This window comes from Podarcis bocagei (assembly GCF_964188305.1).
Source record: "Podarcis bocagei genome assembly, chromosome: 7".
In the NCBI taxonomy this organism is placed as follows: Eukaryota; Metazoa; Chordata; class Lepidosauria; order Squamata; family Lacertidae; genus Podarcis; species Podarcis bocagei.
The window spans coordinates 15,819,953-15,938,944 of record NC_138132.1 but is presented as its reverse complement, the minus strand read 5'-3'; the positions used below and the strand labels follow the sequence as shown (position 1 = coordinate 15,938,944).

Sequence of the window (118,992 nt, the reverse complement as noted above, 5' to 3'; positions counted from 1 at the left end):
AAGCCTGCTCTTGCATCTCTGACTCATGGGGTGAGACGAGAGGCTCGTGTAGGAAGCCTCCGCAAACATTGGACGTCATATTTGTACATTCCCAACATACTATGGGAGCCCACTGAGTGATAATTAGTAAATCTACTTCCTGCCCTTCCTCCCTAGCTGCCTGGCATGGCAAACAACAGATAAAACAATGCAAATATTTTTATAAACCATTCTGGTGCAGCGGCTAACTGAAATGCCTGTTGGAAGTGGAAGGCCTTCCGTAGGTACCAGAAAGAACAGGGATCAGGCCTTTCTAACATTTGGGGTTGGGGGAACCCAGAGGGTAGGAGTTGCTATGACTAAAGGCCAAGTTCCTTTATTGTTCAGAATGGAACTCCTGATAGGAGGAGGTCCTCTGCAGGAGGTCCTCAACTGCAGAGGGCAGAGACGGCTGGGTCGTCTTCTTTCTTTGATGATCACTCATAACTGAGTAAGATTGTCTTCCACAAACACGGTTTTAACAGTGAGTCCACAAGTGACTGGAGGCCAATTCTGGATCCACACGTCCTTCCACAGTGGGGACATAGGTTTGCGGGTGGGAGTTGATCATGGTGAGGGTTTGCCAAACGTGTCTTCCTCTTAGCACGCTTCTCCCTTTCGTCCTGAATTTGAGTGTCTTCAAAGCCCATTACACCTTTGGTAAAGGCTGCTCTCCAATTGGGGCATTTGCCGGCCTGTTTCCCAGTTGTCGGTGTTTATACTACAATATTTTTTTTAGATTTGCCTTGAGAGCGTCTTTAAACCTCTTTTGTTGACCACCAGCATTACACTTTACATTTTTAAGTTCGGAATAGAGTAGTTGCTTTGGAAGACGATAATTAGGCATCTGCACAACATGACCGTATTAAAGAGTTGAGAAAATATTTCAGGAACATAGTCCTGTAGGCCAAGGATGGAAGACCTGTGACCCTGTCATAATTCCTGACCATTGATGTTTCCTGACCGTTGATGTAGCCTAACCTGGTTTCTTTACCCAACACGTTAGCTGACACAAGGTGTGCTGATGACTTTAAGGAGGTGACACACTCCTTAAGGCGAATAGGCCTGCTAATGGCTGTTTGCCATAAACAGACCTCCATGGAGCCTCCACAGACGAGGACAATATACCACTGAATGACAGTGGTTTCCTAGAGCAGCTGTGGGAGAGAGCTGTTGCCTTTGAACCCTGCTCATGAGCTTCCTGGAAGCATTTAATAGGTCACTGTGGTAAGCAGGACTTGATGGATAAGTGTTATAGCTCAGGGGGGGAAGCCATGGCTGTTTAAAGAGGTATAATACTGCTATAAATGGATAGTGCGGATGTGGTCCAACACCCAGGGGCTCCTGCAGGTCGTATTTTTCGCAAAGATGACCTGGCTGCTTTGTTGCTTTTCCAGTCTGCTGGCAACCCTAACAAAGGGAACCAAGGCTAAAGAGATGCAGTTCGCTCCAGGCTACTGCAGCAATGAGGTGGACAAGCTAAATCACAAAATGAGGCTTCATGCGTCAAGGCCTGACCTGCTTCTCCAGCAAAGTTCAACGTTGTTTAATTGGGCTATTGAGGACCAGTGTTTGCTGGAGAGAAACAGTGGCAGAGCATCTGTTCTGCATGCAGAAGGTCTCAGCTTCAACCCCCACCTTCTCCAGGTGGGGTTTTAGAGACTCCTGTTTGAAAATGGTCCCAAGGTTCTCCTGCATGCTATAGTGCAGCTTCCTAACCCCTCCTTCTCGATCCACCAGGACTCATAGCTGTCAACTTACAGATTTGAAAATAAGGGACCAGCAGCCAAAATAAGGGATTTTAGTCAACCCGTTAAAAGGGACCAGATAATTTTGGAGAGCAGCGCCGGTTTTTAGCCCTTCGTTTCCAGAGGTTGCTGCTCAAGACACCAGCCGATGAAACACTGCAATTAAATAACTACAAGCAACCACTTTTTGCGCAAAACGAAGCCCAAGCTACGAAGATGCTGCTGCAGTTCCGTATCTTTTCTCTCGTGCTCCATCTGCAGTTCTCAATTCCATCAGGTGGGGCGGGGGGAAGGGGGGGGGGAATAGCGCCCGAAGTAAACCCGCAGATCAGACCATCTGTGCTAGTCTACCACTACAAATCTATGGGAGAAGCGCTTGCGGTCCTTCCCTTGTAGCCCTTGGAACACCTGCCCGCACCTCCGCCTCCTCCTCTTCCTCCTCTCTCTGAACAGCTTTCTCTATGGTTGCCCTCGCTCTCCTCTCAAGGCTCCACATCAATTCATAGACCATGCCAGGCTGCCCATCTCATCTGGGTCCTTCGGCGGCACAGCCACAGTACGGCTTCGTGGGACCGGCGGTGACGGGCAGAGGGGAGGCCCCAGGCAGAGAAGCTCAGTTCAGCAGCCGCGAGGATGGTGGCGGAAGGGCCCGAGGCTCCCACCCCGGGAGGGGTTCCCGGGGGCTGAGGCTGGTGAGAGGAGGCCGGAGGGGGGCGGGCCGGGCAGCCAAGCAACACAGTTGGAGCCTCCCTCCTCCCTGGCCAGCAGGGAGGGAGGGAGAGGAGCTGCTTCCTTTGAAACCCGGGAAATTTAAGGGACATCCATCAATAAGGGACAGCAGCGGGACACGGCGCTGGGATAAGGGACTGTCCCTCCAAATAAGGGACGCTTGACAGCTATGCCAGGACTGAGTAGATCTGGGGTTTTGGTAGGTGTATTCATTCATTCATTTATTCATTCATTTATTTACGGCTATTAGCCCATAAAATATGTACAAACATAAAAAAGCACAAAGGCTTAAAAACCGAAATATCTGGCAACAGAAGGTGAACACTGCGATGCAAGGGTGGGTCATTGGGCAGAGCCAAATAATAGGATGTGGCCCGGAGAGCTCCAAGGGACGGTTCACAGAAAAAGGAAAACTGAAGACGAGATCCGACATGCACTCTCATCATAACTGTCCGATTAGATTTTGATGTTGTTGTTGTTTTTTGGTGGTTTTTGCGTGTGAGATAACCGCATTCAGAAATCTCGCCACCTGCAGAGTAACAGAAGGATCTGTATCCTGCAAAAGCAGTGCGGCGTGTGACTCAACAGGCCTGCTAACCAAGCGCAGTAAAGCAGGGCCCAGGAATTTAGTCCTGGCTATGCTATGTAGGGGACAGTTGAACATTATATGTGGAAGAGATTCAACAGTTTTCCCATCACACACGCATAGCGGAGACACCAAACCCTTGGAAAATCTGTGGCTCAGCAGGTTCGATGGAAGGACATTGAACCTTGCACGAATAAATGCAAGTCGGTGAGGTACTGATGAAAGAGATGACATGTATGATGGAAGGTCAAGTGGTGGGGTTATTCCGTGATACCTGGGGGAGCAGACACCCCCACCTCTGGCAAGGTTGTGTTGATTTTCAATGTCTGCTAATCTTTGCTCAATGAGGCTTTTAGCTGAGCGTAAGTTCATCTTTAAGGAGTCCGCTGGGGAGATTCCGATGCTCAGAAGTTTGGCATGGATTTTTCCTACCCACGGATTAACAAATTTGTCCCGCCAGAGGCACTGAAAAAGGTAATGGTCGGGAAGCCTATGCCAGCTGGACAGCCAATAGCCAAAGACTCGCTTCCAGATGACAGTCTCCAATGTTGCAATCCTTAACTCCAGACGTATGGCTGCGTTGCTCACACACATGGGGAGTTTCAGGAGGCGACGGAGAAACTGATTCTGCAATGTCTCCAGCGATGTTAAATTGGACCCAGGGGCCCAGAGCGGGGCAGCATAGCAGAGGGTGGAAACCACTTTTGCGTAGTATACCTTCAATGCAGAGGGGATGTGGGAGGCTCCGTCAGCCGCAAAAAATTGGAGTAGAGCATAAAGTATTGTTTTCCCTTTGTTTAGTAAATACTGTATCTGTGGCTTCCAGCTTAGGTTGTAGTGAAAAAAGACTCCCAGGTATTTAAATTTGAAAACCTGTTCTAATTGGACTCCATCTAACTTCCAGCTGTAAGTTTTCCAAGACCTGGTAAAGACCAGGACTTTAGATTTCCCATGATTAATTGTCAGATGGTTGAGTTTGCAATAAGCCGCAAAAATCTTTAGAGCTCTGCATAAACCGACTCTAGAGTAGGAAAGGATCGCTGCATCATCGGCGTATAGGAGCAAAGGGCAGCGGAAATCGGCTAGGTGGGGGGCATGAATGTTGGCTTGAGACTCATTCAGAAAGAGCTTCATATCGCTAATAAACAGGTTGAAGAGGAGTGGGGCCAAAATGCAGCCTTGGCGCACACCTCTATTTATTGGGACCTCGTTGGATAGGTTTCCCGCAGGTGTGAGTCTCACTCTAGCCGACGACCCGTGGTGTAATTGGGTTATAAGCCATAACAGTCTTCTATCTATGCCCCATCTCTCTAGTTTCTTCCATAGACAGTTTCTTGGGATACTGTCGAAGGCGGCCTTTAGGTCTATGAAAGCGACACATAGGCGCCCCCGCCTCGGGGCAGAATATTTTCTGGCAAGATGATACATAATTACCATATGGTCAGAGGTCGAGTAATTGTTCCTAAAGCCCGCTTGCTCATGGCCAATCAGATTTGAGTCGTTTGCCCAATGAGACAGCTTAGAGAGCAAAAATTTTGCATAGATTTTCCCGATGATAGACAAAAGGCTGATGTTCCGATAGTTCTCCGGGTCAGCAGGGGGACCCTTTTTATGGACTGGCACGATCACGGCCTCCTTCCATGACCTAGGGATAAGCCCCGTAGAATTAATTGCGTCAAAGACTTTGGCCAGAATTTCAGCCCACCACCTCGGTTGCGCAACAATAGCCTCAGCAGGGACTAGATCCGGCCCGGGGGCTTTGCCCGTTTTCAGATCTAATATCAAGTCCATTATCAGGTCTGGGTCGGTAGAGGGCCACAGAGGTAGATGGTCGGCTTGGAATTCCGTGGATGAGTTGGATTCCTCTGCCAAGGAAAAATATTTACTCAAGAATTTTTCCCATGTGGGCGCAGGGATAGTCGTCAGTGGGTACTTCCTTCCTCTTATGTTTATCAGAGCCCAAAATTCCTGTGGTCTGCGGGATTTAGAGGCCGCTATCAAGGCTCGCCAAGGCTTTTGATGCCACTCGGAAGGGCCCGAGGCTCCCACCCCGGGAGGGGTTCCCGGGGGCTGAGGCTGGTGAGAGGAGGCCGGAGGGGGGCGGGCCGGGCAGCCAAGCAACACAGTTGGAGCCTCCCTCCTCCCTGGCCAGCAGGGAGGGAGGGAGAGGAGCTGCTTCCTTTGAAACCTGGGAAATTTAAGGGACATCCATCAATAAGGGACAGCAGCGGGACACGGCGCTGGGATAAGGGACTGTCCCTCCAAATAAGGGACGCTTGACAGCTATGCCAGGACTGAGTAGATCTGGGGTTTTGGTAGGTGTAGCTTGTCAACACTTGGGATTTCACCATTTCCAGCCATGCCTGCAACTTTGAATTCAGCCTTTGCAATCTTAACGGTTTGAAATGCATGAGTTCCTCCTTTCGTAATGCTGAACAATCAGGGACATTCGGTTCTGAGTCCGCTACAGGTTTTCTGCGCTCGCATGGATAAATCCCCGCACTTGCCTAATATTGTTTGCGTGTGGGTTCTGCAAAGGTCATGCGGATTTTGCTTTTGCTGGAGGATCAAGGAAGGAGGAGGGAATTAACAGGAGAGAAAGGAACAGGTGGGGGGTCTGGAGAGGTGAGTGAAAGTTCCCAGGCTGGGGCAAGAGTTTCCTTTAACCACAACGTGTGCTGGTATGGGGAAATGGCAGAACAAGTATTGCAAAACCTGTTGCAATGTTCTGTCTGCTTTGTAAACAGCACTTTGAAGAATCCTGCAGGGTTATCACCGAGCTCTCCTGAAGCATGGTTGGCATCTGTGACCTGCCCTTAAATGTGGAGTGATGAATTTCAGGCTCAGTTGTTGAAATAAAACTCTCTATAAAACTCTCTCTCTACATCCATGCCCACCAAAGTTGGCCGAGACTCCTTTAGACTCAGTGGTCATTTGACCGCTTGCATCACCTGCCATCCGTGCCCATCCGTGTGCACCAAAAAGGATGCTTCAATTTCCTCCTTGTGAGAAGAATAAGAAGAGTTTGGATTTGATATCCCGCTTTTTCACTACCCTAAGGAGTCTCAAAGCGGCTAACACTTTCCTTTCCCTTCCTCCCCCCACAACAAACACTCTGTGAGGTGAGTGGGGCTGAGAGACTTCAAAGAAGTGTGACTAGCCCAAGGTCACCCAGCAGCTGCATGTGGAGGAGTGGAGACGCGAACCCAGTTCACCAGATTACGAGTCTACTGCTCTTAACCACTACACCACACTGGCTCTTGAGAGTCCACAAGAACTTTTCCTGCAGTGGTAGGTTCAAAATTAAATACTGTACTTTCCCCAGAGTGTCAGCTGGCTGACAACTAGGGGAGCCATCTCTAGAGGGCCCTGTGGGCCCAAGCACCCACAAAACGCTCAGCACCCACACCACAAGGCCCCTGACAGAACTTCCCGTGCCTCATGAAGCACCAGAAATCATGCCTTGGAGATACTGGCTGAGGCCTTGCAAGGTCTCAGAACCTAGTGCCACTGGAAGTTAGGTTCTGAAGCCACAGGGCGTGTGACATCACGTCACGTTGCAATATGACATCATGTCACGACGCACATGCTGCACACCCATAACCTGAGGCCCAAGTCGGTGCCCCTGCTGACAACAGGTGAAAGCACCTAACTGATCAACGTTTTCCTATTTTGATTCTGTCTACATCAGAAACAACCTGGAACACTTTTGCCTGTGGCCAGCGACTCACTATACATTTAACACACATTCAAAATACACATCTTCCCTTAAAGAATTCTGGGAACTCTAATTTGTTAGGGGATGCTGGGGATTTTAACTCTATGGGGGGATAAGCCACGGGGAAGAATATGCTTTAAATGTAGTGTGTACACAGTCTTGGACCACATTCGCACTACATATTTAAAGCACTAAGATGCCACTTTAAATAGCTATGGCTTCCCCCAAAGAATTCTGGGAGCTGCCATTTGTTAAGGCTGCGACAAGTTGTTCGGAGACCCCTATTCCCCTCCCAGAGCTACAATTCCCAGAATGGTTTAACAATCAATCCCTCTTCCCAGCGAACTCTGGAAACTGTAACTCTGGGAAGGAAATGGGGGTCTCCTACCAACTCTCAGCACACTTGACAAACTACAACTCCCATAATTCCTTGGGGGAAGCCAGGACTGTTTGTAGTGGTATCATAGCACTTTGAATATATGGTGGGTGGAGAAGTTAATTGAATGCAGTGAAACAGTAAAAGCTGATCCTCTTATTTTTGCAACCCTGGGACCTTATGGTGAAGGGTGGATAAGAAATCCAATAACAACAACAACAATACATTAACATATATATATAGTTGATTTATTAGTGTGTCAAAATTCTTGCTCAGGCAGCTGGATCCAGATAGTCACGACATTTTCAGCCCTTGTTTTGTGATGAAAACAAATAGGCAGGATTCCTGTCCCAACCGCTTTAACAGCCTACATGAGGGTGCATTCATTTTACACAGCATGGGGATCGCCCACAATTTGCCACAGGTGTTTTCCAGGACAACCGTGACACATGGTGTAAGATGTTTGGGGCAGCAAACATGCATGTTGTTTCCTTTCTACAGCACTGTGGTGTGTTCCAATCCGGTCGCCAAGCTACCGCAAGATAATAGAGATGGATAATAGTTGTAGTGGAGGAGGGCATCTCCATGAGTCAATGCATAATGCCAGGTAAAGACTCCTATTATACCTCTGTATAATTAACCTGTGGAACTCACCGCTGCTACAGGGTGCAGCAGAGGCTGGGGATTTTGCAGGAGCCAAAAAGTAGAGTGGGGGAGTTTTAACTGTGGAAATCGCACCCTGATTTTTTTTATTTTTTTTTAAAGTTAGCTCTTTTTAGAACTTGTTTGTGTAAATTCTGTGCCATCCTCAGAAGTTAATGTGTCCATGTTCAACTGAAATTCTGTGCTCAGGATAAATCGTGAAAAACAAGTTAACTTTTAGGAATCTGTTAAGGTGCATAATGTTGCTTGCTTCTACTTTATGGCAGTAGGGTAAAGTAACTGATAGAGAAACTTCTCTATCACTACCATCAACCCAGGTCAGGTCACCATTTCCGCTTCCTTGTGTAAAACTGAAAAGCTGGGGACTCTTCTAATGTCCCCCCCAACCCCCTTCTTTTTTTACTTTTTAAAAAAATTATCCATCAATTCAGGTGTCATGCAGAACATGATCTTCCCACTCTCAATTTTACCTTCACAACAACAACCCGTTTCCCTTTGATAAAAGGGAAGAGAACACTTTAGTAAAATTCTAATAATACTAATACTACTACTACTAATAATAATTTATTATTTATACCCCACTCATCTGGCTGGGTTTCCCCAGCCACTCTGGGTGGCTTACAACAAAATATTAAAAATAATACAGTGTCATACATTAAAAACTTCCCTAAACAGGGCCTCCTTCAGTTGTCTTTTAAAAGTAAAATAGTTGTTTATTGCCCTGACATCTGCTGGGAGGGCGTTCCACAGGGCAGGCGCCACTACCGAAAAGGCCCTCTGCCTGGTTCCCTGTAACCTCACTTCTCGCAGTGAGGGAACCGCCAGAAGGCCCTCGGAGCTGGACCTCAGTGTGTCTGGGTTGGATGATTGGGGTGGAGACGCTCCTTCAGGTATACAGGACAGAGGCCATTTAGGGCTTCAAAGATCAGGGCCAATACTTTTAATTGTGCTCGGAAACATCCTGGAAGCAAATCTCGGTCTTTCAGAACCAGTGTTATATGGTCTTGGCGGCCACTCCCAGTCACCAGTCTAGCTGCAGCATTCTGGATTAATTGCAGTTTCCGGGTCACCTTCAAAGGTAGCCCCATGCAGAGCGCATTGCAGTAGTCCAAGTGGGAGATAACTAAAGCATGCACCACTCTGGCGAGACAGTCCACAGGCAGGCAGGGTCTCAGCCTGTGTACCAGATGGAGCTGGTAAACAGCTGCCCTGGACACAGAATTAACCTGGGTCTTTATTGTGCTTACCTTACTTTGAGGGCAGCAGAGTGGGGGCTTGCGCCATTTGCTTCATTCTGCAAAGCATATCTCTGGTGGTCTGCCCTTGTCAGACTCCAGGATGCCTGCACTTCCTGATTTTAGAAATGAACAAATAAAACTGTGATTTACCCACAATAAACCGAAGCTTAGAAGTCACTGTGCTCAGTTTAAGGATGCTGTCATCAGGAAGGTGGGGTGGAATTCAGCTACACACTCACAGGACAAACAACAACACAATTTAAAGACTCCCTGATAGGTAATGAGCTCAGTCTAGGCTGGGATGGCAGACTGGTTGTGCCAACCCTTAAACCCTGCATCCCTACCCACAGGCTAATGTTGACTGAATGGCATGCAGATCCAGGGAGATCTCAGATAGAGGGCCCTGCACCTGTCTATTGGCTGGATACGCACCACACCTCTCTCAGGTATGCCAGTGGGAGTTTTAAGTGGGAGGGGGATGTGCTGTTTTCTTTCAGCGCCCGCAAACCAGATGTATCGAAGAAATGCAACCAGGCTCACAAAAGTGTAATAAGGTTGTAATAAGGACCAGCAACAGCCAGACTCTGTTGGAGTCAGAACACCTACACAAACTGCTATTGCTACAACCACAATAACCACACAAGCCAGCTCCTTTGGCCTCCTCCCTGCAGGATATGAGGCAAGGAGTTGGGTTTTTAATCTAGCTCAGGCATCTCCCTCCCAGATGCCACAGCTGCTCCCCCAGATTACATGAACGTCATACATTTAAAGCACTGTGGTACCACTTTAAGCAGTCACGACTCCCCCCCTCACAAAGAATTCTGGGAGCTGTAGTTTGTTAAGGGGGCTGAGAGTTGTTTGGAAGCCCCTATTCCACTCCCAGAGCTACAGTTCCCAGAATGACTTCACAATCTACCCCTCTTATGGGGAACTCTGTTTCCAGGTCCTTGGCATCTCTGGGCAAGGCTGAGAAGGATTCCTGCCTGAAATCTAGAAAGTGTAGACCAGGGTTTCCCAAACTTGGGTCTCCAGCTGTTTTTTGAACTACATTTCCCATCATCCTTGACCACTGGTCCTGCTAGCTCAGGGTGATGGGAGTTGTAGTCCACAAGCAGCTAGAGACTCAAGTTTGGGAAACCCTAGTGTATACATCCCAGTAGTGATGTATGGAAGTGAAAGCTGGACCATAAAGAAGGCTGATCGCCGAGAATTGATGCTTTTGAATTATGGTGCTGGAGGAGACTCTTGAGAGTCCCATGGACTGCAAGAAGATCAAACCTATCCATTCTTAAGGAAATCAGCCCTCAGTGCTCACTGGAAGGGCAGAACCTGAAGCTGAGGCTCCAATACTTTGGCCACGTCATGAGAAGAGAAGACTCCCTGGAAAAGACCCTGATGTTGGGAAAGATGGAGGGCACAAGAAGAAGGGGATGACAGAGGATGAGATAGCTGGACAGTGTTCTCGAAGCTACCAGCATGAGTTTGACTAAACTGCAGGAGGCAGTGGAAGACAGAAGTGCCTGGCGTGCTCTGGTCCATGGGGTCACAAAGAGTCATAGAATCATAGAATCATAGAATCATAGAATCATAGAGTTGGAAGAGACCACAAGGGCCATCGAGTCCAACCCCCTGCCAAGCAGGAAACACCATCAGAGCACTCCTGACATATGGTTGTCAAGCCTCTGCTTAAAGACCTCCAAAGTAGGAGACTCCACCACACTCCTTGGCAGCAAATTCCACTGTCGAACAGCTCTTACTGTCAGGAAGTTCTTCCTAATGTTTAGGTGGAATCTTCTTTCTTGTAGTTTGGATCCATTGCTCCGTGTCCGCTTCTCTGGAGCAGCAGAAAACAACCTTTCTCCCTCCTCTATGTGACATCCTTTTATATATTTGAACATGGCTATCATATCACCCCTTAACCTCCTCTTCTCCAGGCTAAACATGCCCAGCTCCCTTAGCCGTTCCTCATAAGGCATCGTTTCCAGGCCTTTGACCATTTTGGTTGCCCTCCTCTGGACACGTTCCAGTTTGTCAGTGTCCTTCTTGAATTGTGGTGCCCAGAACTGGACACAGTACTCCAGGTGTGGTCTGACCAGAGCAGAATACAGTGGCACTATTACTTCCCTTGATCTAGATGCTATACTCCTATTGATGCAGCCCAGAATTGCATTGGCTTTTTTAGCTGCCGCGTCACACTGTTGGCTCATGTCAAGTTTGTGGTCAACCAAGACTCCTAGATCCTTTTCACATGTACTGCTCTCAAGCCAGGTGTCACCCATCTTGTATTTGTGCCTCTCATTTTTTTTGCCCAAGTGCAATACTTTACATTTCTCCCTGTTAAAATTCATTTTGTTTGTTTTTGCCCAGTTCTCTAATCTGTCAAGGTCGTTTTGAAGTGTGATCCTGTCCTCTGGGGTGTTAGCCACCCCTCCCAGTTTGGTGTCATCTGCAAATTTGATCAGGATGCCCTTGAGTCCATCATCCAAGTCGTTGATAAAGATGTTAAATAAGACCGGGCCCAAGACAGAACCCTGTGGCACCCCACTAGTCACTCTTCTCCAGGATGAAGAGGAACCATTGATGAGCACCCTTTGGGTTCGGTCAGTCAGCCAGTTACAAATCCACTGAGTGGTAGCAGAGTCAAGACCGCATTTTACCAGCTTCTTTACAAGAATATCATGGGGCACCTTGTCAAATGCCTTACTGAAATCAAGGTAGGCTATATCCACTGAGTTCCCTTCATCTACCAGGCTTGTAATTCTGTCAAAAAATGAGATCAGGTTAGTCTGACATGACTTATTTTTCAGAAATCCATGCTGACTATTGGTGATCACAGCATTCCTTTCTAGGTGCTCACAGACTGTTTGCTTAATGATCTGCTCCAGAATCTTCCCTGCTATTGATGTCAGACTGACTGGGCGGTAATTATTTGGGTCCTCTCTTTTCCCCTTTTTGAAAATAGGGACAACATTTGCCCTCCTCCAGTCTGCCGGGACTTCGCCTGTTCTCCAGGATTTCTCGAAGATGAATGCCAGTGGTTCTGAGATCACATCTGCCAGTTCTTTTAATACTCTTGGATGCAGTTCATCTGGCCCTGGAGACTTGAATACATCTAAACTAGCCAAATATTCTTGTACTGTCTCCTTAGTTATTCTGGGCTGTGTTTCCTTTGCTGAATCATTTGCTCCAAATTCTTCAGGTCGGGCATTGTTTTCTTTATCGGAGAAGACTGAGGCAAAGAAGGCATTGAGGAGTTCAGCCCTTTCTGTGTCCCCTGTTTGCATTTCACCATCTTCTCCTCTGAGTGACCCCACTGTTTCTTTGTTCTTCCTTTTGCTACGAACATACCCATAAAAGCCTTTTTTGTTGCTTTTAACCTCTCTAGCAAGCCTGAGTTCATTCTGTGCTTTAGCTTTTCTGACGACTAAACGACTAAACAACAACAACAAAGTGTAGGCAATACTGAGCTGGATGGACTGTAACTTGACTCTCTATAGGCAGCTTCTTACATTCCTAAAGCAAAGTACTGATGACCCTGAAATGAATTGGTGGGCAACCTGGAAACAGAAATCAGCAGCTGCATTGTCAGTGGATGATCAGGAAACAGAATTGCCGAGCAAAATTCCTCCAGTGGTTTTTGCATGGGTCTACCTCGCCTCTTTGCCCACTTCCTGCCCTGCTAGAGTGGGAAGAAGGCAAACACAGCCTTTCCTATCTCTGGCTTCCTCATCTATGACTATTTGCTCCCAGTCCGGTATCTTCCTATCATTAACATCACAGGTGCCAAATTAAAGGGTTCATTGTAGCAAGTGAGCAAGGTGTTTATCTTCCCCTTGGAGGATTTATGGTGTTACGGTATCCTGAAAGACCTACATTGGCTCCCAGTATGTTTCCAAGCACAATTCAAAGTGTTGGTGACTTTTAAAGCCCTAAACGGCCTTGGCCCCGTATACCTGAAGGAGCATCTCCACCCCCATCATTCAGCCCGGACACTAAGTCCAGCACTGAGGGTCTTCTGGTGACTCCCTCCCTGCGAGATGTGAGCTTGGAGGAAACCAGGCAGAGAGCCTTCTCGGTAGTGGTGCCCGCACTGTGGAACGCCCTCCCATCAGATGTCAAGGAAATAAACAACTATCTGACTTTTAGAAGACACCTGATGGCAGCCCTGTGTAGGGAGGTTTTTAATGTTTGATCTTTTACCGTGTTTTTAATGTTCTGTTGGGGGCTGCCCAGAGTGGCTAGGGAAACCCAGCCAGATGGGTGGGGTATAAATAAATAAATTATTATTATTATTATTATTATTATTATTATTATTATTATTATTATTATTATTATTATTGAATTAAATAACGGGAAAGATTCTGTAAAGTGAAGGGCATCTGGAAACCCCACATATAAAGCTGCAGCCTTCTGCCCCGTTATTTGCAGAAATCAGGTCCTCTGCTGCTGAGTTATGACCCTTCTCTTAGATCAGTGGTAGCACAGATGCTGTGCATGCGGAAGGCCTCAGGTTCAACCCCAGCATCTCTAGGTAGGGCTGGGAAAGAGCTCCCAAGAATGAGTGTGGCCCAGAAAATGTGTGTCCCGGTTTTCAGCCGCGACATCTTGGATGGTACGGAATGTAGCTGCCCCAAAATATTAATCCCAACAGAATGCATCCCTCAGCAGAAGAAAGATCATTCACTACTGATCAATAAGCTTAATCAGGGCTTTTTCCCGGTTAGAATATGCCAGAACGGTGTTCCGGCACCTCTCAGGTGGGCCCTGGAAGTAGGGAGAGAGACCTGACCAGCCTCAGCAAAGCCCTGCTGTGCTTCCAGCTCATGAGGAAACCCTCCTTGGAGCCTGGGAGGGGGGATCCTCTAGCAGTCGTGGCCACACTTGGCCCTCCAGCTGTTTTTGGACTACAACTCCCATCATCCCTAGCTAACAGGACCAGTGGTCAGGGATGATGGGAACTGTAGACCCAAAATAGCTGGAGGGCCAAGTGTGGCCACCACTGTGTAAAGGGAAGTCTTCTTTCTGCACAAAACTGCTCCATTTTGGGGAAGTTTTGCTCCTCTTTTCTCTTGCTTTCTGAGAAGTCTTGCTCGTAGGTTTTTTCCTGCTTTTGCACAGTCTCTGAGATTAATGTCTCTGAAGGGGACTCCCCCACTGCGTTGTCTTTTAAATCTTTTTTCTCATCACCTCCCACCCTAATTCACTACTCTAGATGGAAAGCTCTTTCTTAAATGAAGTAAACTGGGCGAGCCTTTTCTCCTTGGTCAACAATGGAGACAGTATCCTCCTCTTGAGGTGGCATAACTTTCATCTCCTACCAATGGCAGCTGGAGTCTTTATGGGGGATCATGGGTAACTGAAGAGGAAAAGCGATTCAGGCACAGAGTCGCCAGCCAAAGGGAAGGAGGGAAATCTGTGCATTCAATGGCAAATATGCCACCTTTAAAGCTTATAACATAATGGAATTGAGCACGCGTCAAAAACATGGCGGGTTGTGTGAGTCACTCACCAGTAGCTTATGATTGGGGGAGATTATTGAGAATGGCTTGCCAGAAGTTGGCACTGTAACCAATGTAACACAAAAGGCTAATAGAAATGAAGGACTAGTAGGAGGGGTAAAGAACAAAGACTTATTCTAATAGCAGGTGCTAATAGAGTAATGAGATTCAGGACTTTTCTTCTAAAGCCGGCATCAGTTCTAACAGGTTTTGTTTCCCCATAGTCTCTTATGCTATAGTGCCTTGGTTGGAAAGAGGTTCCTCTGCCTTTGACAGTTATAGGATTGTGAAGGTTTGTTAGGTATGAATGAATGAATAAAGGGAAGTCTTCTTTCTGCACAAAACTGCTCCATTTTGGGGAAGTTTTGCTCCTCTTTTCTCTTGCTTTATCAAATCAATGGCAAGTTCAGAAGGTGTATGTTTAGAAAGTTTTTCAGCAGCGGACACTAAAGGCAGAAAACTCTCTAATTGTCCTGGCCCGAGAGTGGGGCCGCAATGGAGTTTCCCGGACTCCTGCATTGATTAGCCCAATGATAGCCTTTACCACATTTCGGGCATTTTTTGGAAGGTTTGGCCTTGTTGGCATCACCATTCCTGTGCGCCCCACCGCCAGGTGCTCTGCATTCTTTTGCAAAATGTCCTGGGCGCTTGCAGTTAAAACAGTTACCGGTTGGCTTATTGCCAGCCTGGATGGCACCGGCAAGCAAGGACATCGCATGACTCTGGCTTCCAACATCCGCACATGCTTTTATCATATCTGTCTATCATATTACCCAAAAAACATCATTTGTCTCGCACTAGATATCGCCGCTCTGTTGAATTAACTAACGATTGTGACGATTCAATTTCTCTCCCCAGTAGGTCTGAATATATCTCTTTAGCTGTTTCTCTCCTAGGAGTCCCTGGATTGGCTGTACGCAACAGTAGAAACATTAATTCTTTAGCTTGTTCTGCAGCAAAAGCACTGAATTACACTTCTCAAGCCCTTCACCTTCTGAATAAAGAGCAAAGTGAGCTCCAACATGGGCTTTTACAGAATAGGGCCGCTATAGATTATTTGCTGATGCTTCATCATTACGGCTGTGAACAAGTGGACAACATGTGCTGTTTTAATATTACTGATAATTCCAAAGCCATCCAAAAGCAGATCTCTCATTTGCAAAATCTCACACACCACATTAAACAAGACGTTGGTTTTTCTGGCCTCTGGGATTCTTTCACCCAGTGGCTTACTGCTTGGCTACCTAATCTTACCTGGCTTCGCAATCTCTTTCAATACGCCCTTGTCATTATATGCATCTTAATTTTGTTATGTTGCTTCCTTCAGTGCGTTCCTGGCCTCATAAGCCTTTTCTCTCGGCTTCTCTCTCCCCCTCAACCACCTAATAAACTTCTCGCCGCCTACTTTGCGAAATGGCAACACCAACAGTAAACCTAAGGTGAAATGTGGACGGATTTACTTTGGGCATGCGTTGGCAAACCACGTATCCCGAAGTATTCTTGTCCCATCGATCCTGGACGGATTTATTTTGGGCATGCGTTGGCAAACCACGTATCCCGAAATATTTTTGTCCCATCGACCCTGGCGAACTTATTTTGGGCATTTGTTGGCACACCACTAATCCTGAAATATTTTTGCCTTATCTACCCAGAATGCCTCGCAAACAAGAAAAGAAAGGGGGAGATAAAGGGAAGTCTTCTTTCTGCACAAAACTGCTCCATTTTGGGGAAGTTTTGCTCCTCTTTTCTCTTGCTTTCTGAGAAGTCTTGCTCGTAGGTTTTTCCCTGCTTTTGCACACACTGTACGAACCTGCTCTTCACGCTTAGCTGACCACCTGATTACATTGTTACATGATATGATCAATCATTAGTAACAGACATCCTAAGCTCATGGAAAACAAACTGTACTTGCTCTCCATGCCTAGCTGACCATAACTATAGAACCCGATTGTTATATTGTTTGTGCCAATTAATCCCTAGTTACAATTCAATTAGGAGGCTTCATGCCTGTCTAGTTCTAGCTCCAATTCTCAGCCTTCTCTCCATCAATGATAAATGATCACATGTAATCCCCACCTTTCACATGTAATTCCCGCCTTAGTACTTATGTTAACCAATTGCAAGTTTCTGTGTGTATTTATCAACCAATCAGCCACAGGCCCACCTATGGCAATGCTTGCAATATTCAATAAAATAGGCTCTCAGGGTCCGCCCTGACAGACGCCTAGCTACACCTGCCTCTCTCGTCTCCCATGATTTTTCATTTCTACAACTGTGTCTATGGACTTTGGAGAGGGTCTCCTTGCGAGAGCCGGTGGTGCAGCAGGGCTTTGTGGAGGCTCTTCAGCCTCCCGACTAACAGCTGACATGTAGGAAAGCCACACCCCAGCTGAACAAACACTCTACTGCTCTGGCACATGTGAGCTGGAGAGGCAGTGGGGCTCATTAAACTGCTCAGTTGAGGCATGGAATGCTCCCCTCCCCTCAGCTGAGCAGTCTCAACAAGCCTCTGGCTTGTGAGGACACCCCCCCCCCAACTGCAAAGAGGATCGGACTTTTGGGTTTGAGTCTTCTGAGGGAAGCGCGTTCCAGCACCTTATTTCTAGGAAAAAAGCACTGAGATTAATGCTGTGCACTGTTGTCTCCTCAGATGAACTGACAAGAAATTCTGCTGACGAAATCCTGTTAAGTACCTCTGAGTTCATTGCATTTATTTGTTTAGAAAAATCTGCACAATGCTTAATTTAAAAAAAACAGTCCCTAAGTGGTGTACATAAAACAATGCATCGCAATGATCTGTAATGTACAAATAAAAAGCAGCAACTTTTTAAAAACACACACACACCAAAATTATATGACCGGATAGGCTTCCTGCAGCAGAAATGTTTTTAACAAGCATCTAAAACATTATAATGAGGGTGCCCTTTTATAAACATCCATTTAAAGCGCATGCATTCTCCCAAAGAACCTGGAGAACTGTAGTTTCCTAGGGTTGCTGGGAAATGTAGTTCGGCAAGGAATAAATGACAACTTCTGGAATTCTGGGGAGGAAGCCATGTGTTTTAAATATATGGTGTGGATATGAGTGAAGAATCACCCCCCCCCCCCACGGAAATGGTGGGTATTTTGGAAGTTGTTTTGTTTCTGCCGAGGGAGAATTTTTCCCAATACGTTTTGCATTTCCCCTCCCTCAGAGCACCATAGTGCATGCCTGCCCTCTCTGCTTTTGATTTGAAAATCCTTCCACATTCCACCACGGTTGCAGGTACAGCTGTTTACGGATCCTCCAGCCGCACCTTGGCAATGGAACCGGCTATTTAAAGCTCTCTCACACGCCCTGCCTACTGTGTGGTTTTGGTCTGCTGCGGGGGAAGATTTAATGGGAGGGGAGTTTTGATGGGACACGAGGTCTAAATTTGGTATCAGGGATGCCTGTGAGAAAATGTGTGAGAACGTTCTCTTCTTGGCGCATGAGGAAACACGTTTCGATCTGCAGTGCTATGCCAGTGCTATGTTGCTTAAACCATGCCAGGACAAACCAGGTCTTAACCCAAGAATAGATTTCATAGATCTAATGGGCCGGGGCATTGCATTTTGGGTAAATTAAAATGGCAGACCGCCACCACGGATAGGAACTGAACTTGGCTCCTGGCTGCCCATCACTGAAAGGGCCATTGGAAACCCAAGGAGGAGAGCAGCTGATTGTGTTTGTAAAATTGAAATGGAAATACTTGTAAATATCACTTGTTGCTGCGAATGGAGGAGAAATTTAATTCAGTTCACATTCGAAGCCGAACTTGACAAATTTGCAGTATGTGATCTGAAAGGCAGTTGTCCTTCAAAATGCACAATTCTCTGAATTTTGTTCTCAAAGCAAGAAATGTGTGCAAAAATGCACATATTCACAAAAATAAACATGTAAAATGCATTCTGTGTGGAGAAGATTACTTGCAAAGATGCGTTAAATCAGGCAAATCGTATACAAAAAAATGTCCATGTTGAGAGGAATTTGCACTAAAATGTCGACCAATTGTCCTGAGTAGTTTTTTTAAAAAATGATGCCGGATTGCAGAGAACTGAAGACTGGGGGAAAATGAGAAACAGAAGATGCCAGCTGCATAAGAATGGAAGACAAGGCTGCTGGACCAAGCCAATGGCCCATCTAGTCTAGCATCCTTTGTTCACAGGGGTCAATCAGACTCCAAGCAGGACCTGGGCACAATAGCATCCATCTGTGATTCCCAGCAAATTGGTACTCAGAGGCATAATGCCACTGGAAGTATAGAATCACAGAATCATAGCATTGTAGAGTTGGAAGGGACACCAAGGGTCATTCTAGTCCAACCTCCTACACTGCAGGAATCTCATCAAGATGGCTCAGTTGGTAGAGCATGAGACTCTTAATCCCAAGGTCACAGGTTTGAGACCTACGCTGAGCAAAAGATTCCTGCATTTCAGGGGGTTGGACAAGATGACCCCCTGAGTACCTTCCAACTCCACAATGCTTTGATTCTATGATCCATGACAGGTGGCCATCCAACCTCTGCTTAAAAAAGACAGTCCACAACCTCCCGAAGGAGTCCATTTCACTGTTGGACAGCTCTTAACGTCAGAAAGTGCTTCCTGAAGTTTAGTTGGAATGTCCTTTCTTGTAACTTAAAGCTGTTGGTTCGAGTCCAGAGCAGGAGAAAACAAGTTTGCTCCATCGTCCTTGTGACATCCTTTAAGATATTTAAAGATGGCGCTGTGGTCTAAACCACTGAGCCTCTTGGGCTTGCCAAATGGAAGGTCGGCGGTTCAAATCCCCATGATGGGGTGAGCTCTCATTGCTCGATCCCTGCTCCTGCCAACCTAGCAGTTCGAAAGCACATCAAAGTGCAAGTAGATAAATAGGTACCGCTCCAGCGGGAAGGTAAACGGCATTTCTGTGCGCTGCTCTAGTTTGCCAGAAGCGGCTTAGTCATGCTGGCCACACGACCCAGAAGCTGTACGCCAGCTCCCTCGGCCAGTAAAATGAGATGAGCACCACAACCCCAGAGTCGTTAACAACTGGACCTAATGGTCAGGGGTCCCTTTACCTTTACCATATCTCTTCTCAGTCTCCTCTTTCCCAGTAGAGGTACAACACAGCCACTGTGGCTAGTAGTCATTGACTTCCATGAATCTGTCTGATCCTCTTTCTAAGTCATCCAGGTTGGTGGCCACTACTGCTTCCTGTGGCAATGAGTTCCATAGCTTAACTACATGAAGAAGGGCTTTCGTTTTTCTGGCCCGAATCTTCCAACATTCATTGGATGCCCTTGAGTTCTAGCATTATCAGAAAGAATTTTTTCATCTGTTCCTAGGCTTGAGACAAGGTAAGCATGGGTCTAAGCGCCTAAAAGGGGCAGATCATCCTCTGAATGGTTGTGAGGCGAAAAGGTGGGCCATCTATTTGCAGAACTATCTTGGCCAATATATCCAGAGAGGGAACGATCTTGGGACATACGGGCGGCATTTCAGGACAACTGCAGCTCCTGTGCTTTGGAGCAAGGATGATCTAATGCGCTTGGTGGATGGCGCCCCTGGAATGCAAGCAGCTCAGGGGCAAAGTGAGTCAGCAAGTGATAAACAGTGCTTGAGAATTTGGAATAAGCTTTTACAGAAACCATGCAATACTTTTCCAAGGGAGGTGGCATGCCTATTAGCTGCTTTGATCACTTCATTCTATGCCTGAGCTCCACTTAGGAGCATTTTAATCCCAATTAGCGATAGGCGATGCCAGGCTGTGCGTCTCTTTGCAACCTGAAAATTATAAGTGCTGCTGTCTTTACCACACGGCACTCAAGCGGTTTGCACCACGTGTGATTGTTCTTAAATCATGGAGACGGCCGCAACTCTTACGCTTCAGGATTGAGCTTAGACTCCTGTGACTGACTCCTCTTTCAGTTGTCTAGCAAACACTGCAGTTCTGATACAGCTGTTGGGCAAAACTCCACATTGAAAGCCTCCCATTCTGAACCTGCATTTGGAAATTTTTAATTTCGGTTTTCAGCTCTTGAGCAGGGAAACGACTCATTCACTTGAGTGGCATGGAATTATTTGCACATTCTGGGAAGAACCAAGGGGGTCCTCAGAGCAAGGCCTTCCAGGCAGGGTTGCCCTAATAATAAATAAACATACCAATTATTGCATCATAAGAAAAGGTTTTAAATAGAGGGTCTTTATATGATATGTGGGGGCCCTGTTTTCCCCTATTTTTTCCCCTTGCCACATCCCTTTTTTCTTTAAATTTCACAGACTCAAAATACACACTATTTCACATTGTGTACTTAGACTCATGATGTTTCAGCCAATCACAACACAACTTTCCAGGGGACAGCCGAAGCAAAATTGAATTGGGGGTTGGAGGAGAGGCGGAACGAAGAGCTAATTTGTCCGTGGCTAGGGGGCGTAATCTGGACAGTTCTGCCAGGGGCGCAAGATCACCTAGCTACAGCTTTGCCGCCTAGACTGCCTCTCTTGGAGGACCCCACCTGGTGCTTCCTAGAAGGCAGAAGGGAGGAGGTTAAAACAGAGAGCCTTGTTGACTCTGCTGCTGCTGCTAAAGAGTGGTCATTGCTCCCGCTGCCCACATCGGAAGCAAGCTAGGAGGGGCTGGACGGCTGCTGCCCCTACGAATAAAAGGATGGGTGCCTGAGACAGAGGGAGAGGTGCAGAGGAATGGGGGGGGGTGTGGCTCTGGCAGATGCAGAAGTTGCCAAAAGGAGGTGTACAAGGCACCATCCAATCATCTTAGGGACTTCACTCTGGATTTGTAGTCTTTGGGGGAAAGGTGCCTGTTTCTTGTTTCCCCTGTTACAATCAACTGAGAGTCAGCAACCCATGCAAATCACCCAGAGATCTACCAGGAAAACCTGCTCTCCCTCCCGCCCATCCCTGAACTAGAGGAGTGAATAGGTGGATTTGTAGGAGACCTGGTAGTGCATAAACGGCCTTGCCTTTTCAGCAAGGGATGGGCCATGAACGCCCGTCCAGCTCTATAATTCACTAACTGGCACAGCTTGCTTTCCTAAGCCCATGGCAGAAAGCAATTCCCTTGCCTGAGGGGGTCTTCAAAAGCCAGGCAGAGAGCATGCTTCTAATCCCTATTATACGCAACCTCCTTTCTCTTTTCCTTTCCTTTCCCCTAGCAGGTTGCTGTGCATTTATTGCAAGCAGATGAAAAACAACAACAACAATAAATCCAACAGGTTAAGCATTTCCCAGCATGGTAAGGGCAGAAATGGAGTACAGCTTCCCCTGTTGAATTCCTGCCAGTGTTAAAAGTTCAGGGCTCCTTTCTGCTGGGGGAAGGAAAGTGGCAAAGCTATTCTTCTTGCAATCCTTTAGTCATCACCGCCCTATCAATCTGCATTGCTAAAGCATTCGCTGCCCCTCCCTCCTCCTCGCTTGGTGCTCACCTTCCTTGCCATGTGCCCTGGACTGCCCCACAGTCAATCTGTGTGTTCCTTTGGATCCTAAGACAGGCTTATTTATTGAAGAGAACTTGGGAAAGTCAGGCACACCCAATCCAAGCAGAGAACAGACTCGTGTTGGGTCCAGAGATGCCTCTCTTGCAAGAGAAGGCTGAGAAGGCTCAGTCATCTCAACCCTCCTTGTTTTAATGAGTCAGGATCTGGCCAATCTCAGAGGTGGGAGAAGGAGTCTGTATGACTGCAACTTCCAACCACTCGACCACACAGCCTTCCAGGAACTTGGAAGAGAGCCCGGGATGCGTCCAATTCCCACCTCCACACCAGGATCCAAGCAGACCTCTAAGGCCATTGCTATGAGGTCACTATATCACATCCCAGCAAACTTTGGTTGCATATTTAAAGCTAATTTGGAGCCCTTGAGCAGCAAACCTGCTGTTCCCCACTCAAAAACGTGTGGGGGTTTTTTTGTAGTAAGGAGGGTGATGGGAGAATACAATTTAAAGTGTGCTTGAGGCCATGCCATCTTACTTCTCTACAAATAAATTGGGATAGATGTTCAATGGATAGCCCACATCATCTAAGCTCCCCGCAAACTCTGTGGAAAGAAATTAGGATGAATATTCAACAAAGAGGTTGTCTGGAAAGGATCCAACTTTGCTGGCTTAGACCAGTGTTTCTCCCTCTTCTATTTGGGAGTGCTTTGTCAGGCAGATAAAAACAAGGACTGGAGAGCTACAAAAGTATCTCCCCTCCCCCCAAGAGTGGCCCATACAAAATTCCCGAGTGAGAGAGGAATCACCAAAAAAGGGAAGAAACCAAAACCAAACCTTGGTCTAAAATTTGCACTATTGACTAATTTATATATGCTACACATTTAGAAATGCTTACTACAGTTTAAATAGAAATCCAGTACATCTCATTGCAGTGGTGAAATCTGGGTTGTGTCCAGCAACGTCATCTCATTCATGCAAGGGCTTCTGCTTGTGCAATGGAAGGTTCCCCACCCTCTCTTCCCTCTGTGCACTCCCATCTATTATGGGGTCACCCCAACCTTCTGGAGCAGATCTGGGGGGGGGGGGCACAAGGAGAAAATAAGGAGGGCAAGTTCTGCTGTGGAGCAGGAAGTCCTTACGCAAATGAGGTGACTTGGTTGGATGCCAAAGTATCATACCACTTGTGGATAGTACATCTGTATGGATCTTTCCAATGTAAATAGAGCTCCGTGGATACTGCTGTGAGAAGGTGGTTTATCAAACTCTTACAAGGGACATCTTTATTTCACCCTGTAAATCAGCAAAACTAATCCCAGTTCTATTTCCATAACTCTGTGGAAGAGATTGGAAAGGATTGCAAAAACCTCTTTCAGACATTCCCACCGGAGGTAAATCAGCGCCCCAAGATTTTGACATTCATTTTCTCAACAGCTGTAATAATTCTAACTGTTCAACCTCAGTGTTTGAGCGGTTCAGTTTTTATCTCTGGAACTCAGATGCCTTGGGATGATGAGCTACACTTCTTGAATGGCAGCAGGTTCTGCAGATTCAGAGGGAAGCCACTGCGCAATGCACTTGATTGTGTTTCAAGACACAGCATCCTGGTTGCCTGAAGTTAGACTCCCTCATGGGACATAGAAATCTGCCTTATACCGAGTCAATTTTTTGCTCCATGCAGCTCATTAACATCTACACTCGCCAACAGCACCTCTCCAGGGTGTCATACAGGGAGCTTCTTCCCACCCTACTTGGACATGCAGGGAATTTAATTTGGGCTCTCCTGCTTGCAAGACTACTGAGTTATAGCTCTTCCTCAAAAGAAAACTGTTGTTGAGTGGTGAATGATGCTGGAGAATCTGGCCCTTGCTTCTCTTCATAGATTCAGGACAGATAAAACGAAGCACACAGTGCATAGTTCAGCTTTGGAACTTGCTCCCATGAGAGGCGGTGATGGCCATGAATTTGGATGGCTTTCAAAGAGGACTGGACACATTCATGGAGGAAAGGGCTGTCAATGGCTGCTAGCCGCAGTCGGAGGCAGGAATGCTTTTGAATACCAGCTGCTGGAAACCACAGGAGGGAAGAGTGCTAGGGTCTTGTTTTGTGGGTTTCCCCCAGGTACCTGGCTGGCCAATATGAGAACAGGATGCTGAACCAGGTGGGTCACTGGTGTGATCCAACAGTCTCTTCTTATGTTCTGATTGCCTTTCTCTTTCTCCCTGCTTCAGTTTCTCCCTCTCTGTTGCTTTTTGTATCCTTTCCTCCAGCTTTCCCTCCCATCCCAACCAGACTGGCTGGATTCCTGAAGCCTGACACATCCCCGCCTTCCCATCCATCCTTTGGGATGCTCCAAACATCTCCTCCTGAAATCCTGGCTTGTGACTCACCTTGATACCAGGTGGGTCCGGTCCAACGTGTCCTCTGGTGCCACACTTTGCGCTCACGTGCCTGGCAACCCTCCTTTGCACTGTCCCCTCCCAGCCATTGTGAAAGCAGCAGAGCCCAGCCTGGGACCAATTGGGAGTTCAAAGTGGCACCTTTGTTTGGGGCTGGTCCTTACGGAAGGGCAGGATTGGGTGGGAGTATTTAGGAGGTTATTAAAGGCAGTGCCAGGCAGCAGGTCAGAGACAGGGGCTCAGGACACAGCAAGGAGTTTAGAGCTGTTTCAAGATGGCCAAGACTTGGGCAATTTTGCTGCTACCTGCTCTCTTCTACCAAGGTAAACTAAAGATGGATTGATAGGAAATACTATTGTTGTTATTATTAATTTTTATAATGATGTTGCAGAATGCACACTTTTAGTTTAGCTTTCAGCGGTGCAGGCAAGGCCAGATTAAGACCTTTAGAGGCCCCAGGCACCGTAAAATATTTTTTTTATTTCTCAAAAGGAAACCTACCTTAAGATGGAAAATAATGTTTGTTTTTGTATACTTCTACTTTATTCCATGATACGAACAATTTATTTACCAGTTTACAGCCAAATTTTGTGCTTTAATTAATAGAGATGAATTTTGTCTCAGAATTTGTAAACTGAAAAGCAGAGTTGCGGGTCCATGGAAAAACTAACAGTGGAAAATTTCTGTGGTGCCCCTTGATACTCTAGCACATGCTCATTTTGCTAATGGTTCATCCATCTCTGGGGGCAGGTTTGATATTGCAGGATCACGAGCACTTTTTCATCAGTCCTGCTCTTTTATCCTTTTGACGTCATCTTAAATTTTACATTCAGTATGCCTTTCCTGCTATAAGACATTTCAGTGATGTATGGGATTGTCCTGTAAGTCTGTAATGCAGAGATGCCCAAAATATTCCCTCCTTGGTAGCTGCTCCTGTAACAGCGGTTGGATCTACAGCAGTTGCCCAGTGATATTGTTTAGTTCTAGCCAAGTAGAGTTTGGCATCATCCACACTTAAATGCATTTAAATTCCTAGAGTTACCTGGGAAGCGAGATGGATGGTTAAACCACTCTGGGAATGGTAGCTCCATGAAGGGAATATGGGCTGCCTAACAGCTCTCAGCACTTTGGACACAAACTACAGCTCCCAGGGTTTTGCAGGGGAAGACAGGACTGTTTTAAGTGGTGTAATAGTGCTTGAAATGTAGCTAGTGCAGACGTGGATTCCTGCAATTCAAATCTCCCTTAAGGAGCTATGACCTCACTGCTTTGTTGCTTTTCCAGTCTGCTGGCAACCCTAACTAAGTGAACCAAGGCTAAAGAGATGCAGTTCACTCCAGGCTGCTGCAGCAATGAGGTGGACAAGCTAAATCATGAAATGAGGCTTCTTGCATTGAGACTGACCTGCTTCTCCAGCAAAGTTCAAAGTTCTTTAATTGTACTATTGAGGACCAGCCTTTACAGGAGAAAAACCACAGCACGGGGTCAGAGCATCTTTTTGCATGCAGGAGGTCCAAAGTTCAATTCCCAGCATTTCCAGGTAGAGCTGGAGAGCTGAAATCCTGGAGAGCAGCTGTCACTCAGTGTAGACAATACTGAGCAAGATGGACCCTAAGGTCTGTCTCAGTCTAAGGCAGCTTATTAATTAACTAAATTTTTAGACCCCCTTTGTCTGAAGACCACAGGGCAGTTTGCAACACAGAACCCAAATGTCAACACGCAACGTAATACCTATACCTCATAAATACTGAAAGAGTTAGAATCATGGGATAGCTCAGTTGGTTAGAACATGGTGCTGAGAACGCCAAGGTTGCAGGTTCGATCCCCATATGGGACAGCTGCATATTCAGATTGGACTAGACGATCGTCAGGATCGTTCCAACTCTATAATGCTGTGATTCTATGATCTGTAGAATTGGAAAGATCCCAAGGGACATCTAGTCCTATGCAGGACTATTATTATAGAATTATAATAAATACGTAATAAAATACAGATGATTGTAACAGCAACAGCATCAAAAACAAGGGAGGCAAGAATCAGCAACCAGGTAACTAAAATGCAAAAAACCCCAATGCAAAAATACCTTATATTTTCTCTAGCCAAAGACAGCGCTTAATCCTAGCCACTGCACAGAAAATGGCAGACCTTCCTAGTTCTTGCCTGGGAGCTTTCCTTTTCTTTCCCAATCTTTCAGTCTGGGCAATCTTCACTTCCTTCCCTCTCACTCCCCACAGTTCCTTCCCCAAATCCACCTGCCACCTTAATGTTTCTGTAGCTTCTGTAGCAAGGAGAGGGAGAGAGAGGACTGGGAGGCAGCGTGGGGAAGCACCACCCTGAGAATGACTTGTCCCAAATTTGACATAAACACCCAGAAGGTGCCTCCTCCTCCTCCTCCATGGACAGGGATTTTACAAAACACCTTATGACGGAAAGAGGACAATTAGCAAACAACGTGATCCTCTGGCTTCCCGGGTTCTCTGGTCCAGGAATTCTGGAGACCAGAATAATTATGTGGGGTGCGGTTCCATGCATCCCATAAACATGTGTCCCAGAAACTTATTCTCTTTTGTTCTTGTTGTTGTTGTCTTTAAAAATTGGAGCCTAATCTTTGAAACAACAACAACAACAAAAAGGAGACGAAGTTTCTGATCCTCATGGGAGGAGCCACTATAGCAGAAACAAGGAACCTGGTGTCTTCCAGATGTTGTTGGACCAAAACTCCCATCAGCCTCAGCTGGCATGGCTAATGGTCAGGGATGGGGTGTGTGTGTTGCTTCAAGTATCTTGAGTGCCCCCCCTTTTCTCCATGCCCGCCCTCTCTAATTGAGAAGGAAGGGGGAGCCTGCCTTTGCCATGTTTTTGCTCCCAAAATTCCCAAAGCTGCATGTTAAAAGTTCACTATGTGGGGATTAATTTCTCTTTAATATCTTCCTGCACTGGGTGTTTATTCTGAAGTAAGTCCTACTGAACTGGGGGACTCATGCACACAACCAATGACTTTAAACAGTCCTGGCTTCCGCCAAATAATCCTGAGAACTGTAGTTTGTTAAGTGTGCCGAGCAGGGCTTTTTTCCCCAGCTGGAACTCACTGGAACTGCCATTGCTATTATATGGGAACAAGGGTTCATGGTGAGTTCCAGCACCTCTTTTTCTAGAAAAATAGCACTGGTGCTGAGAGTTGTTAGAGACTTTTATTCCACCCCCAGAACTACAATTCCCAGAACAGTTTAACAATAAACACTTCTTCCCAGGGGACTGCAACCCTGGGGTCTCCTAAGAGCTCTCAGCACCTGTAAGAAACTGCAGCTCCCAGGATTCCATGGAGGAGATGCCATTTTATGGAGAACCTAGACACCTGCCAACTAAAACTTTTAAAATGTTTTAAAAATGTTCTTTTGAATTTTTTTGTATGTGGGGGTGGGGTGGGGGGGATAGATGTTTATTGGGCCTGGGAATTTGTTTGATTTTATGTTTTTGTAATTTTTATTGTTTTTTGTTTGTATTGTTTTATTTGGGGTTTTTTTAAGGTGTTATTTTGTTCTTAAGGGGTGGGGTCAGGGCTGCTGGGGAGTAGGTCCCAGCAAACAAAATGGCTGGGGCATGTTCCACTGGGGGGAATGCACTGAGACAACCGATCTCAGTGATCACGGGTAGGAGGAGGAGTTACGTTAAGACTAGACCATGTCATTACAGAGGAGGCAGGTTTAGTCGTTGTCTGAGGACTATCCCTGCCTCCGGGTCTGGTCCTGACCGGATGGATACTAGAATCAGCAAGGGATACCCACATGACCTGAAGGTGCTGCTGTGCAATGCCAGGTCAATGATTCATAAGACCACTGCCATCCATGACTTGACCTGGCATGTGTAACAGAGACTTGGTTGGATGAAGCAGATGGGCCTGTCCTTGCCGCTGCTTGTCCACCATGTTTCTCTTACGCACAGCAACCCAGGCCTTGTGGGCGGGGAGGGGGGGGGTTGCAGTGATTTTTAGGAAGTCATTAGTTTGCACCAGGCGTCCTATTGGGAAGACCCAGTTTTCCGAGTACATGTTCTGGAAGTTGGGCAATAGGGGCAGTACAGGATTCCTTTTGGTGTACCGACCTCCCCGCTGCACCAAGGATTCCCTGCCCGAGCTGCTTCAGGTCGTGGCGGATGTTCTCCTGGAGACACCTAGTCCTAGGGGATTTTAACATCCATGCCGACACGACCTTACAAGGGGCCGCTTGGGACTTCGTGGAAAGCATGGCCTCCATGGGGCTGTCCCTGAATAAGTCTGGCCCAACCCATAGCCGCGGACATGCCTTGGACCTGGTGTTTACCTCTATGGATGTTGGTGATCTGACACTAAGTAAAAGCGAAACGAAAGAAGTGCCATGGTCAGATCACTTCCTGGTGCAACTGGACTTCTCTGCGACCCATCCCCTCTGCAGGGAGGTGGGACCGATTCGGATGGTCTGCCCCCACTACTTAATGGATCCAAATGGTTTCCAGAGAGTGGTAGGGGATGCTCTATCCTATGTTGATGGCCTTTCAGCCGATTCCCTGGTGGCCCACTAGAATGTGGAGTTAACCAGGGCTATTGACTGTTTGGCTCCGAAGCGCCCTCTCCGATTGCATGGAGCCCGGAGAGCCCCGTGGTTTTTCACGGATCTGAGGGCAATGAAACAATCGTTGAGACGGCTAGAGCCCCGGTGGCGGATAACTCATTCCGAATCTGATCGGACACAGGTTAGAGCTCAACGTCAAGCCTACCAAGTGGTGATAGCGACAGCAAAGAAGACTTTCTTCGCCGCCTCTATTGCATCTGCAGAAAACAGCAGCAGGAGACTTTTTCAGGTGGTTCACAATTTAGCGGAACCACCTGCGACATCGGGGCCCAGTACGGGCCACATGATCTCCTGCAATGATTTTGCAAAGTTTTTTGCAGATAAAATCGCTCAGATTCGGGAAGAAGTAGACTCCACCGTGGGAGCAGGGCCAGGGCAGGAGAGTGCTAGAGTCCTGTCTAGTCAAGTTGTGTGGGATCAATTCCAATCTGTTACCTCCGAGGATGTGGACAGGCTGCTTGGACGAGTGAAGCCAACCACCTGTCTCCTGGATCCTTGCCCATCCTGGCTTATAAAAGCTAGCCGGGAAGGACTGGGCGATGGGCTTTGTGGGGTGGTGAATGCTTCCCTCCATGACCCGCTGAAAGAGGCGGTTATTAAACCGCTTCTTAAAAAAACATCTTTAGATGCGGCCACGATGGCCAATTATCGCCCAGTCTCAAATCTTCCATTCTTGGGCAAGGTGATTGAGCAAGTCCTTGCTGAACAACTCCAGGCACGCCTGGAAGAAGCGGACCATTTGGATCCTTTCCAGTCGGGATTCAGGCCTCATCATGGGACTGAAACTGCCTTGGTCGCACTGGTTGATGATCTCCGGCGGGCTAGGGACAAAGGTGAGAGCTGTTTCCTAGTTCTGCTGGATCTCTCAGCGGCGTTTGATACCATCGACCATAACATCCTTCTGGACTGTCTTGAGGGGCTGGGAGCTGGGGGCACTGTCATACAGTGGTTCCGCTCCTTCCTCCTGGGCCGTGTTCAGAAAGTGGTGGGGGGGGGATGAGTGTTCAGACCCCTGGGCTCTCACTTGTGGGGTGCCTCAGGGTTCTGTCCTCTCCCCCATGCTTTTCAACATTTACATGCAGCCACTGGGAGAGATCATCAGGAGGTTTGCGCTGGGTGTTCATCAGTATGCGGATGATACCCAGCTCTACCTCTCTTTTAAATCAGAACCAGTGAAGGTGGTGAAGGTCCTGTGTGAGTGTCTGGAAGCGGTTGGAGTATGGATGGCGGCTAACAGATTGAGGTTGAATCCTGACAAGACAGAAGTACTGTTTTTGGGGGACAGGAGGCGAGCAGGTGTGGAGGATTCCCTGGTCCTGAATGGGGTAACTGTGCCCCTGAAGGACCAGGTGCGCAGCCTGGGAGTCATGTTGGACTCACAGCTGTCCATGGAGGCACAGGTCAAATCTGTATCCAGGGCAGCTGTTTACCAGCTCCATCTGGTACGTAGGCTGAGACCCTATCTGCCTGCAGACTGTCTCACCAGAGTGGTACATGCTCTGGTTATCTCCCGCTTGGACTACTGCAATGCGCTCTACGTGGGGCTACCTTTGAAGTGACCCGGAAACTACAACTAATCCAGAATGCGGCAGCTAGACTGGTGACTGGGAGCGGCCGCCGAGACCATATAACACCGGTCTTGAAAGACCTACATTGGCTCCCAGTATGTTTCCGAGCACAATTCAAAGTGTTGGTGCTGACCTTTAAAGCCCTAAACAGCCTCGGTCCAGTATATCTGAAGGAGCGTCTCCTCCCCCATTGTTCTGCCCGGACACTGAGGTCCAGCTCCAAGGGCCTTCTGGCAGTTCCCTCACTGCGAGAGGCCAAGTTACAGGGAACCAGGCAGAGGGCCTTCTCCGTAGTGGCGCCCGCCCTGTGGAACGCCCTCCCATCAGATGTCAAAGCGATAAACATCTACCTGACATTCAGAAGACATCTGAAGGCAGCCCTGTTCAGGGAAGTTTTTAATATGTGACATTTTAGTGTATCTTTCATCTTTGTTGGAAGCCGCCCACAGTGGCTGGGGAAACCCAGCCAGATGGGCGGGGTACAAATAATAAATTGTTGTTGTTGTTGTTGTTGTTGTTGTTGTTGTTGTTATTTCAGCATTCATTCTGATTTGATCGTGGGGAGGTTACATAAAGTGGGATGGTTATCCCATGCTTTCTGGGATAGCATTTTCTTGTCACTTTTCAGACCATTCCACAAAGGCATTCCACAGAGGTTCAATGCAGTCATTTGATGTTCATTGGGTGCCAGCTAAGGATTACAATGCCTGCTGTTGACCGACACACACCCTGCAATATCAGTCCCGGAATAAAAATCTTGGAGAGATAAGCACTTTGCATTTGCCGACTCTTGCTTATTTATTTTAAACTGCATGTGATGCAAGCGAAATCCAATATGCAAAGAACTGTGGAAGTGATACTCGTGGTGTGCAACGAGAAACATTAAAATCTGATGAGCCTGCATGACATATTCCCAACGTGCTCCTCGTTGCGTAACTCAGTTCCACAGCTGAGCAGCCAGCAGATGGCATCCAACAGGCACAGTTTTCCCTCGCAAAGGCTTCGACCCACAAACATGAGACTCTTAATCTCCGGGTCGTGGGTTCAAGCCCCACATGCGACAAAAGATTCCTGCATTGCAGGGGGTTGGACTAGATGACCCTTGTGGTCCCTTTCAACTCTACAATTCTGGATCTGGGGGAATTTATCAGTATGCATCAAAGTAAAAGTCAAACAAAAGTATGGATGAGCCCAAAGCCTCCCCATATTGGGGGAAAGCACACCTGGTGAATATCTGCCTGTTGCGCAGATGCTAAAGGGCGGAGTGGAAGAAGCAGCCTTAGACCTGACCAATTTCTCTCCGTCCTCTTCCAGCTTTTTCCTTGCAATGCAACACGTGTCACGGTGAGTACGATTGCTTAGGAGAGAATGTGACGTGCGAAGATCCTTCAGCCAGCTGCTCAACATCTGTCCGAAAGGCTTATGTCGGTAAGCATCATTTTTAGCGGTGGTCATGCGTACTTCTTGTTTGTTTTGTAAGGACTGCGGGTCATCCATACACAAAAAAACACGTTCATTCTAAAAACAAACAGATTAGAACAGCGTTCTAATGTCGTGATCGGGGCTAAATAAAGCCACAAACCAGTGAGCTAGCTTTCGAGCTTCACAGAACTCTTCCTCATATTGAGCTTGGTGATCAACAGTAAAAAGTCTGGTGTTGGGGTGGCCAGAATGTTGCTGTTAGAGGGCGTAGTAGAGGAAATCTGAAGTTTCAGGTCTTGCCTTTATCACCATGCCATCACCATGCTTTCTGGGCAAATTTGAGGTTGGGGCACGAGAAAACAATACTAACTAACCTATCCTGAAGCCTGCCAATTGTTCTGGGAGCTGAGCATGTGTGTGTGTGTGTCTCCTTGCAATAGAAAACTCAAGTTGTGAGTGCCAACAGGAATCCCAAACTTTGGGGTTCGTAATTAATGTTAAGTAGGAACCCCATGCTTGATATATCAGCTACTCAGTTTGTGGGGCGCTACAAAATGTGGGGGGGGGGTTGCTGCCCCCCGAAAAACCCCCGCAAAACTTTGGCACAGGTTTGCAGAGGACCCCAAATTTGGGGGTTGTAGTTCATGGGCCCCCAACAGGATTGTAGTGAAAAGAGGCGATGAGAAACAAGAGCAAGCTATCGGCAAGCTTGGGGGAAATCCATAGTTTGCAGAAGTGTCAATGGGCAGCAGAAGTGGGTCAGCAGAGGTGGAGGTGGTAGTGATGCCCAATGGTCAGGCGAAGTAGACCTTCCTCGGTGCACGACCATAGCAGGCTTAAGGCAGGGCCCTTCTCGGCCCAGCCTGACTCACAAAGAGACACTTCACAGAGTTCCCCTGCTTGATTTGCCCTAATATTATTATTATTATTATTATTATTATTATTATTATTATTATTATTAGTGTGGGAATGAAATGAAAGGTACCTCTGGGTTTCATACAGCAAAAGGAAAACTGGGCTCGGGTTCCAGTTTGTGAGATGCTGCGTTAACTACAACATTATTTCTTTCCCTGCCCAGGCTTCCTGGAATTCCAGTCGGTGAGGAAAGGCTGTGCCCCCCAGCTGTTTCCCCACGAATCCATCTCCCTCAACTCTCACCTCATGTCTCTTTCGTACCAGGCACGCTACTGTGCTGAGGATGGCTGTAACAATGAGACCTACTTTGGTGAGTCGTGTGGCTGCTGGCAACCAAAATGAAACCAGGTTGAAATTTTTTTGGGGGTGGGGTGGATTTTGAGGGAGGCTGAAAGCGTATTGAGATGATACATGAAATTTCCAAGAGAGAGTTACCTAGAGGTCCACCATTGTTACCTGTTTTCTCTTGAGGTATGTAGGAACTTGTTCTACTGTATGAATGCGATGAATAAATATGACAAGGGTGAAGTTTGCATTCCTTGCCTTGCTTGCAAAGTGGTTAGCATGTTGGACCAGGACCTTGGCCAGGGTTCGACACCACACTCAGCTATGAAGCTCACCTTGGGCCAATCAACTCACTCTCAGCCTGGCCTACCTCTCACGGTTGTTGTGAGGATAGAATGGGGATTGATTGATTGATGGATTGTATTTCTATTCCGCTTTTCATTCAAATGAATCTCAAAGTGGCATACAATCAATAAATAACCGTAACATAATAAATCATAATATCACATCGCGAATACAGCATACATAATATAAAACAATTAACGAATTATCAATAAAACAGTTGCAATCTATAAAAAACCCCTCAAAACATCAACTAAAAAAATAAGCTATACCTCACAATTACGGCAAGTCATGTGATTAACAAATCAATGAGGCATTTAGAATCTATAAATATTAAAAACATTCACAAAATAGCAACTGAAAATATAAGCTAAGCACTTAAATTCATTCACACAATCTCTGCGCCCCCGTGACTCATAACCTTTCACTCTGTTCAGTTCATTAACTGCCTTGAGCTCCTTGGAGGAAAGGTAGGATTTAAATGAAATAAAGAAAGTCGGTTTTTTAAATAAAAAACACTCCCAGGTACCTTTGCTGATTGTCCATAGGATGCCATCCCCCCTGCCCTCCTTTGCCATCTCACTGTGCTCTCCCTCCCTAAGCACATGCTAACCCCCACCTCCTGTCTCCCCCCAGTCTCCCATCCTGCCCCTGTCAATCACATGCGCTGCCACAGCTGTGCCACCCAAGGAGCCTGGTGCCCCGAAGCTTCTCGCACTCAGATCAGCTGTGCTGGGGATCAGGACCAGTGTTTGGATCTTGCCGTCACCGGAAAACTGGGTGAGTTGGTGGGGGGGGGGCGGTAGGCAGTGCAGGGTGTGTGGGGGAGGGAAAGAGGTGAGGTGTTTTTCGGAAGAGGGAGGTGATGATGGGAGGGACCCGTGGAGATGTGGGAGGAGACACAAAGGGGAGAAACCTGGCAAATCAGAACTGGGGATAAGAGTCTGCTGGATCACCGTGGCCAACCAGAGGCCTGTGGGAAGCTTGCAAGCAGGACTCAACCACAAGGCAGCGCTGTCCCCTCCTGATGTTTCCAGCAACTGCTGTTCAGAAGCATTACTGCAGAACATAGCCACCATGACCATCAGCCACTGATAGACTTCCCCTCCTCCATGATGGGTTCTGCAGTGTCTTATGTCTTTCACTGTCAATTATGCCTGCAGGTCCGTATGACAACATGAAGATGAAGGGCTGCACCAACCTCCCACGGTGCCAGGAGACCTTGAGCTTCCACTCTGCAGACCGTACCATCCATGCCAGCTGCTGCTCAACAGCCCTCTGCAATACCTTCAACCCAGGTAACTACTAAACTTGATAGCCGGGCATCAGATATAGAATTGTACGGTATAGGATCAATTTGTTTTCTTGTGACAGTGGGTTCCCCAGCATGCTAAGCCACCCTCAGTCCTTATCTCATACATCTGCAACAGTGGTGGTGTGGCCTTGTGTCCTCCCAGAGTTCTTGGTAGAGCACAGCCATCATAGCTAGTCGTCATTGATTTCCTTTTGCTCCATGAATTTCTCCAGTCTTCCTTTTGTTGTGTTGTTGTTGTTTAGTCATTTAGTCATGTCTGACTCTTCATGACCCCATAGACCAGAGCATGCCAGGCACTCCTGTCTTCCACTGCTTCCCGCAGTTTGGTCAAACTCCTGTTGGTAGCGTTGAGAACACTGTCCAACCTTCTCGTCCTCTGTTGTCCCCTTCTCCTTGTGCCCTCCATCTTTCCCAACATCAGGGTCTTTTCCAGAGAGTCTTCTCTTCTCATGAGGTGGCCAAAGTATTGGATCCTCAGCTTCAGGATCTGTCCTTCCAGTGAGCACTCAGGGCTGATTTCCTTCAGAATGGATATGTTTGATCTTCTTGCAGTCCATGGACTCTTAAAAGTCTCCTCCAGCACCATAATTAAAAAGCATCAATTCTTCGGCAATCAGCCTTCTTTATGGTCCAGCTCCACCTGGAGCAGGAACCGGCAAGCCACTCCAGTACCCCTGCCAAGAAAACTCCATGGACAAAGTCCTCTTTTAGACCTATCCAACTTGGTGGCCATCACTGCTTCTTGGTAGACCAAGTTCCATAGTTTAACTATGCGCTGGATGAAGAAGTATCCCTCTTTTCCCTGTTCTGAATCTTCCAGTTTTCAGTTCCTTTGGATGTCCATGAGTTCCAGTGTTAGGAGAGAATGAGCAAGTCCTTTCCTCTAGCCCCCTTTTCCCTGCCAGGCTACCTGGTCTACGCTCAGGGCTGATGGGAGTTGTAGCCTAGCAACTTCTATTTTTTTTAAAAAAATTTTTATTGAATTTTCAAATTATAACAACAAATTTTCCACAAATCTTAATTAAACAATTTATATATCCATATTTCTCCCCCCCCTTTGGCTTCCCCCGTATTTCTGTACTGATTTATTCAACAATTTCTATACCCTGCTGGTTTGACCTCTTATATAGTTGTGAAAGTTTAGTCAAAACCTGCCAATGAGTCCAAGTCTTTATACTGTCTTTTTATACAATTTATAAATGGTTCCCACTCTTTTTTGAAATCAGTGTTCTCTCTCATGTATCCTCTCTGTCAGCTTAGCCAGTTTCACGTAGTCCATAAGCTTGGTTTGCCATTCTTCCTTTGTTGGCATTTTCTCTTTTTTTCATACTTGTGCTGATAAAATTCTTGCTGCTGTTGTTGCATACATAAACAATCTTGCTGCTAGCAACTTCTAGAGGACTACAGATGAGGGATGCAGTCAAATGCTTAGGACACTGGTATATTCTACAGGTGACCTTGGTCTTGTTGTTTTTTGTATAGCTAGCCTTGAATGTATTGTCTCTTTGGGCCAAACAAGGCGGAACATCCATTGGTGATTTCTGTCTGGACCATGGCAGGCAGAGAAGGCAAGGGTGGCTCCTGCTGGGCTTCTATTGGTGAAGACAGAAGTCTTGGTCACTGGCAAAGGTCAGCCAAACCTCATCAGCATGATCTTAGTGATCCTCAGCATAAATTCTACTCATTGAATTCTACTCAGTATTGATCCAGAGCAGAACTCCAATGTATAGTTAGTAGACTAAAAACTTAAACACATTGCAGGATTCCCAAAAAATAGACCAGAGGCAACTGTATTTCATCCAGCAGAGCTTTACTGCTACTGAAAGCAAATGAGCATAATGGTCACAAATCTAATACATTCATGATTGGCAGTGTCCAGTTGCAGCAGACTTAACTTAAACTTACAATAACTTATAATAGGTCTAAATCATAACACTATATACAGAACACCAGAAGGAAGAGAGATAGAAACATCATGAACCTTCTGCTTGTTTTTTTCACACAGAGAAGCTTCCGGAACCCTCTTGAATTAATCAGAATAGGAAAGATTTCTTCTGCACTAAGAAATGCAAACTGACAAAGGAATCGGGCAGTCTTTTGGGTACTCTGTGCCCATTGCTTAGGGCTTTGTGAATTGACGCAATAACTTGGTCTGGTAGAAAATAGGCATCCAGGTCCACTCTTGCAGCAAGGAAATAACATGCACTCCTTGTAGCTGGAAGCGAGTCCAGTCCACAACCTGCTGCTTGTGCAAATGGCAGGAGGATTCCTGGTTGTTAGGACAAAGGTATGCCTCGTGGCTGTTTCTTTCACTTTTCTCTCTCCTTTCAGATCTTCATGTCCAAAGCCAGGCAACGAACGGGCTAGAATGCTATAGCTGTGTGGATGACAATGGCTCTGGGTCCGGGTGCTCCAAAAAATCAATCTCCAAGGTGCAATGCACAGGCATCCACAACATGTGCTTGGAGGGGATTGGCAACAGCCGTAAAGGTGAGTGTTGATCTGCAAGACTCCCTACACTTAAGTTTCCGGTGCCATTCTGGTTAGGAAGAGGAGGCAAGCATTTTTTTGTTTCCTTCCAGAAACAGCAAAACCAGAGTCAAAAGTGGGCAGGACACTCCCCCCCTTCTCGTATCCAAAGGTGTAGTAGTCTGAGGTCGGGTGGGGGTTGAAGACTTGTTACTCTTTCTGTGTTAGGGTCCCTGTCTCCAGCATCTGAGAGCTACCCAACAAGCATAAAATGGGAACTTTTTAGTCACTGGGAAGAAGTCTTTTCAATGCTTTGCATTAACTACAGTCCAAAAAAGTGCAAGGGGGGGGGGTGAGTCAGACACTGAGGATTGGCCCCTAGGGCCACTCTGGAGAAGGTGCACAGGAAGAACTCTGAGTTGTTCCATGGGCTGCAGAGCTAAATGTTTAGGTACACCAAAAGAACAAGATGCTTCAGTTTCAAGAGATTAGTGTGCAAGTTCTGCTGCATGCACTGGGCACCAAAACCCACCCAAAAGGTTAAATCTCTCTAAAAGAAATTGTAGGAGCTCTCCAAATCATTTTCCAGCCACGTGTCATATGAGATTTAAGGTGTGCGATAAGGGCTGCAGTTCACACTCGCCCAGGGAGAGTAACCACAACAGCCTTGTAGGGAGCAATAAACCCTTTTGCCTAATTGTCTCTGTTCCCTTTTCTTTTCTTCACCTGCAGCTGGTAGGGATTTGGGCCTAGTGACCTTCAAAGGCTGCGCCTCCCCAGCCATGTGCCAGAGCTCTCTCCTGGCTTTGGTACAAGAGCTGGACAACGCTGACGTCATGTGTTGCCAAGGCAACCTCTGCAATGACCGCATCGTGGATGGCGTGGTGACGCAGCGCATAGTCCCTGCGGACAGTGCTGACACCACAACGGTGGCAGAGTGCGCCACCCCCACGCCATCTGGCACTGCACCAAATCCTGACTGCATCTATGATGATGAGGATGAAGACAGCGTTGCGGTTGCCCACGTCCCCGCTGGTGCAGACCTGTCTCCCGGGAGCCATGTCGATAATGAGACAGCCTACAAGGTCAATGAGAAGGAAGGGAGTGAGTCTTTGGTCAATGAAGGCGACCGTAACCACTCAACGACTGCAGGCGAACACGTTGTCAATGAGAATATCGTTGGTGATCACACAGAGGGCCACACTGTCTCCCCTGCGGGCACCGCAGACTCTGAGGACATGGCAGCAGGCAGTTCCTCAGCTGCCACAAACTTGGACGAGAGCAACGCTGGCACCAACGCCACCTCTTCTGGCAATCATGGCAGTGTTGTTGTGCTGGTGCCCGTCGTAGTCCCCAAGAAGAATGCCACTTCTGCCACTGCTACCACCACCTCCTCTTCCTCCTCAGAAACAAGCGCCGGCAACATGGTTGTGGTGGCTTCCAGCGATGATGATGATGAGTATGAAGAATGTGAGGCAGAAGAAGAGGCCATCAGCACCGGGCAGCAGTTCATGGCTGGTAAGGAGGCAAACCGTGAAGGTTCGGCTGCCACCCACCCTTCAGGTGTGTTCTACGAAAGTGAAACCCGGCCACATGGGTCTGCTCACTCTCCTGCTGTCGGTACCACAGGAAACACCAATGTGGACCACACTGGCCACACTACTACTAGCAGCGAAACCTTTGCCGTCGGTGGCAATCATGGAGATGCCAGTGGCGAGCATGTCACCGTTGATGGTAGCAGTCCCCAGCCAGGCCATGCCACCAGTGGCTCCACCACGGGAGGAAAGGTGGAGGCAGGTGCCCCTGTTGTGATCACTGCCAACGCACCAGCCACCACCAGCAGTCCTGCCGGAGCAGTCCTCGTTTCTGGAGCAGCAGCTGGCACTCCACGCCCCAAGAAGAAGATCCCATGCAAGCGGCCCAGGCCCCAAAGCCAACCCGGCGTGAACCTGGCATCCGCACCTGGAGCTGAGAGCCGAGGCGTGGAAGACACTGCCACCAAGAACCCTGAACCCTCGTTGTTCAGTGATGCTAAGCATCCAGAGCTCAATGCAGGGGGGAAAGGCAGCCTTGACAATGGGGCTTTGGGCCTTGTCTCCAACTTGGGCCTCTTCTGTTTCACTCTCCTGTTGGCTGCCCTGTTGCATTGAACCCACAGAGGCTGGGATTGGGGTTAGGTCTGTTGATTTGTTTTAGACAATGCTTTTTTCTGAAAAAAAAATCTTTTGGTACTCTCATTTTGACTCAAGAAAACCACCATTTTATAGTTCAAATAGGGGAAAATAAATACAGTAAATGGACAAAAGTACAAAGAACATGGATTACCTCATATTACACAGCTGTCAACTCACAGTAACTTCCACACTGGCATGAGGTTCCGTCTGAGACTCAGGAGACACCGGGAACAGAAATGAAGCTGACATCGGAGGTGGTAACAATGAAACTGACCAATCACCGTGCTAGATTCCAACTCCTACTTCACACATTAAACACTCACTTCTGTCTGAGGCTCAGGGAACACCGTGACAGGAAATGAGGCCACCATTGGGCATAGCAATGGAACTGATGATTCACTGGGCTAGAGAAGAAACTATTTTTTTTTAAAAAAATAGTTTCTTCTTCCGTTAGATTCACAAAATGTTTAGGGGTACACATACCCCTGTGTCCCCCCCAGAAAAAAGCACCGGTTTTAGAAGCAAGGAGTACGGCTTCCCACCCCTTGATCTACTGTCATTTCCTTTCATAAAAGAACATTCGAACCCACACAGGGTTTAAAGGAGAAGTGTAATCCAGAATAAAATTTGGAATGCTTGGGTTTTGCATGAAAGTATGCATGGGTGTGTGAGAGAATATGCACAAATGAATAAAACAAATGGCATCTTGCTCCCTCCTGGTAGGAAAAATGGGATGAGGCTCCGTGTGTTTCATATACCCTACAAGACCCTTGGCTGAAAGAAGAGTCTTGCTTATATTCAGGCTGAGCTGGGAACTCCTCCTGGACTGATTCGGGAGGTGGGGTGCCATATTAACATGTAGTTAGAGAAGTATATATTCCACATAACCAACAGGATACACAAGTAGAGCAGTTAACCCATAACATATTGGTAGGTCTGTTTGTTTTCATATGCTGCTAGTGAGGTTTGTACAGTTCACTCAGCTGTGCCAATAATGCGCAGCTATGGGCAACTGCAAGCACACATTGACACACAATATATTTATTAGGAAATCTACAATGGGATGTTTTTTGTGTTTTTTTTTACAATTATATATATATTCCAGATACACAGAGCAAAGCTCAGTCGGTCACAAGCAAAACTCAGGGCTCCTCCAAGCTCAGGAAGGCGACTCTGAGCTCCAGGGTCAATTCAGTCCCATCTAGGCATTGTGAAGGCTAATTGCAAAATACAGCAAATGGAGAGGAGCATCCATATTCCACTTGGGGGGGGGGGAATATGGCTTTAAAATGATTTTTTATTCTGCATTCATGATGGCTTGTGCTCAGGATACTATCAGGGCAGTCTGACATGATCTTGCTTTCAGTACCGTTTGTACATGCAAAAGTTCTAGGGCGATCACACAGCTTCCTTTCTAATCAGTGCATATCCTGTAACTACCCGGTGAAACCCCTTAACTATTTATATCACCAATGTTCTGGTTTATTTTTGTACCACTTTTCGTTGCACTGTGGTCCCTCCGAGGAGCAATCATGTAGTAGAATTGGGGAAGCATCGTGAAACATCTAATAAAGGAGAATGAACCTACCACTAAGGCACTTTTCTTGGGTCAAAAGCATGTTGCAAAGCACACCTGTGATGAAATGCTGGTCAAGGGGGCGGGGGGGAGCAGCTCTGGTTGCACATTGGGACTGAGGTATAAAATCACCCAAATCCAAAATGTGACACATATCCTGAGGAACCCACCTCCTACCCCCACTTTGTGCATAAGCCAGAGAAAAAGGATGTTCGGTGTCACAACACTTGGAATTTTCCTTGAGATAAATACAGACAGAGCACAAACTACCCCTTAATTCTTCTCCCCAACAGAAACAAAGTTTGTTTAGGGTGCTGAGAGTTGTGGTGACAGCCCATGTTCCTAGGGTTGCCATATTTCAAGAAGTAAAAATCCAGACACAAAAACTGAGCTTTTGGGGGTGGGGGTGGGGAATCAACCACAAACTTGTTAAGATTCCCCCCCCCCGGATGCTAATTTCACCGTTCCAGATATTCCAGACATATGGCAGCCGTATCTGTCCCCTTCACAGAGCTCCAGTTCCTACAGTAGTTTAACAATCAATCCCTCTTCACAGGGAACTCTGGGAATTGCAGTGCTGGGAGAGGAATAAGAGGTCTCCTAATGACTCACAGAACTCTTAACTAACCACAGCTCGCAGCACTCTCTGGGGGAAGCCATGACTGTTCAAAGGGGTATAACAGTGCTTTAAATATATGATGTGGATACAGACTAACTAAGCACTGCCTGCAGGCCTCACCTTTCTCACTGCTAACCTAAACACAGATGCCTTTGGAGCGTCCCATTTCTAGCTTTGACCTTGCAGAACACCTTGCCCATTGCCTGGTAGTGGGCAGGGTATTCAAGCTCCCTTGCAATTAAGAAACAATGTTATTTTAAAAACAACACACTAACACTGCAATTAAAACGATTGCGTGCTCGTTTTCTAGGTCATCAAAACAACTATTGCAACATAGCTGCCATCTGTCAAAGCGTTGCCCAGAGGAGCAGCTAGATAAAATTATTGGTTGGTTTGCCACAACTGAATGGCTGAAAACCCAGGGAGGGCCTTCCCCCGATGACTCATCTTAGGGCAGATTCACGTAAATATGTACCAATTTGTTGCACACAGTCCAGGCATCTTTCCTTGGGAATGTAACAGTCTTCCTTACGTACCTTGGTGCATGCCAGATTTGGACATGCGAAAAGGCAGCTTTCCAATGTAGCGCGTCCATTGCCCTGTTGGCTGCCATATGGAAATTGACTGTGCAAGTGGCATGAGAAACAATTGAAGACTGGATCCGACCCGTGCTCTAGTCACATGCAATTAATTGTAAAAATATGAAGTTCCGCAGTTCCCTGGAAGTTCAGGTGGCTTTCAGGATGTTGTCAAAAACAAAGATGGCGGCCACTGGGAGCTGGCAAGAGTGTTGTTGCTGCTGCTGTTTTTTAAAAAAGAAGGCAGGACAAGTGTGAATGAACCTTCCATGGTGCTGTCTGAGGTTGCTAGTGCTGGACCTCAGTATGGATATTGTAGTAGGGTTGCCATATTTCAAAAAGTGAAAATCTGAACACAAAATTGTTGAGTTTTGTGTGTGTGTGTGTGTGTGTGTGTGAAATGTCAAATTAAAGTAAGCTGGTCCGCAGCACTTTCAGAACCACTTTGGATCCAGGAGCTTAAATCTAGCCTGTGGCTTCCTATTGGTTCTTTAAACGTCCAGAAGCCCAAGAGGTTCAGCAATCTTCTAGATGGGGGGCTTGTGGCCCTCCAGATGTTACTGGACTCTAATTCCCATCATTCTTGGCCACCTTGTCAAGAACCAGTGGGAGACAACATCCAGCAACAGCTGGAAGGCCACAAACACAAGACAGCACAAGAACTCAGCCAAACTCCATTTACTTCACGTTTATTACGCACCAGGGAATTTGACTTCTATGAGGAAATAGCTATGTTTAAATTACATTTAAAGAGTGTGCAGTCTGTATGCCTGTTCACACAAATACGGTAGTTGAGCTGTACATTCAAGCTGTGTACACATTACTGGTTTAAAATGCAGCTAGGGCTTTTCCAGCAGGACAAATGGGTTTTTACCATGAGTGTCCTCTTGTTTTAAATTTATTTTTTGTTTTAGTGTTTGTAACTGTTTTAATTACCTTATGTGGAAATTGCCTTGAGATGGTGAATTAAGTGCTTCTTCTTCTTCTTGTTGTTGTTAATACAGTTTTTGACATGTAGCATTCAACCCATGTACAATCTGTATATCTCTTTACATAACAGTTAAGCTGTACAAGTCAATAAGTGTACACTCTTTCAAGCAAACACATCTCCATGTATAGACACAATCTGAACCCGTGTTCAGTGAAACATGGCAACAAGGCTACAGTTAAGCTGGCTTAATCATGAGTCCCTTTCCCCAGGGACCTCTGCAAAGGAGTGTTTCATGGGGAGATGCCAACAATCTAAACAAATCTCAGGCAGAGATTATCTGTGCCATCAGCAAACTACAATTCCCAGTAGCTCCTTTGGAGGAACCCCGACTCTGAAATTGGCATAAATAAATGTGTTGTGTGCATAGGGGCCTCATGTCCCATTGCCCTAAGGAAAAGAACCGCAACCGCATTTCCCTACTTCTGTCTTTGTTAATTAATTTACAATTGCTGCATGATATAACGAGTTCAGTTTCCATGCTGTGGGACAAAACTAGGAGGATGTCCCCATGCTGTGGGACAAAACTAGGCTCTGTTTATTTATAACTCCAAGGCTTTTCCGTAACGGAATGAACTTAAATTAGGGAGGAGGAAACCCTGCTAAATTCTCAGATTGCTAATTATAGAACCCTTGCTTTCAATGAGTTTGCAAGTGCTGCAGCAAACAGAGTTTTCTCTAGGTCTAGACAAAAGTCATATATGCACCTTTGTGACTGAAATCCTTCACAGGCATTCTTAGCTTGTAGTGTGAGCACTTGTTGCTGAGGTGTGTGGGTGTATTATTGTGGTAGCAAGTTCTATCTCCAATCTGCACATATTTACTGTAAGATCTAAACAACAACAACCCCTGAAAAGACAGCTGTATTAGTGGACAGTGGGAATGGCTGAGGAATGTAATATTTACAAATTCCCATTTGCATTGATCTGATTCACACCTCCCAGATTAATTTGGTTTTTTCCCCTTCTCAAAATTATGTTATCCACTATGGGGGAACAAGCCCCTGTTGAGATGACCATGCTGTAACTCACTCTATGTAGACTAAAGGTGTAAATATGTGTAATCAAACCATTCAGTTGTACCTTGGATCCTGAACGCCTTGCAAGTCGAACGTTTTGACTCCCTAATGCCGCAAACCCAGAAGTGAGTGTTCCGGTTTGTGAACATTCTTTGGAATCTGAATGTCTGATGGGGCTTCCATGGCCTCCAATTGGCTGCAGGAGCTTCCTACAGCCAATCAGAAGCCTTGGTTTCTGAATGTTTTGGAAGTCGAATGGACTTCTGGAATGGATTCCGTTTGACTTTTGAGGCACCACTCTATTTCTAAAGGCACAAGAGTCTCCATCACGTTTAATATTGAGATTCTAAAGTAAGGCTGAATTTCTAAATACAGTTCTAGCTAGGGAGTAAAACATGCTCAACTGAGGCCCCCTCTGCACTTAAAGCAGTACCGCATCACTTTAAGCAGTCATAACTTCCCCCAAAGAATCCTGGGAACTGTAGTTTGTTACAGGGTTCTGAGAGTTGTTAGGAGACGGCTGTTCTCATCACAGAGCTACAGTTCCCAGGAAGAGCGACTGATTGTTAAACTGCTTTGGGGGTGGTACCTCTGTGAGGGGAATAGAGGTCTGCTAACAGCTCTCAACCCCTTAACAAACTACAGTTTGAAGGATTATTTCCGGAAAGCTGTAACTGTTTAAAGTGCTTTGGAAAGTGCCGAATCGACCAAATCTGGATTACTAGTGGTATGGCTCCAAAGATTAAGAAGGTGGAAATCTGCCCAAAAACTTGCTCCGACCATAACGCCGTGAGGATGGAGATGAAGCTTACCGTAGCTGGTCAATTTAGATGGAGAATGAATGACACCCTCTTTCGAGATAAGGAGATCCACATGAAGGCCCAAAAAACATTAAAAGACTACTTTGAAATAAATTTGGGGGCCGACGTGGAGAGAAGAGTGATTTGGGACGCAAGCAAAGCGGTGATGAGAGGCTTCTTGATTCAACAAAATTCAATAAAAAGGAAAAAACAAAATGAGAAAAAAGAAAAGATTTTGGAAAAGATAAAGGAAGGAGAGAAAAAACTAAGAATGAAACCAAAGTCCCAGGAGATTCTAAGAGAGATTAAGTTATACCAAACACAATATATGGAACTGATGAATCAAGAGATGGAATGGAAGATAAAGCAAATGAAACAAAAGACATTTGAATCAGCAAATAAATGTGGGAAACTTCTGGCATGGCAATTGAAGAAAAGGCAGAAACTAAATACAGTTACAAGCCTAGAAGTGGATGGAAAGAATATTTCAAGACCCAATGAAATTAGAAATTGCTTTTTGAGCTATTTTAAAAAGCTTTATACTCAAGGCCCACAAAATGAAGAAGACATAGATAAATTCCTTGACAAATATGGACTACAAAAAATCTCTCAGCAAAGTAAGATGGATCTGAACCAGAGAATATCAGAACAAGAGATAGAGGCTGCCATTCAGAATATGCAACTGGGCAAATCTCCAGGACCAGATGGTTTGACTTCTAGATACTACAAATCACTGAAGGAATGGTTGATTCAACCACTAAAGGAAGTCTGCAACGAGATTCTTGAGGGAAAAAGGGCTCCGGAGTCGTGGAAAGAAGCATATATTTCACTCATACCAAAGTCAGAGACTGAAAAGACTCAACTTAAAAACTACCGCCCAATATCACTACTCAATGTGGATTACAAAATTTTTGCAGACATTTTGGCAAAAAGATTTAAAAGAGTTTTGATGGAGAAGATTCATAAGGACCAAGCAGGCTTTCTCCCCAAAAGACACCTGGCAGACAATGTAAGGAATGTAATTGACATTCTGGAAAAGCTAGAGGTGAATATAAACACCAAAGCAGTATTGATTTTTGTGGATGCAGAGAAAGCCTTCGATAACATTTCTTGGAGTTTTATGATAAAGAATCTTCATGGGATGGGGGTAGGTCAAGGTTTTGAGAATGGTATGGCTGCAATATATTCTGAACAAAGAGCTAAATTGATTGTGAACAATGCAGTGACTGAGGAACTTAAGATAGAAAAAGGAACTCGACAGGGGTGCCCAATTTCCCCATTACTTTTCATCTCAGTTCTGGAGGTATTGCTGAATATGATAAGGGATGACCAACAGATTAAAGGTGTGCAGGTCGGAGCTAAACATTACAAGTTAAGAGCATTTGCAGATGACCTAGTATTGACTTTGCAAGAGCCAAACACTAGTACGAAAAAGGTTTTAGAAACAATACAACAGTTTGGCCAGGTAGCTGGATTTAAACTGAATAAGCAAAAAACCAAAGTTTTAGCGAAAAACTTAACAGATATGGAAAAGGAGAAATTTCATGAGGAGACAGGGTTGACAGTGGTTAAGAAGGTGAAATACCTAGGGGTTTACTTGACATCTAAAAATGTGAATTTGTATAAGGATAACTATGAAAAATGTTGGTTAGAAATTTAAAAAAGATCTAGAAATATGGTCAAATTTGAAATTGTCAATGCTAGGCCGAATTGCAGTGATTAAAATGAATGTATTGCCTAGAATGCTATTTTTGTTTCAGACCTTGCAGATTCTCGATAAGATGGAATGTTTCAAGAGGTGGCAGAAAGATATATCGAAATTTGTCTGGCAGGGCAAAAAGCCCAGAATTAAATTTAAAATATTGACAGACGCTAAAGAAAGAGGGGGGTTTGCCCTGCCGGACTTAAAATTGTATTATGAGGCAGCAGCTTTTTGCTGGCTGAAAGAATGGATGCTCCTCGAGAACACGGACACTTTGGATCTGGAAGGTTTTAACAATGCTTTTGGTTGGCATGCATATTTATGGTATGACAAAGTCAATAGTACCTTTAAAAATCACATTGTTAGGAAAGCATTGTTCAATGTTTGGATAAGATATAAAGATCTGTTGGAAAGTAAAACCCCTAGATGGGTGTCACCAGTGGAGGCCAAGGCAGTGAAGAAACTCAATATGGAGGTCGGATGGCCGAAGTATTGGGAAATTTTGGAACAGGATGGAGATAAGTTTAAATTACAAAGTCATGAGAAATTGAAACATAAAGTACAAAATTGGTTTCAATATCACCAAATAATGGAGTTCTTTAAACAGGACAGGAAAATTGGTTTCCAGGTGGAAAAATCAAAATTAGAAACTGAATTGTTAGAACCCAGTACTAAGAATTTATCTAGAATGTATAACTTGTTGCTGAAATGGAACACACAGGATGAAACAGTCAAATCAGCTATGATTAAGTGGGCACAGGATGTCGGTCACAACATCATGTCAGATGACTGGGAATGGTTATGGAACACCGGTATCAAATTTACGGCATGTAATGCCTTAAAGGAAAACATTATGAAAATGGTCTACAGGTGGTACATGACCCCAGTCAAGCTGGCAAAAATTTATCATTTGCCCGATAACAAGTGTTGGAAATGTAAAGAGACTGAAGGTACCTTCTATCACCTTTGGTGGACGTGCCCGAAGATTAAGGCTTTCTGGGAAATGATTTACAATGAAATGAAAAAGGTACTTAAGTGTACTTTTCTTAAAAACCCAGAGGCCTTTCTCTTGGGCATTGTCGGCCAATTGGTGCCAAAGAAGGACAGAACTTTCTTTATGTATGCTACAACAGCAGCAAGAATACTCATCGCAAAGTATTGGAAGACACAAGATCTACCTACTCTGGAAGAATGGCAGATGAAAGTGATGGACTATATGATACTGGCCGAGATGACAGGCAGAATCCGTGATCAACGAAAGGAGACGGTGGAAGAAGAATGGAAAAAATTTAAAAGTTACCTTAAAGACTATCATAAACTTAATGAATGTTAAAGTGTTGTGGTTTTAGAAGCAAAGGGATACAGGGATATAAGATCAGAATACAGAGAGGGCTAAGATGACAGAGGTTGGAAAGTAATAATTGGGAGTTGCCATAAAAGTTTGGATATTGGGATGCAGAAAGGGGAGGTATGGGGAAGTCCAAGAAAAGAGGTTTATGAAAATATGTTATGAAATTTTGCGTGTATGTTTGTCTCTTTTTTAAGTGTTTGTTTGTCTTATAAAAATTTTGTAAAACCAATAAAAAATTTATAAAAAAAAAGGAAAGTGCAAATACACTTAGGAGTGCACTATGAATGCCACTTGACAAACGGCTAAAGCTCACATCCCCTCCTTATATGGGTGTGTGAAACTGTGACCTCGGCCATCTCTTTCCAGTAATAATGTTGAAACATTTGCAGAATAACCATCAGTCTCTCCAGGAAGGGTGAAGTTTGAAGGATGATTAATTCAAGCTGGTTCCCCCCACCCCCAGATCCTGTGTATCTGAAGACATTGAGAAATCGTTTCACCCCCAGATCCTGTGTATCTGAAGACATTGAGAAATCATTTCCTGCGTGGCAGGGGGTTGGACTCGATGGCCCTTGTGGTCTCTTCCAACTCTATGATTCTATGATTCTATGAAATAGGACAGTGCTTGGTGTAACCAGCCTATTTTCTCTCCCAATCCTCTTGCCAGCAGAGGCAGCCAAACGCTACCAAACCCAAAGGGCATCTGGGGGCAACTACCATTGGCACCATGCCATTCCTGGATTTTGCAGCTACTCCACTTCAGTGGAAGAAATGGGGTTTTGCTTTCCAGCAAAAGGGATTCAGATGAAACAGTATGGTCCAAGGTTGAGGAAGCTGTGGCTCTAAGAACATAAGAAGACAAGCCAGTCATTGTCTCTTAGCCCAACCTTACCTCACAGGATTGTTGTGAGGAGGAAATTGGGAGGGAGAGGACCATGTATGCCACCTTGAGCATCTTGGAAGAAAGGTGGGCTATAATGGAATCAATCAATAAAAGAAAAAATAATAGAAGTCCCATTATTTTCTGATTCAGTAGTTTCTCCTGCACTCTAGGAAGCTTAGCTGCGAGTTTGGAAACCACCAAGGAGGCGCTTAAGGGTTCGGCACTGTGATACAGCAAATTCCTTAAATGCTTGTGAGATGGGTGAAAACACCTCTCTGTTCAGCCCCCAAATTACGTCATGGCTCCCGTTCAGATACCTGCTCTAATCCCAGCCTCATTCCTTGGCCCACCCCGGTGACGTTCCTCTCTGGAATGTGACTTGCAATCCCTGAGGGTTGTTCATAGACAACTCAGGTGAGAAAAGAAGGTTGGAGGGAAGCCTGCCAGATTCAGCTGTACAGCCTCCTGCATCCTGCTGTCCTCCAGATGGTATGGAGTTCGACTACAATTTCCATTAGTCCCAGCCAACATGGTGATGGGAGTTGTAGTACAAACGGCTGTGGAATGCTGGAGGGTCTGGCCCATACACTTCCATTAAGGGTGGATAGAATCATAGATAAAGCAGGGCAAACCCAAAACAAAATCAGATGTGCACATAGGGTAGGCTGGTACATCCTGAATAAATCCTAAATTCACCTCTAATTTAACTCTCTATACAACTTAAAATCCAATAAAAATAGATATGTATGTTTCAAAGTCCTCTCATTTAAACCCTATTAAAACATACGGTCAGGTCTCCTTCCCCAATACTGCCCACACTTCAGAGCGCAGGAACATCAATCCTGCTAAGTGCAGTTTCGTCAGCTGGTGAGCAGAGGGTTCAATCCTGCTCAGTTTGACTGCATTTGAGTGTCCTCTTGCTGGGAACAGAGACATACAGTCAAAGTTTGTGTATGAATGCATATATTGATGAAAATAGCATGCAAGGATGGTACATATTTGTGTTGGATCCTGGAAGCCAAGACTCAGATTTTGGCCATACACTCTTTGAGGAGAGAACTCCAGCAGAGATTTAGCATTACAAAACATGCAGCAAAGAAAAGCGTGAAAATATCTGTAAAACCTTTAAAGTGTGCCCTTCGAGTAAGTCCCCAAAATATCCCCTTTTAAATTCTCGTAGCTTTCCCACTTCCCTAGTACAGAGATAGACCACATGTTTACTAAAACATAAAATGGTTTACTTACAAAACTGTTCAAAGGTCAGATTCATGTGCTTTTTCATGCAGCAGCCAGGAAACATGCACAGACAGTTAAAATGTTGCTTAGTTAACAAAAGGCAAAAGTTTCTAAACTATTGAGATAGGGGGCAGGGAACCCACTAGTTTCAGACTCAATTGCGTGGCGATTCCCGCCTCCCACCAGTTGGAATAAATAAAGACACAGGACACCATAATTTTAGGTTAATGGGCGAAAAATGGCCACAACTTTATTGGTTACAGGGAAGAGTGGTATTGGCTTTAGGCATTGGTCCTATCAGACTATCCGGCATGAGAACCGGAAAGGGTTAACACCAGCAGGGGGAGCCCCTGAGATGCACATCCCTAGGCACTCCCCGAGGGGTCACCGGTTGGGGGCATGCTTTAGGCCCTAGCCTCCATAGGTTTCGGACGAGGCAACGCTCCCCGGAATCCTTTATCGGACTACCCCTTAAATATTTGGGGGAGGTGATGGCGCTCCCCCCCAACTCATCTGCATAATAATACCCCTACCAATGCCTAACCGCCAAACCAAAGGCGTTGTGACGATTTGCTACGAGGTAGGCGAAAAAAACCAAATGGCTTTAAATCAATGCCAATTAGCCAAGTGGAAAAATTCCTACCAGGCCCCTTGCGGCGACCAACTGAGGTCCATAGCAAAGTCCGAGGGAAAACCTAGAGGGAGGGAGGGTGGGAAACCACAGCTGGGGCGAGGACGGAAAGGGGAGTTCCTGGGCCGCGCCAACCTTAAATGACCCAGGCCCCGCCCCTGCGGCCAGCTGATTGGCTGGCCCTGGGGCTGACACAGCCCAAGGATTCCCCAGGTCTCATGGGGCTGCAGCCAGCCCCGCACGGATGTTGGGGACGTGAGCCCACAACTCCACCCCCTCCTTATGTCGGGAGTGGCTTTCTGATGTGAAACAAAAAAGACTGGTTGAGTTTGGAGTGACCGGCTCAGAGCTCCTTACATACTGAAAGCCATATGGAGGGAGAGAAATAGCAAAGACTTGGTAACTCATTGCCTCTCAAGGTGAGGGGTCATGGCATAGGCTAAGTTTGGCAAAACAGCTTATTCCAAGGTTTAACTCCTTCATATGCACTAATTAGATTCAAACATAATAGAATTATATGATGCTGAAACCCTGCAATTTGGACTGCATTATGTTAGGGAAACCATTTGCCCAGAATTTGTATAATTAAACAAAACTGCAAACCACTATGGATGTGCTAGATAAGAAATGCACTCTGAAATGCTGGTGAATTTTTGTGAGGACTTTAGAAGAAGAAAAAATCACAAACTGAGATGGAAATGTGGTGAAGCGAATTTAAGATTTGAAAAAAGAAAAAAGGAAAGAAACCAAAGTTGGTGGTAATGCATTCCTAGTCAGGAGTGTGAAACTGCCCCACTCCCTCTAACCATCACTTGCAAACCTTGTTCTTTTCAGAGGTCTGACTCTGAGCCACCCAAGAAGGTCCGCTAAGGCTGAGGTGAGTCAGCATGACTGGAACCCAAAAGCAGAGCAGAGCACCACATGAATCTCCTTATTGGGAAGGTGGCATAATTGCCTTGTTTTCAAACTCTTTGCTCATAAAAGAGGCCGTCAAGAGCTTGCTTCCTCCTGTTTTCTTGTTAAAGAATTTGATTTAATTGTGCAAACCTCTCTGGATGTAATTTGGGTGAATGGCAGTATGAAGAAGGTTTAAGCATATTCAACAGCAATTTAAAGCCTGTGAGTTCCCCCAGAGAATTCTGGGAACTGATGTTTGCCCCTCACAGAACTACAGTTTCCAGCACCCTAAACAAACTACAGTTCCCATGGTTCTTCAGGGACAGAGTCATGTGGTTTAAATGTGCACTACGCGATTGGCGCTGTGGTCTAAGCCACTGAGCCTCGAGGGCTTGCCAATCAGAAGGTTGGCGGTTTGAATCCCTGCGATGGAGTGAGCTCCTGTTGCTCTGTCCCATCTTCTGCCAACCTAGCAGTTCGAAAGCACGCCAGTGCAAGTAGATAAATAGGTACCGCTGCTGCGGGAAGGTAAAAAATATTTCTGTGCGTTCTGGTTTCCATCACGGTGTTCTGTTGCGCCAGAAGCGGATTAGTCATGCTGGCCACATGACCCGGAAAGATGTCTGTGGACAAACGCCAACTCCCTCGGCCTGAAAGCGAGATGAGTGCCACAGCCCATAGTCACCTTTGACTGAACTTAACCATCGAGGGGTCGTTTACCTTTACCTTACCTAGATATGCTTTGATTTCGTTGTGTGGATTTATACATTTAAGACAGTGTGGGAAATTAAAATGCACCCACCTGGCACCATTCAGAGGAGCATGGATGCTACTGGGTAGCCTTTGGGGGTGCACTGAAGGTCCCCACAGAAGGAACCCCTTCCAGAGGACCACCTCTGCTCAAGCCCACAACTGGCCTGTCCAAACAGCCAGCGTTTTACCCAAACAATAAGTAACATTGTGCTCTGTGAGGTAGCAGTTGTGAGTGGCAATGTCCCTTCAACTCATCCCAAAAGTTGGGTTTCTGGTTTAAAACTGAATTCAGATTGTTTGGGTTTCAATGCTGCTCTATGTGGTCAGTATAAGGGAAGGCTTAGTCAGCAGTGATTCAAACAATTATGGGATTAAGAGTGCCCAGGAGAATCCAAGATAAAGGGGAAGAAGTCTGTCAGCTTTTGCCACGTGGCCTTCCTCTTTCCCCAGTTGCCTCATAAGCAGCAAGTCTGAAGAACGTCACAACATTCAGTTTAGCGCTTTGTGTAGTTTCCTCTGAAAGAGCATTTCCTCAAATGTGTTTGCATCGAGTAGGTATGGAAGGATCTGTCAATTTCAGTTTCCTCAATTTCTCATTGTTCCAAACTTAAATTCAGTTCTTCACATTTTGCAATTGTGTTTTTTTTTTACAAACCCCATGAAACTTCATCACATTCATGCAAATTTCATCTAAAAGCAATACTTTTTAATATGCAGTTGTGAGTAATGTAGGTTTCCTTGCAAACAATTTCTCCATACATAATGCATGTTTGCATGTCATTTTTCATTCATTTATTCATTTTTATGCACACTTTCCCCTAAATGTGCTTTTTTGGGGGTAAACATTGGAACATTGGTTGGCTGACGAATTGCATTGCAAAATTCAGATATGTACACATTTCAGAGGATAGCTGTGTTTTGGTTCGCATAATGCTTCAGAAAGTGAAAATTTGATAGATTCAGATTCATATGTGTACTGATTCGAAATTCTCCTCCATTCCCAGCATCAAGTAATCTTCACAAGCTTATTTTAAAAACAACAACAACCTTGCTCTTCAAAACTAAAAGCATTTCAAAAGTTGCTAACCATTTAAAGCCAACCATTGAAATTTTAAAACCACCATCGGCCACCATAAAGAGACAATTAAATGATGGCAGGTTAGCCACAGTAAGGGACTATGGAGGAATTCATTTCGGTTTGCCTTTACAGTGGACGCTCTGGATACAAATTAAATTCATTTTGGGGGTCTGTCTGCAACCCGAAACATCCGTAGACAGAGGTGCCGCTTCTGCGCACATGTGCGGTGTGATTGAGCGCTTCTGCGCACATGTGCATGTGGCAAAACCTGGAAGTATACACTTCCCGGTTTGCCACGTTCGTAAACCGAAAGTTACGTATCCAAAGCGGTACATAACTAGAAGGTCTACTGTAAATGCAAAAATTACCTAATTTGCACTTTCTGGAAGAATACTTAAGCCAAAACACAGTCATCCATTGAGATCTACTTTGGAACACCCTGCCTCTTGAGATCAAGCAACCACCTTCCCTGTATTCTTTTCAGTGCCTGCCTAAAACAGACATGCTTTTTCAAGTAGACCTATCAAATTCAGTGCCAGCACTCATTTCCTTAACAGCTGCCTTCCATTTCAATTTGTAGGCCTGAGGGAACTTCGCCAGGCTGAGTCAGATGCTGTGCTCAGTGTGTGTGGCTCACAATAGACAGTGATTCATGCTATGTCATCAAGATTCCACTTGTGTGTTTGTTCATGTACACCTGAAATCCTACACTCACTTATTGAGAGCAAGTCCTCTTGAACTCAGTGGGGCTGGGGCTTACTTCTGAGTAGGCACTGCAAAGTACAGCAGTACCTTGGAAGTCAAACAGCTTAGTTCCCAAACATTTTGGCTCCCGAACATCGCAAACCCAGAAGTGACTGTTCCTGTTTTTGGAAGCCGAACATCTGGTAGGGCTTCTGCTGCTTCCAATTGGCTGTAGGAGCAGCCAATCAAAAGCCATGCTTTGGTTTTCAATCTTTTTGGAAGTCGAATGGATTTCCAGAACGGATTTCATTCGACTTCCAAGGTACAACTGTACTTGCCTGTGCCTTTCAAAAAGTCATGAAAACTATGGGCTGGCTCAAAGGCTAGTCCTATGCAGAGCAGACCCACCAAAATTAGGTCTATTAATTTTAGTGAGTCTGTGCTGAGCAAAACGTAGGCCACAATCAGCATACTTTTAAAGTGTTACAAAACTACTTTGAACATTCAAGTCTTCCCCCATAGATTTCTGGGTGTTGTTGTTTGTTAAAAGTGCTGAGACTTGTTTAGGCCTCCCCCATTCCCCTCCCAGACCTACAGTTCCCAGAGAACCTTAGGAAGAGGGATTTATTGTCAAACCACTCTGAGAACTGTAGGTCTGGTAAGGGAATAGGAGTCTCCTAAACAAGTCTTTGCACCTTTAACAAACTACAGCTCCCAGAATTCTTTGGGGGGAGGCCTTGAAAATCCAAAGGGGTATCACAGTGCTCAAGGAATTCTGGACACCGTGGTTTGTTATGGGTTGATGGGAATCATAACTCTGTGGGATATAAACTACAGTGCCCAGAATTCCTTGAGGGAAATGTTATGCTTTGAATGTTCTTTAAATGTATTGTGTGTACAAAACCTCAGCTGCAAATTGGCATGTGCTGGAACATCAGAAAATGGGGTCGGTGGGACTTACACGCACTCTTCCCCGATGTAATGCTATTGCATTGCTGTCTATCTTATTGAGTTTTAAATAAATTGTAATATATTGTAAGTTATTTGACACGGGGGGGGGGGGGGCTACAGATATGGTCCAAAAGGCACATAGGCAGTTGTGTATATATGGGATAATTTTTTAAAACAAGTGGTCCTCACTGACCTGGTGCAAAAAGGTCTTGTCATTCCGAGGCTGCCTCAATAAAACACTATCGCTCCACACACCCTTACCTGGGAGTAAGGCCCACTGAACTCAGTGCGGCTTACTTCTGTAAAGGTAAAGGGACCCCTGACCATTAGGTCCAGTCGTGACCGACTCTGGGGTTGTGGCGCTCATCTCGCTTTATTGGCCGAGGGAGCCGGTGTACAGCTTGCGGGTCATGTGGCCAGCATGACTAAGCCGCTTCTGGAGAACCAGAGCAGTGCACGGAAACGCCGTTTACCTTCCCTCTGGAGCAGTACCTATTTATCTACTTGCACTTTGACGTGCTTTTGAACTGCTAGGTTGGCAGGAGCAGGGACCAAGCAACAGGAGCTCACCCCGTCGCAGGGATTCAAACCGCCAACCTTCTGATTGGCAAGTCCTATGTTCTGCGGTTTAACCCACAGCGCCACCTGTGTCCCATTGGCTTTCTTCTGAGTAAACAGTTATTTACTAGATGTAAGTCAGCAGCTCCAGATGACCCAGCTCGGCTAGGCGCTGGGGCGGATTTCACCTTGCAGAGCCAAGCCAACGTTGCTGATGGGCCCTCCGCCCCTTGGCAACATCCAAAGGCGCTGATCCTCTGGGCCCAGCACTGGCAGCAGCAACAAGCAGCTCTGGCTCACCCAGCCCTACCCATTACCACCCCATCACTGCATTTACCTGACCTGGGGGTTCTGGATCATGGGCTCTGCTGGTCAAAATGGGAGGCTCAGCAATTGCCCTCTCCCTCCGGAAACAAACCAGCACTGCTCTAAGAGAGATAGATAATTTAATACGGTCAAAGACCAGCTCACATAACATAACACAACACAATAAAAACAGAGTTCATAAAGATAAAATATACAATTGGAGCAGACTGCAGCAAGAGCTCATGAGTTAAAATTTATATATATATACACACACAACCGTCCAACTGAGATTTGGGCTACCATAAAAAATTGACCCTGAGGCACCCCAAAGGGAAACTTCAGCATTTCCCTAGTAAGCTATTTTATACTAGAGGATGATCTGTGCCTACAAATCTGGGCGCAGAATCTGGCTACCAGCCAGGTCGTCTTATGATCTTTGCCTAAGAGGAGAGAATTAAGTTTCACTACTCTAAGAAAACACATGTGGCAAAAAAGGGGGGAAGCATGAGCCCTGGTGGGCTGCCCTCTACTACTTGTGACTGGCCAAGAGGATACCCCATCAATCAGGATTTCCCCCTTCACTTCTCACCTCCCTCTGTGGACCCCTAGCCTTGTGCTGTGGCCCCCTGTTTGCACGATTTTCACCTGGGGCCCCCTTGGAATATCCAGGGGGGGCTGGGGGGGCAGGAATTTGTTTTAAATGCTACACCAGTTTGCTACCCAGGGCTCCTTAGGGGCAGAAGGGTGGCGTCTCCGAGATGACCTTCCCCAGCTCTAAAACCGTATAAAAGGCGAGATCACGGGCCAACCAGGAATCTGCCCCCCCCACCCTGCCCCATTCCTGGTTTTTATTTAATCTCCCTCCCTCCAAGGACTGCAAGGAGTCAGTGGAGATGAGGCTGCTTCCTCTTCATTCTGGTTTCACATTCTCTGGGGCTCTGTGCTGACGATGAGAGTGCATTTCAGGGAAGAGCCTTGAAACCTTCAAGACATACCCAGCACACAAAAGAAAACTGTCACCACTTTCCCCCCGTTCCCCCCCCCCTTCTCCTCTTCCTGCATCAGTCACATCATCGACTGCGTCACCCTCTGAAGTTCTGCATAGCAGAAATGATAAAAGTTCCTTTCCAATTGATTTCAGGGGTGGGGCCAGAGGGGGAAAAAAGAGTTTTCTTTTTCTTTTTTTGAAGGAATAAGCAGAGAGAGAGAGAGAGAGAGGGAGAGAGGTTGGCAGAACATTCTTCCTGCACAGAACAGAGGAACCAGCCAGAGACAGCAAGCTAGATCTGTGAATTAGAAAGAAATAATAACTTCTCTTCCAAACCACATCCATGGAATTATTTTGGTTCAGCTTCTCCTTGTCTTTGATGGTAGCTCACGGTAAGTATTGTGTATGTGTGTGTGGGTCATGTAGATTATCTTCTGCCTAATGGCTGTCTGCTATATCACATGAGTGTGTTTTTCTCCAGAATGGTGGTTATGTCTTTTTTAGAATTCTCGGTTGTTGTTTTCCAGTAGTGGAGAGGAGCAAAGTTCAGTGGTGATCAGAATGTGTAACTTTTGGGGGAAGGGAGGGTGTTCAGTTCTCAAACTTCCTAGATTTTTATTTTTGGTATCATTACAAGAAAATGTGGGTCTGGTGTGCAGACCAGAGGTGTAAAGCAGAGGAGAAGTGGTGTGCTGACTGGCAGGCAGATCACCCACGGCAAAAAGGCGAGAGAGAAGTGGTTAGAGCATTTGCCCGGCATGCAACTGTCAAAGTTTCGTTGTAAGCATTCCCCGCCCCCAAACATGGTACAGTATATTTATATTGAAATTATGGTTTCCTGCAGTTTAACTACAAACACAGATATCTTTGACTACTTGTTAAGATCCCCCTGAAATTCACTTAGTAGCATACATACTGAAAAGTATTTTAAAAGCTGCCGACCCATCATTTCTCTTGCATGGATTAAATATTGGTCTCAACCTCATCTCATGTCCCAGGGTTTGATCTCTGGCCTCTCCAAGGTAGAGCTGGAAGAGTGGAAGAGGATCTTGGAGATCCACTGCCAGGCAGCATAGACAATACTAAGTTGACACAAAGGTCTGGTGCTCCTAATTCTGGGTGGAGAGTAAAGTGCAATGGTTGGAGCAAACAAACCAAAAGGAGAACAAGGTGTTTTATTCTTAATAGGAGATAGAGAGAGAATCTCATCTTAGGGGGAAACTATGAGGATCTGGGTGTTTGCTGTTGAGAGCATATAATAATAATAATAATAGTAATAATAATAATAATAATAATAATAATAATAATAATAATAATAATATATTATTTATACCCTGCCCATCTGGCTGGGCTTCCCCAGCCACTCTGGGCAGCTTCCAAAAGAATATTAAAATACTGTGATACATCAAACATTAAAAGCTTCCCTAAACATGTGAATACAACCTTAGTCCAGCAATATGGGGAGGGCCACGGGCTTCCTAGCCCTGCAGTAAATCAACTGTCCAATTGCTTCTAGAGCTGTCACATGAAAGTAAAAATACAGTGGTGCCTCGCAAGACGAAATTAATTCGTTCCGCAAGTCTCTTCGTCTTGCGGTTTTTTCGTCTTGCGATGCACGGTTTCCCATAGGAATGCATTGAAAATCAATTAATGCGTTCCTAGGGAAACCGACTTCAGACCAGCTGCCGACCCAGCTGGTCTGAAGTCGGTTTCCCTAGGAACGCATTAATTGATTTTCAATGCATTCCTATGGGAAACCGTGCATCGCAAGACGAAAAAACCGCAAGACGAAGAGACTGGGGGGGGGGGGACAAGGGCTTTTCTTCCCACCCCCAGCATTTTAAAAAACCCTGGGACAGCGGAGTCCTCCGCTGTCCGGGGCGATCTTAAAATGCTGGCGGGCGGCATTTTAAAATCGCCCCGGACAGCGGAGGACTTCTCCGCTGTCCCGGGCGATTTAAAAGCCCCTGGGAAGGCAGGCAGGGGGGACAAAGACTTTCGCCCCCTGCCCGCCTTCAGAAGGTGTTCCCGCCCCCCCTCCCCACTTCGGAACAGCGTTCCGAAGTGGGGCGGATGGGGCAGCTGTTCCCGCCCCCCCTCCCCCCTTCGGAACAGCGTTCCGAAGTGGGGCGGATGGGGCAGCTGTTCCCGCCCACCCTCCCCCCTTCGGAACAACGTTCCGAAGTGGGGCGGATGGGGCAGCTGTTCCCGCCCCCCGCTTCGGAACAGCGTTTTAAAATGCTGGGGGTCGGCAGCGAACGCTCCCGACCCCCAGCAATTTAAGATCTCCCCGGGACACGGGGAGATTTTAAAATGCTGGGGGTCGGCAGCGAACGCTTCGCTCCCGCCCGCCAGCATTTTAAGATCGCCGGGGCAGGCGGGGGGAAGGCAGGCGGGGGGGGGGGAGCAAAGACTTTTGCCCCCCGCCGGCCTTCAGAAGAGATGCAAGCCCATAGGGAAATTCGTCTTGCGAAGCGCCTCCAAAACAGAAAACCCTTTCGTCTTGCGGGTTTTCCGTCTTGCGAGGCATTCGTCTTGCGGGGTACCACTGTAGTCATAATTTTAAACCAGAGAAATCCTTTGTCTGCCAAAGCCTGGCCGCCTGACCTCATTTCTTCACACCTGACAGATGTGTAATATATTCACATCCTGCTGAGCTGGACATTTCCAAGCAGAAGGAAGGAAATGCCCAGCCAGGCAGGAACATAACCTTAAAAGGCGTGATGAGTGATGCCAGGGGGCTAAGGATTTCCCCATCCCCAGCAGTACTTGTGTCCTCACACAACCCTTGTGACAAAACCCTGGCTCAGCAGAGCCTCCAACCCTGGAAGGATGGAGCCCCAAAGACTTGACCCCTTCCCTCCCCGTCTCTCGCTGTCCCTCATCCTCTCATCTGTCAGCTATGCCACACAGGCAAGATCCCAGCGAGGCCAACTTCACCCTGAAGAGCGCTCAATTCCAAGGTCCACATGTTCTGAGGACACCTCTACCACCACATGTGAAAGAACACAGGAGGAAGTTGTGTTGGTTTGTGTGCGTGCCCCTCAATATGCCATGCTGTTGTGCACCATAGCCATGGGCCAACACCTGCATGTTCACCTGGCATAGGAAGGGGCTCCACGCATTTCAAGGACTGCCTCTCCCCATACGAAATTGTCTGGAGCCCACACATGCCATCTGAGGGCCTTCTCTGTGTGATGGAGGTCAGGTGGGTGGCAACATGAGAACTGGCCTTTTCAGTGGTGGCCCCCCACTTGTGGAATGTTCTCCCCAGGGAGGCTCACTTGGCGCCATCTTTACACATCTATAGGTGCTGGGCAGATTGTCAGCATTTCTCCTGAAAAATGGGCATTTTTGTGGCCACTACAGTAGTTCCCTAGCCCCCAGATTCGAAAAGGTTAAGGACACACACACACCACACACACACACACACACCGATTTGCATTATGCTGAACCTGGTTTGCTAATGGCTTCCCTTCCCTTCTCTCAGTCACCGGCCTTGAATGCTACGCTTGTGATGGCGACAGCGACTGCCAGGAAACGGAGATCTGCGAAGAGTACCAAGAGCAATGCAGCTCCACCATAATGACTATACTGGCCCGTGAGTATTTTTGAAGCAGGAGGCTGTGGGGATTGGAAAGGGAGTACAAGGCAGATGAGAAGGAGCTGGAGAGCAGAGGTGAGGAACCTCAGCTTAGGCAGAATGCGTGTCAAAGGCAGCCCTCGAGGACAAACTCTCTCGTTCCACCTCTTGAATCATGCCCTTCATCAGCCCAGCGTTGCACCCTCCTCAAAGGTTTTTGCTTGGCTTGAACTCTGACAATGCTTCATGCTTGACTGGATGGAGGAGCAGGGTGTAGAACAGGCATAAGCAAACTCAGCCCTCCAGATGTTTTCAGACTATAGCTCCAGTGATCAGGGATGATGGGAGTCCCAAAACATCTGGAGGGCCGAGTTTGCTTATGCCTGGTGTAGAAACTAGCCAGCCAAACAAAGGTAACTCCACCCACTTTTGTTGCTCTTGCCTCTGGCCCCGCCCACCAGTGTCATGCGGTGTCTGGAAAGTTGCCCAGAAAGGAAGCTCTTGCCTCGGAAGGAAAAAGACACCCAAACCCCGAGATAGAGGTTTTTAGAAGGATGTGAAAAAGGAGAACTCTCTTCTCCTCATGATACCAGAACTGGGAGATCACCCAATAAAAGGAGAAGAAACTTACTTTATTGTTTCCTTTTCAAGATATATTGTTCTTTTTTGTATTGGTGCGGGTCTGCTTGTAATGTTTCTGTGTTTTTGTGTTGCAAGTGAATAAAATGGGGTTTGGTCAGATGTGGGGGAGGGGCTGGTGGCCAAAGGGCAAAGGGGTGGGGTGGGGGTTGGCTATCAGAGCAAGAAGCTCTGGTAGCCCTCAGTATTTATATCTTCTGTGTGTGTGCTTTGCAAACTTTATGGATACATTTACTGAAACATTTTTGTGTGGAAAGCAATAAAGCAACGGCACCTTAGGTTTCCAGTCAACCCCAATGGGGTTTGCTGGAATCTGTCAAACAGAGGCGTAGACAGACCTACAGAAAAAGACATGCAATATTTGAAAGACAGTGGAACATTGCAGGTGTGGAAACATATGCATGTCTTGACACACCCAAGTGAGCCCTGGGAAGGAAGCAGCAACACACTCTTTTGCTAGTCTATAGCATGTTGCCTGTGGACAGTGGCGGTGACGAGCACCTATTGGCAAGTGCTTGTGACGCCACATGCACTCCGGACCCCGGAGAAGCTTTGCACCAACTTTTAAAATGTTGATAAATTTTATTTCAACGAAGGATGACTATGTACAAACTTATATGTGCCACAGTCTGTGACAACCAAACAGAATCACAAGGGGAAGACCTAAAGTGAGAGCTAATCTGGTTTGCATATCTGTAAGTTGTGAAACAGGGACATGGGTGGCACTGTGGGTTAAACCACAGAGCCTTGGACTTGTCGATCAGAAGGTCGGTGGTTCGAATCCCTGCGACGGGGTGAGCTCCCATTGCTCGGTCCCTGCTCCTGCCAACCTAGCAGTTCGAAAGCACATCAAAGTGCAAGTAGATAAATAGGTACCGTTCCGGCGGGAAGGTAAACGGCGTTTCTGTGCGCAGCTCTGGTTCGCCAGAAGCGGCTTAGTCATGCTGGCCACATGACTCGGAAGCTGTATGCTGGCTCCCTCAGCCAGTAAAGCGAGATGAGCGCCGCAAACCCAGAGTCGGTCATGGTGACCTAATAGTCAGGGGTCCCTTTACCTTTACTTAAGTTGTGAAACAGGATTTATGCCATGAGCGCTAAGTCTGCACTTAGGAATGTTGCCTTCTAAAAAAGAAAAGAAAAAAGAATGGTGCCTTCATTTTTACTTTCTCTCTCTCTCTTTCCTTGCAGGATCTAAGATCTCCAGTTACATCCTGAAGGGTTGTGACGTGGGTGGGAAGCCAAACAACTCCATCTCCCACCTCTCTGGCAACCAGGTCGTGTTCTTGGCGGAGGAGCACTGCGGGACTGACCTCTGCAACCAGGGGGTGCTAAACGGTCAGTCCATGTGAGCAGAGAGGGTTCGCTCTGCAGGCTGTGCTGCACATTAAATTGGAACCCCGTGAATAGAACTCCCGGGATAATTTTGTTTTCCCAAAAGCAGCTGCGAGGGTGGGTTTGGAACAGGGGGAGGGGCAGTAAGCCTTTGCCCCAACATCTGTTTTGGTGTGAAAGCAGCCTCACCCCTGGAGCTGAGCTGAATCACCCCCATGCCAAATGACTCCTCTATCACAGGGGTGGGGAAGCTGCAAACCCCACCATCCCATGCTGGCTGGGGCTCCAGAGTCTAACAGCTTCCCAAGGGTATCAGGCTGTGAAAGGCTGGTCCCAAACCCAAAGTGAGCCTTTTTCTTCTATCCGTTCACATGCATGCATTTGAACCACTAAACCTCATGCAATTAGATCTGCTAATTTCTGTAACCGGGTCACAGTTTCAGTCCTGGTGTTTCCCTCTCCGCATTAAATTTTATTTATTAAACATCAAGTTGGCATTGCCCGGTTGGCATCCTTCTGTCTCAAGAGACAATGGAGGACAATGAAGTCAAATGAAGTCAAACCGCTGGAGAGTTACAGCACCTGCTGTGGCTGCAGAGACTGATACAGGAGAGACATGTTTGGTTGCAGCTGGGGCAGAGGGAGGCGTCCAGTTGTGCTGCTGCAGATGTACTCTGGAATTTCTTATTTCTGAGTTCCTCCCAGAGGTCATTCCTCCTCTGGTCACTGCTATGGATACACATTATTTATTTACTTATTGCCTGCCCTTTACCGGAAAGTCCCAGGGTAGGTTCCTACATCAGAACAAATTGAAAACACTTTAAAGTTTAAAGTAACGAAAAACATAAATAAAGCAGTTGGGGGGGGGGGTAGAAAGAAGAATACATTTATCTAGGATTTCCCTTCTACTCGTATTATTTTGTTTTATGGGAAAAGTGAACGGACATAAAAAATAAGATTTACATCCTGACAAAATAAAAGATTGCATGACTGTGTAGGCTTGGCCTCCTTAAATCCATGTTCCTATATAAAATTGTTTGATCCCAGCCAGATGGGAGATTCCTGAAAATGTATCTGAATGCTTTGTGACTGTGATTCACCTAATAAGTTCAGCCCTGATTTTTCTCTCTGCTTCTCTCCCTGCTGCTGCTGCTGCTTTCCTCAAACTGCAGTCGTGGATATGCTCACTGCTCGGGGTCGCCCACGAAATCCCTTGCATTGCTATTCCTGCAGCTCAGCCGACCAGACCTGCTACAACTCCAGCCATATGCAGATGCGCTGTGCGCGGCCAGAGGAGAAGTGCATAGACATCACAATCTTCACTGCGACAGAAGGTGAGCTCCTGTAGCCTTTGGTTTGATGGGGTTCTTCCTAAGAGAGGTTGTTGCAATGAAATTTGCTCCAGCGCCTCCCAGAGACAAAAGGCCACAATCACAGCCACTGTTTTCTCCCAACTGGCAGAGTTTCCGCGGGACGAACAGCGCATCAAGGGCTGTGGCTCGCTTACCCACTGCCAGGAACCTCTGGGCTTCCACAACCATAACAGTTTCCATCTGATCAAATGCTGCAATTCCAGCCAGTGCAATGATGACATGCAAGGTAAGATTCCAGGAGCACCAACTGGGTCTGCAACAAAATATTTCTGTGTATTTTCCCAACTCCTGATGGCATTGTTCTTGCTCAGGGGGGGAGACAGAGGACCCAGCTATACAGCTGCAAATAAAACATTTTAAGTGCGTTGCAAAGTGCAATATACAAATGTGACCCTAGATGGCGATGGTGAGCTATGGCAAATTCAGTATATTTTTCAAACATTTTTTAAAAGGCATTTTCACAACTTTTTTAATGTGTCCAGATTCCACCATAGTTCTATGTGATACTATAAACTGTAGCAAGTCAATTCACTCCCCCAAACCCCCATAGTTTGCTATTTTCCTTTTCCAGCTGACCCTCAAATATTCCACAGCTCCTAGCAGCATACTTTTCAACATTTTTTCCCAGCGAAAATAGGGACATACTGTTTCATAATAACTCCACTCTGGAATTTAAAAACCTCCCTCTACAGCCTTCAGATTTCTTCTAAACGTTGTATAGTTACTTATCTCCTTGCCTCGGGGATCGCATAACTCCATACCCATCAACATTTCTCTGATGAAAACAGGGACATCCTAAGGTATCAAATCAGGATCAAATCAGAAACCAGGATGGCTTCTGTAAATCTGGGACTGTCCCTGGAAAATAGGGACACTGTAGTAGCCACTGAGCATTCTCAGTCCTCACTGGGCTGTTGAGAAGGGTGGGGTGTGTGTGTATATATATATATTCTTCTGAAAACTTCAGAGTTCTCCCTAGCATGCCAATACCTCCTATCCTATCAGCACAGCATCAGCATTTGAATTTGCTATTAAAGGGAATGAGGCTCAGAACCAAAGATGGTCAGGTGGCACCTTTTATATAATATGGTGCTTTTAACAGCTGTGTTGTGTCCTGAAAGTCAACGCATGCAGCTTTCCTGACTGCCGCAAGTTAAAGATCAAATACTAAAAACATACTGCTTGCCAATATGGTTGCTACCTAGCCTGTGTTTTTTTATAATCAGATTTGGGTCTGAGAGCTAGTAAATTCTAGATTCCATCCAGAATCTAAATATGAAGTGTGTGTGTGTGGGGGGGGGTAATTAGGGTCAAAAGGAGGGCTGAAACCCCATCAATTTGGGGGCAAGGTCAGGGCTGGCCCACCTATGAGGCAAGGTGAAGTGACTGCCTCAGGCTGCAGGATCCACAAGAGCAGCAAATCCCTGCATAGAACTTCCTTCCCCCTTTGTTCCTGATGTAGATCTTTCCTTACCTCTTCTTTCTTCATGGTTTTGGTTTGTTTGTTGTTGTTTTTTGCAATTTTGGGGTCTGCCTCAGGTGCCAAAAGGTTTTGGAATGGCCCTGGGAAAGGCAAAACTCACCAGCCCCACAGGTGTTGTTCACACAGAATGATAATGATAACCCATGGATCGCGAAAGTATTGTTTAAAGCAGGGTTTCGCAAACTTGGGAAAACTCTCCAGCTGTTTTTGGACTACAATTCCCATCAACACTGACCACTGGTCCTGCTAGCTAGGGATGATGGGAGTTGTAATCCCAAAACAGCCGAAGACCTGATTATGGGAGACCCTGGTTTAAACCATTGCTCAGCATAATGTCTAAACCCTGCTCAAGAGTTCAACTATTTCCTGCCAACAATTCATGATTCAAAGCTATTGTTACTTGTTACATTAGAAACCTTGGTTTATTTTAAATATGTCTCAGCATGATGTGTGAACCCAACACCAATTCCTAACCATAGTTTATTTGACCACCCTGCCCCAGCTACAAAGACATGGTGTAGGAACAGCTGGAAAAGAATCCAAACTTTGGGAAAACAAGTTTGGGGGAAATAACCCATGGTTACCTCAAAATTTGTTCAACAAACCATGGCTTAAACCAGCCATGCAGTGTTTTTCTGGGTGGCTGCTGGGCTGGCGCCCACAATTTCTTTCTTTTATTACCCATCATGCTCTAGGATAGTGCTCCACTGCGCCATTGCATCCCTTTATTTTTTTTTAAAAAATGATATTTATTGAGACAAAATATTTTTTTAAAAAATACACACAAAAAAAGACAAAATTACAAAAAAACAAAAAAAAACCAAAAACATGAGAAAAGAAAAGAAAAGATAAAACCATCCTTATCAAATTCTCCAATTTCCATTACCTTCTTTCCATGACCACCTCCTCCTCCCATCTCTTGTATCTTAATTAATAATTGTCGCAGCAAATCCTTTCCATAATTCATATAATATTTTATCATTACGTTTCCTTACTCTATTCTCATTTTATCTTATATAGACGACCTTAGAGCTTAAAACTTAAATCTTTTTTACCAACTTCTCATAACCATTACCTTTTTGCCTAGTTCTTTAAACATTTTAACAATTTTCCCAACATTCATAAAACATTTCTAGTAATAGTAATACAAAAAAATACAATATAATAAAAACAATCCAATCTTCTTCCAGCGTCCCCTCCCCCTGGTCCCGGGGTTGTCAGTCTTTTTCTTTTTTTTTTTTAGTCTGGCACATTATTAACCTGGTGCCCTTATATCCGAGGCCTTCAAGTCTCTTCCATGTCCCTTTTGCAGCTCTTCTTCATATTTTCCTTTCACTCGCGGGAATTCCAGCTTTGTAGTGTTTTTGACCCTTTTCAGCAAATCAGCCCCTTTCTCATAGTCCAGACTAAGCTCCATAGAAATCATAGAAATCATAGAAATCATAGAATCATAGAGTTGGAAGAGACCACAAGGGCCATCGAGTCCAACCCCCTGCCAAGCAGGAAACACCATCAGAGCACTCCTGACATATGGTTGTCAAGCCTCTGCTTAAAGACCTCCAAAGAAGGAGACTCCACCACACTCCTTGGCAGCAAATTCCACTGTCGAACAGCTCTTACTGTCAGGAAGTTCATATGGTGTTTTAAAACATGTTTCAGATTCCCTCCAAAATTGGGAGTCCCAACAGCTCCAAACCTCTGGCGGCCCATTTCCAGACTCGGAAAGTCCAAACCTCCCTGCACTGGGGGGTCAATCCAACCCCCCATTTCAAGTTCGATCCAAACTTTATCTTTCCAAGTCTGGTTTTTTCCAAGTTCATTTGTCAAATCCAAAAGCTCACTTTCCTGCTGGGCCGAGAGTCCCTCCATCCCTGGTGTCCCAGATTCAGCAGGGTCCTCTTCTTTCTGTTGTTCTGTCGTGGCACACTCCTGTTTTAGTTCCTGAGTGGGCTCCATATAAATTTCCACTACCTGATCAAAGGCACTGGCAGCTTTTGTCATAAAGTCCATCTTCTGACTTAACTGATCCAATAGGGCACTTATATTACAGAAAGCACCCAACAGTGCTTCTAAAGGCATTGTCCTGCAAGGTCACAAAACTCTTTCCCACAGTTGTAATCAGTAAACAGCAGCAAGTTCCCAGGATTTAGTTACAATTTCATAGCTCCCCTCTAGGGGGAGAGACTTCTGATTGTTCTTTTCCTTGAAAACAATAGCAACAGAGTTTCTTCTTTAAGATATTTTGTCCATATTTGTTCTTTTTTTAAAAAGCGAAAGGAAACAATGGAATCACAGTGTTTCCCTCCTTTTAACTATCTGTCAAAGCATTTATTTCTGGTCAATGAGCTTCAAACGTCAAATCTGACACCCCACTCCAGGGTCAGGATAGTGGAAAATTCCTTTACTTTAACTTTAATTCCGCAGGTTTAAACAACTCAATAAAGACCCCCCTTCTTCTCCTGCTTCCGAAGGGGGGTTCCGCAATTGTGAATGATGAAAGACGATCCTTTAAAAGTGATTTTTAAGGCTCTAGTTTACGTTGTCTTTGCTTTGTTGTAACTACAAGAAAATGGAAGGGTGACTTCCTGTTTAGCCTTTCCATTTCAGTACCAAATTAGGGTAAATTTTAGGGTCCAAGTTCCTTTTATTTCGCCAATGCTTGTTTAAAATCCAGGTATTTAGCGTTCCAGTACTCACGATTAGTTATTTTCAATGCCAAATTGTCCCAGGAAAAAGGCAGCGCTCTCCGGCAACGGCTGTGCAGCTTCGCTCTGCAGAAAAAGCAGTCGACTCACGGCACAGCGCCACTTCCCCCTCTTCACTTCGGAGTCTGTTTCTGGGTTCCTTAGTGGGTTGGGGGGGCGCTAAAGGTGCTCGCCGAGTCCCACGGTCACAGGCTTCATCCGCCTGTGATTTTCAAAAGGGTCCCCACTACGCCGCAGCGGAAAAGACCTGTTTCTTGCGGAGCTTGTCCCTCCAGTTCAGAGGGAGTCCGCCATCACCGGAGGCACCACCCCGGAAGTCCAATAAAGACCCTTTAATAATGGCTTCCATTTATTTTATTTTAAAAAGGACCCAAATTTTAAGCCATAAATATGTGGCCTTGGTGCAGACAGCCTGGGATGAACTTTATGGTACTGAGAGTATTCACTTATTCTGCCTACAGACTACAAGGATACCCCACCCCACCCGAATGGGGTCATGTGTTTCAGTTGTGAGGGGAATTCCACCCACGGTTGTTCCCCAGATGACATCACTAAGGTGCAGTGCCGGGGTGTGATGACCCAATGCCTAGAGGCCTCAGGGATACATGGTGAGTATCATCTACTCATTCCTTCTCACTCCCTCCACCTGGAGTTTAATGTGACCAGGTTAATCCCAACAGAAAGAGGCATAGAGCAGAGGTTTTCTACCCTTTTGAGTCCACGACTCCCTTGACCAAGTACCTTCTTTCTGTGGCACCCCTGTGGGGCTTAGGAGCCCAGTTATGTCACCCCTTGCCTGCAGAGCTGGCAACCTCTCACCCTTTTTTGAAAACACCCTCCCTTGTGGAGTCTTCCCTCCTCTCTTCTCCCCTCTCCTTGGGAGTCCTCTGGCCAGCCGCTGCTGCCACTCCTGGTCTCTGAGCTGCCCTCCCTTCCCACAAGAGAGGTGCCTCCTCACAGTGCCCCAGGGGCCTGGGAAGCACCCCCTCGCCAGCTCCAGAGGTACTATTTGCCTGTAGCTAGAGCTGTTGCCACAAACAACTGTGCAAGCCTTTGGGAGGCAGAGACATGAGAGGGCATCAGAGGAGGGAGGGAGGAAGGGAGGGAGGGAGGAAGGGAGGGAGGGAAAGAAAGAAAGAAAGAAAGAAAGAAAGAAAGAAAGAAAGAAAGAAAGAAAGAAAGAGGCCAGTGTTGACTGCAGCACTCCTGACCATCATTCAAGACACCCCAGGGTACTACGGAACACTGGTTGTAAACCACTGGCATAGGACAACTATGTGTTCTTTGAAGGGGTGGGAACAATAACATCCATTTAGGTGAATGCACATCATTTCAATGCTTTCAAAACTGGCATGGGGAGGCAGACGGTGTGCCAGGAGGATAGGGAAGGGGTAGGTCATGCTGCTGAGTCAGGGCCATCAAAAGGTTTTCTCTATGTTTAGTTGGAATCTCTTCTTGCAGCTTGAAGCCATTGCTTCAAGTTCCACCCTCTGAAGCTGGAGAAAACAAGCTTGTTCCTTCTTCCATATGACAGCCCTTGAGATATTTAAAGAGGGCTATCATATCTCCTCTCAATCTGCTCTTTTCCAGGATAAGCATACTCCTTCAATTGTTCCTCATAATGCATGCTTGCATGTTCTTTTCACTAATATATGCATTTGTATGTACACACATTTTTGTACCCATTGGAGAACTGCATCATGACATTTGGAGAAGTGTGCATTCCAGAAGATGGCTGCGTTTTGGTTCTCAGATTGTTTCAGAAAGTATGCAATGGGGAGAAAGTTGGCCTTTAAATGAGAACTGAAACCAATTTCTCCCCATCTCTCACTAACCATTCCTCATTTCCACTTTCAGGCTCTACTGGGCAAATCTCTGCCGTCAAGGGTTGTGCTTCGCCATCCTGGTGTGACAGTCCTTACACTTCCGTCTACAAGAACCTGGGTGCTATTTATAGCCGTTGCTGCACTGGTGACCTCTGCAACAACTGGATTGTCGACGGGACGCTGAAACCATCCCCTAGGAGCCAAGCCAGCCGCCGAGTCTCAGCCCAACACACTTTGCTTTCAATGGGTCTTTTGATCCTTCTGACCTTTCTCCTCTCTTCAGAGAGCTCCTGATCTCCACGGCTAAGATCAGGGCATATTCCAGGCCAGGATGTTCCAGGGTTTTCTCCCCATCTTCCAATATTAGAATGCAGCTGTGAAGAAAACATGTGACATAAGAATGAACCACCTCTGAGCATACACAGAGTGCCTTTCCCCACACCACTGAGGAACTACAGCCCACTCCTATAACACATTGGGGATTAAGAGGCGGACTTTTCAGGTTCTAAGCAAGCACAAGCTCCATGACCTTCTGCTGCAAACACGAGAAAGGGAGAGTCGTCTTTTGTTTGGCTGCTGCTTGAGGGTTTCCCACAGGCCTAAGGTTGGCCACTGTGAGAACAGAATGCCGGCCTCAATGGGGCCATCTTCTTACATTCTGATGTCTGGGCAATAAGTCCCACTGAACAAAGCAAGACTTGCTTCTGAGTACTGGATCAGGCAGTAAGTTATTTGTTGAGAAAGGAGTGGAGTGGAGACTAGCGGCTGGGGAAGAGCGAGACTCAGGACTCCTGGGTTCTCTTCTCTGCTCTCTGTGTTGCAAATTAAGGCAGAGGAGCCGGACACCTCTCCTGACTGGAGAAATCCTGGTGGCCATTACTTTTTTTCATTTATGAAAACAGATATATGCAAAACAGAAACGTCCCACCTTATTATTTATTCTTTTTGCACTGCTGTGGAAGACTGTTGGACTCTTTCAAGAAACAAGGATTTGTCCCATTGGCTATTTAAGATCTGAAAGGCACTTTTGGGAATCGCTCCTCCAACATAAGACTGTTCAGAAAACCAGAAGTTCCATCAGACATGGTAAATTGTGCAAGGCACCATCTAGACGCAACTCCGGTTTGGACTTCCTGAAGTTTGTTAACCACAGGATGTGGTCACTGCCCTTTATTTTATTATCCTTATATATGTGTGTGTTTGAACATTATTTATCTTAATAAACTATTTTTGTATTATTTAAAGTAAGAGCTCGTGTGTCAGCCGTTTTAAATGCAGGGCTGGGGAACTCTGGAGATTGTTCGACTCCAACATCCATCAGCCCCTGCTAGCCTGGCCAGCCGTCAGGGATAATGGGATCTGTAGTTCAACAACCTTGCCAAGTTCCCAAGTCCCTCATCCACAAAGCAATTGACCCTACACAGAACAGATTCTGCTCTCATCCATGATATACATTTACAGTACTATAACAGTTGCGGCTTCCTGCGAAAAATTGTGGGAACCGTATTTTGTTGAGGGTGCTGGGAATTGTAGCTCTGTGAGGGGTCTCTTAACAATTCTCAGCACCCATAACAAAATGAAGTTCTCAGTATTTATTTTTTCTTGGGGGGCGGAATCCATGGATGTTAAAGGTGTATTGGTGTGTTTAAAATGTGTAGCGTATGTGTGACCTCTCTGTGTGTGTGTCCCTCCTGTCCACATCCACACGAACCTTTAAAGCATTATGATACCACTTTAAAAAGTTATGCCATCTCCCAAAAAACCTGGGCAGTGAAGTCTGTTAAGAGTGCTGAGAGTTGTTAGGAGATCACTATTCCTCAAAGAGCTACAGTTCCCAGAGTTCCCAGGGAAGAGGGACTGATTGTTAAACCACTCTGGGACATTGTAGCCCTGTAGTCCAGCTGGATCAGTCAAAATGCATTGCCTATGCACAATCACAGGTCCTATCTGCACTAGGGGAGCAGGTGGCACCGTAGTCTAAACCACTGAGCCTCTTGGGCTTGCTGATCAGAAGGTCGGTGGTTCGAATCCCTGCGATGCAGTGAGCTCCCATTGCTGTGACCCAGCTTCTGCCAACCTAGCAGTTGGAAAGCATGCCAGTGCAAGTAGATAAATAGATACCACTGCAGTGGGAAGGTAAGCAGCATTTCCATGTGCTCTGGTTTCCGACAAAGTGTCCTATTGTGCCAGAAGTGGTTTAGTCATGCTGGCCACATGACCCAGAAAACTATCTGCAGACAAATGCCAACTCCCTCGACCTGAAAGCGAGATGAGCGCTGCGGCCCATAGTCACCTTTGACTGGACTTAATCGACCAGGGGTCCTTTACCTTTACCTATCTGCACTGCATATTTAAAGCAGTGTTCAAAGCACTTTTAAATAGTCCTGGCTTCTCTTCCAAAGAATCCTGGTTGTTGTAGTTTCTTAACCCTCACAGGGTTGCTGTTCTTATACCCCCCTGGAAAGAGGGATTTATTGTTAAACCACTCTGGAAAACTGTAGCTCTGTAATGGGAATAGGGTGTCTCCCAATAACACTCAGTATCCTTAGCAAACTACAGCTCCCAGGATTTTCAGGGGGAACCCAAGACTGTTTACAGTGTTATGCTAGTGCTTTAAATATATGGCATGAATGCCCCCTTGTGGCCCCTTAAACGTCATTTCTTATTGCAGGCTTGCACCTGGCATTGATCAGGAACCCCGGGAAATCACTGGTTAAAATCAGTGCAGTTTTGAAAGGTTCTGTTCACCATCCACTTTGGCTATGGTGTCTTAAGAGGTATCTAAATGCATAGCAAACAAACCATTTCCCAAGAATTCTTTCTTCTTCTTTTTTGTAGAATGGCCACTCTATGATAAAGTTATCAAGGCAGCTCCAAATTTTGCAGGTGTGTGGGGCCAAACTGTACTCAAGGACCCCTCCAGTGGGACTAGGGAAGAGTCCTGCCTGAAAATCTGGAGATCCACTGCCAGTCACTGTTGCCTCTACTGAGCTAGATAGACCAACACTCTGACTCAGGATAAGGCAGCTTCCTGTGTTCTTATGATTTCTCCTAGAAATTGTATTTCCATAGATACAGGAGGCAAGGCACTTATGGCTTTTATACTGCCTATGGCTGGGTTTCTGTTTTAAGAACATGGGGTGCCCCTGGGAAAATTGATTTTCCAAGGCCTCCCCCTGTGCTATAGCCACTAAAGGATAACAGTTTGTATCATATTTAGAGGTATCTATTATTTTACAGTGGTACCTCGGGTTACATATGCTTCAGGTTACATATGCTTCAGGTAACAGACTCTGCTAACCCAGAAATAGTACCTCGGGCTAAGAACTTTGCTTCAGGATGAGAACAGAAATCGTGCTCCGGGGGTGCGGTGGCAGCAGGAGGCCCCATTAGCTGAAGTGGTGCTTCAGGTTAAGAACAGTTTCAGGTTAAGAACAGACATCCAGAACGAATTAAGTTCTTAACACGAGGTACCACAGTATTACATTGCCAGATCACAGCACAGAAATTTGACCCCATGTAAGATGGGAACTCTTGAGACTCTTGAGAGTCCCATGGACTGCAAGAAGATCAAACCTATCCATTCTTAAAGAAATCAGCCCTGAGTGCTCATTGGAAGGACAGATCGTGAAGCTGAGGCTCCAATACTTTGGCCACCTCATGAGAAGAGAAGACTCCCTGGAAAAGACCCTGATGTTGGGAAAGATGGAGGGCACAAGGAGAAGGGGACGACAGAGGACGAGATGGTTGGACAGTATTCTCGAAGCTACCAGCATGAGTTTGACCAAACTGCGGGAGGCCGTGGAAGACAGGAGTGCCTGGCGTGCTCTGGTCCATGGAGTCACAAAGAGTCAGACGCGACTAAACGACTAAACAACAACAAGATGGGAAGGGGGAGTTGAAATATCCCTTGGGGACTGCACTCTTGCTTTTGCCACATCAGCCTGTTGGGCAAGTTCCTGGGTTGATTGTTTTGAAGAAATGAAGTGAAGCAAGCTGGGTTTGGAAGCCCAATGGAACTTTGCTCACATCTGAGAGCTGTACGAATGATGCCGTGCCTTTAGGGAAAATCAGAGAAGCAGGAAGCCTCTAAAGATTTCTGGGAATTTTGCATTTGCATTTTGTTCTAGGAACACTGCTCACCTCTTCCATCATGGGAAGGGCAACCTTCTCCAGAGGAGGCTCCTACGTTCTCAAATTTGAGAACCACCTACCCACAGGGCCTCTGTCTTGCCAGTCTCAATTTATTGGCACTCATCCAGACCACCACTGTATCTGCCAGTCTACAGCCTGTGCAGCCTTTTCTAACGTAGCTGGCATTATTAGTGCTCCCAATCCCACTTCCAATGGCTTCGAGTAGAAGCAGTGTGGTGTAGTGGTTAGAGAGGAGGACTCGGACCTGGGAGACTGGGGTTCAAACCCCCAACTCAGCCATGAAACTCACTGGGTGGCCTTGTGCCAATCACTGTCTCTCAGTCCAACCTACCTCACAGGGCTGTTGGGTGGATCAAATGGGCGAGGGGGAACCCTGTATGCCACCTTCTGCTCTTTGGAGAAAAAAAGCAGTAAATAAATGCAACAAATAAATAATATGGAATAAATAAATAATACACAGAATCATAAAGTTGGAAGGGACCAGGAAGTTCTAGAAAACAAGCCTTATGAGGAATAGTTGAAGGAGCTGCGTATGTTTAGCCTGGAAAAAAGGAGACATGATTCAGGTAGACAGCTGCGCTGGTTTGACACAGTTGAAATACATATATTTTTTTAAAAAATTGTCCAGTAGCACCTTAGAGACCAACTAAGTTTGTTCTTGGCATAAGCTTTCATGTGCATGCCAAGAACCAAGAACAAACTTAGTTGGTCTCTAAGGTGCTACTGGACAATTTGTTTATTATATATATATATATTCAGTGGAGCCATCTTCGAATATCTTAAGGGATATAACTGTCTTGGTGATTTTTAATTTCTTTTTGCCAGGGAGGGAACATCAGGTTGGGAAAGAGGAGAGGAAGATAGGATGGGAAAAGAGGGTGGGGAGAGCAAGAAAGGGCCTGTCTCGCTTTGTACCAGTGCAGCAGGTTTGCCATTGCTAGGAAGTGCCAAATTTTGTACTAGCTTGGGGCTCTATGTTGCCAGAATCTGCAATATTTAACCTAGCAGTTTGAAAGCACGTCAGTTTAAGTAGATAGATAGGCACTGCTATAGTGGGGAGGTAAACGCCGTCTGCATGCGCTCAGGCTTCCATCACGGTGTCCTGTTGCACCCGAAGTGGTTTAGTCATCTTGGCCACATGACTCGGAAAGCTGTCTGTAGACAATCGCCAGCTCCCTCAGCCTGAAAGCGAGATGAACGCCGCACCTTTGACTGGATTTAACTATCCAGGGGTCGTTTACCTTTACCTTATTGCTAGAATCCACATCTGTTGCTGCTTACTGTTTGCATAGGCTTCCTTCTTCTTTGCGTAATCCTGCCATCACCAGAACTGCTGTTGTCTTTCAGGAAGTCCCTCCCACCAATCTCTACTGAGCACATTCGTGTGTGATATATATATATAACCAAACAGCCCAACTCTCTCAGATCTTGGACTGCTTTTCCTTTTCCTCCACGACTCATCAGGAAACTGGTTCTTTGGCTCAGAGGGCTTCTCGGCTTCAGACCATGGTGTCGCGTTTAGATGGAGAGCTGCAACAGTTGTGCTGCAAGGACTGCTGGCGATGACCTTTCTTATTTCAGGTACCAGTTATTCCTATTGGAATGTCCTCGAGTTGCAGACCTGGGTGGTTGGGTGGGCACCAACTAGAATTGCACACAGAAACAAGAAGGAATTCCAAGGTAAATGGAAAAGGTTCAGAAAGGGGCGACCAACACTGTGCAAGGGGATGGAGCGACTGTCCTGTGAGGAAAGTTTGCATTCCTTGGGATGTTTTAGTTTAGAGAAAATATGAGAGAGTTCACATGATAGATACTCCAGAATTATGTGTCTCTCTCCCTCTCAAAGCACTAGAAATAGTGGGCACCCATTGAGACTGAAAGTTGGCAGATTCAGAAAGATAAAAGAAAGACCTTCTTCACACTGGGCAAAGTTAAACTATGGAACTCCCTCCCACAGGAGACAGGGATGGGCCCACCTGGATGGCTTTAAAAGAGGAATAGGTTGCCTCTCAGGTTGATTTCTCTGGCTCTTCTCAAGAGCTGGGATAGCTCAGCTGGTAGAACATGAGAGGCTTAATCACAGGATCATGGGTTTGAGCCCCATGTTGGGTGAAAGATTCCTGCATTTAACATGTACATAAGGACTCTTATTAAGGACAGGGGTATATTAACTCTTGCCCTCCCAGACTCCTTCCAGATCTTGTAGCTGAGCCAGAATCCTTTTAGATCAGAGAAAGGATTGATAGAGTGTTTGGCTAGTTTAAGCTGCTGCTCTGTTGTGATTCTCTGCTGCAGACTAGCTTAGCCGGGTGCCTTAGATCTGAGTCTAATGCACTAGGATTTTTTTCTTAGATTTTTGTAAACAAGCAAGCAAACAAACAAAAACCAGGACATTTAGTCAAATTTTAAAAATCCTCCCAGGCAGAAATTTCAGTCCTGAAAATGAGGATGTGCCCAGGAAAAAAAGAGAACATGTCCTGGGAAAAGAGGACATATTGCAATCCTACACAGGAGGTTTCCCGGAAAGTGAATGTGCTATGACTTGCTTAAGTCACCTTTTGGGTACTGCTGGTGGAGAGGAGTGTGTCTTTGAGGTGAGTTTAGCCCCGCCTGCAAGAAGGAGAAGGTTTGGGCTGTGTCAGGGAAGGAGAAGGTAGAGTCATGTCACCCAGAAGCTTTCCCAGAAAGTGAATGTTGTTTGACTTGCAATATGCTGGAACTCAGTAGAGAGGCAATGGCTAAGCAGCCTAATGTCGTGTTTTCAAAATTGTGGGAAAATTTACCCAGGGAGAAATAATTGGGATGAGGAACTGTGAAGTACTCTCCCATGGAACTGCCTGCCTCCACCTGTTTTTCTTTCTTTTTTAGGTTCATACTTTGCTTTCAAATCTGAATTGTGCTGTTGGTTTTTAAAAAATTCTTCTTCATTTTTTTAAAATACCGTATTAGGATAAGTTCAGGTTAACTACAATGCCTTTTGGGGTGTGTGTAATGCCTATAATTTGGATGTCATTGTTCTGTTTTGAAAGTTAAATCTGACTGGTGTTGGTGTGAGTTGAAATCCAATAACTGCCATTGGATTAGATGCCCCTACTGGTCTCATCCAACCCTGTGATTTAATAAATCTCTAGGACTGGCCATTCTGACATTTTTGAATCCTTCTGTGGTATCCACTCATCAAAGCACTCACTCAGGCCCCTCCTTTGGGCCTGCGGTTCAGAACAGGCACTTGGTGCAAATTTCTGCCTCCAAACAACTTCGGTTTTCATGTTAAAAAAGGGGGGGGAGAGCAATTTCTAGTCCCTGATGATTTCAAGGCAGAAAGACATTGCTAATAGCTTCTCCAGGATCTCATGCCCTTTCTTCCCACACTTCCTTTCAGGAATTTCTGCCTTGAAGTGTCATAGTTCCAACACCGTCAATCTTACCACTCCACACAAGGGCAACTCCTCATCTCATAGCTCCCCAGAAAGCGGTATTATCAACTGCTCCAGTGCTGAGAACGTTTGCACAGATGCACAACTTATATTAACTATTGGTAAGTGCTGGCCTGTCAGATGGATCCTGTGTGGCTGCTAGACTTTTGAAAGAGGAAAAGCATGAAATTACTTACAACCCCTAAATTTCCCAGCGGGATTACCTGAGGCCTGAAATGATACTTTGCATGCATTCAGAATTGAAGTATTTAAAATATGTTTTGATTCATTTTATTTTATATTTGCAGATCTTTGTACAAGCCCCTGGCCTCCATTTCTTTCTTTCTTTTTAATAAAAAGCATCCCTAGCTGTTTCTGAGAGTTGACACAGACCCAGTTCAGATGTAAGACTAAGCCATAGGTTAGTGCAGAGACAGGGGACCTCTCACCCCTCCAAATTCTGTTGGATCTCAACTCATACCACCCCTAACCATTAGCGATGCTGGCTGGGGCTGATGTGAGTGGAATCCAACATCTAGCATTGGACTAGATGACACATGTGGTCCCATCCATATCTACAATTCTATGAAATCTGGAGGGGCATAGATTCCTGCTACCAATGTAGTGTTACAAGAGCAACCTTCTGCAGGTTTATAAATCTTGGCTTGTTATTTCTTTTTGATATCCTAGTTCAAAGGTTTCAACTAATGTTGAAAGGTTTCAACTAATGTTGAAAGGTTTCAACTAATGTTGAAATAGTTTCAACTATTTGCATGCCAGAACCTTTCAGATATTCTGGACTGCATGCTTGAAATACGATCTGCATCTTACTTGCCTCAGTGGATGATTTGGAGATGGGAGGGTGTGGAAAAGCTCTGGATTTTGCATGGCTAGAATGCAGGCTGCGTCCTAGGGCAAGAGCCACACCCACTGCTCCATCCAGGATTCCTTCCGCCTCTTCTGTCACAGGCAGGTGGCCCACAGATTCTTGGCCACAGACTTGGGCTGGTTTCCAACCTAGCTTTTGAAGTAAAACAGCTGCCAGGAAGTGTGTCACAAGGAAACAGGAAGAAGTGGGAAGTGGGAAGAACTCTCTGTACTTTCTGGGGCCACTCACATGAACAAAAAACCACCCACCCATGGCACCAAGTTAGACATGAACCAGAGGGGAAAATACCAGAGGGGAAAAAAGGCCAGGGGGCTTTGGCAGCCACCCCACACTGTATAGAGTTGCCCATACATCCAAAATTTTCCAGACACTCCTGGAATTCAGCCATTGGAAACAGAAATCACTGAAATGTCTGGGCATCAACAACTTTGGGTAAAACTTTGGCAAAAACAAACAAAGAAACAAACAAAAATCTTTTGTGTCTGGACTTTCAGATTTTGAAATACATGACTAAACAACTAAACAATGACAATAACCCCGCCAAAGCATGTATAAGTCACCCCCAGAGCAATAATTGCCAAGATAAGGTCTTTGGAACAACCTGCCACAGCATCAATCTATTGCTTGTATTTATACATCTCTCTCTCTCCCCCCCCCCTCATTTTAGATAAAGATGTTTTGATAATGAGCTACAAAGGCTGCACCAGCAAGGACCTTGTGGATGGAACAAAATCAGTCACCTCTGGTGACCGTCACTTTGCCATCCAATTTGACCAGAGCTACTGTTTTGGTGACCTTTGCAATGCGAAAACGAGAGAAGTTCCCAAGACCCCTATTAAGGACAAAGGTATTTTTTATTTATTTTTAAGGGTCACCTGAGAAGAAAGTGTGATCTCACAGTTTCACTTGTTGGGCGGGTGGTTGTCAATAGGAAGGCTTGAAAAATTCAATTTTGGAGCTTTCTAAGGCAAGCGGCCCTGTTCCCCAACTCTTGGGCTCACTTGCCAAAGAAAAGGTAACCCCACTTCTCAAGAAATGTACAAGATGGTGTGCTTTAGGTGTAATTTAGGGTGTAATTTAGCAGTGAGAGCACAGAGAAAAGTTTGGAGGGAGCTGTGGGGGGAGTGGAAACATGAGGTGCACTGTAGGGGAGGGGTGAGTGAGGGGTAAAGGGAGGGGACGTGCTCAGGTGTGGGGTTTGGCAAAGGGTGTGGCTGGTTTGGCAAGTGGAGAAAGCAAGGGCAACAACCCCCAATATGTGCAAAGATTCTCACCCATTTTTAAGTTGGAAAATTGCCTTGGAAAATTCAGATAACCAATCCCTTGAACAGGGCAAATTAAGTAGGCTCACTTTGATATGCAAAGCAAACCGAAATATTCTCCCCCTATCATTATTTAAGAGACAGGGAAAGGGGGAGACTCCTACAAAAGGGAGTGACCTTTTTCAATCCAGCCCCCCCCCCCAACCTCATGCTCTTCATTTTGATTTCTTACTCCAGTAACTGGGTCCAACCAGTGTTACACAGGCTTTGGGTGGAGCTCCACTAGATTCATGCAGGAGACTACGAAATGTGGCAAAGACTACGACCGGTGTTACGAAGGCAGCATGAACATTACTATTTCAGATAGAGGAGGTGAGTTTGCCTAGGAAATTTCTTCCACAGCTCCTGCACCCCAAAAAAACACCCCCTCCTCTCAAGCTGAGCTCACTTCCAGTATCAGAACTTGGCACCTGGCTAAATTCAAACACTGCTGCCTATGTCTTACTTGAAAACCCCTTTCTTTGCCAGCCCTGGTGCCCTCTAGAACTTGGCAGACACTGATGGGAATTTGAGTCCATGAAGTTGGTGAAGCTGATTTAGCAATTCTCTGCAGATTTATTCCCTCTTTAGGGTGATCTGTTGATTGCAGGGGGCCTTTTGGTGATGTGGCGTCTTAATAATACCATCTTTTTATTATAATAATGATCATAAATCAGCAGCAAGCAGCTCTGAGAATTTGGGAACACTGAAAAATAGGATGTGACAAGCTGTTTCTAAGTGAAATAAATGCATCTTACTAGGTTCAGATGTGACTGGGGCCCCTTGATGGAGATTCCTTTACATGTGCCGATATGAATATTAGTCATGTGTATGGCCAAAGCCATTACAAAAGGTAAACGGCATAGCAGAATAGAAACAGAATAAAATATCTTACAAAGTTAAAATAAATAATTAAAATACTTCTTAAAGCCAAACATTATAGAATCATAGAACATAGAATTGTTGAGTTGGAAGGGAATCCAAGGATCATCTAGTCCAACCACCTGCAATGTCAGAATTTGTCCCCCTTTAACTTACACCCACAAACTTTTCACCTCAAAATTGCGCTCTCAGGCAAAATGGGCTGCTTTTTCAGAGGTGTAGGGGGCCCTGCCCCCTAAGAACTCATGGGTGTGGGTTACCCCTCAGGCTCCATGTTCTTCATGATTCCCCGTGGCATCTCAATGCATGCTGAGAGAAGAGGGCCAATGCCCCTCATACCTAACATTTTGTGTATTTCTTGTCCTTCCTTCTCTTCCATAACAGGATCCAGCACTTTCCCCATGACCATCAGGACCTGCCAGCGCTCATCCTGCGATGTTATAAAGAGCCAATCCTTTGGCCCTATAAATATCACCAGCGAGTCAGGGCCTTGCTGCTCCGGCAGCAATTGCAATTGGGAGAAGAGTGACTTTGCATTCAAGATAGTCAATCATGGTGTGAGGAGCATGACCAACCCATACCTGTCTTATGATCATTATGGGTCAGGTTTCCAAGGGCTCAGCCTTCAACTTTGCCCCTTCCTGGCAGTCCTGGGAACCACCATGCTCGGGATATGGGGGTGAAGAAGGGGGTTTGGGAGCGCCTAAACTGCTGGAACCTGAATTTGGGTTTGGAAGGGCTGTGTTGTGAAGAAGGGAGGGAGGGAGGAAGGGAGTTAGGGCTCCAAGGCAGTGACCTGTCCCAACCTATTGGATGTATGGCTCACATCTATAAAATAAAATTTTATTTTGGATAACCACTGCCTTGGGGTCTGATTCTCCCTTGCAAAACCAAACAATTTCTTTGATTCCCAGGACCCTACAGATTTCGACTGTGATGGAAAATATTTATGGCTATAGCTAGGGTTGCCATATTTCAAACAGTGAAAATCCAGAGAGAAAAGTTGTTGTGCTTTGATTTTGGCCAAAGTTGTTAAACTTGTTGAGCTATTCTTATGGATGATTGGCAAAAACAGCACTGCCGACATGGGCTGCCATATATGTGGATTTTCCCAAACTTGTTTCCGATTTCTGCCAGGACATGGCTGCCAACTGCTGACGGACGTATGACAACCCTAGCTATACTCAACTAAGTGCTACTCAGAACAGACCCACTGAAATCAATGCACCCAAGTTAGCCATGCCCATTAACTTCAGTGGGACTACTCTCTATAGCAGGGGTGTCAAACTCAAATTCATCGGGGGCCGCATCAGCAGTTTGGTCACCCTCAAAGGGCCGGTTGTATCTGTAGGACTATGTGTCCACTCTTTATTATCATAAATTATTGTCACTGCATTCAATTATTACTGTTTTTTGTAATAATGTGGACGGTCCACTTTACATTTATTTTAAGGGTGTTTGGAGTGTGTGCGCATGCCTCTCTCTCTCTCAGACTCACCCCCCCCCACCAGCCACCCCATATTCCCAAAGAACAACTTGATCACGGGCATCACCGGTCCTGGAAAGGCTGGCTGTGCAAAGATGGAGAGGGAGGCGAAATGAAGAGGAAGGGAAGCCCCGGGCTGGTGAAATCCAGTGCGGAGGAGAAGAGGACGCCTCCCGCAGGGCGAGTTTGCATGCCGGGAAGGATTGGGAAGCAATAGCATGACGTGCGAGGAGAGAGGGGCTTTCAAAGCCGCCCATCCTGGGAGTGGACTCTTCTTTAAAAATAAATAAATGATGATGATGGATTCTTAACATCTGGTGGGAATTTTATTTTCTCTCTCTTCCTGCTTTCTCCTCCTCCCGCCACCAAGCTCGCCGCCACCGCCACTGCCACCATCAGCATCTCTTTGCATTTGATGTGCGATTCTGGTAGGGGGGGAATGCAGAGGAGTTGGAGGCAAGGCGAACGGATATAATAATGCGGAGAGTTTGGCGAGGAGAAGACGCGGGTGCTCCGGATTGCTGGCTTGCTCCTGGCTGAAATCAGAAATCCGATTGCGCACTGGGTTGTGATTGGAAATCTAATCAGATCCTGGGATCGGCAAGGGGGGAGAGCGTGAGAGCAGCGGAGGGGGGGGCAGAGAGGGAGATAAGAAAAGAAGAGCCCCAAAGTTGGCGTTTCTGAGAAAATAATTTCAGATGTTGCAAGGGGACACGCCTCGGTGGAGGGCGGAGGGGGAGACACGGGAAGCGCGGCCGTGGGAACCCCCGATGTAACGTGGACGCACATGGATCCGCTCGCAGAGAAGGAGCCGCTTGGCCGGATCTGAGCAGACATAACAAAATCGTGTTATTAAACCAAACAGCGGCCGTTTCAGACAGATGGGGCTGCCGCTTCTGTTGGTGGTGGCGGCGGCAGCAAGGGAAACTTTCTGCAGAAGCCAAAAACGCTTCTCTCCCACCAAGAGGGATTCCAAGGTGGCTGAGGATTGGAAGAAAAGGGGAGGTGGCTGAGGATTGGGGGGCGGGTGGGGAGGAACCAGCATCCCCGGAGAAGATCAAAGGCTGGAATAAAAAAGTTTCTCCGAGGAGAAAGACTCCCCCTCCACGGCGCGGAGAGACCTGACCTTCCGCTTTTTGAGCAGTGAGCGGGAGAGAGAAGCCAGCTGCCCGCCTCGCTTCGGCCCCTGATGGCGAAGGCGCAAGTTGAGAGATGTGGGGACGTTTGAAGCAGCAGCCACGTCCTTAAGAGCGACGGGGGGAGGCGAGTAGGGATCCTGAGATCATCTTCCGAGGTCCTCCTTCGTGTGTCTGCTCCTCGAGAGGTCCAGAGGGTGGCAACACGAGAACGGGCCTTCTCTGCAGTGGCTCCCCGTCTGTGGAATGCTCTCCCCTGGTGCCTTCCTTATACACCCTTAGGCACCAGGCAAAATCATACCTTTGTAACCAGGACTTTGGTTGTTCTGATTGACATCCTATGCCCTTTTAAAATGTGGCTCTTTTCTGGGGGGGGGGGTGTTATTGGGTTGTTGTTTTTATTTTGATTATATATATTGCAGTTTTTATGTTGATCCTTTCTGTGAAACTCCCTGAAACCTCCGGCTATACGGTGGTATATAAATTCTAATAATAATAATAATAATAATAATAATAATAATAATAATAATAATAATAATATTGTTTGTTTGTGTTGTGGAAATGCAGCTCAATAAAGGCATTTCTTAAGGAAACTAGTGAGAGTTTGGTCTAAAATGCTCTGTTCTCAAGACCAGATACCAAGGGGGGTGTTTCCTATTAGATGTAGGTCCATTCTGGATTCTTTTTTTAAATAAATATTTTTATTAATTTTACAATACAAAATTATATTAAAAAAAACATAACACATATTTTTCACAGATACATTCTTTTTTTGGACTTCCCTCAGCTTTTCTGAGAATCCTCCGTTTTGATTCTTTCTTACGCATTTCCTAATTTTATATTGCCTTATAATAATAACCTTCCTTGGTCCATTCTGGATTCTATCCAGAAGAGCCAATCCCTTACTTGACACTTATTCAAAGTCAAAGCAGAACTCAGTTCTGGAAAATAAGAAGAACCTAAAACATATTGACAAGCTGCTTTCCAGATTTGGTTATCATACTCATTTTCTATCCAGAGGGCATTAGGCTCGTGCTGTTTATGGTGGTAAATAAGTCTTCTCTTTTAAGCCCATCAACTTTGGGAGCCACCAGCCCCCTCAAATATGATACGGAGGGCGACAAATATACCTCGGCCTCTAGGAGTTGGTGTCTATGATCTGCTGTTTGCAAACGCTGGACACAATGGCGTAACAGGAGGGGGGCTGTTGGGGCCAATGCCCCAGGCACATATTTTTGTGCCCCCACCTATAGTTCCCATCAAGGGAAGCCGCGTCCGGGCTGGACTTTGGGGCTGGGCTTTGGCGCATGGGCGACAGCAGCAGACCCAGGGGGAGGAAGCCTGGGAGAGGCAGCAGTGCTGCCCTTCTCTGATGCTGTGATCGTCCACTGGAGAGGCTGAGAGCAGTGGCAGAGGAATAGGGCGGGCTGCCCTGGGTGCCATTTCTGAGGGGGTGACAAAAAGGCACCCCGCGGAGGGCTCATCCCACCGTCCCTGACAGCACCAAACTCTAACCAGCTGAGCTATCCAGAAGCTATGCACCCAAAAAGCCGCTTCTTCCAAGGATTCCAACAAATTTTATTGATCCTCAGCCAACACAGTTATATCTAAATACCAGCTGTGTGCATGCAGATTTTCTTCACTTTTCTGGGCAGAAACGTTTCGCCTCTAGCAAGTCCTGTTTTCATAGTCTGTTGAAGTCCATTGTCAAAGGTGGATTTAGGCCTGGTGGGCGGTTCCCCAGCACAGGGCGCTGAGCCAGGGAGAGGTAAGGGAGGTTTTGAGCAGCAAGCTGTTTTTGACAGTTCCCCCCATCCTCCACCTTACAGTTCACAGCGAGATTTGTCTGAAAACGGACAAAATGGGCAAAAGGAACTGGAAATCCTAAAAGCATCTCCTCCAGGCAGGTTTGGAGACTGGAAGCTGAAGGAAATTGCTTTGCATTAGAATTTTATTTTTATTTTATTTTTTAAGTCCACTGCTTTTCTCCAGTTTGGGGGAAAGAGAGGGGAGGATTTATGAAGCTATGAATTTGTCTTTCTGCTTGAGAAAAATAGAAAGGGGAAAGGAGGGTGGGAACCCCTAGACATCCACCCGACTGTCTTTGTGATTCAGCCATGGAGTGAACATCAGACGAAGAAAAAGGAGAGGAAGATAGGATGGAAGAAGAGGGCGAGGAGAGCAAGAGAAGCCAGCCTTCGTTTGTACCAGCGCAGCTGGTTGGCCATCACTCAGGGACTGCATATAAATATGAAAATATGAGTCCGCCCCTGTTGGACAGCTGCCTGCTTCTTTATGTAATCCTGTCCTCACCAGAACTGCTCTCGTATTTCAGGAAGTCCCTCCTATTATTCTCTAGCTAGCATGTTTGTGCACAATATACATATAACCAAACAGACCAACTCTCTCAGATAATAGACTGCTTTACCTTTTCCTCCACGACTCATCAGGAAACTGTCGCCTTCAGACCATGGAGGGTGTTGCACTGAGATGGAGAGCTGCAACAGTTGTGCTGCAAGGACTGCTGGCAATGATCTTTCTTATTTCAGGTACCAGTTATTGCTTTTGGGATGTCCTCTAGTTGCAGACCTGGGTGGTTGGGTGGGTGCCAACTAGATTTGCACGGAAAAACAAGAAAGAATCCTAAGGTGTATGGGAAAAGTTCAGAAAGGGGCAACCAAAAGGGTTCAAGGGGGTGGAATGACTCATCTGGTAGAGCATGAGAAGCTTAATCTCAGGGTCATGGGTTTGAGCCCCATGTTGGGCAAAGGATTTCTGCATTTAACATGTACATAAGGACTCTCCTTAAGGGCAGGGGGATGTTAACTCTTGCCCTTCCAGACTCCTTCTTCAAGATCTTGTAGCTGAGCCAGCATCCTTTTAGTTCAGCAACAAGAAAAATGAATGATATAGTATGCAGCCAGTTTAAGCTGCAGCTCTGTTGTGATTCACTTAGCTGGGTGCCTTAGATCTGAGTCTAATACACTAGAATTTTTTCTTAGATTAATGTAAACAAAGTAACAAACAGAAACCTGGACATTTAAAAATCCTCCCAGACAGAAATTTCAAGGGAAAAGAGGGCATACTACTACTACATATCCTACTCCGGATGTTTCCTAGATAGTGAACGTCGTATGACTTGCTTAAGTCACATTTTTGGGGCTGCTGGTTGGGAGGAGTGTCTCTATGATGTGGGTTCTCTATCTGTGGGAGAAGGGACCCAGCGGCCAAGGTGGACTGGCTATTGCTGAAATCTGTCTTTGCTGAAATCTGCTTTTCTCTTGTGATGCGTACAAAGCTTTCACGAGCAGCCCCTCCCCAGTGGGAGGGTCCCCCGTCTGTTTTGTGAGTGCTGGTGGGGAGGAGTTTCTCTGTGACGTGGGCTTAGCCCTGTCTGCGAGGAGGAGAAAGTCTGAGCTGCATCAAGTAAAGAGAAGGCGGAGTCATGTCCCCCAGGAGTTTTCCCGGAAAATGAATATGGTTTGATTTGCTTCATGCTGGCACTCAGTACTTTAGAGAGGCAATGGCTAAGCCGCCTAATGTAGTGTTTTTAAAGTTGTGGGAAAACCTACCCAGGGAGAAACAGGAAATGAAGAAGACCTGAGCCTTCTGCTCCCCTCCCGCTGAAGAGGGAGAAGTGGGGAGGGGATGTTTCAGCTCTTTCTTCTGAGTGACAGCTGTCAGCCAAGAATCTGTATCCTGCCTCTAAGCAAAGGCAGTAAAAGCATTCAGACCAGGAACTGTGAAGTGTGCTCCCATGGAGCTGACTGCCTCCTCCCATATATATTTTTGGTTCAAACTTTACTTTCAAACCTACACTGTGCTGTAGGTTTTTCCCATTATTATTCTCTATATTCTTCATTAAAAGATAAAAAGTGCATACCGTATTTTTTGCACCATAACACTCATTTTTTTCCTCCTAGAAAGTAAGGGGAAATGTCTGTGCGTGTTATGGAGCGAATGCCTACGGATGGTGGGAGGATCTGCTGCAGTCGTGAGCAGAGGATCCATGGTTCCCCTTCCTTCCCTCCTCCGTGGCTTGCTTTGAAACAGCAAAGTGGGAGAAGAGCCACTGAGTGGGGAGGAGAGAGGGACAGAGAGCCTGCTTGCTTTAAAAGAGCAAAGCGGGAGAGGAGAGGAGCCTTCTCCTCTTATACCCATCTTCTGCATTATTAACAGCATCCTTCTCCACCCACCCCACGCGTGTTCCTTGTGCCTTGAGTGCTTTTCCTTCCCTCCCCACTTAAAACGTGGTTACAAAGCATGGATCCACATGGATCCTCAGGATTTTTGCATTGGGCTACCCCAAACTCACCGTCAGATCACATGTCTGTGGCCACAGCATGAACCACAAAAATCATACATCCGCTGTTTCGTTTAGAATATTTTTTTTCTTGTTTTCCTCCTCTAAAATCTATGTGCATGTTATGGTCGGGTGCGTGTTATAGAGCGAAAAATACGGCAATTACAAGTGCACAGAGTAAGATAAGACACAAAACAGAAGAAGAGACGAAAAGAAAGAATACCCAGGTAGAAAACTTTATTTTTCATTTTTATAAATAAAGTATTAGGTTAAGTTTTGTTTAACTACAATACCTTGTTGGGGTTGGGGCTAATACCTATAATTTGGTTGTCATTGTTCTCTTTTGTAAGTTTACATCTGACTGTTGTTGGTGCGAGTTGGAATCCAATATCTGGCATTGGACTAGATGCTCCTCGTGGTCCCATCCAACTCTATCATTTAATAAAGCTCTAGGACTGGCCTTTTTGACATCCGTCTTTCGTATCCACACATTAAACCACTCACTCAGGCCCTTCCTTTGGGCCTGCGGGTCAGAACATGGATTTGGCGCAAATCTTTGCCTCCTAAGAACTTCTGCTTTCATTTTAAAAGGGGGAAACCTATTTCTAGTCCCTGATGATTTCAAGGCAGAAAGACATTGCTAATAGCTTCTCCAGCATCTCATACCCTTTCTCCCCACACTTCTTTTCAGGAATTTCTGCCTTGAAGTGTCATAGCTCCAGCACCGTGAAACTTACCACTCCACGTAAGGGCAACACCACGTCAAATACTTACACAGGAGGTGGCATTAGAAACTGCTCCCATGCTGAAAATGTTTGCACAGATGCACAACTTACATTGACTATTGGTAAGTGCTGCTCTGTCAGATGAATCCTGTGTGGCTGCAAGATTTTTGAGAGGGGAAAAGCATGAAATTACTTGCAATCCCCAAAATTCCCAGCGGGATTACCTGGGGCCTGAAATGATGCTTTGCATGCATTCAGAATTGAGGTATTTAAAATGTGTTTTGATTCATTTTATTTTCTATTTGCACATGTTGTTGTTGTTTTTTGTTTTTTTTACTTTGTACAGTGCATGTGCAGCATCGCTACATACACCGCATGCGCTGTACGTAGCGATGCCGCACATGCGCTGTACAAAGTGGTTTGCCGCTGGCGCTGCTCCATCGCCTTATGGACAGCGGTGGGATCCCTCCCTCGCCGCTACAGCCACATGCAAGCAATCCTCCATTCGCAGCTGCAGCCACGAGCAGGGCATCCCAGCACTGTCCATACGGCGCTGGAGCACCGTTGCCGGCAAACCGCTATCTACAACGCATGTGCAGCATCGCTACGGTGTCATACATAGCTATGTCGCACATGCGCCCTATGTAGCAACGCTCAGGTGCCACGATGCCTTCCTTCGCCCCTGCTTCTGGTAGCCGCTGATGTCTGAGTCGCTCCCTCCCACTCCAAAGAGAGTTGCCTTCTCACACTGCCCCACAGGGGCCTGGGAAGAGGATACCTCCAGCCTTAGTGGCCCAACGGAGACTGGCCAAAGGCGAACGTGAGGACAGCACCTTACCTTGAGAGGCTGCAGTGACAACAACAGGCACTTTGCTCCCAGGCAAGCTTTGTACACAGCAAGCACAAGAAAGGCCAGCGTGGCGCCTGGCTGTCTGGCCTCCCACTAGTCTGTCCACTCTCAGCAGCAAGGGCTGGTAGACTGGCTGGGCTTCCTCACCTACTTGCTTGCTTACTCTGTGGCCGTCTCAGCTCCTGGCAACAAGCACTACCTGGCCAGCCCCTGAGGCACCATCCATCTGGGGAGCTTATAGCCAGGGCTGCTGCAACAAACAGCTGTGCAAGCCTTTGGGAGGCAGAGACGAGAGAGGGCACATCAGAGGAGGGAGGGAAGGAAAGAAAGAAGGACAGAGGCCAATGTTGCCCATGGCATCCCTGACCATCATTCAAGGCACCCCAGGGTGCCACTGCACACTAGTTGAAAACCACTGTCCTCGTTTATTAGAATAAACCTCAGTTCCTGGGCACAAAGAAAAGAAAAGAAAAGAAAAGAAAAGAAAAGAAAAGAAAAGAAAAGGAAAGGAAAGGAAAGGAAAGGAAAGGAAAGGAAAGGAAAGGAAAGGAAAGGAAAGGAAAGGATAAGGGAGGCTGGTGTTCTTTTTTTATATATAAATTTTATTTTCAGTTTTCACAAGATTACAAATACACACCTTACAAACACATATATTATTTTCCCCAACCCCTTTTGTGGTTGCTTTTCTACTTTAGCTTTAACACTGCATGTTCCACTTTACTCCATTTTAAAGTTATTCTTTCATTTATCTTAGTAATATTTAAGTTAATCCTACTAATGAACTTATTAGCATGCCAGAACTTTTTAGATATTCTACAAATTTCCCCTTTTCTTTAACCCCCCCCCCCCAGTTTCTTATTACACCCATCACTTTTGCCATTTCAGTATAATCCATCAATTTAATCAGCCACTCTTCCTAAGTTGGTTCAGCATTTTCTTTACTCCTCTGGGAAAGCGCCATTCTGGCTCCAGCCCTTCCTTGTGTTCTGCATGCTTGAAATGAATATGCATCTTACTTGCCTCAGAGGAGGATTTGGAGATGTGAGAGTGTAGAAAAGCTCTGGGTTTTGCATGGGTAGAATGCAGGCTGCCGTTCTATGGGAAGAGCCACACCCATTGCACCATCCAGTATTCCTTCTGCCCCTTGCGTCACAGGACAGACAGGTGGCCCACAGATGCTTGGTCACATTCTTGGGCTGGTTTCCAACACAGCTGTATAAGGCTTTTGAGGTAAACAGCTGCCAGGAAGTGTGTCATGAAGAAATAGGAAGAAGTAGGAAGTGGGAAGAACTATCAGCACGTTCTAGGGGCACTCACATGACCAAAATCACCCCCACCCATGGCACCAAGCTAGACATGAACCAGCGGGAGGGGAAGGGGGGATTGGCAGCCACCCCACCCTGCATTGAGTTGCCCATACATCTGGAATTTTCCAGGCATTCCTGGAATTCGGCCGTCACAAACAGTGTCTGGGTAGAAATCACTGGAATACAGCAATACCTCCAGGAACGTCCGCCTTGTCCAGCATCCATTCCTGCGAATGTCCGCGGCAAACCCGGAAGTACCAGAATGGGTTACTTCTGAGTTTGCTTCTCGCACATGCACAGACACACTAAATCGTTCTTCGTGCATGCACAGAAGTGCGAACCACTCCACGTGTGTGTGCAGACACGGTGCTTTGCCCTGCATCCTTTTCAACTACCAGCCGGGGCTCCAGAACAGATCCCGGCCACAAAACAAGGTACAACTGTATCCGGGCATCAACAACTTTGGGCAAAACAAAAAGGCTTAACAACTTTGGCCAAAAACAGAAACTTTTGTGTCCAGATTTTCAGTTTTTGAAATATGGCAACCCTAACCCCACCAAAATAAATCAGCCGCAGAGCAAAAATTGTGAAAGCAAGGTCTTTGGAACACCCTGCCACAGCATCAATCTATTGTTTGTATTTATACATCTCTCCCCCTCCCCCGCCTTTTAGATAAAGAGGTTTTGATAATGAGCTACAAAGGCTGCGCCAGCAAACACCTTATGGATGGAACAAAATCAGTCACCTCTGGTGACCGACACTTTGCCATCCAGTTCGACCAGAGCTACTGTTTCGGTGACCTTTGCAATGCGAAAATGAGAGAAGTTCCCAAGACCCCTATCAAGGACAAAGGTATTTTTTGGGGGGTGTAGAGGGCCATCAGAGAGGAAAGTGTGAACTCACAGTTTCATTTGTTGGGCGGGTGGTTGTCGATAGGGAGGCTTGAAGATAACACTTTACCATCCAGTTTGACGAGAGCTACTGTTTTGATGACCTTTGCAATGCGAAAATGGAAATGAGGGAAGTTCTCAAGACCCCTATAGAGGACAGAGGTATTTTTTTAATAGGCCACCTGACCATTAAATGAGAACTCACAGTTTCACTTGTTTGGCAGGAGGTGGTCAATAGGGAGGCTGCCTTGAAGTACAGTGGTACCTTGGGTTACAGACCCTTCAGGTTACAGACTCCGCTAACCCGAATGTAGTACCTCGTGTTACGAACTTTACCTCATGATGAGAACAGAAATTGTGCAGCAGCAGCACGGCAGCAGCACGGCGGCAGCGGGAGGCCCCATTAGCTAAAGTTTCAGCTTAATAATGGACCTCCGGAACAAATTAAGTTCTTAACCAGAGATACCACTGTCTTCAATTTTGGAGATTTTTAAGGCAAGTGGCTAGGGACTCAGGTGGCGCTGTGGGTTAAACCACGGAGCCTAGGACTTGCCGATCAGAAGGTAGGCGGTTCGAATCCCTGCGATGGGGTGGAGCTCCTGTTGCTCGGTCCCTTCTCCTGCCAACCTAGCAGTTCGAAAGCACGTCAAAGTGCAAGTAGATAAACAGGTACCGCTCTGGCGGGAAGGTAAATGGCGTTTCCATGTGCTGCTCTGGTTCTCCAGAAGCGGCTTAGTCATGCTGACCACATGACCCAGAACTGTCTGCAGACAAACACCGGCTCCCTCGGCCTATAGAGCTAGATGAGTGCGCAACCCCAGAGTCGGTCACGACTGGACCTAATGGTCAGGGGTCCCTTTATCTTTACTAAGACAAGCGGCCCTGTTCCCCAACTCTTGGGCTTACGTGCTATAGAAAAGGTAACCCTGCTTCCCAAGAAATGTACAAGACTGTGTGCTTTAGGGTGTAATTTAGCAGCGAGAACATGAGGAAAGATTTGAAGGGACCTATGAGGGGAGTGGGAATATAGGGTGCACTGCAGGGGTTGTGTGAGCTGGGGGATATAGGCGAGGGGTGAGTGAGTGTAAAGGGGAGGTACTTGTTCAGGTGTGGGGTTTGGCAAAGGGTTTGGTGGGTTTGGCAAGTAGAGAAAGCAGGGGCATCAGCTCCTAATATGTGCAAAAATTGCACAAACCTATAAGTTTGAGAACTGCCTCACAAAATTCAGGAAAGTGTGGATTTTGAAGGATAACACTTCACTTAATGCATCCACATAAACACATACCAATTCACTTTGGTGGGTTTACTCTGAGTACGATTAAGATACCCATTGCTTTGAAAAGGGCAAATTAATTAGCTTCACTTTGATATGCAAAGCAAATCAAAATATTCTCCCCCTATCATTATTTAAGAGACAGGGAATAGGGAGAGACTCCTACAAAGGGGAGTGGCCTTTTTCAATTCAGACCCACTACAGCTCTTCATTTTGATTTCTTACTCCAGTAACAGGCTCCAACCAGTGTTACTCGGGCTTTGATTGGGGCAGCAGTGGAAGCATCAAGGAGACTATGAAATGCAGCAAAGACTACGACCAGTGTTACCAAGGCAGCATGAACATTACTGTTGAAATAGATGGAGGAGGTGAGTTTGCTTAGGAAATTTCTTCCACAGCTCCTGCCCTCCGAAATACTCCCCCTCCCCGCAAACTGGGCTCACTTCCACCATCAGAACCTGGTGGTTGTGGAAGGCTAGGACTTGTTAGGAAGCATACTTTGGCATCAACTGTTCAACACCCCTCTTCCTTTGGAGATTAGGTGGGTCCAATGCTCAGATTATGGGATAAAGTTGCTTCACTCTTGACCTCTAATTTTACCATACCATGCCCTGCTTCCCTTCTAAAAACATTATTTAAAAGCTGTGTGTGTGCTTTAATTCAAGAAGTGATGGGTGGTGGCCAGAAACAAGGCCTTCCTTCTCCATGATGGTAAATTGGCTATGGAATGCACTTAAGTTTTAGGCAGAAGGTCAAAACAATTTCACCTGCCCACGTGTTATAAACTTTGATATATAATCAAGGTGTCAATGGCTCCTTAAACCAAGGTGACAGTCGCCAAAACAGAATGTCTACTTGCTCTAAAGTCTTATTTTCCAAATGATGGACTGACTATGATTGATTCTCAGTTAAACCCCTGGCCAGTTCAGAGGGCCACCTTGAGCTAGGTTAAGAACTTTAAGTTCTCAAAGAAGAAAAATCTCTTCATCCAGGGAAAGTCCACATATATATTGTCCTATTCCTACCTCTTATTCTTAATGGTGACATGGACCATTCATAACGTAAGAATATTCTTAACAACTGTGAGCAGGGCAGTGGGGTGAGGAAAGTGAAGACAAGCAAAAACAATTAGCTAGAACGTTGTTCACTGCTCCTGCTCCTGAAAAAGCATTTTGGTTCCTGAAATTCATTCCGATTGTGCAGATCAAAATATAACATAGAATACTACAGGATATGGTATTAGTGTGTGAAAACAGTCAAGATCCGGTGATCCCCAGGCTGGGACCTCCAGATGGTGGAGATGTTAGGTGTCATCCTGACACTTGGTCACAGGTAGCCGATAGCAGGTGCAAAATGTGCCTGGCTAAATTCAAACACTGCTGCCCACGTCTTACTTGAAGACTGCTTTCTTTACAGCAGCCTTTGCCAGCCCTGGTGCCCTCTAGAAGTTGGCTGGGGCTGATGGGAGTTGGAGTCCATGACATATGGACAGCTGCAAGTTGGTGAAACCTGAATTACTGCTTCACTGTGGCTCCCTCTCTATTTATGCTGATTTATTCCCTTTTTAGGGTGATCGGTCGATTGCAAGGGGCCTTTTGGTGAGATGATGTCTTAATTGTACCATCTTTTTATTATTATTATAATAATCATAATAAATCTGCAGCAAGCTGCTTTGAGGATTTGGGCACACTGAAAAATGGGATGTGACAAGCTTTTTCTAAATGAAATAAATGCATCTTACTCAGGTTCAAATGTGACAGATAAAAAACACAAAGCAGAATGAAAACAGAATAAAATATATTGCGCAGTTAAAATAAACAATTAAGATACTTCTTAAAGCCAAACATTATAGAATCATAGAACATAGAATTGTAGAATTGGAAGGGACACCAAGGGACATCTAGTCCAACCACCTACGATGTCAGAATCTGCCTCCTGGAGTAATTTAACTTACTCACACAAACATTTCGCCTCAAAAATGCCACTCTGAAGCAAAACAGGCCTATTTTCCAGAGGTGTGGGGGCCCTGCCTCCTAATAACTCATGGGTGTGGGTTACGCCCTCAGGCTCCATGTACTTCACAATTCCCTGTGGTATCTCAATTCATGCTGGGAGAAGTGGGCCAACATTCCCCCATACCTAACATGTTGTGTCTTTCTTGTCCTCCCTTCTCTTCTACAACAGGATTCAGCTCCATGCGCATGATTCTCAGGACCTGCCAGCGCTCAGCCTGCGATGTTATAAAGAGCCAGTCCTTCGGCCCTATAAATATCACCAGTGAGTCGGGGCCTTGCTGCTCCGGCAGCAAATGCAATTGGAAGGATGATGGCTTTTCATACAATATGAGAAGCACTGCCAAGCCAAACCTCTTTTCTGATCAGGATGAGGATGTTAACCTTGGACATGCAAAAGAGCCTGTCACCCTGGAGTCAGGGTTCCAAGGGCTCAGCCCTCAACATTGCCCTCTCCTGGCAGTCCTGGGAACCACCATCCTTGGGATATGGGGGTGAGAAGAGGATTGAGGAGTACTTGAACTGCTGAAACCTGCATTTCAGTATGGAAGGGCTGTGTTGTGGAGCAGGAAGGAAGGAAGGAAGGAAGGAAGGGAGTTAGGGCTGTGATGGCAAAATACTAAGGGCTATAGCTAGGGTTGTCATATTTCAAATGGTGAAAATCCAGACTTTTGGAGCCAATCTTATGGCTAATTTGCAAAAACAGCACTGCCAACATGGGCTGCCATACACCTGGATTTTCCCAAACATTTTGCCTATTTCCGACAAGACACTGCTGCCGACTGTTGCTGGATGTATGGCAACCCTGATGATACCCAACTAAGCGCTACTCAGAGCAGAACCACTGAAATCAATGCACCCATGTTAGCCATGCCCATTGACTTCAATGGGTCTCACTCTCCATAGGACTGGCATTGGAGACAACTCATAAACTACATATTCAATATAATAATGTTATTGATTGGGGGGATCCCTAAACCCTAGAAATTAATATATGCTAGGATATATAAAACATCTTTTGGGCTGGAGGAGTACTTTATTAATCTCATGCTTCATTGTACGCCCTCTGCATATCTAATGGGAATACCCTGTGTACCAAAGGCTCTGCATCTGTGAGTCGTGAGACATGGAGGACATTCAACACTATTTGTTACGATGCCCTTTATAAGCATCCCCTAGACAAGAATTCCTCAATTGCATCCTTTGCTCTCTTTCTAACTGAACTCCCCTTGAGTGAATCTCTATTTTGCTGGCTGGCAATAACGTATTTACTACTGCACTGGTTGCAAAATTTGCCTTGGCTGCAAGTAAGTTGAGAGCTAGGCACCAAGACAGGTATCATAAGGGGAATGTGAGAAGTGGAGTGCTTAATGTACGCAGGTGTAATTTTTGCATTTTTGTATGTATGCTTTGCTATTGTTGTTGTTGTTGTTGTTCAGTTTTAAATCAATTATTTGTATTCTACGCATCGTGACCAATTGTGATGGCTTATAGCTTTTTCCAATAAAGATTTCATTCATTCATCAGCAGATCCGAGCCACTGAAATCAATGGACCCAAGTTAGCCATGCCCATTAACTTCAATGGGACTACTCCCCATAGGACTAGCATTGGAGACAACTCATAAACTACATATTCAATATTATAATATTGTTATAGATTTTGGTGGACCCCTAAACCCTAGAAATTAATAAATGCTAGGATGTTGATTATTTGGGATATGAAGGGAGAATTGAAGCTGCATAGGAATTCCTGGACTAGCCTATGCAAAATGACCTGTTCCCATTAAGGAACAAAGGGGGTCTCTAGAGGGCCATTGGCAGTGCAAGAGAACCATCCTTCCCCCCTGCCCTGAGGTGTGAACAGAGACTGGGGGTTTGGAAGGTTGCCAGGGGAAGCGGGTGTGAGCTGACAGGAAAAGAGAGTTTTGAGCAAATGCTGCTGGGAATAAGAAGAAGGAAGAAGGACTGGGATCCATCTTAGGCAGGCTGGCTAAAGGCAGGGGAAGAGAGATGCCTTGGACTTCCTCTGGAAAGGACTCTTCTGTAAGATGTGGACTCCCTCCGTGCAGATTTAAGGGGTAAAAATGTGAATTAAGCATATTTCTTAAAGCTACAACAGTCTCCACCATGTCTCAATTCTCCATAGGAACACAGACTCTGAGTCAGTGCCTGGAACCCCATGGGCTCTTGCCACCACTTGGCAGGTGGGGGGGGGGGACAACCTTTGTGACAATATCAAGAATGGTAATCCATTCTGTTAGGTTGTGGGCGAACATATCAGATGACACAGCGATTCTTCCAAAGCAGCTCTTTATTTGTAAGCTGGAACAGAACTAACTGAGGAGCTCAGTCAGCCTGCTTATATAGAGCTCCAGAACAATGTAACTGTTGCCATTTTCTAAAACTATCCAATCACTGAACGTCACTTTTCGATCCTTCATTTGCATACAAACTATCCAATCACTGAACGTCACTTTTCGATCCTTCATTTGCATAACTATCTACAGCATCCCCCTGCTGGCCCAGGGTGAGAACTTCAGAACATAACACATTCCAACAATGGTAATCTATTCTACAGTTCTGTGATTCCATGTTCCTACAACTAGAGAGCAAAGGTAACACATGGAAGATGTCCCTTGAATTCTTCCTTCCTTTCTTCCTTGAAAAATCCACTCTTCACTCAACACAATGCAATAAAAACTACATCATATTCTTCAAACAGGAGTAAGACTGAGAGAGAAGAATAATCTAATGTTGTTAAGTAGAACAAATGTGATGAAACAATTGCAAATGCCTGGCAAATAAAACTCCACAAGAGGGACAAAATGTTTACTCACCAAGTGGGGTTTACAATGATCGAAGCAGCCTTTGGAGACTCTGTTCAGCAGTGATGTTAGGCAAGACAAGAATTGCTCCACTACAGACATGAGGCACCTCAGGCCCAGTGGCTGAATGCGGCCCACCAAATGTCTCTATGTCGCCCCCAGGACTTTCCAAAAGCTGTACTCCTTATACTCAGGTTGCAGCCCTCGCTGTTTTTGACTCGCACCCTCCTCAAGTGATTTTGCAGGAATGACATGTACACTTGAACTATGAAATGCCTCTTGTTTGTCTGGAGGAAAGCTGGAGATATGTGAATACAGGGATGTGGAGACTGAATGACTTTTGCACAACTGGAATGTAGTTCACACTCCTGGCTCCACCTACTTGTTTGCCTCTGGCTCCGCCCACCACTGGCATAAATCCCTCCCCAGGTTGCCTTCTATGGAATACAGTTCTGGGCAGCAGGAGGGGTCCCCCAACTCTGTCCTGCTCAGCTAGGTCACGGTGCAAGATTTCTTTTGCCAGTGACGTCTGCAGAATCTTCCGCTCCAAACCAGAAGCCATCAATCAGAAGCCATAATTTGATAAAACAGGGCCATCTGGCTGAGATGTCAGGTTGCACTAGTTACACAATGTCCTTTTCATAACAGACAATTTATTTCTGCTGCTGTTGCTGCTTCTGTGGGTGTTTAGGAAGACCTCTCCCTCCTCCAGCCAGTTCCATCAGAGGGGCAGGGCCTATACCCACCACCACAGCTTAAGAGGCGAGAGAGAGGCCTCCGGGACATTGCTGCTGTTGCTGCTCCGGTGAGTCTTTGGGAAGACCAGTCCCTCCTCCAGCCAATTCTATCGGAGGGGCAGGGCCTACACCCACAACCACAGCTTAAGAGGTGAGAGAGAGGCCTCTGGGACATTGCTGCTGTTGCTGCTCCGGTGTGTGTTGGGAAGACCACTCCACCCTGCAAGCCGATTCCATTGGGCCCAAGGGGCGGGACCTACACTCACACATACTCTGAGCAGTTCCCTGCAGCAAGTGGCAAAAATGTTTTTAAATGTTTTTAGTGTTTTTAATTTGCTGCACGTTAAATGGTGGTTTTATACAGTATTATATTATTATATTATTTTCTTTCTGCTTGGGGTGGGATAAATGTTTAGTCGGGGTGAGGAGTAGTTTACATATAGCATAATTGTTTCTTGCTTTGTTTTTACTTTCATTATTTTGTTAAGTTACTGTATACTTTGTATTTTGCTTTTTAAGGGGAAGGGTCAGGGCTGCCTGGGAGAGGGCCTCAGCCAATAGAATGGTTCCACGGGGGGGGGGGATGTATTGGGACACCTGATCTCAGTGATCACGGGCAGGAGGAGGAGTTATGCTAAGACCAGACCATGTCATTACCGAGGAGGCAGGTTTAGTCGTTGTTTGAGGACTATCCCTGCCTCCAGGTCTGGTCCTGACTGGAAGGATACTGGAATCAGCAAGGGAAACCCACATGACCTGAAAGTATTGCTGTCAGGTCAATGATGAATAAAACCAGTGCCATCCACGACCTGATTGTGGATGGAGGATTTGACCTGGCATGTGTGACAGAGACTTGGTTGGATGAAGCAGATGGGCCTGTCCTTGCAGCTGCTTGTCCACCAGGTTTCTCTTACGTGCAGCAACCCAGGTCATGTGGGCAGGGAGGGGGGTTTGCAGTGATTTTTAGGAAGTCATTAGTCTGCACAGGAGTCCCGTTGGGAAGACCCAGTTTTCTGAGTGCATGTTCTGAAAATTGGGCAATAGGGGCAGTACAGGATTCCTTTTGGTGTGCCGACCTCCCCACTGCACCAAGGATTCCCTGCCTGAGCTGCTTCAGGTCATGGCGGATGTGCTCCTGGAGACACCTAGTCTGGTTGTCCTGGGGGATTTTAACATCCATGCCGACATGACTTACAAGGGGCCGCTCCGGACTTTGTGGAAAGCATGGCCTCCATGGGGCTGTTCCTGAATAAGTTTGGCCCAACTCATAGCCATGGACATGCCTTAGACCTGGTGTTTACCTCTACGGATGTTGGTGATTTGACACTAAGAAAAAGCGAAATAAAAGAAGTGTCATGGTCAGATCACTTCCTGGTGCAACTGGACTCCTCAGCAACCCTTCCCCTCTGCAGGGAGGTGGGACCGATTCGGATGGTCCACCCCTACCACTTAATGGATCCAATTGGCTTCCAGAGAGTGGTGGGGATGTTTTATCCCAAGCTGATGGCCTTTCAGCTGATTCCCTACTGGCCCGATAGAATACGGAGTTAACCAGGGCTATTGACTGTCTGGCTCCGAAGCGTCCTCTCCGATTGCATGGAGCCCAGACAGCCCTGTGGTTTTCCCTGGAGCTGAGGGCAATCAAACAATCATTGAGACGGCTAGAGCACCGGTGGCGGAAAACTCATTCTGAATCAGACTAGAGCTCAACGGCGAGCCTACCATGTGGCAATGGCAACTGCAAAGAGGGCCTTCTTCACCATCTCTTGCATCTGCAGAAAACAGCAGCAGGAGACTCTTCCAGGTGGTTTGCAATCTATTGGAACCACCTTCGTCACCGGGGCCTGGTAGGGACCCCAAGATCTCCTGCAATGCTTTTGCAGATAAAGTCGCTCAGATTCGGAAGGAGGTAGACTCCACCGTGGGAGAAGGGTCGGGGTGGGAGAGTCTGGACCCCTGTCTGGTCAAGTTGTGTGAAATCAGTTTCAATCCGTTACCCCCCGAGGATGTGGACAGGCTGCTTGGATGCATGAAACCAACCACCTGTCTCCTTGATCCTTGCCCATCCTGGCTAATAAAAGCAAACCAGGAAGGGCTGGGCAATGGGCTCTGCGGGGTGGTGAATGCTTCCCTCTGTGAAACGAGCATTCCCAGACGCGCTGAAAGAGGTGGTCATTAAACCGCTTCTTTAAAAAACATCTTTGGACCCGGCCAGTATGGCCAACTATCATCCAGTCTCAAATCTACCATTCTTGGGAAGGAGGAGGACAGACCTGGACTTGGAGAACAGTCAGAAGAAGATAAACAGGAAGAGGAAGAATCCCAATCATAATAATAAAATTATTTTAATTTTAATTGGATATAGAAATGGCGGTGAAAGCATTATCATGGAATGTTAATAGACTTAATTAGAAAGTGAAAAGAAAGAAAATCGAACATTTATTGATTTTTTAAAAAATGGATATAATTTGTTTACAGAAAACACATGTTGCTAAAAAACACACAGAATCGTTCTAATAAATAAAAGATTGGGAAATGCATTTGTAACTTCAGCTGTAAATAAGAAAAGGGGAGTGGTTTTGTACATTAAAGGAAAACACAATGCAAAAGAATTGTTTAAAGACAATGAGTGGGGAATGATAGGGGTCTAAGTCACACTGCAAGGCAACAACTTTATCATTGTTGGGATCTATGCACCATGTGATAGGAAATCAGACTTTGATAAAGAATTGGAGGAAAAATTGTTTGACTATATGGACAAGAAAGTAATTTTGATGGGTGATTTAAATGGAGTGGTGTTGTTAGAAATGGACAGAACGTCAAGCAAAAGGGAGGGAAACCTGGGAAAACTCCCAAAGGCTCTTCTTTCATTGGTGGATAATCATGATTTAATTGATATTTGGAGACTTAAAAACCCGTTAACAAAACAATTCACATTTTTCTCTGATTCAAATCAAGTTCTAGTAGAGTAGACCATGTCTGGATTCCCAAGGACTGAGCTCCAAGAACAATAAGTACAGAGATATTGCCAAGGACATTTTTGGATCATAATTCCATAACTTTGGAATTTAAAAGTAAAGATCAATCTTCTTTAGCACTTCTCTCACACAAGACGTGACACGCTAGCAATTTGAATAGTTTATTTCTCAACAACAGGCTTTCAGAAATCCGAGCTTCCCACAATTCAGTCCTCACTGTCAGAGTCAGTTGACTCAACTGGCTTCCGGCCCCTTCCAATGCCAGATATACTCCAAGCCTGCCCCCACTTCCTGCTGGTCTTCCTCTGTTCTAATCACTTGCTCCACCTCCTGCTTCTTGGAGACTCAGGTGCAGCCAATTCCTTCTCCTCTGGAGTTGAATCGAGCCCTCTACTACCACCCGCATCCTGCTCCTTCATCTCTGTGCTGCTGCAAAAACTTACAGGCAGCAATCCAGAGTGAGGAGGGCTTATCTCACTTTTGTTGTGAGAACAACTCAAGTTCCTGTTTTCCTCTGCCTCTTCCTCCCCCTCTGCAGACTCCTCTCTGCCAGCCATGTCTCTGACAAGTGGACTTTCTTCCTGGGCATCAATTGAAAGATAATGAGAGAAATATAGTTAGAAGAGAAATAACATTAGAAGAGCGACTGGCCGAAGTATTGGGAAATTTTGGAACAGGAGGGAGATAAATTGAAATTACAAAGTCATGAGAAAATGAAACATAAAGTACAAAATTGGTTTCAATATCATCAAATAATGGAGTTTTTCAAACAGGACAGGAAAATTGGCTTTCAGGTGGAAAAATCAAAATTAGAGACTGAATTGTTAGAACCCAATACTAAGAATTTATCAAGAATGTATAACTTGCTGCTGAAATGGAATACACAGGATGAAACAGTTAAATCGGCTATGATTAAGTGGGCACAGGACATTGGTCATAACATTATGTCTGCTGACTGGGATTGGTTATGGAACACCGGTATTAGATTCACGGCATCTAATGCCTTAAAGGAAAACATTATGAAAATGGTTTACAGGTGGTACATGACCCCAGTCAAGCTGGCAAAAATTTATCATTTGCCTGATAATAAGTGTTGGAAATGTAAAGAGACTGAAGGTACCTTCTACCACCTTTGGTGGACATGCCCGAAGATCAAGGCCTTCTGGGAAATGATTTATAATGAAATGAAAAAGGTACTTAAATGTACTTTTCCTAAAAAACCAGAGGCCTTTCTCTTGGGCATTGTCGGCCAATTGGTGTCAAAGAGGGATAGAATCTTCTTTATGTATGCTACAACAGCAGCAAGAATACTCATCGCAAAGTATTGGAAGACACAAGATCTACCCACTCTGGAAGAATGGCAGATGAAGGTGATGGATTACATGACATTGGCTGAAATGACTGGCAGAATCCGTGATCAGGGGAAAGAGACGGCGGAAGAAGAATGGAGAAAATTTAAAAGCTATCTTAAGGACTATTATAAACTTGATGAATGCTAGAATGTTGAGGTTTTTAGAAAAAAGGGATACAGTGATATTAGACCAGATTATAGAAAAGATTAAGATGACAGAGGTTGGAAAGGAATATTTAGAAGTTGCTAAAAAATTATGGAAATTGGGATGCAGAAAGGGGGGGTATGGGGGAGTCCCGGAAAAGAGGTTTATGAAAAAAATGTTATGAAATTATACGTGTTTGTATGTCTTTTTAGGTGTTTGTTTGTCTTTAAAAAATTTGGAAAACCAATAAAAAAATTTATTAAAAAAAAACAACATTAGAAGAGCGACATGCCAGTGTAATGGAAGCACTGGAAGTGATAGAAGAGTTTGGGCAATAGGCAAGTTTTAAATTAAATAAAGCCAAAACAAAAATGATGGTTAAAAATATGAATCAGGAACAAATTAAAGAATTACAAGATAAAACAGGAATCACAGTGGTCAAAAAGGTAAAATATTTGGGTATCTGGTTGATTCCCAAAAATATAAACTTATTTAAAGACAATTATGTACCTGTGTGGAAAGATATTAAAAGAGATTTAGAAATTTGGGATAGACTGAAATTGTCATTCTGGGGAAGAATCTCTGTGATAAAGATGAATGTGCTACCCAAAATGTTATTTCTGTTTCAGACAATCCCAATAATCAGTGGAACAGGACAGTTTAAAGTTTGGCAAAAAGCATTGTCAATATTTATCTGGCAGGGGAAGAAACCTAGAGTAAAGTATAAACTTCTTACAGATAAAAAAGAAAGAGGCAGATTCTCACTGCTGAATTTAAATATATATTATGAAGCATCCTGTTTGACTTGGTTAAGGGATTGGATGAAACTAGAAAACACAGGCAGGTTTAGAAGGTTATGGAAACAGATTTGGGTGGCATGCATATTTGTGGTATGATAAAGTCAGAGTTCACAGAGGATCATGCAATAAGAATCATACAATAAGAAAACCGTTGTATGAAGTATGGATGAGATATAAAGAAGTATTAGAACATAAAACACCAATGGTGGGTTTCACCAGCAGAAGCAATTTCAGTCAAGCAGTTAAATATGAAAGGTCATTGGCCAACATATAAGGAGTTGCTAATTGAAAGGGATAAAGTGTTAAAAATGAAACCATATGATGAAACATGTGATAAGCTAACAGGTTAGGGTTACAGTATCAACAAATTAATGATGTATTTGAAAAAGACAAAAGGAAGAATGGCTTTGAGACATTTAGAGCCAAGCTGAAAACCGAATTGTTGGAAAGTAAAACAAAAATCCTATCTAAAATGTACGAGTTACTTCTAGAATGGCATACAAAAGATGAGGAAACTAAGGAAGTAATGATATAATGGCCAATAGACATTATCCATAACATTGACTTTGATAAATGGTCAAGGTTATGGAATACGGGTATCAAATTTACTGCAGGCATGACATTGAAGGAAAATATAATGAAAATGATATATAGATGGTATTTGATCGCTACCAACTACGACTTGCCGATCAGAAGGTTGGCGGTTCGAATCCCCGCAACGGGGTGAGCTCCCGTTGCTCGGTCCCAGCTCCTGCCAACCTAGCAGTTCGAAAGCACATCAAAGTGCAAGTAGATAAATAGGCATTGCTCTGGCGGGAAAGTAAACGGCGTTTCTGTGCGCTGTTCCGGTTCACCAGAAGCAGCTTAGTCATGCTGGCCACATGACCCGGAAGCTGTACGCCAGCTCCCTCGGCCAGTAAAGCGAGATGAGCGCCGCAACCCCAGAGTCAGTCATGGCTGGACCTAATGGTCAGGGGTCCCTTTACTTTTAAGCTAGCAAAAATGTATAGAATGAGTAATAAGCATTTTTGGAAATGTAAGGTTAAAGAAGGGGATTTTTACCATATGTGGGGGATGTGTGATAAAGTTTTAAACTATTTTGGAACAGTATTTACAATGAATTTAAAAAGATGTTCATGTACACCTTCCCAAAGAAACCTGAAGCTTTTCTGTTAGGAATGCTAGGTGGGGAAATATCAAGACTTGAACAGAAATTGTTTATGTATGCACAACAGCTGCTAGAATTTTATTAGTCCAAAAATGGAAACAGCAGGAGTTACCAACAATCGAAGAATGGCAGACGATGCTGGTGGAATATGCGGAACTGTCAAAGCTGACCGGGAGAATCCGGAACAAGAGTGACCAAGCATTCCAGAGAAAAGGGAGTAAATTCATATCATATATAGAGAACCATTGTAAACACAGAAAGACACTAGAATAAAACTCACAATGTTTAAAATAAGTATTCCACATCTTCATTTATATACACTATTACAACTTTATCAAACTTATTCAGTGAGGCTTAATCATCAATGGATCCCATATGGCAAATGGTCATTGCGGTCTCCACTTCCTAATGTTGAACATAAAAGTATAAATTAATCTTAGGAGATTGTAACATCATTAATTACCTAAACACCTGTTATTACAAGAAAGGATACCTTCTTTGCAGTAATTCAGACAACACAGGATATCTATAGAAGAAATAAGTAATGCATACCCCAGGAACACCAAAGTCAATCAAAGATATTCTAAGTAATAATCAATAGGTACAGGCAATTAGAATCTACCATTCTTAAAGGAACATAATCGCAATGATATCCAACTAGCAGAGATCTAGTACATTAAGTTTTTTACATCTTCATTAGTATTTCTTAGCTTTTTAAAGATTTATCCAGGGTAAATTAATCATAGATTCCACCTGCTAAATAGTCATTGCTGTCTCCACTTTTTATATTGTAATAATCAAACGATTAATATGTGACCTCATTGATTACCTAAATTATATCAATAGAAACAGCCATGGCAAATGACTAGGTCAACACACACCACAATTGCCTCATTGCGTAAATCAAGTTCAGAATACCACAACACACACGTAACTGGCTGTAAAGTAACATAACATTATATATAATGAAACTGTAATCTAATCGTCATATCAAAAAATTGCAAAGCACTGTTCCTGATGGCAATAACATTTCAGATTACTATTATATGTTTTTATTGTCATAAAGTCCAATAATAGTCAAGTTCAAAGATTGTCAAGTCCAACGATTACAATGTACAGTTCCTGTTGGCAATGCCATTTCATACTGATGTCTTCCTTCTGCAGCATCCTATGTCTTAAAAGTCCACTGCTTTTCTTTTGTTTTGGAGAAAGAGATTGAGGAAAGAGAGGGAGAATTTCTGAAACTTTGAATTTGTCTTTCTGCTTGAGATAAATAAGTAGAAAGGGGGAAGGAGGGAGGGAAAGGGGAGTGGGAACCCTTAGACATCCGCCTGACTGTTTTTGTGATTTTTAATTTCTTTCTGCCATGGAGAGAACATTAGATGAAGAAAAAGGAGAGGAAGATAGGATGGGAGAAGTGGGCGAGGAGAGCAAGAGACACCAGTCTCCCTTTGCACCAGTGCAGCTGGTTGGCCATCGCTCACATGGGGCTCCATATAAGTATGAAAATATGGGTCCGCCCCTGTTGCACAGCTGCCTTCTTCTTTGTGTAATCCTGCCATCACCAGAACTGCTCCTGTCTCCTCGGGAATTTCCTCCTGCGAAGCTCTAGCTAGCACATTTGTGCCTGATATATATATAACCAAACGGCCCAACTCTCTCACATCTTTGACTGCTTTTCCTCCATCAGAAAGTTGGTTCTTTGGCTCAGAGGGCCTCTCGGCTTCAGAGCATGGAGGGTGTCGCATTGAGATGGAGAGCTGCAACAGTTGTGCTGCAAGGACTGCTGGCGATGACCTTTCTTATTTCAGGTACCAGTTATTGCTCTTGGGATGTCCTCTAGTTGCAGACCTGGGTGGTTGGGTGGGAGCCAACTAAATTTGCACGGAGAAACAAGAAGGAATCCTAAGGTGTATGGAAAAAGTTCAGAAAGGGGGAACTTAGTGTAGTGTTTTTTAAAATTGTGGGAAAATTTACCCATGGAAAAGCAGGAAATGAAGAAGACCTGAGCCTTCTGCTCCCTTCCCTGCTGAAGAGGGAGAAATGGGGAGGGGGTGTTTCAGCTCTTTCTGCTGAGTGACAGCTGTCAGCCAAGAATCTGTATCCTGCCTCTAAGCAAGGGCAGTAAAAGCAGTCCCCATGGAGCTGTCTGCCTCCACCCATTTTTTTTTTATTTGTTCAAACTTTACTTTCGAACCTACACTGTGCTGTAGGTTTTTTCCATTATTATTTTCTATATTCTTCATTAAAAGATATAAAGTGCATAATTACAAGTGCACAGAGTAAGATAAGGCACAATAAAGAAGAAGGAAAAGAAAATATGAATACCCATGTAGAAAACTCCATCCCACCCCCATTTTTATAAATAACGTATTAGGTTAAGTTCTGGTTAACTACAATACCTTTTTTTGGGGGGGTGTTAATGCCTATTATTTGGTTGTCATTGTTCTGTTTTGTCAGTTTACATCTGACTGGTGTTGGTGTGAGTTGGAATCCAACATCTGGCATTGGGCTAGACATCTGGCATCCTAGTCCCATCCACCTCTATGATTTAATAAAGCTCTAGGACTGACCATTCTGGCATAGTTTCGCATCCTCCTTTGATATCTACACATGAAACCACTCACTCAGGCCCCTCCTTTGGGCCTGCGGTTCAGAACAGGCACTTGGCACAAATTTCTGCCCCCTAAGAATTTCTGCTTTCACTTTAAAAGGGGAAAACCTATTTCTAGTCCCTGATGATTTCAAGGCAGAAAGACATTGCTAATAGCTTCTCCCGGATCTCATACCCTTTCTCCCCAAACTTTTTTTCAGGAATTTCTGCCTTGGAGTGTTATCACTACAGCTACATAGATCATTCCACATTCAAGTTCTATACATCAAAGCAGTTCATTAGAAACTGCTCCAGTGCTGAGAATGTGTGCATAATTGCACAACTTACATTAACTATAGGTAAGTGCTGCTCTGTCAGATGGATCCTGTGTGGCTGCTAGATTTTTAAGAGGAATAGATTTTTGAGAGGATTTTACCTTAAAGGTAAAGGTAAAGGGACCCCTGACCATTAGGTCCAGTCGTGACCGACTCTGGGGTTGCGGTGCTCATCTCACTTTATTGGCCGAGGGAGCCGGCGTACAGCTTCCGGGTCATGTGACCAGCATGACTAAGCCGCTTCTGGTGAACCAGAGCAGTGCACAGAAATGCCTTTTACCTTCCCGCTGGTGCAGTACCTATTTATCTACTTGCACTTTTAGCGTGCTTTCGAACTGCTAGGTTGGCAGGAGCAGGGACCGAGCAATGGGAGCTCACCCCGTCACAGGGATTCGAACCGCCCACCTTCTGATTGGAAAGTCCTAGGCTCTGTGGTTTAACCCACAGCGCCACCCGCCTCCCTCATGAAATTACTTACAACCCCTCAAATTCTCAGCGGGATTAACTGGGGCCTGAAATGATGCTTTGCATGCTTTCAGAACTGAGGTGCTCAAAACATGTTTTGATTCATTTTATTTTCTATTTGCAGATTGTTGTACAAATCCCTGTACTCCATTTCTTTCTTTTTTAATAAAGAAAATTTTAGGTGATTTTCTGTGGGCAGATTTCCAAACCCATTATTAGGCTTCTGAGGTATAACAACAGCCAGGAAGTGTGCCCCCTCCCCCCCAAAAAAAAACAGGCATAAGCAGAAAGCAGGAAGAACTGTGTCAGCAGTTTCAAGGGGCACTCAATAACCCAAATCACCTCACCCCCAGAGTAAAAATGGTCAAGGTAAGATCTTTGGAACACCCTACCACTGCATCAATCTATTGTTTGTATATATGTATCCACCCACGCTCGTTTTAGATAAAGATCTTTTGGTAATGGGCTACAAAGGCTGCGCCAGCAAGGACCTTTGGGATGGACCTATATCAAGTTTCTCTGGTGACCGACACTTTGCCGTCCAGTACGATGAGAGCTACTGTCTTGGTGACCTTTGCAACGGGCATTCGATAAAGTGGAAGGTTCCCAAGACCCCTATGGAGGACACAGGTATTTTTTTAAAAGGCCACCTGACCGTTAAGTGAGAACTCACAGTTTCACTTGTTGGGTGGTTGGTTGTCAATAGGGAGGCTTGAAGAATTCAATTTTGGAGATTTCTAAGGCAAGCAGCCCTGTTCCCCAACTCTTGGGCTCCTATGCCAAAGAAAAGGTAACCCTGCTTCTCAAGAAATGTACAGGACGGTGTGCTTTAGGGTGTAATTTAGCTGCGAGAGCATGGGAAAGGTTTGGCAGAGTTGGAACATGGGGTGCGCTGTAGGGGAGGGGTGAGCTGGGGTAAAGGGAGGGGACGTGCTCAGGTGTGGGGGTTTGACAAAGAGTCTGGCAGGTTTGGCAAGTGGAGAAAGGCAAGGGCAGCAGCGCCTAGTGTGTGCAAACATTCGCACACATTCTTTGCAATACAAAATCCGAGAAAGTTTGGGTTTCAAAGGATAGCTTTTTCCCTTCACGTATTGACATATACTCATATGTATTCATTTCAGTGGGTTTACCCTGAGTACAATTAAGGTACTGACTGCTTTGTAAAGGGAAAATTAAGTAGGTTCACTTTGATATGCAAAGCAAACCGAAAGATTCCACCCCCAATCATTATTGAAGAGACAGAATAATGGGGGAGCCTCCTATAAAGGGGAGCCACCCTTTTCAACCCAGCCCCACATTAGCAGCTTAATGGGGTGAGTGATGCTCAACAGGCCCCTTGCTCTTCATTTTGCTTTCTTATTGCAGCAGCTGAAATAAGCAGCTCCAACCAGTGTTACTCAGGCTTTTATCATGCCTACTACGGAATACTCCAGACTATGAGATGCGGCAGGGGCTACAACCGATGTTACAATGGCAGTAAGGTCATTTCAGTAGGTGAGTTCACCCTAGGAAATTTATTCCACAGCTCCTGGCCTACAAAACATTTTGCCCCCTGCTGAACAGGACTTGTTGGGAAGCATTCTTTGCAATTAATTGTTCAACCACCCAACCAATGCAAATATGATTTATGAGTGTGTGGCCAAAGCCATTACAGAAGATAAAATACATAAAAGATTATAAAATACATTACAGAGTTAAAACAAATAATTAAAATAGTTCTTAAAACCAAACGTTATGTCAGTTCAGAGTTTGCTCCCCGGAAGACTTTAACTTTCTCCCACAGATTCCCCCCTCAGAATTGACAATCTAAGGCAAAACAGGCCATTGTTTCAGAGGTGTAGGGGGCCCTGCCCCCTAAGAACTCATGGATGTGGGTTACGCCTCAGGCTCCATGTTCTTCACGATTCCCTATGGTGTTCCACTGCATGCTGGGAGAAGAGGGGCAACACCTCTCATGCCTAACGTTTTGTGCCTTTCTTTTCTTCCCTTCCCTCCAAACATCAACAGGAGGCCTCCAAACATCAATGATCTTCAGGACCTGCCAGCGCCCAGCCTGCATTGATATGAGAACTGATTTCACCAGTAATATAAATATCACCAGCGAGTGGGGGTCGTGTTGCTCCAGCAGCAATTGCAATAGCAATAGAATTAACCCAACCAATTATGGTGTGAGGAGCACCACCAACCCATACCTGTCTTATGATCATAATGGGTCAGGTTTCCAAGGGCTCAGTCTTCAACTTTGCCCTTTCCTGGCAGTCCTAGGAACCACCATCCTCAGGATATGGGGGTAAGGAAGGGCGGTTTGGAGCACCTGAACTGCTGTAACCTGCATTTGGGTTTGGAAGGGCTGTGTTGTGGAGAAGGAAGGAAGGAAGGAAGGAAGGAAGGAAGGAAGGAAGGAAGGAAGGAAGGAAGGTGGGGAGTTAGGGCTCCAAGACAGTATCCTGTTCCAACCAATTGCATGTATGGCTCATATCTCTAAAATAAAAGTTTATTTGGATAACCACTTCCTTGGGGTCTGATTCTGTTATGTACTGAGTTGAATAGGATCCAAACTGCAGCACTCTGATTTGTCCTAGAACAATAGGATCCAAATTGCAGCAGTCTGATTGGTCCTAGAACAATAGGATTCAGAATGCAGCAGTCTGATTAGTCCAAGAACAATGCAGCAGTATGATTGGTTGGCAGGAACCACCCAATCATGCTCCAGATATAAGTGAATCCACAACCTGATTGGCTTACAGTAGAATTCCAGAATTAACCAATCATGTGCAGCCCATTGTGTAAATAATGTATATAAAGCAGATACTTTGAGGGGACTTTCATTCATTCCTCCTCACCACTATGAGCTGAATAAAGAGCATGAAATCACTTTGCGACTCTGAGTATATTTCACTGGCGACGAGGATGGGATCCCGCTGAGCTGACTGCCACACACAGCACCGCAGCACCGCCACCTGCCGCACCGCTGCCTCACACCGTGTATCCAGGCTTCAGCTCCGGGACACAAGGAACTCAGAATGGCAACCGACAGCAACTTCTCGCCGTTCAACCCAGCATCTGGAGACTGGGAAGCGTACGCCTCCCGTTTCACCTTCCTTCTAGAAGCCAAAGGGGTCACCGATGAAGAAGACGCCAAGAAGAGGGCGATATTCTTCAGCATCTGCGGAGAGGAGACATTTGAAATCGCCCGGGCTCTCCTTGCACCTGAAGACGTCGCTACTGTTCCATACAAAACAATAATGGAACAGCTGAAGGGGCACTTTTCGCCACAGCCCTCAGTGGTGGCTCGTTGAAATGCCTTCTACGAAAAGCGGCAAGCCCCTGGGGAAACCATAACTGGGTTTGTGACCTCTCTCCGCCAAGCTGCCCGGTTGTGCAACTTCTCAGAGCTGGAGAACATGCTTCGTGACCGCCTCGTCGGTGGCCTGAAGGATGAGAAGCTGCAACGACGCCTCTACGCCAAGAAGGACCTAACGTTCCAGGTCGCTCTGGAGGAGGCCCTGGCAACGGAAGCTGCCAAGAGGTCGACGCAAGAGGCACGGCCGAGCCTGCCACCCCAACCGAGGGTCCACCATGAAGACCTCACCGACGACTCAGGATCTGACAGGGAGGAGGTGCACTGAGTACAGCAGCGCACTCAAGCAGCCCACATACCACAGCTGCCTCGACGAGAAGGAGGGAACTGCGCAAGCTGCGGGGAAAGTCACGAGAGGAGGACCTGCCGTTTCCGCAACGCAGAGTGCAGGCAGCGCAGAAAATTGGGACACATCGCCCGGGTGTGTCGAGCTCAGCCCACCCGACGCCAGGCATCAGATGACCAATCCAAGAGCCCCAGGTCCCGGGGCCCAACGCACCAAGGCAACTTGACGGAGCTCACAGACTGCCAGGTATACCAGTTGCCCCACCCCAACGTAGAGAAAATTTATGTAGAGGTACAGATAGAGGGGGGCCCATGCCGCATGGAGCTTGACACGGGTTCAACTCTATCCATAATCTCGGCAAGGACCTTAAGGAAACTGTGTCCTACTGGGGGTCCCAAACTCAGGCCGGCCCCATTCACCCTCCGGGACTTCCAGAAACGTAAGGTCCCCACAATGGGGGTGGGGACCTTCAGGGTGCAATACCGAGCGTGGACGCGGCAACTGGACTTGCTCATGGTCAAGGGCCCCTACATTAGCTTACTGGGATTGGCATGGTTTGGACCACTGGGGCTAGCCATCACTGGGGTGAACCACACTACCTTACAAGTGGACGTGGACGCCATCTGCAAGGAATTTCCAGGGGTTTTCGATGGGAAATTGGGACAGTATACGGCCCCCCCCATTGCTCTACAGCTTGACCCCGCAGTACGACCGGTCAGGCTCAAGGCCCGCCGGGTCCCATTCGCCCTGAAACCCCGTATAGATGAGGAATTGGACCGGCTCGAGGAGCAAGGAGTGCTGGAGCCGGTGCCTAATGCCCCCTGGGAAACCCCAATCGTCACATCCGTCAAGCCTAATGGTTCGGTCCGCATCTGCGCAGACTACAAATGTACCATAAACAAGGCCCTCATGGCCCATGCATACCCAGTGCCAGTGGTCAGCCATGTCCTTGCCACCCTGGCTGGGTCGAAAATTTTTGGCAAGCTGGACTTGGCCCAAGCATATCAACAGCTGCCAGTAGATGAGGCCACAGCAGAGGCACAGACGATTGTGGCGCACAGAGGAGCATTCAGGGTAAAGCGGCTGCAATTCGGTGTCAGCGTGGCACCAGGCATATTCCAGAATCTAATGGACTCGCTCCTTAAAGGGATTCCTGGCGTCACCCCCTTCTTCGATGATGTGTTGATTGCCGGGCCCACACCAGAGGAGTTTGAGGACCGCCTCCACACCGTTCTGCACCGTTTCCAGACGGCGGGTCTCAAGGTGAAGCGGGAAAAATGTCTACTAGGAGTGCCTCAGGTGGACTTTCTGGGATTTATGGTGGACGCAGAAGGGGTCTACCCGACTGGGGACAAGGTACGGGCCATCTGTGATGCCCCAGCGCCCAAGAGCAAGACTGAACTTCAGGCCTTCTTGGGACTATTGAACTTTTACCATTCCTTCCTTCCCCACAAGGCAGCGGTAGCAGAGCCCCTACACAGACTCCTGGACAAGCAGGCCCCTTGGGTGTGGGGCCAGCGCCAGGAGGCTGCATTCCAGGCAGTCAAGGACTTGCTTGTCTCAAACTCGGTCTTGGCACACTTCGACGAGAGGCTGCTGGTGGTGCTAGCATGCGACGCCTCGCCCTATGGCATTGGCGCTGTCCTGGGACACCAACTCCCGGATGGAAGAGAGGTACCGGTGGCATACTTTTCCCAGACACTCAACGCAACCGAGCGGAACTACTCGCAAATAGACAAGGAGGGTCTGGCAATCGTGAAGGGAGTGAAAAAATTCCATGATTTCTTGTATGGGCGGCCCTTCACCGTGGTGACTGACCACAAGCCGTTGCTTGGCTTGTTTGCCCCCGAAAAGCAGACCCCCCAAGTGCTGTCTCCTCGCGTCCTCAGGTGGTCAATTTTCCTTGCCAGCTACCAGTATGCACTGATTCACCGCCCGGGGAAGGCAATGGGCCATGCGGATGCCCTCAGCAGGCTACCACTACCAGAAACAGGCCCCGACCCTGCACCTGCACAAGAGGTTATGAGCCTGGAGCTGCTTCCCGACCGCCCCATTCAGGCACAAGAAGTTGCACACCGTTCCAAGAAAGATAGGGTCATCTCTCGGGTCCTGGACTGGGTGTGGAGGGGATGGCCCAGCAGCAGCCCTGGGCCAGAATTCGCTGGCTACACAACCCGCAAACATGAACTGTCGGCCCACAAGGGGTGCCTGTTATGGGGAAGCAGGGTCGTTGTTCCCCAGCCCCTCCGCAAAAGGGTCCTCACAGCCCTACACGAGACACTCCCAGGGGTAGTAAGAATGAAGGCCCTTGCCAGGAGTTATGTGTGGTGGCCAGGGATCGACGGAGAGATAGAGGCCTGGGTCAAACACTGCCAGGCCTGCCAAGAATCCCGCCCAGATCCCCCAAGGGCCCCAGTCCAGTCCTGGGAGTCCGCCCGAGCACAATGGTCACGCCTGCATGTGGACTTCGCTGGCCCCTTTCAGGGGAAAACATTCTTCATAGTGGTGGACTCCTACACCAAATGGCTGGAAGTTGCACTGGTACCGTCCACTTCCACGTCCGCAGCCATCCGGGTACTACGCAGGCTGTTTGCAACCCACGGGCTCCCTGACACTCTCGTCTCAGACAACGGGACTGCATTTACGTCAGGAGAATTCCAAACCTTCACAGCACAGAACGCCATCCGCCACATCCGTTCAGCGCCATTCCACCCTGCCACCAATGGCCAAGCAGAACGCATGGTGCGGACCACCAAGGACACCCTTCGCCGCATGACGCAAGGGGATTGGGAGTACCGCCTTGCCACATTCCTCCTAGCACAGCACAGCACCCCCAGCTCAACGACTGGCCGGAGCCCCGCTGAACTACTAATGGGTCGGCGCCTTGCAATCAGATTGGACCGCCTTCACCCCGATAGAGCTCAGGATGAGCTAGTGGTGGGGGAAGGCAGGAACCCCCGGACCTTCGAGGCCCAGGACCCAGTGTACGCAAAGAATTTTGGGGCAGGCCCAGCATGGGTACCCGCCACAGTCACCAGGGTCACTGGCCCCGTGTCGTACGAGGTGCTAACGGATGGGGGGCAATGCTGGCGCCGCCACTGTGACCAGATACGGCGACGATTCCCAGGAGAAAACCAGGAGGAGGAAAGGTCAGAGGAGTCCCAAGGGAACAGAGGGGCAGTGAGGCCCATAGACCAGGAGGGGCCAGCAGGAGAGGCAGAATCAGTAAATACAGAGAGGACCCGCGAGGCCGAAAGGACACCGGAACCAGAACCACGACTGAGCGAGCCGGTTGCGCCAGACCAAACAGGCCCATCACAGCCAGCATCCTTGGAACACGAGCCAGAACCTGAACCCCGGACCAGGGAACACCACAGGCCGCAACGCACACGTAGGCCCCCGGCGTACCTCGAGGACTATGAATGCGACCTCCCAGGCAGGACTGGAACTTAGAGGGGAGGGGTGTTATGTACTGAGTTGAATAGGATCCAAACTGCAGCAGTCTGATTGGTCCTAGAACAATAGGATCCAAATTGCAGCAGTCTGATTGGTCCTAGAACAATAGGATTCAGAATGCAGCAGTCTGATTAGTCCAAGAACAATGCAGCAGTATGATTGGTTGGCAGGAACCACCCAATCATGCTCCAGATATAAGTGAATCCACAACCTGATTGGCTTACAGTAGAATTCCAGAATTAACCAATCATGTGCAGCCCATTGTGTAAATAATGTATATAAAGCAGATACTTTGAGGGGACTTTCATTCATTCCTCCTCACCACTATGAGCTGAATAAAGAGCATGAAGTCACTTTGCGACTCTGAGTATATTTCAGATTCTCTTCCCAAAACCAAGCTATTTGTTTGCTTCCCAAGACCCCACAGATTTGGTCTGTGATGGCAAGATACTAAGAGCTATACCCAACTAACTTCTACTCGGAACAGATCTACTGAAATCAAGTAATAATAATAATAATAATAATTTATTATTTATACCCCGCCCATCTGGCTGGGTTTCCCCAGCCACTCTGGGCGGCTTCCAAAAGAATATTAAAGGGACCCAAGTTAGCCCTGTGCATTAACTTCAATAGGACTACTCTCCATAGGACTGGCATTGGAGACAACCCATAAACTACATATTCAATATAATAATATTGTTATAGATTTGGGGGAACCCCTAAACTCTAGAAATTAATAAATGCTAGGATGTTAATTATTTGAGATATGAAGAGAGGAATTCCTGGACTAGCCTATGGAAAATGACCTGGCCAAACTAGGGCCATTAAGGAACAATAGGGGGCTCTAGAGGGTCAATGTCATCACAAGAGAACCATCCTTCCCCCCTGCCCTGAGGTGTGAACAGAGACTGGGGGTTTGGAAGGTTGCCAGGGGAACCAGGTGTAAGGTGACAGGAAAAGAGAGTTTTGAGCAAATGCTGCTGGGAATAAGAAGAAGGAAGAAGGACTGGGATCCATCTTCGGCAGGCTGGCTAAAGGCAGTGGAAGAGAGATGCCTTGGTCTTCCTCTTGAAAGGACTCTTCTGTAAGATCTGAACTCCCTCCATGCAGATTTAAGGTGTAAATAGGTGAATTCAGAATATTTATTAAAATTGCAACAATCTCCGTCTTGTCTCAATTCTCCAAAGGAACACAGACTCTGAGTCAGTGCCTGGAACCCCATGGGTTCTTGCCACCGCTTGGCAGATGGGGGGGGGGGACAACTTTTGTGACAATATCAAGAATGGTAATCCATTCCATCAATGGTAATCTATTCCAGTGTTTCCCAACCGGTGTTCCGCGGCACACTAGTGTGCCGTGAGACACCGGCTGGTGTGCCGTGGGAGGGAGGCGGGCGAGTCGGGCGGCGAGAGGCGGCGGCGGCGAGGATCCGCGTGCTGCTGCTGTTGCTGCTGCTGCCTGGACATGCCGGCCTCCTCCTCCTCCGCTGTCCCGCGCTCCTCCCTTTTGCGCGCGCTGCCCCGCCGCTCGGCACCACCACCGCGGGGCGGCTCCGCGGTGGTGGTGCCGAGCGGCGGGGCAGCGCGCGCAAAAGGGAGGAGCGCGGGACAGCGGAGGAGGAGGAGGCCGGCATGTCCAGGCAGCAGCAGCAACAGCAGCAGCAGCAACTCCCGGCGACGGCTCCTCCTCCGCCCGCTATCGCCGCCACCACCACAACAGCCGCCGCCGCCGCCTCAGCTGCCCTCGCTCTGCTGCCTCCTCCCACCCCGGCAAGGGGAAGGGAAAAAACGTTCACTTTTGTGCGTCCCTCCCGGCGTGACGCTGCGCGCTGACGTCACGGGGCGGGGCTTTAATGGTGGTGTGCCGCGAGATTTTTTTCCGGTAAGCAGGTGTGCCGTTGCCCAAAAACGTTTGGGAAACACTGATCTATTCTACAATTCTGTGATTCTATGTTCCTGCCACTAGAGGGCAAAGGTAACACATGGAAGATTTCCCTTGAATCCTTCCTTCCTTCCTTCCTTCCTTCCTTCCTTCCTTCCTTCCTTCCTTCCTTCCTTCCTTGAATAATCCACTCTTCATTCAACACAATGCAATAAAAACTACATCATATTCTTCAAATAGGAGTAAGACTAAGAGACGAGAATAATACAATGTTGTTAAGAGGAACAGATGCGATGAAATAATTGCAAATGCCTGGCAAATAAAACCCCACAAGAGGGGGAAATGTTTGGCTGACCAACTGGGGTTTACAATGATGGGAACAGCATTTGGACATGGGTCACCTCAGGCCCGGTGGCTGAATGCGGCCCGCCAAATGTATCTATGTGGCCCCTGGCTTTCCTTTTTTTAAAAATAATAATAATAATAATCTTTATTGCTTTTAAAACTTACAAGAAAAGAAAAAAGAAGAAAAGAGGCGAAAGAAAAAGACAAAATAGAGCAGAGAAGAAAAAAAAGAGAAAGAAAAGAAAAAACAATACAATACAATACAATACAATAAACAATACAAAACACAACCTTAACACATTAAACTAAACAAAGCAAAAGAACAACAATTTAATAACATATACCATTTCATTACTCTATCTTTCATTCCTTTATTTCATCGACCTCCTCTCACCTCCCTTTTTGTATTCCACTTCTATTACTTGTTTCACCAATTCCTTTCCATCTTTCTCTATTTTTATCATTATGAATATTTTAACATATTCTATACCTTATTTTCCATTAATACTGAAATACTTACTTATACCTAACTCCTTATAACATTTCTGCTAAAGCCATAAAATTTCATTCCAACAATTTTCTAACACTCATTAAATTTACAATATTTCTATATATAAACTTTAAGCCCCTGGCTTTCCAAAGGCTGTACTCCTTATCCTCAAGTTGCAGCCCCCGCTGATCTTAACTTGCACCCTCCTCAAGTGATTTTGCAAGAATGACATGTAACTTGAACTATGAAATGCCTCTTGTTTGTCTGGAGGAAGGGTGGAGATGTGTGTATACAGGGATGTGGAGATCGAATGACTTTTGCACAGCTGGAATGTAGTTCACACTTCTTGCTCCTCCCACTTCTTTGCCTCTGGCTCCACCCACTACTGGTATAAATCCCTCCCCAGACTGCCTTCTAAGGAATACAGTTCTGGGGCAGCAGGAGGGGTCCCCCAACTCTGTCCCACTCAGCTAGGTCACGGTGCAAGATCAGTCTTTCTTCCCTAGCCATGTCTTCAGAATTTTCAGCTCCAAACCAGAAGCCATCCATCAAAGCAAGCACTTTTAATTTGATTGAAAGAGGGCCAGCTGGCTGAGATGTCAGGTTGCACAAGTTACGCAACGGCATGTTCGAAAGAGACAGGTTTCACTTGCAGGCAAGTTTATTTCTCAAGTTTACTGGGCGGGTTTCTAAGCCTGATCTGAATGTTACCCTCTGGGAGTGCTCTTCATTAAAGCAAGGGTGGAGAGCTGTGGCCATCCTGCTGTTAATGGACTACAGATCCCATCCTCCCTTCCTGTTAGCCATGCTGGCCCAGGTGGATGGGAGCTGGAGTCCACCAACATCTGGAAGCTCACAAATGTTGAGTGATGTGAAAGGTGGAAATCCAACAAGGAAGCATATGCCCCAACTGTTCCTACTTGCCCAAGATAGTCCATGTTTGCAGTTCCCCATCCTTGGTAGGTCTTGAGAGTGCCATGGAGTGCAAAAAGATCAAACCTGAATGAAATCCACACTGGAAGGACAGATCCTGAAGCTGAGGCCCAAATACTTTGGCCACCTCATGAGAAAAAAAGACTCTCTGGGGGAAAAAA

The 118,992-nt window shown here is 46.1% G+C and overlaps 4 protein-coding genes and 2 long non-coding RNA genes across 8 annotated transcripts; 4 read left to right on the top strand and 2 right to left on the bottom strand.

Moving 5' to 3' along the window:
• Nucleotides 1-24,593: 24,593 nt before the first annotated feature.
• On the top strand, nucleotides 24,594-41,105 carry LOC308590338 (uncharacterized protein). Its single transcript, XM_081200314.1, has 7 exons — nucleotides 24,594-24,743; nucleotides 31,911-32,024; nucleotides 33,097-33,243; nucleotides 34,197-34,340; nucleotides 34,724-34,858; nucleotides 37,207-37,365; nucleotides 38,077-41,105. Exons 1-7 carry the CDS (start codon nucleotides 24,695-24,697, stop codon nucleotides 39,492-39,494), a joined length of 2,166 nt encoding a protein of 721 aa, XP_081056440.1. The 5' UTR covers nucleotides 24,594-24,694; the 3' UTR covers nucleotides 39,495-41,105.
• Nucleotides 41,106-57,211: 16,106 nt separating this feature from the next.
• PLAUR (plasminogen activator, urokinase receptor) lies at nucleotides 57,212-71,304 on the top strand. The gene is made up of 7 exons (XM_081200573.1): nucleotides 57,212-57,507; nucleotides 60,606-60,716; nucleotides 62,526-62,672; nucleotides 63,842-64,003; nucleotides 64,131-64,268; nucleotides 68,692-68,838; nucleotides 70,088-71,304. The coding sequence occupies exons 1-7, from the start codon at nucleotides 57,459-57,461 to the stop codon at nucleotides 70,348-70,350; spliced, it is 1,017 nt and encodes a 338-aa protein (XP_081056699.1). The 5' UTR covers nucleotides 57,212-57,458; the 3' UTR covers nucleotides 70,351-71,304.
• Nucleotides 64,279-68,682, bottom strand: LOC308590673. The gene is made up of 3 exons (XR_014009862.1): nucleotides 68,560-68,682; nucleotides 66,000-66,248; nucleotides 64,279-64,619 (listed from the first exon to the last, which is right to left on the bottom strand). It is a non-coding gene; the product is annotated as an uncharacterized lncRNA (long non-coding RNA).
• A 4,278-nt stretch (nucleotides 71,305-75,582) lies between the features above and the next one.
• Nucleotides 75,583-96,210, top strand: LOC308590445 (uncharacterized protein). The gene is made up of 8 exons (XM_081200499.1): nucleotides 75,583-75,792; nucleotides 77,594-77,749; nucleotides 79,184-79,363; nucleotides 80,016-80,150; nucleotides 88,316-88,471; nucleotides 91,179-91,358; nucleotides 92,900-93,037; nucleotides 94,854-96,210. The coding sequence occupies exons 1-8, from the start codon at nucleotides 75,774-75,776 to the stop codon at nucleotides 95,177-95,179; spliced, it is 1,290 nt and encodes a 429-aa protein (XP_081056625.1). The 5' UTR covers nucleotides 75,583-75,773; the 3' UTR covers nucleotides 95,180-96,210.
• On the top strand, nucleotides 84,095-110,592 carry LOC308590512 (ly6/PLAUR domain-containing protein 5-like). Of its 3 annotated transcripts, none has more exons than XM_081200628.1 (6): nucleotides 84,095-85,228; nucleotides 106,381-106,497; nucleotides 107,501-107,638; nucleotides 108,524-108,709; nucleotides 109,445-109,573; nucleotides 110,087-110,592. In XM_081200628.1, exons 2-6 carry the CDS (start codon nucleotides 106,419-106,421, stop codon nucleotides 110,371-110,373), a joined length of 819 nt encoding a protein of 272 aa, XP_081056754.1. In that variant the 5' UTR covers nucleotides 84,095-85,228; nucleotides 106,381-106,418; the 3' UTR covers nucleotides 110,374-110,592. The 3 variants fall into 3 exon arrangements, with proteins under 3 accessions (XP_081056754.1, XP_081056755.1, XP_081056753.1); XM_081200629.1 differs by lacking the exon at nucleotides 84,095-85,228 and adding an exon at nucleotides 105,799-105,963 and having other exon boundaries at nucleotides 106,377-106,497; nucleotides 109,448-109,573; XM_081200627.1 differs by lacking the exon at nucleotides 84,095-85,228 and adding an exon at nucleotides 105,803-105,963 and having other exon boundaries at nucleotides 106,377-106,497.
• Nucleotides 84,876-87,202, bottom strand: LOC308590641. Its single transcript, XR_014009831.1, has 2 exons — nucleotides 86,414-87,202; nucleotides 84,876-85,237 (listed from the first exon to the last, which is right to left on the bottom strand). It is a non-coding gene; the product is annotated as an uncharacterized lncRNA (long non-coding RNA).
• Nucleotides 110,593-118,992: the final 8,400 nt, after the last annotated feature.

Coding starts and splice junctions, on each gene's coding strand:
- LOC308590512 (XM_081200628.1), top strand. CDS start 106,419: ATGGAGGGTGTCGCATTGAGATGGAGAGCTGCAACAGTTGTGCTGCAA. Junction 107,639..108,523: donor ACAACTTACATTAACTATAG/GTAAGTGCTGCT, acceptor CGCTCGTTTTAG/ATAAAGATCTTTTGGTAATG. Junction 109,574..110,086: donor CAGTAAGGTCATTTCAGTAG/GTGAGTTCACCC, acceptor AAACATCAACAG/GAGGCCTCCAAACATCAATG.
- PLAUR (XM_081200573.1), top strand. CDS start 57,459: ATGGAATTATTTTGGTTCAGCTTCTCCTTGTCTTTGATGGTAGCTCAC. Junction 60,717..62,525: donor CATAATGACTATACTGGCCC/GTGAGTATTTTT, acceptor CTTTCCTTGCAG/GATCTAAGATCTCCAGTTAC. Junction 62,673..63,841: donor CAACCAGGGGGTGCTAAACG/GTCAGTCCATGT, acceptor CTCAAACTGCAG/TCGTGGATATGCTCACTGCT.
- LOC308590338 (XM_081200314.1), top strand. CDS start 24,695: ATGGCCAAGACTTGGGCAATTTTGCTGCTACCTGCTCTCTTCTACCAA. Junction 33,244..34,196: donor TAACAATGAGACCTACTTTG/GTGAGTCGTGTG, acceptor GTCTCCCCCCAG/TCTCCCATCCTGCCCCTGTC. Junction 37,366..38,076: donor GATTGGCAACAGCCGTAAAG/GTGAGTGTTGAT, acceptor CTTCACCTGCAG/CTGGTAGGGATTTGGGCCTA.
- LOC308590445 (XM_081200499.1), top strand. Junction 88,472..91,178: donor ACAACTTACATTGACTATTG/GTAAGTGCTGCT, acceptor CCCGCCTTTTAG/ATAAAGAGGTTTTGATAATG. Junction 91,359..92,899: donor GACCCCTATCAAGGACAAAG/GTATTTTTTGGG, acceptor TTCTTACTCCAG/TAACAGGCTCCAACCAGTGT.